The sequence below is a fragment of the Panthera uncia genome, chromosome X (assembly GCF_023721935.1).
Source record: "Panthera uncia isolate 11264 chromosome X, Puncia_PCG_1.0, whole genome shotgun sequence".
NCBI classification, from domain to species: domain Eukaryota; kingdom Metazoa; phylum Chordata; class Mammalia; order Carnivora; family Felidae; genus Panthera; species Panthera uncia.
In genome coordinates, this window is record NC_064817.1 from 88264716 (window position 1) to 88408894 (window position 144179).

General features: G+C 44.1%; 1 protein-coding gene across 1 annotated transcript; it reads right to left on the reverse strand.

Annotated features, from left to right (window-relative positions):
* Window positions 1-41180: 41180 nt before the first annotated feature.
* Window positions 41181-101986, reverse strand: AMOT (angiomotin). Its single transcript, XM_049644206.1, has 14 exons — window positions 101577-101986; window positions 93306-93378; window positions 86868-87016; window positions 84015-84948; window positions 77012-77489; window positions 72660-72804; window positions 71480-71572; window positions 68848-68993; window positions 55489-55638; window positions 54315-54505; window positions 46000-46122; window positions 45014-45246; window positions 42994-43701; window positions 41181-42633 (listed from the first exon to the last, which is right to left on the reverse strand). The coding sequence occupies exons 4-14, from the start codon at window positions 84884-84886 to the stop codon at window positions 42536-42538; spliced, it is 3237 nt and encodes a 1078-aa protein (XP_049500163.1). The 5' UTR covers window positions 84887-84948; window positions 86868-87016; window positions 93306-93378; window positions 101577-101986; the 3' UTR covers window positions 41181-42535.
* Window positions 101987-144179: the final 42193 nt, after the last annotated feature.

Genomic DNA, 144179 nt, shown 5'->3' on the forward strand with positions numbered 1-144179 from the left:
CATAGACAACACAGGTAACTAGTCTAGAAACAAACATCACTTCATGCAATTTAGGGAGTGGCTTTTTTCTTTTTCCCTCTTCAGAGAAGGGGTAGCTTATATGGATTAAACCCCATGACTAATTCATTCAGAATCCAATATCACTTGTATTGATTTTGGTGGTGACAGTTTTGCCCCTCCTCCTTCACATAAGCATTTACTTTGATGGATCAGAAAACACAGTGGGGAAACAAACATTGCTGGATGTTATTTTGGCAATGATTTCTTAGCCCTTTCTTTCTTCAGATAAGCACTTAAATATATTCTCCAGACCCCATAACTATCTCATCTAGCCTCAAATATCAATGGGATTAACTTCAGTGTTCACCTACAGCCTAAAATTTCCCCGGGGATTTGAGGTTTTGTCAGTTTCTTTGCTTAGTCCCAACCTCAAGACTTGCCTTTTTCTAGTACCATTCTTATTCTCTCCCCTCTATTTAGCACTCTATGTCTCTTTTCTTCCCCATAAGAGCAAAAGATTCTTGAACTTGGCATCTGTAAATTACTTGGCTATCTGGTTTAAGGAGTGTCTGAGACCTGGAATTGGATGTGCAGAGCCCATATTTAACGATACAAGGATGGGGCCACCTAAGTGGCTCAAGTCGGTTAAGCATTTGACTTTGACTCAGATCGTGATCCCATGGCTTGTGAGTTTGAGCCCCACATCGGGCTTTCTGCGGTCAATGCAGAGCCTGCTTCAGACCCTCTGCCTCCCTCTCTCTCTCTCTCTCTCTCTGCCCCTCCACTGCTCACTCTCTCTCTCAAAAATAAATAAAAACATTAAAAAATAAAATAAAATAAAATAAAATAAAATAAAATAAAATAAAAATAGAAAGTAGGAGAAAGGAGGAACAGAAGGAAATCAAGATAATACAAAGAAACTGGTCCCATAATGTGGCTCATACTCAGAAAAACCTGAAAGGTGCCAGCTTTGATAAAGGAAAGAAAATCCACACAATAAAAGCAGTTGGTCCACTGTCTATTTAGAATCTTCAGAGTCATGATCATATATGATAATCAGCCTTCCTACCCAGAAACAAGCCTCTTCTAGGCTCTGTCCTGTATCACATAGCTTTTTTTCCAGAAGTTCTGTCCTCACATGATATTTTCACAAAAAGTGGAACACCTGAAGGATCTGGGTTAATCTAAGTTCTGCTTCCAGATATACTAGTATTCTGGGGTCACTTTTTTGCCTACTATCTTCAGGAGCAAGAAAAAAACCCCAACCAACAAACCGTGGTTCACTGGGATCCAACGTGTAATGTCCAAAGATTACCATCAATTCCCTGAGCTTCAATTTCTTCAGATGACTTGATTAGATAATTCTGTTCTCAGTCTGGAAAACATTTATTGAGTGCCTATTATGTGGCAAATGTTGTGCTAGACTCTCGAGATATCAGGAGGAAGCAGACAATCCCCTATCCCTATTGACTGTAAGAGTCTAATGGAGGAAACAGACGGATAAATTATGCTACAAGTGTAATTAGACTGCAATTTGTGTAATAATAGCAGCATGTGCATGGTGCCAGAGAAAAGAAAATGGCTCCCGGTAATGAGGGAGGCTTCAAACAGCAGGTGAAATTTAATCTGGGTCCTAAGGGATGAGGAGGAGTTTAATAGGTGAAGAACTTAAGGGAGAGCACTCGAAGCAGGAGAGACAGTTTTCACAAAGGTAGAGAAGCATCACAAAGTGCCTGGTCGGTTTTGGTAACGTCAAGAAACTTGAAATGACCAGAAGTCAGTATCTAATAATAGCATCTAACACGTATTGAGCACTTCATAGGAACCAGGAGCTGTTCTGGAATCCATATAAAAAATACTAATGAGATACTTTCCTTTTGTTTTAATTTGATATGTATTTTATATCTGCTTACATCTCAGTTCAAGCCAGCCACATCTCAGGTGCTCAACAGCCACTGGTGACTAGCGACTGCCACACTGGACAACTCAGCTCTAAGTGACACTCTCTGTTGTGCCATATTGTTTAGAGGGCTTTTGTTGCTGTTGCTGTTGCTTTGTTTTCTCTTCTGCTTCGACAATATCACGGTTCATATGGTCATCCAAGGTGATCCCCTGTGGAGCCTGAAGACCCAGAGACTCCCTTAACCAACCTGCTCTGTAGTCCTCAAATTTACCACCCCTTGGTTCAGGCCAATTCTTCTTCTTCTGGACAGCTTTTATATTCTTGGGCTTGTCCTGTAGCTAAACCAATGTGCATACCTGTACCTTAGCATAGTCATGATGATCGAGGACCCTGTCAGCTGTAACATTATACAATTCCATGATCATTTAACTAGTGTGTTTTCAAAGGTAACAGAGGTAAATTTTTAATGAAAAGAAAATAAAGATGGCAGAGCCCACATTAAATTGCCTTTATTTTCATTTTAGCTAAAAGCTCCCTCTTGTGTTCAGACTGGGGATTTCCTTGACAGCTCACAAAAAACAGCTCCCCTGTTGGTTTGTATTTTCCTAACATTCTTCCATAATATTCATTTCTGCCAATAAACGTGCATTAATGTTATAATCAAACAGAAACAGTATAATAAAAAGAAAAAAACAAGACTTTTTTCTCTAGATTTAAAGCTGCATTGGAAGGGAAGTCATCATGTAAACACACACACAAGAAAATTCCATGGAGTGGTACACCTTTCTCAAAGGGGTAGAAAGAGTTCATTGAGATTCAGTAACAGGGGGGCAAAAGTGACAAGTTTAAAAATCAGCTCAGGTGAACCATATCACTTTGGAGTTTGAAAACTATCTCTCTGGGCCCCAAAACTATCATGTCTCCAATAAAAGGAGAAAAGATAGAAAAAAAAAAAACTTTTTAGAGACCCAGGAGATCTGTAAGGTTCACGAGTCCAGACACAGGGAATAGCGTAGCAGTGGAAGGTGCCAGAAGCAGAGGTCCTAGCCTGCCTTTTTCCACTGATGGAGGTGCTGGAGAATTAAGGAAAGAACACTGTCTTAGGAAGCTGGAGGCCTAGGGACTAGCATCCTAACTCTGCCTCTAGATGGCTGTGTGTGTGTGTGTGTGTGTGTGTATGTGAAAGAGAGAGAGAGAGAGAGAGAGAGAGGGAGAGAGAGAGAGAGAGAGACTTTGGACTGCCCATTCCTTTCTTGGACTGGACTTCCAATTTTCCTGATGGGACCTTTCCATTCTGTCATCTAAGAGTCACACCCCAAAGGAGGCAAGATTGTAAAGCAGGTGATGTTTTCCATCCTCCTATCTTACCTGTTTTCAGAACTATTATCTCCATGGGAGTCTAAGGCCTGACAGTTCCCACTAAACTACTGAGGACCCTCTGCTTTAGCACCCTTTGCAACCCAAGAGCAATTTGGACCAACTTCCTCTCCACAGTAAAGTTTACCTATCAGACAAGTTGACAGTGGTCAGCAGTGGTTACATTTGCAAGAACTGAGTGTTGTTGTGGAAGGAGTTGAGCTTTTGTCGTATACCTTTTGTCAAATTTGGATTGTTTACCGCGTGCACATTGTGTGGGTACAAGTGTGTGTCCTTGGGTGTGTATTAAACCACAACATGCTTTGCCTGTCAATTGGAATCTCGTTTTCTCATAGCCAAACGCATTTGAGAAAAGTGGATTCCCAGTGAAATATTACTGGCATCACCTAATGATAAAAACAAAATGCATGGCCCAGGAATGTTGGCACTGCTGCAGGGTACTCCAGTAGAAACTTCCTAAGAAACAGTTTATTTGAGTCAGACGCTGTGCTAGGTCCTGCAGTTGGGGGCCCAGGGTGATCTGATTCCAATGCCTGTCCTCTCTCCATCATAACATATACTTTCCTTGACCCTACAGTAGGGAACGGAAAAGCCGTAGCTCAAAGAAATATTATTGGTTTAATGAAGTCCTGAACAGAGAAGCAGGGGCAGACACATGATCGAGGTCTGAAGCCTGGGGACAGTTGTTTCAGGAATTTTCTTTTTGTCTCTTCTTTTCTCTCTATTCTGTTTTCCTGTTTTTCCTTCCCTTCCCTTCCCTTCCCTTCCCTTCCCTTCCCATCCCTTCCTTTTACTTCCCTTCCCCTTCCTTTTTTGTGCTCCCTTCCCTTCCCTTTCCTTTCCTTTTCTGTGCCAAAGGCTGAAAAAACACTTCCCTTCCTCTCATCTCCTTGAGACAGAGGTCAATAGAGTGTCAGCAGCAACAAGGATTTGGTGATGGTGAAAGCCGATGTGTTGGGTATGGTAGCTATAGCTTGGCAAGGGATTAACAAACTCACTTCAACTGATCAATACAGTCTTGCCTTGGATGACAGCACAGCTTACCCATGGAGCAGCAAAGAACAACAGTTTTGTAGGGGAGCAGAGATAAGTAGGCTATTGGAACATTGACTAGAGTTGTTTTCTTTTCTTTTCTTTTTAACTCAACACTGTACTAAAAAAAGGTATGTAGGAAACAAAGGATTCTTTCCTCTTCTCATGAAAAAAAATCAAGGGTCACATTTGGATTGGATTGTTACTACCAGTCATTGGGAAGTAAACAGCTTTGTGGGATTTAGGACACATGTGGGTCTTAACCATTACAAGTACAAATCCCACACAGAAATGTAGTGCATGTCAGGGACAATGCTCACATTTTCTCCTCTCTGTCTCCCCTTCCCTCCTCCTCCTCCTCTTCCCTTTTTCCTCTTCATCTTTTCTATGTCTCTTCTCTATCTCTCTCTGTCTCTCTGTCTCTCTCTGTCTCTCTCTCTCTCTACCCCTGAATTCCTCCCTGCCCCCTCCCTCTCCTCCTCCTCTTCCCCTCCTCCTCCTTCTTCTTCTTCTTCTTCTTCTTCATCTTTTCTTCTTCTTCTCCTCCCCCATTCTCTCTCTTTCTCTCTCTCTCTCTCTCTCTCTCTCTCTCAGATAATCCAACCAGACAGTATCTTCAGAGATTGATTACAATTAAGTTGAGAGAAAGCAGAGTAGTTTGGTTCTCCCCTATAAATCCCTATGCGCAGATGGCAACTCAGTACTTAGCAGGGAGTTCTCTAACCTCCCTTCTCCCTTAGGAGGGAGAGGATGTAAGCAGCTAGTCCGGGCCCGCCTGCTGAATGGAGGCCAAGTGCGGTGGAAATGACTGAGTGCTACTCCTGTGCTGTCGAATGGAGTTTGCCTTGAGAGCCAAACCCACTAAAATGGGGTCTGGAAGCTATCAGAGAAGCAATCTGATACATGTATGTTTTTACCCACAGTCGTCCATCACCAAGGATTTTTTGCATTTGAGGCATGTTGCATAGACTCAGGCAAGCTGCTGTATATCAACTGTGATCAATTTTTAACATGCTGTAATAATCTAAAGGGAAACAGCCCTTGGAATCTACATACCATTTTTTGTTCTCTTACTAATTTGCCCTTCAGTGCCAAAAAAAAAAAAAAAAATTGAAACAAAAACCTGAAAGGCAAGATGTAGATTGAGCCATCACCATTTCAGAAAGACCTAACTTACTTGTATGTTTGTCTGTAGCTACAGGATAGACTGTGCCTGTTTAGGTAAAAACAATGAATTCAGATAATACCATTTGAATTGTGTTGGCTACCTACTGTGTTCCTAAGCACTGTGTTTGGTGCTGAGTACTTTGCATAGGTTAAAATGAAGAGGAAGAAACTCTTTCCGGGTCAAAAGGAATGTGATACTTCAAAGCATTTTAGGTAAATGAAACAAAATACATCCAATTTTCTGCTTTGAGAGGCTTTCAGTTACGGAACTCAGAAAACTGTATTGTGAACCCCAGTACAAAGGAATTTGCAACAATACCCAGAAAAGGGTACTATATTAGAAGTTGAAAATATGCAGCCCTAAAGTTCGTTAACATCCTCAACTATGTAGCCTACAAAATTTTTACAAAATTCCAAGAAAGAAAGATTGTGATTGGGTTTCTTATTCAACCCCACAGTTCCTAAAATACACAGCCCAGGACAAGCACCGACCTCTTCTGGACCCTTTTCCTTGTCTTCCCCTTGAATAGTGTTAGTCCTCCAACTTTTTACCTTTGGCCCTCCTCTGTTCTCACTATACATCTTCTCTCTAGGTGATCTCATCCTCTCTGGTGATTTTTACCACCTTCCATCTTGACATCTCCCTGGAGCTCTAGACTCATATATTGAAAGATGTCCAGTGAATATCTCCACGTAGATGCCTCCAAATCATCTTAAACTCAAGATGACCAAAACTAAACTCATTATTTCCTTCCAGATTCTGTTCTCTATTCTTTATCTTGGTTGGTGAAACCAACCATCATTAAGGCCACAAACCTGGGAATCCTCCTCAACTCCTTTCCCTTCAACCAGCATATCAAATCAGTTACCAAGTCCTGCCACCTTTATTTTCCCCCAGCCACTCCCCTCCTCTCTATCACCACCGCCTTGCTTTAGTCAAGGTCCTCATCATGAAGTGTGGACTGTTACAGTAATTTCCTACTAAGTTTCCCTGTTTCTGTTCCTTGCCTCTTCTAATCTCACCCCCTCCTATCCCACCCTCCACTGGAAGTCCAATAGGTGCATCGGTACATCTGGTAAGCCCCTGGTGAAGTTATTTCAATGACTCCTCTTCACCTACTAAGTGAATGCAGACTCCACGGCACGGCAAAGAAAGTCCCCTAAACTTGGGCTTTGCCTTTCTCCCCAGCCCTGTCTCCTACCACTCTCCTGCCACTTACCTTCGATGCACTTTCTGCTCCATCCATGTTCAAATGCTTGTGGTCCCTCCCACATCCCATGCTGCTGCACACTTCTGCATCTTTGCTCGTGTTATTTCTACAACTTAGAATGACAACCCTATCCCTACCTTTTCTTTGCTTGGGATAACTCTTTTCACCCCCTCAAGACTTACTTCCCGAGGTCCCTCTTATGAGAAGCCTTTCCTGAACCCCTCACCCTCCAGAGCCACGTTCTCTCTCTGTGCTTCTCCAGCACCGTATACGTTTCTCTCTCACACTGAAGGTACTGCACATTATCTTGTAATTGTTGGTTTGCCTTTGATTTCGGGTCTGTCTTCTGCACTGTGTTGTCAGCTGCTTGACGTTAGAGTAGAGGCTGCATCGCAATTGGATTTATGTCGCCATTGCCATGGCCGTTATGTTCGTGCAGATCCTCATTACTGCTAGCTTGAACTCTCTCCCTGTATGCAGCCTTTCCATGTCTTCGATGATTCTCTAAAGGGTAAAGTCCTAAATCCTTAGAGTAGCCAACCTTAATCTTCAAGGCAAACGCCTTAATCTTCACCATCCTCGCCAACGGGTCTTGGCCCACCTTCAGGTCTATTTCCTGACAATACACACAGTACATCTGTACTCCAACTATGCTCAACTGCCATGCGTCTGCCTCTGCATACTTTCACCCCTCTTGATGGACCACCTTATATGTGCTGCCTTCTGTGAGGCCTTCCCCAGATCTCCATGGGCAGGGCTAGATTTTTCCATCTTTGTACCCCAGTTGCACCCTCCTGTTATAGCATCTTCTACGCTCCATCGTAATCATCATTTTAACTTCTCTTAACCTCAGTTTCCTTATCTGGAAAATTATTATAGCTTCTAATTTATAGAGTAGTTGTAGTAAGTAAAGGAGACGATGTACGTAAAGCACCTAGCGCAGAGCCCGGCACATAGCAAGCACTGAATACATCGTAGCCGAGGTCGGTTGAGTTCTCAGTATGTGCCAGGTACTATACCTGTGTGAACACATCCCATTGTCTTCATGGGGCAGGTATCATGGTTGCCTCCACATTCCAAATGAGGATACACTGACTCCGAGGGCGAAACGACTCCTTCTGCCTCCATGCAAAAGTCGGACCCACAATCTCTCTTTCTGGTGTGCCCCCAAGAGGAGACACAGACACGGGTTTCCAGCCCTCAACTCTGCTTAGACAAGCAGAGCTTTGCCTCTGCTCCCTCACTTCCTCCCTGCAATCCAGCCACATTGCCCTAAAACATTTCTAAGGGCTTTACACTTCTGAGCCTGTCTCCAGCTGCTGCTTTGCTCCTTCACACTGCCTCGGTGACTTGAATGCATTCCAGATTTACCTGAGGAGCCCAGGTGCACCTCAGGTGAATGGAACGGGGTTCTACACTGCGTAAGGGTTTCAATCAGTGTTCACTAACTGTTTTCTTGAGTGTGGTTTTATAACGATTACAGACAGGCTGCTATTCTGACTGGTATGCCCAGGCTACAATCTGGGATCTAGACGCACCATCTAAATTCGGCACACGTCACAGTCCATTTCAAAGATGGTAAATGTTGGTATTGTTTAGCAGTCTTGAAAGAGAGAGTAGCATGTAAAGTGAATGGCCAGCAGTAGCTCCAGAATTTCTATACAGGCATCTGCCCCTCCCCCCGCCCCACCCCATACATATGTCTTTTACTATTTAGTGTTCACATTTTGTATTTATGTGAGAAGGGGCTTGGTGATGATGGTGAAGATTAAGGCGTTTGCCTTGAAGGTGTGCTTGTAGAGCAAGCAAGCACACTTTTTGTAAGCTTATTTGGGGTAACTTGAGGGTGACTAATACCCTCTTCCACAAGCCAAATGGCAGTGTCACTGAGAATGGCTCACGGTCACCTAGGGAGTCTTGGTAAAAGATAGAAGTTTCCACTTCTCGGCTCCGATTGCTGGGTTACTGAAAACTTACTTCCACCATCCTTTCCAGACACTTACTAATTTGGGAGAAGATGGAAACCCTTTGCTGGTGAGAAATCCCAATTAGAAAGATAAGAGAGTCAAGCCGGGGAAGGAAAGAGTAGGGGGAAAGTGGGACAGGAGCCAAGAAGAAGGAAATCACACCCACACCAGAGTCAAGGCAAGGTTTGTAGTTCCCAGTAAGAAACCAAGAAAGCTCAAAACAGGAAGAAAGAGGTGAGGTGCAATCCAAAAAGCAATCAGCTCACTGACATTTTATTTATTTTTACCTGGGGTGAAAGGGTGTGGGGAGGGGTTTGGGCTCCCAGGCTGACCCGGCAGCTGCAGCTGCTATAAAGGAAAAGGGTGTTGGAGGAGGGGAAGAGGGGGCCAGAGCAGGGGGGCCAGCCTGTTCCTTGCTCCCAACCGAGGCCCAGAGAATCTGAAGGAAAGAACCTGAGACGGTGTGAAGCCCAAGAGACTGAGATATTTCCAAGCCCTGCAGAAAAGGAAGCTGCTCTCCAAGGACACAGAATTTATCCCAGCCCAGACCTGAAGACCCAGAGGAGACCTCCAGCCCCCACCGCCTTTAGTCTGCACTGTTCCCCTGGGCCCTTTCGAGTGCGGAGGAAGGCAACGGAGGTGCAAAGGGAGTGAAGAGAAAGGCATAAACTATGCCAATAAAGTATACGAAAGTAACTGAAAACAAGACTTTCCTGGGATCTTGCCCCTGGTCTTATAGCATCTGGTTTCATTTCTTGTCCCCGAAGAAGAAAAAGAAAAGACGAAAGAGAAGGGGTGGGGGGTTGGTGACCATGGCACATATGTTTTCAATGGAGTCCTTTAAAACATACACAGGGCAGCTAGCTGGCAGCTGGAGCCCCTGAGGTGGAGCTCTTGTTTGCCGACAAAGCCACCCCATCCTTTCAGGTGGGCATGCGGGACTCTGAGTGGCCCTGAGTAAGTCATTTTGTGCCCTGTCCCACCTTCTACCTCACAGAATGGGCAGTGAGACCTTCAAAAGAAGCAACAGAAGAAACCAAGGTGAAAAGCGTAATAATCCTAGGGCTAGCATGTTCTAGAAGCCTTCTCGTGCTTTACCTGCATTTTCTCCTCTAATTCCCACAGAAATCAATACGATTATTATTAGTGACCCATTTTATAGATGAGAACACTGGGGTATACTGAAGTTGACTTGTTACAGTCAAACAGCCAACAATTAGAGGGATTTGAACCCAGCCCTGACTGACCTCAGAGCTTTTAACTCCCAGATCATATAAGGCAAAATTTGGGGGATTATCGCTAAACCGCACACTTCATGGTTTCCATATTTTGTCTGGAGGAAATGTACAATCTGAATAAGGTTTTCTGTTTTTAAAGTTTATTTATTTAAGTAATCTCCACACCCAACATGGGGTTCCAACTCACAACCCTGAAATCAAGAGTCGCACGCTCCCCCAACTGAGCCAGCCAGGCATCCCTGAATAGGGTTTCCTTAACCAACTCTGACAGATGAGGACTAGAGTACTTCTGTCTAGAAAGTGGGAGTTGAGAGAGGGGCATTTAATGTCACAGCCCAAATTCCAGTGTTATAACTGGAGGAAATGACACCCACCCCCCCATCAGGCATTCTGGACTCAGTAATGTCCAGCGAGAGCAGGTCAAGGAATACTTCTGCTAAGTACTGAAGTCCTCAACCTCTCTGTAATTGTTTTCTCCTCTCAAAAATGGGGCAATAATTGTACTTATCATATCAGGTTCTGTGAGAATTAGATGGAAAAAAAGTACATGTAAAGCATGGGAAAGCTTCTAGAAAATATTAGGGTTATTTTTATACATCTCCTGTCACCCAGGAGCTACTTCCAACTGCACCTTCCTAAAATCTAGATTTCATGGGGGAAGGAGTGTATGCATCAGGTATAAAGCAGTGGAAAGATCTCTGGAGCTAAGGATGAGATACCTAAGTTCTACTTCTAGCTTTGTTTCTCTCTAGCAGCATAACCAAGGGCACGTCACTTGCTTGCTGGTATATGGGCTCAATCATACTTGCCCAGTCGGCCTCATGGAGTTGTAGCCCCAAAAAGAGTGAGTAGTACAGATATAAAGTTCTATAGATGGTTCCACAGGCCATGTAATGACTATGCCTTGTAATAGCGATGACCGAAAAAGCATTCTGAGAAATCGAAGGTAGGATTTTAACAAAGTGGCATTATTATTTTTAATTGGCACATCACACCATTTTTTTTTTCAGTGAAGAGACTAGATTTCATCTTTGTCCACACTGAACCGGAACAAGCGCCCCTTCACTTCCTAAATCTCAAACATATGTATGGGTGGCTCCGAGAGAACATAACGATCAGAGGCGGTCAGTAGAGGAGAATGTGACCAGCCAGGAAATCACCGCGGAGAAGGAGAAAATACAACTCTCTTTTCTGGCTGTGGCTTAGCAAGTAAGTATGAAAAGGGAGTCAGAGAAGTGGGAGACAAAAACAGATAAAGGAACAGAGAGGCAGGAGGCAGAGCTGAGGGGAGGAAGGGGAGCAAGACAGGGTGAAGGACAAAGAGCTGAGGAAATCCAGATGGGAGTCTTGGGTTTTAACACATCCAGCAGATGCTTGACCCGGAAGCAGACATGGAAGGGTGTACAGATTTTAATTTCCTCTGTGCAAAAAACACAAAATCAGCATTTGGCCCTGGCGAAGATAGCTGGAGATTTCTTCAGTCACCAGTGCTTGCCTGAGCACAAACACCAAAGGGTGTTTCTGCCTGTGAACCGACTATACCTTTCCTCCATCTCTTCTCCATTCCCGAAACTTTGGACCGCTCAGAAACTACTGGAAGTACTGGGCATGGGAGCAGAGAAGAAGAGAGGGATTCGGAACCGAGGTCAGCTGGATGGGCAGGGGCTTCCTGGCCTCTACAACAGTTCCCTGAGCGGCCAACGATGCCAGTAGAGTCTAGTCCTTAGGGGTATGGGCACCAAAGTTAGCCAGACCCGGGCCCCGAATCCTGATTCTGCCACTTGCCAGAGATGTGGGTGTCTTTCAATGAGTTGCCTCCACCATCTGCGCCTCAGTTTTCTCACAGATAACGTAAACATAATATCAACTTCTGTCTTTCGTGTTACCGTGAGTATGAAGTGAGGTAGGGCAAGTTAAAGGCCTGGCCCGGGGCCCACAACATAGTAACAGGCCCTCAATAAATGGCTGATGCTGCGATAATAAGTTGGTACCAAAAAAGGCGCCACTGAGTGGTATTTTGCAGAAATGTCTTGTCTCATTCAGAGCGATTACCAGAACCAGACTAGCCCATGCCCTCCACGCTTTTTCAAATGCTCTTCTCAAAATGCTGAAAAGATTTTTCTTTTATCAATCTGTCTCCCGCCTTAGTGCCCCCTCCAGCTCTCTCACGCTCTCTTGTGCTCTCTGCCTGTCTCCCCACACCCCTCCTCCCCTGCCATCGGCCAAGAAGCCCCCAGTGCTCCAAATAGATATAAAGATGGGGCCATACACAGGCCTCGCTTCATTTGAAGCTGGGTAGTCTTGTCCAAAAGGGATGACAATATTGCTTTTGTTTCTCAGATCCTAGAATCTCCCACAGATCCTTAAGTGGACATTCCAGCGCCTCTTCAACCCACTCCTAGCTACTTCAGCCCAGGCTCTCAGGAATCCAACACTGCCACCTTTAAGGCCTCGCTCACAGTTCTGACACCTGCATCCTGGCCCCTATAGAAACTCTTTCCCTCTTCTCAATGTATGTGATGTTGAGAAAACCGCAGGATGAATGGGGAAGGCATAATCATAATGTTAATGGGACTTTAGACATGCAAATGTATGTTCTGAGCATGGGTGCTCTGAACAAAGTGGATGTGAGAGGCAGGAATGGACAAGTGCCATCAGAGCCCCAGATGTGCGACGCTGGGAAGAGAGGGCCGAGAAATGATGAAAGGAAACATAAAGGGTTATTTAGAAAAATGGGGCATTTGAAGGACTCAATGAGAGGTGTGTAAATGGACAGACAGCATGAGAAAGTAACAGAAAGAAGTCTGAGTGTCTGCGAGGAACACAGATCAGAGAATTCTTGAAAGCCAGAGAGCAGGAGAGGAGGAGTCTGGGTAGGAAACTGCCTGAGGCTGGGGGCTTTGTGCTTAAAGGGCTCCAGGACAGGGGAACATGGGAGCCTTTCTGATCAGGCTGCCAGGTAGATTTAGAGCTGTTTCAACCTGGGACCAAAGGACCCACCTTGGAATGAGCCTGAAAGGATCTTGCTTTCCCCTGATGAGTTAAGCTAGCCAGTAAATCTGGACTTTTCTTATCTTCGTATCCTTTGGGCCTTGCATTTCTTCCCACTGTAATAATGCATTTCAAACAGCTACCTAAAACTCCTGGCAAAGAGGATCGGAAGAGACTGAAAGAACACAGGGAGGGCGCGGTCTTGCATCCAGCTGACATCTGTATCCGTGCCCCGGTAAACTGGTCTTCTCTAAACAGTGTTTTTCAGACTATCCTCTTAGAGAATACTGTGTCTTATGGAAAACAAAGAAGCAAACAAAACAGCATTCTGTCACTAAAAATGAAGTGAAGTGAAGTGAAGTGAAGTGAAGTGAAATGATGGTCCCCTCTCCCAAAGTTTTCAAGGAAATACAGTAAGTCAGTGGATAGAGTGTGATCCCATAAATTATGCTGACATCCTGCTCCCATGTGCTTATACTGGAATATAAAAGTTAACATCTGAGTTCTCATGGAATTACAGAGAGAGAAATTTTATGCTTTGAATATGAATATTGCATGATATCGCCCAACGAGCTCTGTGACTTCCAGTGTTGTGTCACTGAAGCAGGTTTAAAAGCTCTGGAATCCAGAATCGGGATCGTAATCTTTGGCCTGCATGATGATTTTCTCCCTTTCATTTTTGCTCTGTTCTAATCCATTCCCCACTCAGTGGCAACAATGACCTATTTCACATTGTTGACCAGATCATGTCACTTCCCAGCTTTGACCCCTTTTCATGGCTTCGCATCGCCCTTAGACTAAAACACCAACCTCATCTTGCCCCACTGTCCCCCCCCTTGCTTGCGGTGTCCCAGCTGCACTGGCCTTTTCAGTTCCTCAAAGACGCCAAGCTGAAGCTCATCTCACCGCACTTGTTTACTCTGTTCCCTCTGCGTGGAACATCCTTTCTGTCTGTGGTAGGCAGAATTTTGGCCTCCATGACCTTCACACCCTGGTGTCACACCCATTGTTATGTAACATTACATGGCAAAAGGAGTTGTTCACGTGTGATTATGATTACTGATAAGCTGATCTTAAGGTTGAAAGGTTATCCTGGATAACCCACTGTGTTCATGTGAGCCCTTAAAGGCAGAGAGATGCAGAAAAGGAAGTCCGAGAGATTGGTAAAATGAGAAGGATTCAAGTGACCCTTGCTGGCCTGAAGATGGAGGGGGCCATGTGGAAAGCACGAAAAGGAGAAGAGCTCAAAAGTGGATTCTTTCCCAGAGTCACCGCTAAGGAACACAGTGCAGCCCACACCTTGATTTTGGCCTTGGAAGAGCCCGAGCAGAGAACCTAGCTGAGCCACATTGTGCCTGGAGTACTGACCCATGGAAACTGTGAGACAATAAATCACTGTTGCTTCCGTTACCTAAGTTTCTTATAACAGCGATAAAGTACTAATACATCATCCTTCCCTTTCCATGGTTGTCTCCTCTCCATCTCTTGGATCCCAGCTTAAATGCCACCATGTCCAAGGGTCCTATGCTGACCGTCCTACTCAAAAGGAATCTCCTCTCCCCTTTCCCATTATTCTCCTTCTCGGCCCCTGTTGTTTCCTTCCTTCATGGTGCTTATCATCTTTTTAGCTATTTTACTTGTTTGACCTTTTGACATAAACCCCACGAGAACAAAGACTTTTGTTCAGTGCTATCGTTCTGGAACATAGAAGACGGAATGGCACGGAGCAAGCATTCAATAAATATTTGTGGAATGAATAAATAAATATCTAGTAAGCAGCTTCTTTGTGCCCAGCACTACGTTCTGTGCTCGACCTACCTTGTTTCACTGCAGCCTCACAAGATCAACTCCAGTGAAGCACATTATTTTTCCTATTTTACGGAGAGATGATGCTCAGAGTGGTTACATGCATCGTTCAAGATCACACAGCTATTAAGTGGTATAGCCAGAATTCAAAGCCAGGTCCTTCTGGAGTCTAAAGCCTATTCCTTTCTCTGTGCCACACTGACTCTCAACTATTAACACAAAGGACTTACACTCTGGCCTAAAAAAGAGCTCCACGATGGGTAAATTAAAAACACGCACATATGCACAGGCACACTAAATTTTGCATACAATTGCAGGGAACCCAGGGGTGCCTGGGTGGCTCAGTCCATTGAGTGTCCGACTTCCACTCAGGTCATGATCTCACGGTTCATGGGTACGAGCTCCACCATTGTGCTCTCTGTTATTAGCACAGATCCTGCTTTGGATCCTTTGTCTCCCAACCTCTCTCCCCCTCCCCTGCTCTCTCTCTCCAAAATAAACATTAAAAAATGTTTTCAGTAAAATACATAAGCTAAAAATTAAAAAATAAAATAAGGTAAAATAAAATAAAATAAAAATTGCAGGGAGTTCAGAGAACCCGTAAGCCTCAGCTTAATATATACACTACTTGCATCAGAGAGTATTCACACTTTAATAGAGATGAGCTGGGTTGGATCAGATGCACCTCGGACGCCCTTCTAGCTTTTAGATGGGCATTCCTGAAGATGGGGAAAGAACTTCAAGGCTCAAAAACTTGGTGCCAACAGTCACATGACCAGTATGGTGGCAGCTGGTATTTTAGGGACAAGGCTCTGTGTAACATTCCCTATGATTGAAAAACCATGTAAACGCCCTACCGGTAAGACCTAGAGGGACTATAGCAGTTCCTCTGGTGGAACCTAATGTTCCAAGGATTTGTGAAGTCACCAGAGATTTGAGAACAGCCTAAAGCAAAGCAAGTGACAAAAGCTTAGAGCAGACTTACGAACGTTGAGGTAGGTCAGATCCCTAACCACCCTGCTCCTGTGGTTCAAGGTCTGGGAGCTGTAACAGTTTCCCTTTCTTCAAAAGCTCCCACCCAGCCCTGCCTCTGAGGAGTTTTCCAATCTCCCTCTGAGCACTATTTCATCGAACCCAAGTAGTATTTATGTTCCCTCTCAGCTTTGTGTAACACTCGAAATTCCTTCCAGATAAACACCAGGATCGTGGCCAAGAAGGAGCCAAGAAAGAAGTGAGAGATAAGACTTCGAGGCTTGATTTATGAAGTTGAGTTTCTTGAAAGTTGCTCCTATCCCTCAGTGGCCAGAAGGCAGCTGACAGATTTGTCTCTTCCAGCTTCGTTGCCACTGTCCCAGTGCTCACGGAGGCTCTTCTTGTGCCCACCGCCTGGGAATGCTAGTCTCCCTCTCCCTTTTCTCCCATCTCCTTCCTCACAGTGAGTCATGACCGCCATAGACTCCCAGGCCGGGCTCCCTGCGTGCAGCTGAAAGTGTTCTGGGACGGACGGCAAGGAGAGCAGAAGTGCAACCAGTTGACATGCAGGGCTGACTCATTCTCCACAGACACAGGCCACCCCAAAACTCGTGTTCTCTGAAGAGTCTGGACACTCTCCAGCTAAACCCCCCTTCACTTTTCTAAATGGCGTCCTCGCTCTCCATAGGCTTCCCTGGGGCTTCAGCTTCTAATTTGCAAGGGCATAACATAGTGGTTAAGACTCCAGGCTCTGGAGCCACAGTGTCTAGGTTCGTATCCAGCTCTGCTACTGAATTGTGTGGCCTGTAGCCAGTTTCCCAACCTCTCTGGGCCTCTTTCCTCCTCAGTAGATGGGCGATCGTAATGATAGCCCTGAATGCTGGGTTTTATAAAGATTCGACAAGTTAGCACAAGTAAAACCCTTAGAACTTGGCCTGGTTCATAGTTAGCACTCAATGAACATTAGCTATTATCCTTCGCCTATTCTGGGAGGCAAGGGATTCTCTTGCGTATCCATAGCACAAGTGGATACCTGAACTGCTGCTTTCAATGCCATTACTATGCACCACATAGAGTGATGTATGGTGGTCTTAACTAGGGACTAGGGACCAGGTAATGCCCCACTATGATAATAATAACAGATATGACTTGTTAAGCACTTACTATGTTTCAGGATCTGCCCTGTTAAACACTTATTTTTTTTAATGTTTATTTATTTATTTATTTTGAGAGAGAGACAGAGAGAAAGAGAGAGAGAGAGAGAGAGAGAGAGAGAGAGAGAGAGAATCCCAAGCATGCTCTACACTGTCCGTGCAAAGCTCGATGTAGGGCTTAAACTCATGAACCGCGAGAACCTGACCTGAGTCGGAATCATGAGTCGGACGCCTAACCGACTGAGCCACGTGGGCACCCCAAATACTTTCAAAATGCACTATTTTATTTAATACTTATGAGAAACCTAAGAGGTGGATGCCGTTGTTTTCTTCACCCACGCCATCAAGGCACAGAGAGGTTAACTATGTAATGAAAAATCAAAGTGAGCTTTGCATAAGGGGTAATTATCATGGGCTGGGGCAATAAAGAAATGCTCTATGGAGGAAATAGAAATTTGCTTTTTAATCACATACTGGAATTTGGCTAAGCAGAAGGGAAGGGGAGGGGGAAATGCAAGCAGAGGAAATCATGGAAATAGAAGGTGAAAAGGGACCCTAGTGTGTGTGGAGTAGAGGAAACAGACAGACTGTCCTGACTGTTCCAGGAGTCAATGACAGAGAGAGGTAGGAGGAACTCAGGCTGATAGCATCCTCCTTCCCACATCATGGATTGAACAACTGGGCCTTGTCACTAGAAGAGCACTGGATCCAGCGGCAACCTTTTGCTTTGCTTCCCTATTCTGTCCACTTTGGATCATCATGTCTTCTAGACCACCCTCTGGGCTCCCCCGCAAATGGCCATGTGATACACCCTCGGTTTCCAAGGCCACAATCTCTCCTCCTCAGAACTCCACTGAGATTTGGCAAGGTACGTAGGCTGGGTTATGAGAGTGAGGCTTGTGAGGTCTGAGCTGAAGTTGATCCGTTCCCTACCTTAGGATCCCAAAGCAATTCACATCCAAGCCAGAACCTTGCCAACCTCCCCCCAACCCCCCACCCAAATCTGTCCATATTTAAATTTCTTGTTTCACTGCTGACCCTGACTGTTGGGTTTTGCTCCAGGTGGGGAGAGCCCTCTAGGAAAAAAAACATTTATTTTTGCTACAAAAGTTTGTGAATCTCTCAGCCATGTCAGACCATTGGTGGCATCCTATTGCAGCATATGAAATCAGGAGAGAAGAGTTAAGGAGAGCTGGATTTGCAAGGAAAGACATATAACTAGAACAATTTTTTCCAGGCTAGAAAGGGTTACTGCCAGCAAAGCGTTTTGTTGCAAGCAAAATTCCAATGGAAAAAAAGCCTCCTCTCCCCTCCCTCGCTTCCTTCTTCCCTCCCTCCCTCTCTCCCTCCCTTCTTCCCTTCCCCCCTCCTTCCCTTCCTCCCTTCCTTCTCCCCTCCCTCCCTTTTTTCCTTCCTTTGTTCCTTCCTTCCTTCCTTCCTTCCTTCTTCCTTCTTTCCTTCCTTCCTCCCCTCCCTCCCTTCACTTTCAAAAATGAGAACATTGCAAACAGGGCAAAAAGAATGTCCACCTTACCATCACCCTCTTCCTGCACCCCACCACACACACACACACACACACACACACACACACACACTTGAGAGTTGGAGGTCTAGGCTCTTTGCGTGATGAATCTCATCTTGACAGGAATGAGAGGCCAGGCAGTATGTGAGAATTCTATCTTCTCCCTTGAGCCTGAAATGCATGCCCAGATGTTGCCATGGCAACTCACTAGTAATCAGGCTCCAATCCACACAAGCATGATGCTTCTCTAGTGACCACCCAGTTCTATAGCTTTTATGTTTATTTCCCCTTTTCTGGACATCAATAACATGCTGGAGTCTTAGCAGATCACAGGCTAGTCTGAGAAACAATTATACCACCAGTAAATACAAAAGGAAGAAGAGTAGGCTAAAACTGGTCTGTAAGGTGGAAGACAGTTTATTTGTGGGTCTCCATCAGGGGGCTATCCAACTTAGATACTTTAGCTCTCATGACCTCATACTCCCTTTCTGGTATGTAAGAGGGGTGGGCGCGCTGATTTCCAAAGGCTTTCTCTCCCCAAAATGATTCTGTGCATATCTTTCACATGCACAGAAATGTCAGTGGTAATTGTTTCTAGAGCACCAACTGGGATCCTGAGAATTGAAAAAAGAAGCTATTTAATGAAAAGCCCACGAAGGGAGCGAGGAAAGGGGAATAACTGGGATTTGGCGGTGGCTGGGAGTAGGAGACAAGCTGTAACTTCATACCCTCCAGTTTGGTGGAAAACCACTCAGGGTCAAATATAAGCGGGAAATGAAGCCACCTTTCACTCTCCCGGCATTTGTACCTTTTGGGCAGGTTGGCATCCCTCACTGTACTCGGTCTCCTAAATTCCTAGATTGTAGGTGCTCATTCTCACCTTCTTGCCTCTATGAGACCACTTTCCCCATCTAATCCCCCTATCAGCTCTACCAACCAAATCCAACATGAGTGTAGGGTCTAGTGTAAGTCCTGTCGCCCCCATGTAAGCTTTCAGTAGCTCTGCAGGCTACACGGATCACTCATGATACTGAACACATAGCTCTCGGGATGCACACCTCCTAATTCTTATCATAGACTGTTCTCCTGTTTTAGCTATTTTTTTGTTTTAAATGCATTTCTTTTCAAAACTTAGTTACTTTCATATCAATTTTAAATATGGAGAGATACAGAGGTGCCTGGGTGGCTCAGTTAGTTAAGCAACCTGACTTTTGATTTCAGCTCAGGTCATGATCTCATGGTTTGTGAGTTCAAGCCCTTCATCGAGCTCTGCATTGACTCTGATTCTCTCTCTCCCTCTCTCTCTCTGCTCTTCCCATGTTCCCATGCTCTCCCTCTGTCAAAATAAATAAATAAACCCTAAAAAAATAAAAATAAATATGGAGAGGTACAAAGAAGGAAACAAATGAGCAATAATTTTCCCCCTCCTAACTCTATTGGCACTATATATATATATATATAGAGAGAGAGAGAGAGAGAGAGACATATAAAGGTTAGAAAATTCAAACTGTGGAAAGGTACCAAATGAAAATCAAAAGTCTTTCCCTGCCATCCCTAGTCCCTTTCTCAAAGATCACTCTAAAATATTTCATGTAGTATCATCCAGAAAAGAAAAGAAGGTAACATATATTGGCATACCTATGTGTATCTATACTACAGGGCATAATTCTTACCCTAAACCCTTGAGGGCAGAAATATGTTGGAATTCAACATTTTTAAGATTTTTACATGGTGATATAGTGCCTTTGACATTTAGTATGTCACTCCCTCAGCAGGGTTTGGGACAACAGAGACATAAATTAGATATGTTCAGTATTAATCAAGCACATTACAACTGATGGAGCAAAGTGAAAATTCACACTACTTGTTATAAATGGAGACCACAAATAGCCACATGTCAGTTACCATCACGTTTCCCCCACCAAATGAATCTAGGCCAAATTTGGGAGAAAAATGTTCTGTTTTCAGAGCTTTGGGGATTAAGGAAAAGTAGATAAGGGATTATTCTCTCTCTCTCTCTCTCTCTCTCTCTCTCACACACACACACACACAGACACACACACACACACAGACACACACACACACACATAAAGGGGATACTATACCTACTGCTCTACTCTTGCTCCCCTTTCCTCTGAAACACATATATTAGAGATATTTTTGTTATCGGCCCCAAAAGTTCTACCTTATTCCTTCCAGTGTTATCCCCCAACATTTCAATGTATGGCTGTACCAATATTTATTTACTTATTTATTTACTGAGTCCCCTACTGGTGAGCCTTTGGGTAATTCCCAGGTTTTTCGTTGTGGTGTTTGTTAGCTGGGTGTGCGTGTGGCTTGGTTTGTTTTCCTATTACAAAGTTGCACGGAATGTCTTCCTTCATCCTTCCTGGTGAACTTTACCAAGTCTACTCGTAGGGGAAATTCTTACCAATAGAATTTGGTAACGTCTCATGTGTTTGGGTCTTGCCTTTTTGGATAGACAGCAAGCTCCAAAGAACATAGTGTGTATCTTTAAATTCTTTGTATCCACCTCAGGGATTTGGCATACAGTAAGTGGTAGTGAATGTTTGTTAAATGACTACAAATAATGAAGATTATGAAAAATGTGAAGGTAATGAGGACGCTCGTGAAGATCCTCATAAAGAGCTTAAAATAAGTAGCACAAATTTCGTCAATTTTGTAGACACAAATAGGTAGCAAGAACTTAGAAATATCTTACCATTTGACCCTGTAGTTCCACTGCTAGAACTTCTGTAAATTATGCCTACAGAAATCATTTTAAATGTAGAGATTTAGGAATAAAAATATCAGTTGGGCTCCACCCAATTGCCGCGATGCCGCCATCAGGGACACCAGCCGTATGCAGCCCATCAAGCTGGCCAGGGTCACCAAGGTGCTGGTGGACAGTGGACAGAGTTCATGGACTACATGAGCCACATTGTGAAACGCCCCGTGTGCGAGGGCAGCGTGCTCACCTTTTTGGAGTCACAGCGAGAAGCTCTGGGGATGCGTTGACCTTGTGGCTGGGTCCTGGGTTTCTGGGTGGACCACTTGCCTCACAGGGATGATCTGAGATTATTAATAAAGCGTTTACACTGTATGTAAATATATACATAGATATAGATATATAGATATGTATATACATACGACAAATAGTAGTGCTTTTACACTAATAGCAAAACCTTTGAGAATGCCCACATGCTCCACAATGCTGGGGTGTAGTGTGCATGTTTGCAAAACTTTTTCATGATATGGAGACAAGTTTAAGATCAAGTGTGGTGAGGAGTAAGCTAAAAATAATGTATACAATTCTCAACTATGTAGAGGTGTTTTAAAGGCACTGGAAGAGGGGCGCCTGGGTGGCTCAGTCGGTTAAGCGGCCGACTTCAGCTCAGGTCATGATCTTGTGGTCCATGAGTTCGAGCCCCACGTCGGGCTCTGTGCTGACAGCTCAGAGCCTGGAGCCTGTTTCGGATTCTGTGTCTCCCTCTCTCTGACCCTCCCCCGTTCATGCTCTGTCTCTCTCTGTCTCAAAAATAAATAAACGTTAAAAAAAATTTTTTTTAAAAAAGGCACTGGAAGAAAAGTGGAACAAAACATGAGCAGAGGCTGCATCTAGGTGGAGGAAAAATAAGGAACAGGGGTTACCCAGGTGGCTCAGTCGGTTACACATCCGACTTCAGCTCAGGTCATGATCTCAAGGTTCGTGGGTTTAAGCCCCACATCAGGCTCTGTGCTGACAGCTCAGAGCCTGGAGCCTGCTTCGGACTCCGTGTCTTGCTCCCTTTCTGCCCCGCCCCCAGTCCCACTCTGTCTCTCTTTTTCTCTCAAAAATAAATAAACATTAAAAAAAACAAGGAATGCTTTTATGGGCTTTTTTACACTTTACTATACTGTGCTTATTGCATTTCCACTCTAGCTTGTATTGTTTTGATAAATGGGACCAAGATTTTTTTTTAAGTTAGCTAGAAGGAAAGTGTCATAATCTATTTGAGCTGCTGTCACAAAATGCCGTAGTCTGGGTGGCTGATAAACAACAGAAATCTATTTCTTGCAGTTCCGGAGGCTGGGAAGTCCAAGACTAAGGCACCAGTGGATTCAATGTCTGCTGAGGGCCAACTTCCCAGTTCATAGACAGTGCCTTCTCTCTGTGTCCTCACATAATGGAAGGGACGAGGGGTCTCTCTGGGGCATCTTTTATAAGTCCCTAATCCTATTCATGAAGGCCCCACCCTCACGACCTAATCACCTCACAAAGGCTTCACCTCCTAATACCATCACATTGGGGGTTAGGATTTCAACATATGAATTGCAGGGAGGTTCAATCTATAGCAGAAAAGAGTCTTATTTCCATCTCCACATAGAGGTGAGGGGACATCTTTTGGTGCTTGCTCATACCTTCCCCCACCCGGTACCCTAGTGGATTCTGATAAAGTCCCCAGGATGCATTGCTGACCATAAGGTGTGTGTTCTGTCACGTACCCATTTCATAAACTCCAGCCCAGGTTCAACTACGCCGTCCTCTGAAAGCCTTTTTCTTCCCACCCCCAGCTCTACACACAACTACCCCTTGGACCCATTCTAATTCAGGTTGGCTGCTTGATCATTTTAACAGCTTTTTCATTCTTGATATTGTCTCCGTAAGAGTTGGCTGGTTTCTCTCTCAGACGCTTGCCTACGTGGAGTCCCTAAGACCTGCAGAATAGTCAGACCATTTATCAGAAGGTGGAAATCCAAAGAGGTTAACAAGAGAGTCTGCCTGCTATGGGTCACTGTTTGCCACCGTGAATGGTGCATTTGTGACCATTCGTGGTGCAGGCTCAACTTTGTCATATTTTCTTATTTTTCGAGAGAGGAGAGAAATCCAGATTTTTTTATGTGAACTTTCCTGATTTTTTTATGGTGGCAAACACAGCTCAGGTCAAATAAATCATGCCTGCCAACTACCCGTTTACAACTCCTTCTCTGTGGCTTCTCACATGCAAGGAGTCAATTCAAGCTGTAATTCAGAGCCCAGGATCGCACCTTTCTTCTGCCTGATTGGTTTCCGATGGGTGTCTTTTTCTGAGTTCTTTATTCTTGCCTTGTTTTGGGGACGTCTGTAGAGGGTGGAGCTTGCTTATAAAGCCAGATCCATGTAGTATCCTACCTCTATCCAAGCAAAATCGTGTCCTCAAGCCAGTCTTGTCTTTATCTTAGCCATCATCATATTTTCCCAGCTTACATGCATGATCACATGTCCTAACTGGGAGAATGGAGCCTCTGATCCACCTGCCACCTACCATGTTAAACATACGGGTTCTCTAGGTCAAGAGTTGGCCAACCACAGCCTAGCAGTCAAATCTGCTCAAGCGGCCTATTTCTGCATGGCCCGTGAGCTAACAATGTTGGTCCTTTTTATACGTTTTAATGTTTAAAAAAATGAAAAAACTAATATTTCATGACCATGAAAATTACACAAAATTCCAATTTTAGAGTTCATATATCAAGTTTTGCGCCAATCCCGTTCGTTTATAAATGTGTCTGTGTCTGCATTTGCGCGACGATGGCAGAGTTGAGTAGTTGATACAGAGACTGCATGGCCCACAGAGCTCAAATTATTTACCATCTGTCCCTTTGCAGAAAATGTTTGCCAACTCCTGCTCTCGTGCATGCTCCTCTATGAATTGCTAGCGTGTTCCCAAAGTCCTGTGCTTGGAAAATGCCAGGCTATTGGCAGAAATGAGTGAAGCAGCCCGGATACAAAGCAGTAGGGAAGGACGCGGCAAACTAAACAGGCAAGGAGTCAGTTCAGGCTGTATGTCAGAGCCCCACGTTGCACCTCCTCTGTAAACCAAGGGCGCAAGCAAAGAGCAGTTAAGCTCCCTATGAAAGTTTGTTCTACTGTAGGTGCCACAGTGCTGGGGGATAAGGACTGGAAGCGAAAATGAGGAGAGAAGTCCGTCCATTTCTTCTGCCGCTTTATCTATGTGACTTCTCTGGCGGCTTTTCACTCTCTTGAAACTCTCCACACTCTGGGATTGTCTCTTCCCTCTCTAGACTGGTTTACTCTTTGTTTCTCTGGCGCCTCTCCCGCTCTCATCTATTTTCTCTCTTTGATTAAACTAGGGTTCTATATCTCCTATCGCCACTCTTTCAGGCACCGGCGTGGACAAGGGGTCACAGAATCTGCCCTTGGCTCCGTTGTTCTTGCAGCTCCCTCCAGATTTACCCAGAGAATGATAGGTTCTAGAAGGAGATGGAAACCCTACTTAGGCCTATGACCCAAGCTATGTGTGCAAACCTAGCATTCCTAGAGAGCCATGCAATGAATTTTCAGATTTTCTATTAAGTGATACTTTGTCTCCCATTTGCCTACTGTTCTCTGCAAATCTTTCCCTGGGAAATCCCAAGAGGGGAAAACCCTGACTGGCTGTGAAGGATTTGAACGTGCCCAAGTACTATGGACAAATGCTGTCTAAACACTACCAAATTTCACCCCAATTCCCAGCAAAAAAACTTTCCTCTTTGTTCTCTTCTTTCCTCTCTGGCTGTTCCGTCCCAGGCTCTATTACTAACCCCTCTTTTTGTGCCCAACCCTTAAATGCTGCTTTGACCCAGGGTTATTTCCCTGCCCCTTTTCTTTTTGCCCTCTGTACACTCTTTCTACATAATCTCAACCGATCCTGTGGTCTTAAACACAACACTGATGATTCTAAAATCTTTATCTTCAGTCTACATCTCTCTCTCAGATTCAGACACATTTATCCATCTGCCTACTGGTTATCTCATCCGGGCATCCCAAAGACACCTCAAACTCAACATGTCCGCAACTAAATCAATTATCTCTACTCCCCCACCATCGAACCTTCTCTTCCTGTGCACTTTTAGTGCATTGCCCCACTATTCCCCAAGACACTCAGGCCAGAAACCTGGGAGTCATCTTACACTCCTCTCTCTACCCTCCCCTACCACATTCAATCACTCACTATGTCCTGTGAATGCTACCTCTTAATTCTCTCTGACATCCACCCTTCCTCTCCATTCTCACTGCTGCTAGTTGCACTCATTCAGGCATTAATTATTACTTATTGGGGGAAAAAAAAGAAACAACTACAGGAACTTCCTGTCTCAAGTGTGTCCCTTTCAATCCACCCACGAGGGTGCTGCCAGAGTGATGTTTTTCCAAAATGCAAAGTTGGTCATGCCCCTTTCCTCCTTGAAACCTTCTATAACTCTGCAAAGGGTCAAGTCTAAATCCTTGTGTGTGGCATGTAAGACTCTATATGATGTGACTTCTGCTTCGAACACTCATCTTCAAATATGGCTTGCCTGGTTGTCTTGAGAATGTTACATTCCTCAACTCCAAACACCCCATGCTATTTCTGACCTTCATGCCTTTTCCCTGAATACCCTTCTCCATACCACCACCATCCTTTACAAATCCGATAGCACAGCCTATCAGAGCTCTGTTGGGTGACAAGCTGGCTGACATCTGATAGACACTCATCCTGAAATGGCTGGTGGCTACTTCTTGTCAAAGAATGACGCTGGTCATAGCCAATACTTATACAGTGCTTACCATGTGACAGGCAATTTTCCAAGTATTTTCTTCTATTAATCCCTTTAATCCTCATCACGGCTCTAGGAGATAGGTACCACTATCCTCCTCATTTGATAAATGAAAACAATGATTCAGAGTCACAACAGCTTGAACGTTGTCCAGCAAATTTAAACCCAGGCATTCTGGCTCCAGAATGTATGCTTTAAACTCCAGATCTCTCGCTGTCATATTGCGTTGACTGCATCACCACTTCTTTGATTCTCAGCTTCTTCTTCCTAAAATGAAGATAGTTGTTGTAAAGGTTAAATGATAAAGCAATATATGTGAAACGCTTGGTACGGTACCTGATGCTTATTAAGACTTTAATGACGTTACCATCATTGACTGTTAACAGTGAATGAAAACAATGACTCCCTAATGGTGGAGATTCAGATATCAAAGGGAAGGAAATATAGAAAAGTGGTTAAGAAAAGGACTTTGACCCTTAGCTCTGTTGCTTGATGACTGAGTGACCTTAGGCAAGTTACTTAATTGCTCTGTGTCTCCGTTTCTTCATCTATAAAATGGGATAATAATAGAACTAATTTCTTAGGATTATTGTGATGATGAAATGAATTCACAGATGTAAAACACTTAGAAAAGTGCCTGGTTCTTAGATAGTACCATGTAACTGTTGGGTTATGACAATGAATATATTTCTCCAAGCCTCTTGCCTCTTTTGCCCATGTGTATGGTCCACTCTACACACAACTTTGTGTTTGCGACATTTGTGCCAGACAGCTAACTACTTCTTTGTTTAATCACTAATGTCCTTAAAGGCAGATACCTGAATTCTTCACTATATCTCTAAAGCCAGCACAGCATCTAGACCATTGTTTGATGAACGAACGAACGAATGAACGAACGAATGGGTAGGAATCAAAACATGAATAAATAAACAATAGAATTGAAACTCCCTTCCTGCCCACTTTGGGGACTTATTAAATAATTGATAAATGGCACTTAAATGGCAATATGCAAATGACATATTCCCATTCCCTTTGGCTCAATGGGCTACTCCATAGTTCTTCACTGGAAAGCAAGCACGACAGGTTATTCATTTGCCTTACATATCAAACACCAGCATGAAATAATTGCCTTTTTCCAAACCATGGCAGCCTAAGGGTCTGGAACAGATCTAGCTAAGGAAACCTGAGGTTGGCTCTTATCCAGTTATGTCCACCTCTTAATTGTGGAGACCCTCTAAAGGCAAGGGTTTTCAATCCTGACTGTGCATCGCGGTAACTCAGGAGTTTGTTAAATATGCAGATACCCAGGTCTCATAACCGCCTACCAAATTAGATCCTCTGGGAACAGACTCCAGGACCCTGTATTTTTAGAAATCTGCCCAAATGGCTCTAAAGTGGTGCCTTACAGATAGTCAAGATTGGCCAGTAGATGTCACTGAATCCTTCCCAGCCTACGTTACCCACCTGTCCTTCGCTCTAACCTTTACACACTTACTGAGAAAACTGTCCACAGCAAGAAGCTCTGACCATATCCCAAAGACATCCATAGCTCAGGTCACACAGACCATGAGAGAGAACAAGGGCCTTGTCATACATAGCATCTGGGAACCAAATATTTTCCTGGGCATCTTGGTGAAGGAAGCTTGGGGAGGCCTGTACACGAAGCAGTCCTCAGCCTGTGGTTTTTCGTCCCATCTCGATGCATTCACTGCTAAGGTGACGCAGTCTGAAGAAGCGACTGCTCCTTTGGGGGCCTGGAAATAAATAGATATGCTAAATGGAGCGTCAAATCAGAAGCAGCAATACTTAAAAAAAAAAAAAAAGAAAGAAAAAGAAAACTATTTTGTTTAATTTCTAAATAGACTTCAATTTTTAATTTACTTCTAGTTCTAGAGAAACAGGAAAGAAACATTGCAGAAGAAGGTACAGAAATAATCCCATCTGCTACAGAATGCCGCTACAGAACCTGACCACTAAAAAAAGAAACAGGCTGTTCCTTGCTTCAGCAACTCAGCTTCTCATGATCCAATCAAGCCAGCCTTACTACAGAAGGTTTCAGCCATTTGCTGGGAAATGTGGCTTTAGTTTAAAACGCAAATGACCCCCTGCTGGCAAACAGTTGTTGATTGCACAAACCTAACACTGACTTTCAGTGATCCTTGTCTGAGAATACAGGCACCACTCATTCACACCATACACCAGTGCTCCCCATGTTTAGGGGCCTCAAATCAGGGTGGAGTTTCTGTTCTTCTCGATTTGTAGCCTTTTCCTCCACTGCTTCTGTGTGCAAGTCTGCGTGAGCCCCAAATGTGAAGAGAAGTGTCTTAGTCAGCTTGGGCTGCCATGACAAATACTGCAAACTGGCTGGCTTAAACAACAGATACTTATTTTCTCACGTTCTGGAGCCTGGGAAGTCCAAGATCAAGGTCTGGCAGGGTTTGGCTTCTGGCGAGAGCTCTCATCTTGGATTGCAGACAACCACCTTCTCACTGTGTGTTCACATGGCCTTTCCTCCTTCCTCGCTCGAGGAGAGTATGAGACATCTCTCTTCCTCTTCTTATAAAACCACAAATCCCATCAGATTAGGACTCCTCCCTTATGAATTCACTCTGCTCTAATTGCTTCCTTTTAGCCCAGTCTCGAAATACAGTCACATTGGGGGTTAGGGCTTCAGCATATGAATTTGGGGAGGGGGTAGTCACAATTCAGTCAACAGAAAGAAGGCAGCTTAGGAAGACTGAAAACAGATACATAGTCCAGCTTGCTAGCAGGTTCTGGAAAGACCCCAGCTTCTGGAAAGAGAAAGAAGCACACTGCAGACAAGGGAGCTAACCACCAAACGGCCGGTGAGTCTGCCCTCCTTAACTCCCATCCTCCACCCCCACCCCCACCCTGTTGCCATCTCCTATAGTTGGATGCGTATGGTTTGCCAAGGAGTGTCTGCTTTAACTCACTTCTCAACAGGCACCCCAGATAGTAGACTTATGCTCCCAACGGCTCATTTTTGCCTCCCTCCAAGGAGAAAGAGTAGGGGAAGTTGGATAAATCGTGTATCAATTACCAACATGACAAGTACTAAAAACAAATATTAGCTAAGGACGAAAAGAGCAGAGACATGAAATACTCGTACAGCAATGATTACAATTGCATTTGTAGAGCATGGCTTACTTTGACTGGGTGCATTCTAGTACATTACCCCATTTGGGCCTCAGAGTAAACCAGGAGTTATTGTTCCCATTCGACGAGTGAGGATGTAGATATAAAGGAGCTTCGGCAGCGCCCAAGATCACAAGCCAAATTACCGTTAGAGTCAATACTGGCATCTTCAGGAATGTTAGCAGTCATCAATAAAGTAATGGGGACACACTGTTTTACATACCAGAGGTACTATTATGTAGAAAGCACCACACATTTAGTCTTGAAGTCCTCTCCTATTATTTCATATACATTTATTTGGTCTCCTTAGACTGTGAGTTTCTCAAAATCAGGGACCTAGGTTTTTTAGATTATCGAATTGCCCCTAACGTGTAGCATAGAGTTGGGCCAAGAGGACGAACTCACTAAAAATACTTAAATGTTGATATAGTGCTTCACAGCTTGCAAAGCGCTTTCACATATATTATTTTATTCCATTTTTTTTTTATGGCAACCACCGGGATATCATTTCAGGAAAGGTCATTTTGTTTTCTCATCCTCGTGATGCCTATTTTAATTCGACTGTAATGCACTCGTTTTATGAAACATTAACTGAGAACTTACCATTACTTTTTTCATTGAACACGGGCACTGATTGAGCACCTACTAGGTAGCAGGCATTGAAGCAGGCACTGCGCCAGATGCTGAGAAGACAAAAATAAATCCTGTGCGTCCCTACCCTGAAGGAGTCTTGTGACTAACTGTGCAATTTGATGAATGTCTGTTAAGTGGTCATTTGGCCTCTGGACTGGACTGCTCCAATGATGAGTATCTAATCATCCTCTAAGCAGTCATTCCATTTTCAGATAGTTCTGATAGAAACTCTTCCTCACCTTGCATAAATCTTCCTCACTTCTGCCACCACCCACTCCTAGCCCTAGCCCCTAGCCCTAGCCCTAGCCCTAGCCCCGGGGACACAGAATGTAAATCTTCCTCTTCACCTGACAACCCTTCAGAATATTCCGAGGCAACTATCATCATCGGCCACCCCCTCTTCAGCTCCCGTGTCTCTGCCTCTGCCTGCTCCAGCTCCCCACCCACAGTCTGGCCTGCTGACCTACCCCCAAGGACTGGGCCCAGCCCCAGTTTCCAGAGCAACTGAAGCTTGAGGTAGGAAGTCCTCAAGTGGCCGCCCTCAGCCTCTTCCATTCCAAATTGCAATCACTGTCCACCCTCTCCCCGCCGCATACATTAGGGCACTCTCCTTGTTCGGTTAGTTCCTGAAGCCCAGCTTCTTCCCCACCTGTGCCCTAGTTTGTACAAGGAGAGCCACCTGCAACTTGAGTGCATTAATTAGATAGGGATGAGGAACAGGGAAGGAGAGGAGAAGTTGCAGATAAGAGAAAGAGGGGATTTCATGGGTGGATCAAAGTGCATGAGATGAGGGTGAAGTCCAGAGCAAAGGTGGAGATGATGGGGTTGATCTTGATCTGGAAGAAGCATGCTTTATCCACAGAGCCTGGAGGGGGAAAAAGATGAGTGCAGGCTGTGTGAGAAGAGTGCAATCTGTGAGATACTTTCTGAAGAGAACAAGAAACTGGCCAAGGGCAAATACCACTGAAATTGGAGCCTCTGAATATGTAGTGGCACCAATTTACTCACCTTTCTCCAGAAACCACAATAACTCAGGTACAGGAGTGGAGAATGTTATTGGCTGGATTGAAAAAAAAAAAACAAGTTAGTGAGCACCTACTTTTTAATCAGGCACTCTATTCTAGGCTCTAAGGATATAATGATGAGCAAAAGTAGAGTCATTTACAATATCAAAGTGGTGCATAATAAGCCTTTTCCCTTTCGTTCCCTGGGAAATCATGCAAAATAGAGTGAAGCCCGGAAGGCTACTCGGGTCCCTTTTACATACCTGGAATCTTCTGCAAATAACTGAGACCAGATAATCCAAATCATTCAAGGGTGGGTAATAAAGAAGGAACTGACACAGGATTGATGAAAGTATGCTATCTTTGAAAAAGTGGAAAAGCGTAACAAAAACAAAGCACCATAAAAAAATTATACCAAGTAGATGAAAATTGTATGCAAACGTTCCTCCATAAAATTAAAAAAAAAGTGAGATAACCAACCCTTTGACAAATACAAAGAAGACATGAAGAAACTCTGGAAGAGATGGTGATACAACAGAGGAAGGTTGAACTAGCAGAACTCAGTGGAATGATCAGATTCTGGATATGTTCAAAGGTGGCGCCGATGAGATTTGCTGATGGATTGGACGTGGGAGATGAATGGCATGGGCCCGTTCCAATGTCATGGCAGGGGCTCTGCTGTGATCATTGTCTTTATGTGCCAACTTCACTACGCCATGGTGCCCAGTTGTGCGCTCAAATACTATGAAGATATTTTTAGATGTGATTAACATTTAAATCAGTAGACTTCGTATAAAGCAGATCACCCTTCATAACAGGGTGGACTCCATTAGTTGAATGCTTTCATAGCAAACACTAGGTTTCACAGAGTGAAAGCAGTTCTGCCTCAATATTTGGGGCTTGACAGTTTCTCTCTGTCTCCCTCTCTACGTATACACATACATCTACATATACATACATGCATACATATACACACATATGTATATACATACATACATGTACAGGTGTTGTTTCTCAGGAGAACCCTAATATACCTCTTTCCACTCTGATTTCCTTCCATTACATTCTCTCTCATCTTTGAGATCTAACAAAGGGGAAGTTCATTGGAGATATACTTAGTTTGTGTTTAGTGACATATATTTATGTGGTTTGCTGTTAGTCCTGTGTACAGATAGATTGTTGCAAAACCATCCTGGTAAAAGAATGGCTTCTAGAAATACCCCTATTGCTCACTCTGCTGACTTATCCAGCATGGTAATACAAAGGTACAAAGCCAGAGTCTTATCACTATATGAATGTGTCTTATGGTACTTGACACTGAAAGTATGTGGATTGAAGTAAGGTTTGAAATGTATGGGTCCAGAAGCGGATCTGTGGAAAATGCCTTTCATTACCTGACTTGCAAAGTGGATGCGCAGTATCCAATTCTCACTAATGCATAAAGACAGAGGCAGTTTTCTTCTGTTAGGAATATACTTGGGGTGCCTGGGTGGCTCAGTCAGTTAAGTATCTGACTTTGGCTTAGGTCATGATCTCATGGTTTATGAGTTCAAGCCCCACATCAGGCTCTGTGCTGACAGCTCAGAGCCTGGAGCCTGCTTCGGATTCTGTGTCTCCCTCTCTCTCTGTCCCTCCCCACTCACGTTCTCTCTGTCTTTCAAAAATAAACATTAAAAAATTACAAAACTTTAATGTGTTGCTATTAACTCACACCTGTTAGAATGACTAAAATCCACAACACAAGAAACAACAGGTGTTGGCAAGGATGTAGCGTAAGGGGAAACCCTCTTGTACCACTGGTGGGCATGCAAACTGGTGCAGCCACTCTGGAAAAGAGTATGGAGTTTCCTCAAATAGTTAAAAATAGAACTACCCTATGATCCAGCAATTGTACTACTAGGTATTTACCCAAGGAATACAAAAATACTAACTCAGAGGGATACATGCACCCTGATGTTTACGGCAGCATTGTCTACAATAGCCAAATTATGGAAATAGCCCTAGTGTCCATTAACTGATATAATATATATATATATATGTATATACACACATATATATATATGTATATACACATATATATATTGAATGGATAAAGAAGAAATTGTGTAAAATAGTACAGTGTAATATATATATAATATATATATATAATGGAATATTACTCAACTGTAAAAAAGAATGAAATCTTGCCATTTGCAACGACATGGATGGAGCTAGAGACTATTATGCTAATCAAAGTAAGTCAGAGGAAGACCAATACCGTACGATTTCACTCATACGTGGACTTTAAAACCAAAACAAATGGTCATAAGGGAAAAAAAGGGAGAGGGAAACCAAGAAACAGCCTCTTAACTATAGAGAACAAGCCGATAGTTACCAGAGGGGAGGTGGGTGGGGGGATGGGTGAAATAGGTGATAGGGATCAAGGAGGGCACTTGTGATGAGCACCGGGCATTGTACAGAAGTGTTGGATCACTAAGTCCTACACCTGAGACCAATATTACACTGTATGTGAAGTAACTGGAATTTAAATAAAAACTTAAAAAATATTAATAATGTGTTGTCTTTCTTATTCATTATCATGCTTGTGACGTTTGTCAGCTTTTAAAAATTATAATTAGTTGTGATTTCTCCTTCTAATTAAATACTTTAATATCTAGTGTATGCATAATTATTTAAGATCCTTTTTTATTAAGAGGACCCTCCAAATTGTTTTAAGTTTCAAGAATCACGAGATGTGGATCTCCCTCTGGGCGTGAGAGAAAGAAAAGAGTTTTAAAAGACACACGCATTTTATGTTTTGGATCTTTTCACTTTGGTTGTCGGGAAGAACACATATTTTATGTATTTGTCCTACAACTAGTCTCTAACACCTAGCAGGTTACAAAAAAGTTATTTCCCTTTCCCTTTTCCTAGCTCCACTTATTAGTCCCGTGGGTATAACGGCGGTTCAGCAACTGTCATCCTTCTCTTGGCCATCTACTGTGACATGACATATGCCTTGATTATTTCCCTTCTACCCTCCCTTTTTTGTGCCACTCAGGCCCCTACAACTGGATAAATGCAAATTATCATCGACTCATGGCTTAAAAGAAGTGTAAAACTATCCTGCTTTCCTTCTGTTTCGACTTCAGTTTTTCCTGGGAAATTTATTCTTGCGGATATGTCTTCTTTGGAAAATGACAGGCCTCGTAGGAGAATGGAGTAGGTCTAGTCAAGACAGAATAAAATGTCAAGCATGGGCACGGCCAGTGGGGGGGTAAAACTGAAGCCTGATGAAGAAATCTTAGGCCGGTAGAATATTTTCAGTATATTCAGATTTTAAAACGTCTTTTATCTGTGCCACAAGGCCAATTCTGGATCCATGTGAAAGAATTTATGACCTCAGAGGTAGTATTTAGTCTCATGGAATCAAGGAATGTAAGAGCCAGAAGGGACATTAGAGATCATAATCCTGTGACCTCATATTACAGAACGGTCACTGAGGCTAAATGAGCTGGCCAAGATCATAAATACGGTTGTGGTTGTTTCAAAGACTATAAACCATGTAAACCAATTACAAAAGTAACCAACAACATGTCTTGTTTGATCAGAGCAGTAAATCCACCCACTTAAGAGTCGTATCTGGGGGAAAGAGACAGCCATTTCCCCATCAGTAGTAAGGGTGAATGAAGAAAATAAAATGGCTGCCTATTGAAGTAAGGGTGTGTGTGACAGCTGATGTCCAACCCGGACTTACTCATTTCACTATGTGCAGTTGGGAGTCTATTATGTAGCAGGGGGACTGAAGACGGGAAGGGAAGTAAGATAAATGCCAGGAAATTCTCAGCCAGTGTTTGTCCAAGTATGTAGTGTCAGGACAAGCTACATCAAAATCTCCCAGGAAGCTTGTTACAATGCACATTCTTGGGTCTAACCCTAGAACTAAAGGATTAAACTTCTCTGGGGACAAGACCAGGGGGTGTGCACTGAATAAATGCTTGAGGTGATTCCAGTACACATGATTTGAAGATGACTCCAAGAAATAGTGTTCTGGGGGCACCTGGGTGGCTCAGTTGGTTGAGCATCTGACTCCTAATTTCAGCTCAGGTCATGATCCCAAGATCATGGGATCAAGCCCTACATTGGGCTCTGTGCTGAGTGTGGAGCCTGCTTAAGATTCTCTCTCTCTCTCTCTCTCTCTCTCTCTCTCTTTTCTTCCCTCCCTCCCCACCCCGCTCCCACCACATGCACTCTCTCTCCTTCTCTCTCTAAAATAACTAAATAAAAAGACCCTTCAAAAAAAGAAGCACCGTTCAAGGTTAACATCAGAGAAAATAATGATGCCACAGCAGTAGAGTCCTGTAAGCATTAAGAAAAGAAGATACTCAGAACAAAGCATGATGATGATAATGCAGCTGGAATAAGAGTCCAAGATATCTGGGTTTTAGTTTTGAATCCATCAACCTTAAAACTTTAGGTTTGTTCTTTTACCTCCTGCAATGGGTAGCTTTCAAAAGATTTTAAGTAGGGGAATGACATGATATGAAGTATATTTGTTGCTGAATCAATATAAATACAAATACAGGTATAAATATAAATATTTGTTGCTGAATCAATATAATAGCAGCAGCACTAGTGGGGTCGACGTGGCAAATAAGTCAATATGCTACTGAAATAGTCTAGGTGAAAGATAATGGTAGATTAAAATAAGCTGTTGACTATAGATGGAAAGCAGTGAATGGATTTAGTTTGTTTTGTTAAGATCAATAACGGATTGGCTATCAGCTACGAGGAAGAGGGAGGTGTCAACTCTGACACATGAGGTTCTGGCTTGCAACGAATGGTTGAGATCTTAAGGAGTATGTATGAATTGAGGGTTCGGGTGATTGAGCACAAAGTCCAGACTAAGTAGGTTGGGGCTAAAAGCCTGGGAGGAAATGGGGGCATCGAGGGACTTCAGGTGTCTTGGAAGTCAAAGGGCAGATAGAGTCAGATTAGGAGAACTGGGGCGATGGGAGACTGTGGCCAGAGAGTGAGGTGCTGGTGTATGTGATTTCCACGGTGGATCAGTTCTACGTGGTGACCAAGTCTGGGTTAGCGGTGAGCACAGCAGACTGAAGTGGAGTGGTCATGGAGGTCAGTGGAGTTGGAAAGGACAGTGAGCTGCTGATTGGGTCTTTTGGGCCCGGAGAGGACAACTGACTCAGGGGCCAAAATCATCAGTGAGCTTGGGAGTGTGGCCAATTCGGTGGATCATGATAAATAAGTAACAGGTGGATGACAGGGACTTTAAAGAAGCTGGACCTTTTTATATGAGTGGAGGAGAAATAATAGCTTAGAACATGCACTGGGGAGACTTTAAAGAAACTACATTCCTCTTTGATATTCAGATTGTGGGAGAATGAACCCTCCTATTTCTGAAAAAGTAGGTTTTGGGTTAAGGCGGGAGTTGTGAGATCAAAGAAGCTTTGTTGTTGTTTTTTTTTTTAAGTTTATTTATTTTGAGGGAGAGTCAGTGAGCAAGCAGGGGAGGGTCAGAGAGCGAGGGAGAGAGAGGATCCCAAGTAGGCTCTGTAATGTCAGCGCAGAGCCCGACGCGGGGCTTGAACTCACAAATGGTGAGATCATGACCTCTGAGATCATAACCTGAGCTGAAACCAAGAGTCAGATGCTTAACCAACTGAGCCACACCCGCACCCCTAACAAACAAAGAAGCTTTGTAAGTAGCAAAGCACAAATGTACTATCGTCTCGTTTGGTTATATATATCTTGGTTCCAGGAGTAGCACTTTATACTTTTCATCATTAAAAAGTTCATGTCTAGGCATACTGAAATATTTACGGATGAAATGCTATGATGTCTGGGATGCGCTTCAAAATAATACAGGGGTGATGGGCAGGGGTGATAAATGAAGTGAAATTTACCATGCAGTGACAATGCCGAAGCCCAGTAATGCACACAGAGAGGTGCCTTGTACTATTCTGTTTTGTGTAGGTCTGAGTTTTCCTGTAATAAAAAGTTACAGAAACTTCATCTTTATAGATTCAGCCCATTATTTTTGACTGGCATCTGTTTAATATTCTCATTTTATGAAGCTCTCACCCCCCTCTCCACAAGCCGCACAAGGATAGATACATACCTCCATTTTACTGACCTCTCTGATCCCGTTAAGGGACTTCTCCAAAGGTAAACATCTGTTTAGCCGCAGATTTAGGACTAGAATTCCCATGTTATTTTGACTTCTGGACCAGTACATTCGATCACCTAATTGAGCGAGTTTGTAAGTTTCCATTAAGAGGTGTTAAAATTCAGAGTAGCTCTCTAGGGCTTTGATCTTGGAAACAGTGGTCTTCATCTGATTGCAGTTCCAGCAAAGTGACATTGCCTTTGCACATGCTATTCCTTCTGCATGGAATGTTCATCCCCATCCCCTAGTTCACCCCGGTTAATACCTGTACATCCTTCAAAACTCAACTTCGTCTTCCCCAGCCCCCACACACATGCTCTGTGCCGTCTCAACAATCATTCCGTCCTTGGCATTAGTTCTGAATCTTGGTCAAACTTTTTTTCATTTCATACGCCACAATGAATTGTGAATGTGTGTATGTGCAGTTTTCTGTAGTAAATTAGAACCATGGACTATTTTTATTTTAACTTTGGGGCCTTTAGATAATGGCAACATCTAATATGTAGTTACTCAGCAACTCATACATGCCTGAAACCATTAGTAGAGGCGATCAGCAAATGAAAATACATGGGAGCCTAAATAAATACCCTGGGTTTGGCCAGTTTGGACGTCTGAGGAAAGAGTACTTCTGACGTGTTGTTTTCGTTTTGGTAACCAAGTCCTATCACTCGGGGGGTCTTCACTCAAGTATCAGGGTGATTGCCACCCCGTGTAAAACGTATTCGGAAACTAAATCGCTTACACTTTTTTCCTCCAATAAAAACCTTCCTGCAAGATAAGATGGTGGTAGAGGTGGGAAGCAGAAGATGCTTTTTTATTCTGCAACTGTGTAACTCATATAGACTGTGAATAGCTTATCACAGTAGGGGATGCCCACAGGAGGGGAGGTGAAGTACCACACGGATAATCGGATCAGTTATAATACTGGATAACATCTACAGATGCTCCCACAAGGCAATCTTCGTCACTTTTGAGGGAACACCTGTTTTTTCTCCCCACGAATGACGCTCACTAAGAACTGGGCACAACGTACTTCTGAAAGAAATGCCTCGCAAACCTTTGTACGAAGGTGCAGTTGACTGAATACCATCTTCTTCGTCCCAAAAAAGAGGAGTGGATTTTCACGCACGGTTTTTAATGCACTTGTCATAAATATGGAGGGAATATGGGGCGCCTGGGTGGCTCAGTCGGTTGGGCGTCCGACTTGGGCTCAGGTCATGATCTCGCAGTCCAGGAGTTCAAGCCCCGCGTCGTCGAGCTCGGTGCTGACAGCTCGGACCCTGGAGCCTGCTTTGGATTCTGTGTCTCCCTCTCTCTCTGCCTCTCCCTCACTCATGCTCTCTCTCTCTCTCTCTCTCTCTGTCAAAACTAAGTAAACATTAAAAAAATTTTTTTTAAATATGGAAGGAATATGTCTCCCAGCTTAATTTAAAAAAATCAAATTTCGAGTTTAATGAATTCTATACCCTCCTCCCATCCATGTTGCAACACCCATCAAGCCAATTTCTCTGTAAAAAGTGTCAACTCAAAGCTTGTGTCCCCTCCTCAGTCAGGGTGGGACACAGTGGTAAACAGGAGGTGCAGGGAGGGCAGTGTAAAGGCAGCTTGAACATTTTCAGTCCAAAAAAGCCGGCTTGTTCGCGGTTTTGATTTGCTTTTAATAACAAGCTCCCTCAACCAAAACTGATGAATTGGCATAAGAACAAGGGTACAAAAGAAACATCAAGGGGCCTTCCAAACTGTTAACTAAAGGATGAATTCTCTGCTTTGGGTGGCCATCATTTTAGCCCTCAGAAACAGGGAGATAAAAAGATGCAAAGCTTTTAATATATGCTGCCTGAATATATAAAGGAAGCGATTAGAGCCTGTGGCCCGTAGTGTTGTCTTAATACTTTATAATCACATTCCGTACTTTAAGCAAATGCAAATTCTGTCCAATGCTGCCCTTGAAAGGCAATTTCAGTGCATAGTAAATTGAAACTAATCACTGATACAGGGTAAATACAGCCTCTGTTGGGTAAACACCAAAGCATTTTCCACACAGTACTGCATTTTAAAATAGCTAACTTTATTGTCAGTGAAAAGATAGGCACAAAGTGGATTCAAACCTGCTTAACTTTATTGGAACTAGCTCAGTCGATTACAGAATGGGGTCGCAATCAACAAGGGGCCACATACATTTTACACAGAAGGCGATTCTTCTCTAGCCATCTGCCAACCCCAGCTATCCATTTTATTAACACATGCCATTAATCACAAGGGAGGCCAGAAAGGAGGTTTGATGATTCCATGTAACCCATCGCTGCTACTGGAAAAAAATAAACAAGCTCTGACACTTGTCCTACTGATGATGAATGACACTCGGGAGATATATTTCCAAGGATCGTGGCGGGCTGAAATTGATGGCAATTAGCCCATCCTGATGCCTTCCTTTGAAAACATGTTCCGTAAGAATGCACACATTTTAAGTAACACATTCCATATGTGAAGGAGCGACTGAGATAACAGGAGATTGTATGGCTAACAGACATGAGAATATAATTTATAAAAGTTAGTCCATATGTATATACTTTAAGCTGCCGCGTTATGAGTGTTTAGGCTCTGCATAAAAAGTAGTTTGCACAATCAGTTTGCTCATTTTCCAATCGTTGTGCCCACCCAACCGCGTAACAAGAGAACACTTGGTATGTTTTCTGCGGCGGATGACGGCAGATATTTCAGGTTCTTGCTCTCCCTGTCACCCTGAAGCTCGAAAGCAACATCGAAAATAAATCCTTCATGAAAACAACAATCGAGATACATGATTTTAAGAGAATGTGCAAGCTACTTTTCGTTAATGAAAAATGGTTAATGGGAGTTTTCCATCAAGTGCAATTCATTCTAATGAAGTTTTTCTGTGCATGGGGCATCAGGGTACAACTGACTTAAATAGGTCCCCAGAGATCACCAGGCAGTACGCGTTAAGACAAGGTCACCCTTCTGTCCTGAGGTGCCAGTAAAATGCATAGATAAGTGGGAGTCCAGAAAGATCCCCCAAGTGTTATACCCTGACAATTGTGAAAAAGGTGATTGACTTGACATTTCTCCCATAAACCTGAATCTTTAGAAGGACACCTATTAGAAATTTTCTGAAAAGGGTGAATCTACCTTCTTTGTAAACACCGTATACGCCATGGACTCCTTCCATCTCTTAGATGTACGATATTACTTGAGCAAATTACCTGGGATTAAAAAAAAACTGAGCCAAAAGGGACTGCCTCTGGTGTGAGGGGGCAGAGATGCTGTGGAAAGTTCAAAGTAGTACTCAGCCAAGAACTTCCTCCTTTCCCCAAAGTATATGAGGCTAAAGAGACAGCTGCCACACAGCGTGGAACGTATGACATTTGTCACCTTCCAGAATGTGATTAAAATCATGGCTCCCAGAGCTAGCAAAAAATCTGGCAATGTGTAATAACCATAAAAGGAGCAGATGAAAGGTTTCATCTTATTTGTATTTACTTATTTGGCTAGAAAGCAGCAGTCCTCAAGTTTGCTTTCTATTTGAGGACTTTTCCCCTTATGACTGAAGGGGCGGTATGAACGAGTATTAGCACAATGGCACTTATCATTTCTATTTGGGATTCATTTGATGACAGAAGACTAACGCGTAGGATGATCACTTCTTTATTGAAATGTCTAGACTGGCTGAAAATCACGTCACTCTCCCTCATCTCTCCCCCGGCCCCACAAAAAGAACTCGTTCGGCAGGTAATTAGGAATGACACAAAAATACTGTTAAATATGCCATTCCCGTGGTCATGGAGGGACCCTGTAAGATGACCTGAGACAGCCAATCCCATAGCAAGACAAGAAGCGAGGGGGATTGCTCAGGGGGGAGTTTCATGTGAGTCAATGTTGAAATGAGGACCAGTAAAGAGAAAACCTTGCAAAAAGGCACTGCAGGGGAAGCAAGGTAGGAGTCTAGAACCCTGGACAAAGCAACGAGGCCAGGGACATTTTACAAATTACGAATGCCCTGGTCCATGAAGATGCCTTTTCTTAAGATGAGGCTTTTGGTATATAAGGATTTCCCAAAATAAGCATGGTAATTGGCAAAATGGAAAGCTGTGTTGTGTGATCTTGAAAAACTAACCTCTCCAGGTCTCAAATTCCTCATCACTAAAACGAGGGGGTAGGGCTCTATTGCTGAAGTTCCTTCCAGCCACTATGCTTCACAACATAATATATCAGGCCTACTCTTCTATTAATCCGGTTTCTAACTAACACATCCCCAAACTTCTACCCCCCCCACCCTTACCTAACACCCCCCACTTCCCTCACCCTCCCATACCCCTGAAAATTGATCTTAATGACATTGTCTGTGGATCTGTCACCTTAATTAAGGGCAGAGAGGTGACACAGAGCAGGGACCTGTGGCAAGAAGCAGCCCTTTTGTGTCCCTGGAGGCGGCCCTAGGGCAAAGCTCCGGAGCCATGGCCTCCTTGGTCCCTGTCCACATACACATTTTCTGCTGCTCTCCAAAGGTATTCCAAGATGGAGTCACTGGCAGTGAGAAGGGACAGCTAAGGATACATCTGCAGCCCACCTCTCCCCCGACTGCTATTCCCTTGGAGGTTACAGTCAACGATGCCTTTTAAGACGTTATGCTAAGAATTGGGGAAAACAAACGGAGTTATTTGAAAGTAGTCACCAGAAATTCAAAGCATTCAGCCCATCAACAAAAATGCTTCCTCGTTTTGCAAATGATCGGAAACCTGAAACTGGTGACACAGCCAGTGAACTTGTGCTGGAGAAACAATGAACACTAACCAGATTGGTCTCAGGAAAGCCAAGCGAGCTGTGCTCATGGCCACACGCAGCACCTCGCGCAACTCTCCATCAAGGCCTCCGAAGGTCTCACTCCCTAAGAAGGAGGAAGTTGTACAGCACACAGCTAATTTACTCTCCTAGCATCTGAAAGCAATATATTAATTATCCAAATGCATAAATTACTCCAGAGTATATATATGAATGTATGAACCTCCGCGAGGGAACCAAAAGAATCCACTTCCAAAGCACCACTGAAATGAAGATAAACACAATCTCCTGGCACAGGGTAGCTGGGAAATTGGGAGGGAAAATTAGCTCCAGCACCCTTCCACACCCCAATATCCCCTGCCTTTTCTTCAGCTTACACAGCTCCTAAACCTATTCCCTTTCATGAGCCCGAGATGAGAGCTCCCTCTCTGGATGCTGCCTAGATGGTTAAGTATACAAAACAGCATAGGTGCAAATTCTCTCCGGCTTCCCACTTCTGAAATCTACATGTTACGCACTGTCTCCCAAACATACTGTGCTCTTCAATGAAAATGATCTGGAATATGGAAATGCTAAATAAAATCACGCACATTGCAAACATTCATGTATACCCAGCGATTAACAGTCCAAGTGTTTGTATAAACCCAAACAATAAACTTTAGAGCACATTCTGATTCATCTGTCTTTAGAGGTACTCTCTGAGTGTGTACCAGAATAGACTGGAGTTTGTATGGTATTACTTAAGTACTATATTGTTTCAATAAAAAGTCCCTTTAAAAAACATCCCCCCCACCCCTTGTCCTCACCCTCAAAATAAGAACAATCAAAAAGGAAAAATGGTTAAAAGCACTCTTGCTGATAAACTGCAGCTCTTGAATAGGCCGTTTAGATGAGATATTCCACCATCTCTGCATCAGGCTCTTGTCCCAGGATCTGAATGGGAGCTTTTCTTTCCAGAGTATTGGAGTGGAAAACGGGGCCATCTGAATGGAAACAGGGGGTTAGAAATCACTTAGGGATCAAGTAAAGACTCAGATTGCTAGAAACAGCCAGCGTTCGAGCCAGGAAGCCGGTGGCCAAGTGAGACTTGCCTGACACCACCTCCCCTTGTTCACCTGAGCATTTACCGCAACCGGAAGAACCACCTTGACGTACTTCTGCTCCCATCCTGGTGTCCCAAAAAGTCACTTATGGGCTCTGCACCCATCGCTTGGGATCAATCCCCTTTAAAACCCGAACAACTCTGGCCCAACGACCGGCTGTGTGTACACCACAGGGTGCCAACAAGCAATCCGTGATAGTGGGCAGAACCCAAGGCTACCTGGGGTATGGAAGATCATTACCTGTCTTATCTGGATTGCAGGTCAGACTTGGTATAGACAAACGACGTGGTCCAGAGCCGGCAGCTGGACTTGCAGAAGCGTCAGCCTGAGCCACAGCTGGAGTTGGAGCTGGAGCCGGAGTAGCAGCCGCAGTCGGAGCTGGAGTTGGTGCCTGAGTCTGAGCCGGAGCAGAAGCCGGAGACGCTGCTGGAGCCGGAACCGCAGTCGGAGCCGGAGCTGGAACCGGAGCCGGAGCAGCTGGAGCAACCTGAACAGCAGCAGGAGGCGCGACAGCAGCGGCGGCGGCGGCGGCGGCGGCGGCGGCCGAGGCAGCGGCCGGAACCTGAGCGGCAGCAGCTGGAGAAACGGCAGCCGCAAGAGCAGCAGCAGCAGCAGCAGCGGTTGCTGGAGACGGGGCGGCGGCGGCGGCAGCCGGAGGAGCAGCAGCAGCAGCGACAGCAAGTGGAGCAGCGGCTACCATGGTGGTGGTGTTGGTGGCAGCGTTGGCAGTGATGGCGGCGGCAGTGGCGGCGGCAGCGGCGGCTGGCGCGGGGACAGAGACGGGAGCAACAGCTGCGGTTTTGCTGGGTTCCGTGCCCCGTTCCGTCTGCGTGCTGCAATCGCGGCTGCCCGTCTTGGAGTGAGCGGAGAGCAGGGGAGTGGAGGGCGGCACCGGCGAGGGTGTGGAGGGCACGGACTCGGCGCGGTAGTCCCCACCCAGGAGGATACCTACAAAGGGAAGACGGCAAGAGGTCAGAAAAGTACGGGTTCCTCAAATGCAGACATCGGGTTACGTCGTCTTCCTCGCAGGAGGTTCAGGAGAAGCACGAACAACGGGACGCGAGTCTCCACTTGCGCCTCCGAGGAACCCAGGAAATGGGTTCGGCAGGCCCGTCCCTTCCGGTCCTCGTTCTCCACCCCAGCACGGTGTGTTAAGCCTTTAAGTTTCCCGCGGATCTGTTTTGATCTACTTTTCCAGCGGTGATTGATCTCCACTGAGCTTGCAGAAGGCTTCTACTTGGCTCCACTTACAACCCCCGTCTTCCATGACCAGCCAGCCAGAAAGGCGTGGGGGAACGATCGGTGGTCACGGATGAGTGCTACGATAACTGTGTAACCTAACGTTCTCATGAAGACCGGGGCCCCCGAAATGCCTACTCTATCCAAAGGACACTGCAAGCATCAGAGGACCAAGGAAGGTATCAGAGGCAACAAAAAGACCTACAATTAAAACACAAAGCTGGCTTTCTCAGGCTCTGAAAATGCGCCTCGTGGTATCCACTGTGCTTCTGGGGCTTTGATTAGAGGGGAAGGAATGGACAGAAACGGAATGAAAAAGTACATTCGGTTCTCATCTCAGAACATTCGGGTAACAAAAACCTGCCACCCAGCTCCATTTAGCTTAACTAGAACTCGGAATCCTTGTATTATGTGGGAGGAGAGAAGAGAGAAAAGTCTGGAATTCTGAACTTTTGACTCACATGGGCTTTGGACAAAGACAAAAGGTCTGGCGTGGCAAAGGCCAAGTCTGAGAAGTTTTTAGAGGAAACTGAAGTTGTCTTCTTTCCCACCCAAACAGAACTCAGAATTCTTTTTTTTTTTTTTTTTCAACGTTTTTTATTTATTTTTGGGACAGAGAGAGACAGAGCATGAACGGGGGAGGGGCAGAGAGAGAGGGAGACACAGAATCGGAAACAGGCTCCGGGCTCCGAGCCGTCGGCCCAGAGCCCGACGCGGGGCTCGAACTCACGGACCGCGAGATCGTGACCTGGCTGAAGTCGGACGCTTAACCGACTGCGCCACCCAGGCGCCCCAGAACTCAGAATTCTTATCTTTTAAGGCCTTGGCTTCAACCAGTGTTCTGTCAGTGAGACGTCAGAGTGTGGAGGAGTTCCTGAACAGGCAGCTAGCCTCTCAGGAGGACAGACACCCAACCTGATATATCTTCTGCTCCAGAATCTGGACCATCACTCCCTTTCCTTGCCGAATGGGCACATTATCTAAACGCGTCACTTTAATCTTCTTTATCTACTGTCATTACCTAGGCTCCCCTTCCAGCTCTTGTCATCTCGCTTCTCTTCCATGATGGGGGTGCCGGTCAGCGTGGACGAATGTGAGAGCAGGCCTGACCCGGCGTTGGAAATGGACATCAGAGACTTTGCTGGTCGCATGGATGACAGCTGCTCTGTCTTACTTGGCTCCTTCCGGGAACGCTGCTGCAGCACCTTGATCATGGCGTCCTTCTCAATAATTTGGGCATGGAGCGTCTTAATCCTAGGAGACAAAGACAAAGAACATATAAAAAACCTCATTGCCACCTCCATGTTCTGGTCTCACTGCCTGCACGGACTTGAGTTTCCATGATCTTTTCAGCTGAGGAGTGGTTTAGTCCTTTCGGCATTGAAAAGCAAGGGGCGGTGTGCTGTGTTTTTAAAAACGCCTTTCTCCACACCCAGATGGATCTAGGAGAGCATCCAGGAGTCGCTGCTTACACCTCAGGAAGCCACAGCAAGGTACCGGTGGGAAAAAGGCCCGTACGTAAGAGAGTAAACGGATGTAGTGGGTGCTATACGGAAGATTCTGAGTCAATGGAACAATGTACTTAGTGAGAAGATGAGGACTTCTTTGAGTGGGCCGCAACTTGAGTTGATAAGTAAATGATCCTGAGTTTATAAGAGATATCAGGTGCCCTACCTCCAAACCCGAATGGATATTCTTTCACTGTGTATTCTGCTGTATCACAAGGTGGAAGTCCAATGCTAGAAGGAATACCCAGAGTACAAATACCAACAATACGGTTCTGGCGGAGGGAAGATGGAAAGCAATTACCAAAGCCAATGGGGAAAGCAAGGTAAGGGTCATTGCATTTCAAACCCAAATGAACAGGCTGGCAGGGGTGCAGGGGTCGGGGGAGGCTGCATTATCAGGCTTCTCATTTGTGAATGAAGATGCCTACCCTTCCCTCCTGACCTATCTGGTCTCTATACTTTCTTTGCAGATCCACTGGGGTCCAGATTGATATTTTACCTGCCCTCCATGTCAAGGCAACGCTTGTTGGCCATCAAGATCTCTTCCTCCTCTTTCTGGATGCGAGCTTCCAGAGCCGTGTCATAGCTGGTGTTAGGAGAGTGGCTGATGACTGTTGTATCCCTGGGAAGGAAAATGACTGATGAAGATAAGGCAGCAAAATCAACGAATCTTATCATCTCCCTCCCATGTCAAAGGTATTGCTGGAAAGCGGTAAGCTATAGTCAAACTCATTAGGAATGGTTGGTTTCTGGATGACTGACCGAAAAGAACCTCCAAGACGGGAAGGTTCAGCTTTCAGAGCTAGCTAGAAGAGGTTTTTGGCATGGATACAGCTGCAAAAGTCAGTGAGGGGATTCTATGAGAGGGACACAAACCTCCTGGCAAAGAATCCCTTCACGTTTGTAGATCACGGCCAGGTTATACAAAGATCTTTATATTTTCACTTTATATTATTATTTATATGATACAGAAGATATTATAGACTTTCACTTTATTCTCATGATAGTTATGAAGGCAAAATGGCTGGACTTTGATGAAAGTCCGAGACCGTACTAAACAGCCAGTGCTACAGATATATACCAGCAACTATAGAGACAGCACCAGTAAAGGTCAGATTGGGCAAATGAGCTGAGCGAAAAGCATGGCCTTTGAGTCAGTGCCACTTAATTCCTGTCTAACCTACATTGGAAACATTCTAGTGCCAAATCAAGGAGTCTCTTCCCCCAGCTACATGACTGTTCTCTTGCCAGAGTCTGAACTGCATGAGGGACCATCATGTCTCCTTTCAAAGTGTCTCAGGCCATTAACTCTAATACTAATTAATAAGGAGTAAAGCGTGTGTGCGCGTGGGCGCGAGACGGAGAAAGAGAAGAAGAAGGAGAGGAGGAAGGGGAGGGGGTGGGGCAAGGCTGATGTCTAAACAGCACAAGTCAAAGATACACGGGGATCCTGTATCGTCCTGATAAGTGAGGTCATGCACCTTTCTTTAGTTCATTTAGAACCAGTGGTAGAAAAAAAAGAGGGAAAGGAATGAAAACGACGTGGATCCTCTTTGAGTAACTTGGAGGGAAAGAAAAAGGGATTAGAAAGAATATTGATGTAATTATATTGGTCTTAAAGGAAAAGCTGACAATAGACTGGGAAAACAATGAATTAGCACCGCTTCATCATACTTCCTATGAGGACGGGGATCTGTGGGAGAATTTTCTGCTGGCACCTGGCTATGTTCTGTTAGCTTACAGACTGTGACAGTACAGACGGGAGTGAAAGGGCAGGGAATGAAGACACAGACAGCGGGTATTAAAGTTAGGGAATTTTGGTGAGTTCCTCAAAACTCCTGTTGCCCCAACATGCTTACACTTGATATGCCATTTACTTGAATGGTGAAACAAACTGGGCCAAGAGAGAGAAGGCCTTGCAGTGGCTCACCTAAATTGAAAACATTTTAGCATCTCAGGATTCTACACTTGCTCCTAGTGCGACCAGGAATGGCCCTTGTGTTCCAAGGTGCTCAAGGGGAAATGGCGTTGTGTGATGTTGAGAGCACGGGCTCTGACTAGAGACCACACGAGGGTCCAAGCCTCCTTTCCCAAGTACCCCGCCACGAACAAACTCTATGCTCAGGAAGTCAGTTCACTGCTCGAGACATCCGTCTCCTCAGACAGAAGTCATAATTACACCTGCATCTCATGGCATTTTGGGGGGGGGGGGCTCAAATAAAAGCACGCATGTAAAAGATACAGTGCACAGTAAAAACGCCCAACAAACATATCCGTAATTAGAGAGAAAAGTATGGGTAGGGGCGCCCGGGTGGCTCAGTGAGTGAAGCGTACGACTCTGTTTCCGCTCAGGTCATGATCTCACAATTCTGTGTGTTCAAGCCCCATCAGGCTCTGCGCTGATGGTGCAGAGCCTGCTTGGGATTCTCTCTCTCTCTCTCTCTCTCTCTCTCTCTCTGCCCCTCCCCTGCTCACGCAGTCTCTGTCTCTCTCAAAATAAATAAACAAACTTAAAATTTGTTTTAAAAAAAGAGAGAAGTATGGGGAGAAGGAGAGTGACATGCAAGAGGGTGTGTCGTCACTTTAACCAATTCCGGCCCTAGGTGGAATCCTAGGGGCAGTTCCTGCAGTGCAGAGTTCCAACATGATGGCCGCTTCAGAGCCAGGCCGCTCTAAAGGCTGATGAGCGTGCGGTTTGTCACTGGGGGAGCCAGTGCTGGCCCACGGCCACTTTCATTGCATAAAAGACCATTTTGGGGACGCAGAGCCCTGCCAGCTCATTGATATGGACACTGCGAACTCCTCAGGAATGGAGCCTGAAAATGTGGGGCACTTAGTGAATTCCTCCAGAGCTGCCAGGACGGCCTTCAACATCAATCTTCCTTCTAGAAGACTGGGGCCACTGAGCCAGTGGCTCAGGCAAAAGCAAGCAAGCAGCGTTTGAAGGAGCAACTTGACCTAACTTCCAGTACGCTGAGACTACCCTTAAGCACGTCAGGAGAGAGATGCTGGGCTTGAAAACACAATCTGCAAACCCCAGACTGTACATCCCTGATTTCGACATCCTACATCTAAATTCTTTTTTTTTTTTTTAATGTTTATTTGTATTGTTTTAAAGGTTTTTAAAAATGTTTATCTACTTATTTTGAGAGAGACAGAGACAGCACGAGCAGGGGAGGGGCAGAGAGAGAGAACGGGAGAGAGACAGAGTCCCAAGCAGGCTTCACACTGTCAGTGCAGAGCCCGACGTGGGGCTCAATCTCGCAAACCATGAGATCGTGACCCGAGCTGCAGTCAGACCGACTGAGCCACCCAGGTGCCCCCTACATCTAAATTCTTAAGTAAACGATTTCTGGCAACTGTCCCTCCAGGCATCTCTCTCCTTCCAATGAGATTATCCCCATCACCTTGCTTACATCGCTTTCCAGAATGTCACTCAGGATTCCCTAATTAAAATAGTTAGCCTTTTCAACTTTTCAACTTCGAATCCATCTTTTCCTGTCAGTAGCATCCTTTTGTTTATTTAACATGTGAACTTGACCATGACTGGAGCCCTGTGGTTGAAATTACTGCGATGCTAAAAAGTGGCTAGACATGCATCAGTCCCTGACTGCAGGAAACTTGCAAAGGGAGACAAAAAAATATAAGGGCAAGCAATTAATTGTTACAGAGGTGAGCGTGAACTTTATTACAACAGGCACTGAAAATTATGAGAGCTGGAACGATCCAAGCTGTGTTTTAAAAAGATAACATTGTCTCTGGCTGAAATGTGATGGGGGATTCGGGGAGCAATACGCTGGATTTGGGCAAACCAGTCAGAACGGTTATTGTAATAATCCCAGCAAGAGATACTGACATCATGAACCGATGCAAACAGGCCATAGGAGGCAGAATTGCTACACCTTGGAGACTGTTTACATGTGGGTGTTGGAGAGAGGGAAGAATGAATGAGAACTTTTGGTGTTTCTAATTCAAAAGACTAGAAAAGATGGCATACAGCTCATTTTCTATGATAGGAATATAAGGAGAGATTTTTGGGGAAACGTTATAATGGGTTTTGATTTTAGTTACATCAGAGTTAACACATCTTAGGAATAGCCATATGACCATATCCAACAAGTTGTTGACAATTCTAACTTTAACCTAAGGGATGTCAGGATGAGAAACAAATCTGAGGACGGAAACGGAGAAAAGCCTATAAGGAAGGAACAGGTAGGCACGTATAATGTCTGTGACCAGCTTCTACCTCCTGCTTTCCCTTCCTTTCCTTCTTTCCCAGATTGACATCATCCAATATAAAAACAAAACACTGCACGTTTGGGAAAGGTTAATGACTGGATTCAGGAAATGCAAACTAGTAAATTACATGGCCGATCGGGGTTGTTATCTTTTTTTTTTTGAGAGAGAGAGAGAGTGTGTGTGTATGTGTGTGAGCACGCACGCACACACGGGGGAGGGGCAGAGGGAGAGGGAGAAAGAGAATCTTAAGCAGGCTCCATGCTGTCAGCACAGAGCCTGATGCACGGCGTCAACTGTCAAATTGCGAGATCATGACCCATCAAAGCCCCATGCAGGACTCAATCTCAGGACTATGAGATCATGACCTGAGCAGAAATCAAGAATCAGACACTTAACCGACTAAGCCACGCAGGCGCCCCAATTATCTTTTCATCCTTTTGCTGCTATTCAGAAATAAATTCACCATTGGTGAGCCACAGTCTGCGTTGCCACATCTATTCTTCTAGGTCGAAGTACTCGGTAATAATTTCCCTTATGTAAATTAAGCATCTAAAGAATCTCTAGGAACACGATAATATGGAAGTCATAATATGGGCCATATTATTGTGATTACTTACCATACTTTTCAGTGACTAAACAATTAATAATAAGCCTCAAACAGTAACTCTTAAACAGTTAATAATCCCTAATCACCATCTTGAAATCTAATCACCATCCTGAAATCATCAAATCAGCAGAGTAGTGGTGAAGGTGTCAAAATGTCACTTTCAATCCCAGTTCTTCTTCTTAGTAGCTGTGTGTGATCTTGGGCAAATTATTTAACCTGTTCCTCATACGTAGAATAGATAATAGTACTTATCGCAAAGAGTTATTGTGAGCATAAGCCATAACGTTAAAGCACGTAGCAGAGTACCTTATATAGAAAACAAACAGTACATGTGATTTCTTGCCTTGACAGCTGTCCCTTTGACAAGTGGTGCTTTGTAGAATCAAAGTGCTAACAGGGGTATGAACAGATCACCTAATAGGTCTTCTCACCTGAGAAAAGGCAGTTGTCTATTATTGTATGACAATCTGTACTTGAGGGGCACCTGGGTGGCTCAGTCAGTTACACGTCCAGCTTTGGCTCAGGTCATGATCTCACGGATCATAGGTTCGAACCCCACGTCGGGCTCTGTGCTGACAGTTCAGAGCCTGGAGCCTGCTTCAGATTCTGTGTCGCTCGCTCGCTCTCTCTCTCTCTCTCTCTCTGCCTCTCCCCCGCTTGTGCCCTGCCTCTCTCTGTCTCTTAAAATTAAACAAAGATTAATTTTTCTTAAATCTGTACTTTATTATTCACAACGGGCAAAGACCAGAAACAATCCAAATATCCATCAACAAGTGAATAGATAAACTGGGATGGCGCACCCAGACTACGGAACACTAGTCAGCAATGAAAAGGAACCAACTATTGATACAGGCATCAACTTGTATGAATCTCAAAATAGTTATGCCCAGTGAAAGAAATCAAGCAGAAAGAGTATATACTACATGACTCCTTTCGTACAACATTCTGGAAAAGGCAAAATTGTAACGACAAAAAGCAGACTGATTGTTGTCTAGTGTCAGGTGGGGGAGGAAGGGATCCAGCTGAGGGGGCACGAGGGCACTTTAGAATGCACCCTCTATCGGGGGCGCCTGGGTGGCTCAGTCGGTTGAGCAGCCGAATTCGGCTCAGGTCATGATCTCGCAGTCCGTGAGTTCGAGCCCCGCGTCGGGCTCTGTGCTGACAGCTCGGAGCCTGGAGCCTGTTTCGGATTCCGTGTCTCCCTCTCTCTGACCCTCCCCCGTTCATGCTCTGTCTCTCTCTGTCTCAAAAATAAATAAACGTTAAAAAAAAAATTAAAAAAAAGAATGCACCCTCTATCTTGACTGTGGGGTGGCTACATTATTGTATATGCCTGCCAACATTCATCAAACCATATAAAATAGGTGCTTTTTAATAGGTAAATAATACCTATTAATTGAAAAAATTCTACAACCACCATTGATACCACCCAAGCAACATTTCCCAAATGTGCATTTACCTATAAGATATTACATTGGGAACATACAAAGTCAGAGATACTAGCAGAATCCACAGAAACCAAGCAGGTCATTAAAATGTGGCACTACATTTACGGATTGCAGTTAGAGAGTTAGAAACCGTTTCCTTCTCTGTCACTTCTATCCTCCTTCCTTCCTTTTTGCTTCTTCCTCTCCTTCCTTACTCAAATACAGGTTGAGCACTTTCCATATGCAACCAGTATCCTAGACATTTAAAACTTCTCAAGAAGGAAAAGTAGAATATAATGCCTTTACCACAGAAAGGGGCAAAGAGCAGAACCCTGGTCAAATTTGTAGGGTCGAATGAAACCACTGGACAGAAGAGAAAGGGCAAGAGATGTTGGAAAGGAAGGCAGAAGAACCCATAGGTTCTGAAATTAAATTTCCTGGATGCCACCTTGTAAATTGGAAATCTCATTAAGAAAAGAGGAAAAGGAAACCAATCCCCGTGGCCGAGCATAAGAGGCACTATCTTTGGGAAAAAATAGCATAATCCTAGAAATAGAAGGATCTGGAGGAATTATTACAAGGACCCCAGTCCTTGTCTACCTAGTCTACTTGTCTCATTTTGCGGGAATGTGAACACAGTCTCTCAATTTCTTCTGAGGGCTGGATTAATAGGCATGCAAAGAAGCATACAGTCCCGATACAGGATGTTTGCCCAAGGAACTAACGTAAAGTGTTTCTGGCCAGGTGGAAACTGGCTGCTTTTCATCATATTAGATGATAAGCATGCACTTTTACTGAAAACCGTGATTACACGGAAACTTTCTACCTGGTGATTTAAACGAATGTGGTTTAAATTAAATCTGCTTTATGGAAGGCAACAGATTCTGGGAAGAAGTCTCTCAGAAAGTGGGTTCCCCTAGTATCAAAACTTTCCAGGAAGGCAGGAAGGAAGGAAGGAAGGAAGGGAGGGAGAGAGGGAGGAAGGGAGGAAGGGAGGGAGGGAGGGAGGGAGGAAGGGAGGAAGGGAGGGAGGGAGGAAGGAAGGAAGGGGGGTAGTTTCTTTATTACAAGGACCCCAGTGACAACCTCCTAGCTTTCTTGCATTTCCTGACCTGAAGTCTATTCTGAAGTTGATTTTAGCAGTGAACCTCCCAGCATCAAGAACGCTGGCTTTCCCACATTTTCTCACACTGCACACCTTTACGAGCTAGATCTTTCTAAGTTTCTGCCCAAAGATGACAAAATTCGCCCTTCGTCTCCTTTTCTGTGTTGGGGTTTCCTGAATAACCTTTGAATAAGCACTGGGCACAGGTGTTTTCTTGGGAGAGAGCAGCTAAAATTACACTTAATTCTGCTTCTAATCTGCCTACAAACTCCCCGACCATCTTCTAGCACAGCTGGGGCTTTCGTGCGCTCCGTTACTGCCCTCGCACGTACGGAGCACCCAGTTCTCCGAAAACAAAGACAGGTATGCTATGCTTAAGCCCATGATGACCTCGAAATCCATGCACAGGTGATTTCAAGCCATGTAAGATTTATCAGGTCTCCATGTACTTGGAGGAAGGCAGAGTATGTTAGAGAAACAGTAAGACGTCCTCCTGGAGAATCAGAAATACGTGTGCAAATCACGAGCCCAGCTCTTAAGCACTGACCTCCTCCCGATTTGGCATGAGAAGGACTCGCAAATAAATGTATCTGCCACCCACTCGACACACACATCACAGCCTAAACTCTGGCAAGTGTTTCCAGATTCCGCCAGCTCACCACCTTTAGGAGAACGTTTGAAACAACACTGGTTTTTAATAACTTTCTGGGTAGAGCCTCTCTGGGTACCATATGCTCTGGCCTCCTTAGATACCCGACTGGAGACCAAACCTCTGTCTGTCTCTCCAGCAACCAATGCCATCTCCTGATGCGAATTTAGTTTTTGTCGTTTCTCTCTTTCTTTTCCAACGGGTGATTATGAACAGCAGCGAGATGGACAGACCGGACAAGAGCACTGTGTTTCCTCCAAAGACCCATATTTAATGTTTTCACGTGCATAGGGGACACGGAAGAGGCAAAAAGTTTAAGAAAAAAAAAAATCCTTCTGCTGCTTTCTCTCCCTTGCCAAATGGCATGTGACCGGTTACATGTGATGAACTCATGGACACGGAGAATGTGGCTCCGCCACTCCTGAGTGACATTTAGTTTCTGAGTGGCCTTTCTCCAGAGTGGCTTTCACTCCCGTCCTGGGGCTAAACAAAGAAACCTACACATGTGGCCGAAAGAAGGCGTGGCTCTAGCGAAGGAGGCCTGCGAACCTTCAGTGGATCTCGTGAAGTTAAGGTTCATTTTCAAATTCCTGACCCCAATTCCTAAAAAGTCTCTGTTTAACCAGGTGAAAGGAAACACACTTAGGCAGACACTGGGGAGGGGAACAAAGAGCACTATAGGAGACAAGGAAAGCAACACATGGAAAAATCTTTCAACAGGTCACCTTTCTGTTCTGCCCACCCACCCATGCCCTCCAAGCAAGGATCCCGGAAGCCAGCCACTTACCTCTGCGCAGCTACGGTTGCGGCGGCGTCTAGAGCGAAATGCCTCATCACATTCTCCTCTAAATACTTCTGCTCCCACTTTGTCATATCGGCTTCCAGGGCCAGAATCCTCTCCTCCTTCTCGCGAAGCAACTCCATCAGCGCAGTGGCGCTGTGTTCTGAAACACTGGCGGGCTGAGGGTTGCCCTGGCGCTGGTTGGGGAGATGCCGAGACCCCTCGGGTTAGTGAGAGAACCATGCTGGCAGCCCCACTTGAAGAGCCCCTATTCTTGGAGAGCATGACTGCCCGTGCCACTTCAGTTTGGATCCTGATCCGGAAGCAAGGGGAATTCAGATTTCCTCCCAAGGCAAGATTTCCTTCCAGGCCCCACTTTCTATCTTGGGGCCTGAACAGGAGACTCCTTTGATCAGGAAAGCAGCTTGCCACATCAAATAGTCATGCCGTTCAGAAAGTGGATGGTGGGTTGAAAAACCACTATCCCTGCCTGCCAGCACGGCACACACTAGAAATGGACATTAAACACCTAGGATTGGGCCCCTACCTTGCCCCCAACTTGTTGTGTGGCCTTAAGTGAGTCACGCAACCTTTCCTGGCTCTTGATTTTCTCCCATCTGAAAATGAGGAGGGGTACGGCCAGATGATTCTAAAGACCGGAGCGTGAGGCACCTGGGTGGCTCAGTCAGCTGAGCGTCCGACTTCCGCTCAGGTCATGATCTCGCGGTTTGTGAGTTCGAGCCCGGCATCGGGTTCTGTGCCGATAGCTCAGAGCCTGGAGCTGCTTTGGATTCTGTGTCTCTTTCTCTCTGCCCCTCCCCCACTTGTGCTCTGTCTCTCTCTCTCTCTCTCTCTCTCAAAAATAAATAAACGTAAAAAATAAATAAAGACCGGAGCCAATTCTAAAATGTCTGGAGTCTATTTGTACAGCATTTTCACTTCTTATAGGGTCTAATGTTCACATGAAAATAAAAGGTACAAGACAATAGGCATTAAGGATTTTGCCGGGCTACGAAAGCTAAGGAAGCCGACCTCATTGTCGCAATCAGGAGGTGGTCTGGAGGAAGATCAAGTGGGGCAAAAACACCTAAAGATGAGCAAAAGTGTGGCTCTTATCGTCAGGTCCGACACCCAATGGAAAACCACCAATCAGGAGCGGTCTCGTTTTAAGTTCTCGTACCTGCTGAATTCTGAGCGATTCCAGTTCCCTCTCTAGCCGTGTCCGGAGACGATGCTCCAACTGCTCACGTTTTTCACACGCTGCCTGGAGCTGTACGAGGGCTTGCTGCATCTTCTCGACCTTATCTACATACACCTGCTTCTTTTTCAGCTGAAATTCCAGGTAGGGAGAGATGTGAGACGGCACAAAAGAGGACAGCAGAGTCAGTTATGCAGCCCCCAAATCCAGCCTTGTGTTTACATCTCTTTCTGCCCCGCTCCAAGTAAAGAATGAAATGGCAAGAAGGTCCTTCAGGATGAGGAGTACGCTGCCTTGTACTTATCGTGCAGAAAATGCGATGCGGAAGAGGAATTAGGAGCCCCCCTTGGACAGTTTCTGCTTCTCAAAAGCGAAGTTACCATGCAATGGATTATAAGAGTTTTTAAACCTCTTCATTGACTAGCACTGCCCCACTACACGTTTATGAAAAGAACACAGGTTATTTGCAATTTCTGCCTCACTCATGAGCCTGAGTTGATAACACTGGACTCTGAGAACACAGGATTATAATTTCTCAATTTTATGCTAAGCCTTTTACAGATATCTAAAGACTCGAACTAATGAGTCAAATCCAAACCTAAGTGAGTCAAACGTGATTCTTCCTCTCTACAAGCCTATGAACCATAACTAAAAGCAAAGGTAGAAGCAGGTTGGGACAAAGAATTTGAAGTTTTTAATTTATTTTGTAATGTTTATTCATTTTTGAGAGAGAGAGGGACAGAGTGTGAGCAGGGCAAGAGCAGACAGAGAAGGAGACACAGAATCCAAAGCAGGCTCCAGGCTCCGAGCTGTCGGCACAGAGCCCGACGCGGGGCTCGAACCCACAAACCATGAGATCATAACCTGAGCTGAAGTCGGATGCTAAACTGACTGAGCCACCCAGGCACCCCTGAGACTAAGAGAATTTGAGTTCTTTGTCCCCTTGTAGTTCATAGGCCAAATCCTGGCTCCATTGGAATAGAGGAACGAGGATCTCAAGGCTCTTTTAAGAAGGCATATACCTCAACACTTAAGAAGATTGGGCTAAGTAAGTGCAGCTTCCCAGCTTGTTAGCAAATGAGGAGGTTATGCTTTTCACCATATTCGTGGGGTGCCTCTCTTGCTAACAGAATCAACCCACGAATTCTTTCTAATGAATACATTCTTCCAGGCTAGTCTCACATCTGTCATTATCATTAATCATGGAAGCTGAGGTTAGTTAAGGATACTTTCACTTTAAGATCTAAATCGAAATATTATTGATGACTCTGTGAAGAGGGAATTGAAGAATTCAGCTCAACTCGAACTTTTCAACACGTTCCCAAGCCCTTGAGCTAGCTAGATAGATAGTTGCAATGTTAGAAGTTACCCTTCCAGAACTGCCCAGACGCATTTAGCAGGGGGCAAGCCAGCAGGACCAACCTGGCTCCCCCATTGCAGAAACCAGGTAACTTAACAGTAATGGCATGTGCCGAACTCTCCTTGTCTTAAATGCCTTGTCCCCAAATGAGGATAGCCAAACTTCATCTAGGTTGTAGAAAACCGATCTTACATTTTCCTATCAGACCTGTGGTATACTTTGCCTAAGTGACTCGGAAAAGAAAACTTAAAAAAATTTTTTTTCTATACTTTCTTGACATTTCCTTTCATTCTAAGATCTACTTCAATTTAGCCTTGTGGACCAGTTGAGGTGAGTTATAAGTCTAGATGTTTTTTTTTTTTTTAATCCATTAGACTTTTTCCTAGAAAATAAAACAAACAAAAGCCATTCTCTTTCTTTCAGCAAGCTTACACTTTTCCTTCCTGGGATAAGTAACTATTTGTAACACCAATGACTAGGGCAATCAAGACCTTTAGGCCATGGAGGTCTCTGCCTTCCTATTTGCTACGCTTAGAATAATTGGAGAGCAGGGAATATCCTCTAACTTCACCTTTTGGGTTCCATAATCCTCACGAGCTATTTCAAGTTGAATGCATGTATTTGTGAATCACTCTGAAAATCCTAGGGGAGCAGTGCAATGTTAATGCAGAGAATGTTAACTATAATTACTGAGGCTTACAGCAGTTATACTTAAAGGCAATTAAAGTTAGCATGCAGTTCTTGCCTTGATGGTAAAGTACTCCGGTGCAAGCTCAGAGAACTGAAAAACAAGCAGTCCAGGGCCTGGTGGAGGTCTCCACACCCTGCCTTTCTTGAGAAAGAAAACCTTAATATCTTAGCAAAAGCATCTCCAGCAGTAGAAGTCACTGAACCAACCCTTCCAGAAGGGAAGAGCAATAAAGGCCCAGGGAGTTTTCTGGGCTGGGTGAAGATAGGCATGCAGGTCAGACAGCTTTCACAAAGCAGGCCGAGAAAAATCCAATTATGCTTTGCCACTGAGATGATTATACATAAGGTACCAAGACCACGGTTACTGGCATAATTCACCTCCCACCTCCTTTAAAAGAAGAAAGAGTGTAGTTCACCCATAAACACCATGGTCATTTAGCAAATGCTTAATCTGTCGATAACTTAAGACAGAAAAGGACAAGTGTTGGATGCTACCAATGCAAGACCCTAGAGATGAAATCAACAAGTCAGCTGTATTCTAAGTTACATACTCTGTTTTCTAGATCTCATCTATATTTAGAAAGGAACAAAGGTCTATATGGTTTATTCATTCCTCTACTATCGTCATATGCTTCACTTTTACCTTCATCGTGATAAATCCCCTTTTCTTTTCTGCCTCGCCCCTGTACACGTATCTCCTGTGCTAAGCTCCTCAAATGTTAGATTGTTAATTAGGACATTCTGGGTCCCCAACTTCATCTTCCAATGTGATCAGAAACGCTAGTGGTTCCTTCTTAGGTAAAAAGAGAGGCCACATAGTAAAACGGTTATGGTCATGAGCTCTGGCCTCAAACAATCTGAGTTCTCCCACTCACTAGGTATGCAAACTTAGGTAGGCTATGTAATTCATCCACCAACAACATGGAGATGATGATAATGGGATATACCTCTATAAAGATCAAATGAGATAACACATGACGTGCTTAGTGGACCACCTCATACAAAAAGTACTTAGAGTTGTTCTTTTTTTTTAAAAAAAAAAAGTTAATGTCCAATCACACATGCTCTGGTCCTTTCAACTCTGAACATTCATGCCAGATAGCCTTGATATGGTTCTCATTATTTCTGTAACTCTAATTGTCACATTCATGTCAAATTAAGACAAACCAAACAAACAAATAACAACAAAGACAGAAACCGACTCGTAAATATGAGAACAAGCTGGCAGTTGCCAAAGGGGAGGGGAGTGGGGGATGGGCAAAGTGGGCGAAGGGGATTAAGAGGTACAAACTTCTGGTTCTAAAATATATAAGTCATGGTGATGAAAAGCACAGCATACGAATGTAGCCAATAATACTGTAGACACTTATCATGGTGAGCATTTTGTAATGCACGTAATAGTTGAAACACTATGGTGTATACCTAAAATTAATATTATATGTCAACTACACTCAAATTAAAAAAAAAAACACTTAAAGACATTAAAAACACAGCCATTTTCCCCTAGGAAGACATATAAAACTAATCCTTCAAACGCTTTATATGATAGAGCTTCAGATATCTTTATAAGACAAGGCCATTCACTGGAGATACAATTAGAAGCAAGCGCTAAGTAGCCACAAGGACACCCTATTTTCTCCAAATGACACATTTCTCCAAATGAGAAATAAATACTTTACTTAGAGTCAAGGTACTGCTTAAAAAAAAAAAAAAAAAAAAAGAGCCTTAGGCAGACCTCATTCCCTACAATACCACACAGAGTCTCAGATATTTTTTTTAATTTTTTTAATGTTTATTATTTTTGAGACAGAGAGACAGACAGACAGAGCGTGAGTAGGGGAGGGGCAGAGAGCAAGAGGGAGACACAGAATCTGAAACAGGCTCCAGGCTCCCAGCTGTCAGCACAGAGCCTGACGCGGGGCTCGAACTCACAGACTGCGAGATCATGACCTGAGCGGAAGTCGGACACTTAACTGAGTCATCCAGGCGCCCCCAGCTATTTCTCTATTTGACAGCAAATGAAAGGTAAAGGAACCAAGTGGCAATCAGGGAACTTAGATTCTAGTCCTAGCTCTGCCGTTGATGGTAATTTGTTTCCGTGTTTTCGGCCTCAGCATCCCAATTTGTAAAAAATGAGGAGGGTTTCAGGAGTCAGCAAAGGAAATGGTCAGCGGCAGGCTAAATCCATCCATCTCCATTCATTTATATATTGGCTATAGATGCCTTCCGGCTAGAATGGCAGAGTTGAGCAGGGGCAGTTACAAAAGAAACTGTATGGTCTACAGAACTGAAACTGTTTACTATCCGGTCCTTCTGTAGATAAAATGCCAGACCCTGGAGTGATTTTCGAATTGTTCCGTGGAGTGCTTCAGAGGCCACGGTGGTGGGTAAGTTGTATCAAATGGCTTCTCTTTTACGTGTTGTATATATTAGGGTTCTACATAAAACTTAACTTCAACAAAGACTGCCACTTCGTCGAAAATATATATGAATATATACATGTTCTTGTGTGTTGTCTGTCTGCCCTAGCGATTGGGCCTGTCATCTGACCTCACTCCATCATCTTTTCACACGTGACACCTCAACATGGCTAAATAATTTAAGGTCCCTGAGGACCCCATGGTATTTCACACCTCAGTGCCTTTGGATATGGAGATTTTAAGAAATTTAAAAAGAAATCACTAGGCTAGAGAGATGACCTCAGATGGTCTCTAATAGTCTTTCAATTCACAACTATTTTATGGATCTCAACTTCCCCTTTTCCCCTTCAACGTTGACCAACAACTGAGGAAGGAAGCAAAATGAGATCCCAGAATTCTGTATGGGCGCATTCTTGGAGGCAAAAACAAAATAGAAGTTCTGCTTTAGTTTGTGTGTATGTGCATGCAAAAGACAGAACATGTCATGGGTGTACTCTCCATAGGATCTCCAATGATTCGTTTCTCCATGTCTTCAGCATTCAAGGAAGTGAAAGTTCACTTGAAAAGTTTCTAAAGCCGGGGCGCCTGGGTGGCTCAGTTGGTTAAGCGTCTGACTTCGGCTCAGGTCACGATCTCGCGGTATGTGAGTTCGAGCCCCGCGTCGGGCTCTGTGCTGACTGCTCAGAGCCTGGAGCCTGTTTCAGATTCTGTGTCTCCGTCTCTCTCTCTGACCCTCCCCCGTTCGTGCTCTGTCTCTCTCTGTCTCAAAAATAAATAAACGTTAAAAAAAAAATTAAAAAAAAAAAGTTTCTAAAGCCAAGGTAGTGGCTCAGGTCTAGAGATGAGTACTCATGGGCCTCTAGAAAAAGCCAAGTAAATCCATCATTTAAACCAAATTTTCGGGGCACCTGGGCAGCTCAGCCTGTTAAGGGTCCGAATTCGGCATAGGTCATGATCTCGGGGCTCATGAGTTCGAGCCCCGTGTGCTAACAGCTCAGAGCCTGAAGCCTGCTTCAGATTCTGTTTTCCTCTCTCTCTCTCTGCCACTCCCCCGCTTGTTTTCTCTCTCTCTGCCTCTCTCTTTCTCTCTCTCTCAAAAATAAATAAAACATTAAAAAAAATAAAACAAATGATCTCTGGATATTCAGTGAATAGGAGAAATCATTCCACCCATCCAAGTTTTCTTTCCAAAAGCCAGTTTTCAAAAACTTGTCAGAGCTCCCTTTCCCTTGCTTTCTATAATTCTATATTCTCCTAATGTTGTTCCTTAAATCACTCTTAATTTGTGTCTTGATATTTTAGACTCCCCTTCCCTTCCAACTCCATCCCTACCTGCTACCACAAAGGTCTAATGTATGGGTGTTTATTCTTTTGCTTCTATACCAGTGGTTCTTAACTGGGGGCGATTTTTCCCCTAAGGGGTCATTCAGCAATGCGTGGAGACATTTGTGGTTGTTACAGCTCGGACTGGGTTGCTCCTGGCTTCTTGTGTATAGAACATCCTGCAATGCACAAGACAGCCTCCTCTACTCCTACCAATGAAGAATTATCTGGCCCCCAATGTCAATAATGTTGAGGAGATCTCATTCATGCCGCACCTTCAACAACTGCTTATATTCACACTTTAATATTATCATGCTCTCTTTAGTCACAGAATAATCTGTCATTCGAATCATCTGACCTGACCCTGATTGTTGCTTTTCTCGAAGTCTCTCATAATGTGTACTCTAGTAGTATCAGTCATTGTGTAAGATTTTATTCATGTGTGGATTTGTTCGTTTGTTCATTCGTTCATTCAACAGATACTTACTGAATGCTTATCATGTGTCAGGCCCTATTCTACATCTGAGAGGAGCAGTGACGCAACGAAAAGCAAGACAACGTCCCTGCCCCATTAGAGAGCAACATCCCATAAGCCCCATTAGGGCAGGGCCTTTCTTTTTTCCTTTGCATCCCTTCGAGTTTCTAGTTTGAGTTCATGTTTTCACGGCCCTCTTGGTGACCAGCTCATATGAAATAGCTGTCGAACAGAAGAGTAAAAATGAGCATAGCATAGCTCAGCTGTAACACTACAAACATATAAAAAATAAACACGTACATTCATTAATGTATCTACTTCGTTTGGCAAGTCAAGTTAAGGGTGTCACATCATTCCGATTAAGAGAGAATTTTTTAAAGGGGAACCAAAGTGGGATGAATGGCAGAAAGGCAATCCAGCGAAGAATAGGGCAGATACTCTTGAGCTCAATCAATCATATTTTTCCATTGCACTTCTGCAATAATTTGAACCCATTCCCAAGCATTTGGCAGATCTCTTAACCTCCTTCTGACTCAGGAAAATCTGATCCCTGCAAATGAATACCACGTGATGGCATCTTTTCCCTCCTTCCAACAACTGTGGACGTCTTTCAAATGTATTTTTTTAAGGATGGCTATATACAAAACTACTCCTGGAGCCCCTAAAGCTACCCATTGATCTTGGCCATTTGCAAGGAAGTCATTTAATGATTAACCTTTTCCATGTATGCACTGGTGGACACAGCATAGGGTAGGATATTTTAGAATTAAGGGATCTGGATTTTGTCTTAGATTTATCACTAACTGTATAATCTGCCTGCACTTCAATGTCCTAATCTGTTGAAAGCAGACAAAACTTGCAAGGTTCATAGTGGGAGATATAATAATACGTTTGGAAATGTTTTCAAAAAGTTAAAAAAGTACATAGGGGGTAGGGATGAATAAGCAGAACACAGAATTTTTAGGAAGTGAAAATAATCTATATGATACCATAATGACAGACACCTGTCCTTATACATTTATCCAAACCCACAGAATGTACAACACCATGAGTGAACCCTAATATAAACTAGGGACTTTGGAGCAATGATGTGTGAATGTAAGGTTCATCTACTATAACGAATTTTGCCTCTCGGTGGGGGATGTTGATAATGGCGGAGGCTATGCGGGTGTGGGGGCAGGGAGTATATGGGAAATTTCTGTACCTTCCCCTTCTATTTTGGGGGGAACCCAAAACCAGTCTTAACAAGTAAACTCTTGGGCGCCCGGGAGGCTCAGCTGGTTAAGCGTCCGACTTCAGCCCAGGTCATGATCTAGAGGTTCGTGGGTTCGAGCCCCACATCGGGCTCTGTGCTGACAGCTCGGAGCCTGGAGCCTGCTTCGGATTCTGTGTCTTCCTCTCTCTCTGTCTGCCCCTCCCCTGCTTGTGCTGTGTGTGTTTCTCTCTCTCTCAAAAATAAACACTTAAAAAAACTTACAAAGTAAGATCGTACTAAGTAATAAAAATATACAGATGGATAGGTAGAGGGGGTGGGATATTATTACTGGCTGGCTGAACATCATCATAAACACACACTTCATTGCCTAAAAGACACTGAAACGAATAATACAGAACTAAGTCCAGTGCCATAGAAAACATCCTTCACTGTGTCTCATTTTCATCTTCCCTTCCATTGCCCACAACTCCACTCACTGTGTCACAAATGTCACAATGGAAGGATACTTTCTGGGGCACCCGGGTGGCTCAGTCGGTGAAGCATCTGACTCTAGATTTTGGCTCAGATCACGATCTCACAGTTCAAGGGTTCGAGCCCCACGTCGGGCTCTGTGCTGACAGTGCAAAGCCCGCCTGGGATTCCCTCTCCCTCTCTCTCTGCCCTTCCCCGGTTCGTGTGCATGCACTCTCAGTCTCTCTTAAAATATACAGGTAAACTTAAAAAAAAAAAATAAGGGGGTGCCTGAGTGGCTCACTCGGTTGAGCGTCTGAGTCTTATTTCAGCTCAGGTCATGATCTCACAGCACAGAGCAGCCTGCTTGGGATTCTCTCTCCCTCCCTGGCTCTCCTTCTCAAAAGAAATAAGTGAACAAACATTTAAACAAACACAGAAATAAACTGTACTTTCTTTCCTCGTCTCCTCTGCACACAACTAGTTATCTGTTGCTCCGTGAGCCGTTAGTGCTTTCTGTTTGATTTGATTCAGCCTTACTCAGGAGCCCCGGGCTCCAAGTAAGAGTTCCCTCTGAAGCAATCTGGTAACACTACCCTGGTATTAGCAAGCTGCCTCTGTCTGTTGAAACCACCTCTAGAAACTTGCTACCAAGAGAACGGAGTTCATTCTGTTAAGGAGACTAAAGGAATTACACAAGGCTTCTACTTTGGGAATTTAAAAAGGTAAAACCACAGGAAAAAAAACTGAGAGAAAGCAAGCTCTGGGAGGTCACTCCGTCTCTATTTGGGGCGGGGACATAATTTCTTCACATACTGGGTGCAGCAACACCTACCTCAATAAAATATGCGGCCTTAAATCTAGGAAAGGCCATTCTTAGATGAAATGCCCTTCAAATGAGTCAATAATTCATCAGCAGAACACCCTGGAAGATTCCTGGCTAGATAACGTACTCAGATCTTCCATCCAGACTTTATAATCCAGCATAACTATTACGTGAGTTTTACCTACAGCAACAAAACCCTGTTTGTTTCACGATTATTTGGGATGGGACATAAATGTCGACGCCTAGCACGGCTTCCTCTAATCCCGGGAAAGGAGACCAGTCACGGTACTGTGAGGATGGCACAAAGCTGTCCATCTCTCCAACCAAAATGACAAATCAAACAAGTGGCAAGGTAGCCAGACATAAGAGAAACTATCAGCCATAGAGACTAATAGTGGAAAATGGAGGGAAACAATATGAATTTCGTTCTGAAGAACCGAGCACAGTGGCAAAAGGACACTGGAAAACGCGCTGCCACCAAGAGTTATCGCTGCGATGTCTAAGGCATCACCAGCCGTCGTAGTTGAGCCAAGGTTAACACTTGGGCCCCCTTTCCCTGAATCTCTGTGGCCGTCATTCTAGCCTCGGGCCAAAAAACAAGGCTCACTGGTGGTTGTTGTTGTTGGGATTTTTTTGTGTTGTTTTTTTCTTTTGTTTTTTGTTTTTTGTTTTTTTGCCAGCCCTCCCACATTCCGCTCTGTCCCTTCCAGTGCACTCTTCTCAGTAAGCGGCCCACCCGCAGCATCTTCCCTCTTTGATCTCGCCGGGGCCTTTTTCCCACCATCCCTGAAACAATTACCCAAGCAGTGGCTCGGCTCTGGGTCATCATAAGACAGTAGCCAGCCAGAAGCCTGGGCTGCCTTGAGCCTTGTGAGTGGATATGCCAGGCATCTGTCGAAACTCTCCAGTGAGGTCGAATTGGTGGGGGTGGGGGAGATCTCTCTGAATGGGAGAATGCCATGGTTGCTGTGGGACACAGAGTTCTTTTGACTTGGGAGTTTAATGAGCCTTCACTTCAACAGGACCTACGTGTCCCGAAAGATAAGGGCAAGGATGGAAAGGCACCATTTACCTTGGCTGCTGCTTGCTGCATAGGCTGCAGATTGGTGGCAAGACCTGGATCATAGTGACTCGCCAAACAAACAAACAAACAAACAAAAAACCCCAGAAAACAAAAAGCAAACAACAAAACCCCAAACAGGTCTGTTCTTTAGTAAAAGTGCTAGCCCCTTGCCAGCAGGATACTTTCCCTAACGTCAACAGAACGGGGTCCATCAGAGAATCTCTGCTGAGTGTGGAAGGGGACGGAAGTTGTGACGGCGGGAGAAAGTTCTCTGTACGCCTGAGGCACATTTCTGTATAGAGCTTAGAGAGCACAGTGGATGCACAGTATCACGGGCAAGAGTCTTCATGGGATTAGAAAAATGAAATGAATTTCGAGAAAAGCATCTACGTGAAGACTTTGTACCGAGAAAGACATTAAATGCATGCAAGGGTCCTTGGACCGTTAACGTAGCCATAATCTTTCCCTGGCAGTCTTTGTTTTAATTGAGATATATTTGACATATAACATTATATTAGTTTCAGGTGTACAACATAACAACTTGATATATGTATTGACCTGCCCTGACACTTAGCAGGCTAAGAAAATACTCCCTAGACAAATGACTTAATTTGGGAAAATTTCCCTAATTCTCCTTTGCTAAGCAGACTACAAATATTTCCCCTGGAAGAACTTCTAGGAAAAATTCGGGGTGCCATTTGTGAGCCATAACTTAATTCTCTGTTTATACAAGACATAGGCAAATGTCTGACATATTCCTCTGCCTTCCAAAAGGACTATACATAAGCCATCTCCAACAGATAGAGGAATACATTTTCTATTCATGAATACCATTTCTTGATTTAGAGATGTTCACTGATTTTGTGAACAGTGAAGATTCCTTACTCGATTCGTTCCAGGGCCCCCTTCCCTAATGTCCCGTACTTAAAAAATTTGAGGCCAGGTAGAACGAGCTTAGTGGGGGTTGGGTGCCAGCAGAAAAGCCAAACTTCAATGATCAATTCCTGTATTTGAGAATAAGGAAAAGGAATGTTTCCTTTGAATATTATAGAGGAGACAAGACAAACACCACCTAAGAGCAAAGCGAGCTCTGATAGGCTGCTAAAACAGAAAAGAAAACACGAATCAGTGGATTTTTCTTGAGAAAAAGAGTCTGGAAGATATTACATGGCCTCTGCCCTTGTGATTCTACTGGGTAGAAGGCTCCCAGCCCGCTCTCCCCCATCAAATGTTCCACCTCCTGTAGCAAGAGCAACTCAGAATTTCCCAACCACTAGCCTCTGAGCGAAAGCACAAGTTGGATGAGGGCTAAAAAATTAACAATAATTGATGAGTTCATTTGACATATCTGGCTGCTAGATGCCATGATTCAACCCTAGCCTAAGTTTGCGAACTTCTTTTTTAAACTGTAAATCTACGTGTTTTGGGGGCAGGGCCCTGGAAAACGACTACAAATCTCTGGAACGAATGCCCAGAAAAGCCTCAGAAGTCTGAAGCCAGAAATATATTTCAGGCAACTGTTTCAGTGAGGGCTGCCCAGTGGGAACTACAAATTAACATCCTCTCCTTAGATGTATATTGTTTTCATGATTAACAACCAGTTACCACTGAGCCCTAGGACACAGCAAACCGAGAGAGTTGCAGAGTCTTTGTCCCATTTACCTCCTACTGGGTAGGCACCCTTCCTGGAGGGGCAGCAGGACTGTGTATATACCCCAATCTCTAAGCAGTCTGGACAAGCCTCTTGTTGAAAAAGAGGGGCCCAACGGGTGGAGCGGTTTTTTTTTTTTTTTAATGAAAAGATGCAGGGGTTACTAAATCTGAACAAGAAGCGCCCACATTTTCTCCTCGGGAATGGAACCAAAGGATGATTCAGATCGGGAGACAAGCAGCAAGGGCTAGGGAATTCATGGGCTGGGGAGTCATGAGATTCCAGTTTTATTCCTGGCTCTACCCAACAAGCTACTTCTCGGCCAGTCTCTCGTCCCTTCTCTAAAATAATACAGTCTTATCCTTGTCCTGTAATTGATTCTGCGATTTCTTCACAAGAGAGGGAAGGGAAAGAATGTATGAGAAGTAGCAAAAGGTTAAACAGTGTGCTCCTGAGGTCTGGACACCAGACATATACGAATATTCCTCATGTTCAATAAAGCAACTCAACAGTTGACGCAGACCACAGATGAAGCAGGACGCTAGCCAGATTTTATACAACCTGTAGTTTAATGATTAAGCAAGTCAGGTCAAGGACATCATAGGTCAGGCAATATTACCTACTGGAAATGTATGAACCCACAACCCAATCCCAACAAGCACTTTAATCCCCATCCCCAAAAAGCAAAAGATATCTGTGAGTCAGGAGATCTCTGGGAACTAGAACCATTCTTCCCGAGGGAGAGGAGGCAGGTCATGAATGAAGGTAGGAAAGACACTTCACATACCAAAGCCACAAGGCTGAGGGCTTGGTCACGAAACACTTTTTTTTTTTTTTTTTTTTTGGTCTCAGGTTTATAAAGCTTCCAATTTGTTACAATGGAGGCTATTTTTTGTCTTAAAAAAATTCAAATTTTAGGGGCGCCTGGGTGGCTCAGTCGGTTGAGCATCTGACTTCGGCCCAGGTCATGATCTCGCTGCTCCTGGGTTTGAGCCCCGCGTCGGGCTCTGTGCTGACAGCTCGGAGCCTGGAGCCTGCTTCAGATTCTGCATCTCCCCCCCCACCTCTCTCCCCCTCTCCCACTCACACTCTGTCTCTCTGTCTCAAAAATAAACATTAAAAAAATTTGTTTTTAAAAAAACATTCAAGTTTTAGAATAGTGAGATGTGAAATTTTCTTCACCAAGTTACACTTTGGCATCCATTTTTGTTGGAACATACCCATTCCCTGAAGTACAAAACACTGAAGCGTCAATACAATGACAACAGACACCCACGATTAATTAATGACAGTCCAGCAGCAATATTCCCTCCATTTCACATGAACACAGTTCAGTGTTGCAATCGAGTAACATCCACATCAAGACTAATCAGATGCACATTTATCATATGCTTAGGATTTGGGGGGCCCTTGTATTTGTCAAGGAAAGACCCCATCCTTGCACACAAATAACTGACACTTTCTCCCTGTCACATAGCCAGTAAGGCCCAGGGCACAGTTCCTGGCCTGCCATAAACTGTAAATTTTCCCTGGGTCCCATCCTGTCTTAGACCCCTTCAAGATTGCTTCTATTTCAGAACCAATCTGCAAAATAAATCCTAGGACGAGAGCCATAGCCATCAAGGTTCTTCTTTTTTTTTTTTTTTTTTTTTTTTTAACCCCAGTGGACCAACTTCCCACTGAATATCGGGAGACAAGGACCATTTTGATTTTAAGATCCTTGGAGTACTTTAAAATATCTGGTACCTTCCGGTTGGGGGACAGCATCGGTGCCAGTTCACAAAAATGGGGAGTCCCCAGTGCCCCTGATTTCCCAGCTCGCCCCCTCTTTGGGACTCATATGCTACCTTAAGGAAACCGCACATACCTCTTCCTCCAGCTTGACCACCTTGGCCTGGGCGTTGCTCAGGGCCTGGTCTCGGATTTCAATGTGTCGTCGTTGGTCCTCACTGGTAGAACGGGCAGTGGCCAGCTCGGCCTCCAGCTTCTCCTTCTCCCTCTGGCTTTCCTTATCTATCAAGACATGAATTATCAATACCGCCATTCTGGAGCTAGCTCAAAAGCTTACCTGAGCAAAACTGACAATCATACCCATTACTAGATATCCTCTAACACACAGCTCAATGCAACAGGATACCCAAGATTGGGACCCTATCATTGGCTCTACCTCTAACTTGTTATGTAAACTCAGAAAAGTCACCTAACAATGGTTGTGGTACACAAGCAAGGTGAATGCAGATGTAAAAAAAAAAAGTTTTATGAAAAGTATTATGCAAAGAATACACACACACAGAACAGGTAGGCTTGGGTCTTCGATTGTATTTCCTCAAGTGGTCTTGTAGAGCAACTGAGCCCCCCGAAATTTTCCCAGTTACCTCCTCCTGACAATATGTTAAATCAATCTAAAACTGGTATTCCGTAGAACGTAGAAAACCTGAAATCCCACCCTTTACTCACTAACGTTATTTTCCAACTGAAATAAGTCCAGGATTGCCTTGTAGATACGTTTTAACGGGGACAAACCTCATACCAGAAACGCAAAGGGACAGTTTTGATTCTCACCTGGGGGTTAGAGTGCCCTTCCTCTGCACACCGTGATACTTAAGTTTCTAAGAGAAACTTTAATAGGGCAGCCCCGGGTTCCCTCCCACTCTCCCTTTACCTACCCATAGAGGGGTACCTCGGAAAGAAATGAACATTTGTTGAATACTCACTGCACACCAAAATATTGTACTAACTTAATCCTCAGGAGAGCCATACAAGGGAGGCATTATTCTCTTTTCCATTTTGTATATGAAAGAAAAAAACACAAAAAAACGAGACTCGGAGGGCTTGAATAACATGTACCAGGTCTCACAATTAGTAATTGAGGACACACTGGAGCCCATACTTAAGGCCAGGCTGTTCTAAACTCTTTCTAATGAGACTGGCTTCTCCTAGGGCTGAGCTGGTTGGGTCTCTTTAGTGTAACTGGAGCACATCCCCCAGGGAGGCTTTTCAAGAGGACCTTCTTGGCTCTTGCCACAGCCCCAGCCACGCAGCACCCCGTCGATGTCCAAAGGCGAAAAGAACTAAAGGGCCGTAAGTCATGCCCTCTTCCCCGCTTGCTGAGTGGAGTCCATTTTTCCCTTCTAGAACCATTCGACAGTCCCTCACTGCATTGTTAATACAATTTTTTTTCTACTAAACTCCCGCATTGTATAAACCAGTAGCAGAGCTCGTTGCACACCTGAAATACCATCGCCACACACACATGGAGGAATATGAACCAGCAGATCCCAGGGCAAGAATCCATACACTTTTCTCTTTTGTTTTGTTTTGTCCTGGGAGGCCGCCATCTTCTCCACCAGCGAACTAACTTCCAGAGTAACGGTGACACCGCAAAAGCAACTTCACAACAATTTACACGAGGTACTGATGACACCAGAAAAACTACATTCTTCCCTCTAAGACATACTGACAAAGGAACGGGAGGCTCGGGGAAATGGGGAAGAAAAAAAAGCCCCACTTCTGAGGCCAGAGCACAACAGAGCAACCCGGGAAGGGAGGGGGGTATTGTAAGTGAAGATCAAACAAACTTGTAAAAGCTGACTAGAAGCCGCATGGAATGACTTGAAAGGGTCATGTGGAGGCCCAGCAGAGATGGGGCCTGACAAGTCCCCACCACGCACTACTCTAGCTGGGAGCCCCAGTGAGGGAGGCTGGGAGTAGGGCACACCAATTATGGACATCTGCAGAAGCGAGGGTAGTTCATCTGTTTCCCCCTGTGGACTCAATCCACTGCATAGTTTTTATTGCTGGTTTTATTGTAGCAATTGGAAAGAATGAGGCATTGTCTAGCTGGGTGGAGTCTATTAGGGACCGATAAAGAACAGGATTAGTTCATTGTCACGGTCCTCCGGAGTATTTCCAGACAAAGGAAACAGTATTATGAGGAAAGACATAGTTCTGCCCTCCCCCACCCCTCCAACTCTCCAACCAGAGTCACTAGTTCAGGCCACAGCGGCGGGTCCTCCTGTAGCTGCCCTTGGAGTCTGCCAATATGTGACGATATGATTTAATACAGGGTGTCGAACCAAGGGAGCCGCAGGTGCACATCAGGTATTCCAAACACTAATCATCAATCCCGCATGTTAATCCCATCTCTACCAGAGCCAGCACATGGAGCCCTCAACAATAAATCCCTTCAACATTAAGCGACCCCATGTTCACTGAGGTCCTTTGCAGCTAGCCTTGACAAAAGCAGGGATTTCAAAGGGGCCTCTCTGCTTTAATCCAGAAGGAGCCACGTCGATGTGACTAAATGTGGCAAGCAGCCTTCTTGGCCTAGAAGGAAAAAAACAACACTCCCAACTTTATGCCCCAACGGGAAAAAGAATCCCTAGATGGCATTCACTCTGTTCTGGCTGTTCTAGACGGATAACAGAACTGTGTGATCTTTTTACACATCTTGCTCCCAACCACACATTCATACCTGCTGCTGGAGCTTTCAGACTTACTTTTTGCAAAGAGCTGAGAGATGGTTTTTCTAGTATCCTCCGACCCCTCATATTCCTTCTCCGCAAGCTGCTTGTTGGCAGTCTCGAGACGCTCTGTGGAATTCAAAGACAATCAACAAACAGGTCCTCATATATGAACTTCCAAGCACATGGTGTCTGCCCTCTAACTACTGATCTTGAGGGGGGCGCCTGGGCGGTTCAGTCAGCTGAGCGTCCGACTCTTGATCTCAGCTCAGGTTATGGTCTCGCGGTTCATGAGTTTGAGCCCTGCGTCGGGCTCTGCACTGAGAGGGTGGAGCCTGCTTGGAATTTTCTCTCCTTCTCTCGCTGCCCTGACACCACTCGTGCTCTTGCTCTCTCTCTCTCTCTCTCTCTCTCAAAATAAAAAAAGATAATAAAAATAAAAAAAATAAATACTGATCTTGGGCAAAACAAGCCTGCTTCTTCTTGTTACTCAGGAATAGGTGACACACACAGATTTGCAAATGTGGAACCCCAAACAGAACTAAGCCATGGTAGGGAAGGAGGAGGTGAGTACCGAACACTTTCACTCCTCACTGACAAAACCCAAGTGTGGAATTCTAGATGCGAATGAAGGAATCTACCCCTGAATATATGACATCTTTCATTCACCAGGAAAAAAGAGCACCAAAGTCGTCATAAAAAGTCTTTAAAATCGTGTGACATCAGAGCTAGAAGGGGACCATGGGCAGCATCCAGTTCAGTTGTCTCATTTGATCAATAAGGTCATCTAAATCCAAAGACGGAAGATAACATCCCCCAGGCCATCAGTTTTGATGGTGACAAAGGTTAAGGTAGAAACACAAACAGGGAGCCCTACAAACAGTGGAGGACGTCACTGTTTCAAGCTTGCACCGCCCCAAGACAGGCTTCTGCAAAGCCCATAAGGGAAGAGAAGCAGCACACGTTGTGGGGGCAGGGCCAGGAGGATCCGGGAGTCACGGGAGGGACACTGTGTGATTCAGACATCACCTCATCCCACTTCGATTAAGCAAACTTGGGACCAAGTTCTATTGCAGTTCCCGAACCCTAGCCTTATCTATGCCCTGCAACTTAGCGACCATGCTAGCGGGGTGGTCAAGCCCTGAGAGCCTGAAGGTACACTCCCCCGCCTTTCCCTTGACTACCTTGGCCAGTGCTTCAGAAGGAAGTCCCTCACCTCTCAGATCCCTGTTGAAGTCGTGCATTCTTCGAATTTCACCCTCAAGCTTATTTCTCATGGCTTTCTCCAGGGCCTCTCTTTTGGAGGATGACTTTACAAGGTTCTCATATGCCTCCGAGACTCGCTGGATTTCTGTCTCCACCTGAAAAAAAAAAAAAAAAGAGGAAAGATAGTGGGGATGGTAGGAGCTTAATGGGAAAGATGGTCTGAAAACATATATGCAAATCCTTAATAACAGCTTCTCCCAGGGCTTTACAGATGGCCCGACGCCAGCACAACACAGTCAGATGAGAAAAGTTTCCCAGAAGAATTGCTAAAATCAACCTTCAGCTCAGCAACTAATTCACAGGGTCACGAGACTCCCTCAGGTTAGAAACAAATACCGTTTCTGCCGTCAGAGAAGGTGGTAGGAGAGAATAAATTTCATCAGTACAGTTATAAATGATTTTCATTTCTGCATAAGAATCTTCCTAATTTTGAAAATACTATTAATAATGTATATGGTACATAGATAACATTATTCCAGAGTTTCCAAAGGGTTTTCCCATGTTTGTTTCAATTTGCCCGGATATCTGCCTTCACAAGGACACCTCTTCCCATCTTAGCAGACAGAAAAGTAAAACTGCCCTTTCTGAGATCGAGTTAGGGGCAGAGGGGAAGCCCAAAAACTCTAAGCCTCAGCCTTATGCAGTAGTTCAGTTCAATCTAACAAACTTTTACCAAGGGCCAAATATTTACAGAACTCTTAAAACTATGGTGGGGAGGGGTACCTGGGTGGCTCAGTCGATTAAGCGTCCGACTTCGGCTCAGGTCATGATCTCATGGTTTGTGAATTCAAGCCCCACGTCGGGCTCTGTGCTGACAGCTCAGAGCCTGGAGCCTGCTTTGGATTCTGTCTCCCTCTCTCTCACTGCCCCTCCCCCGCTCTTCTCTCCCTCTCCGTGTCTCTCTCTCTCTCTCTCTCTCTCTCTCTCTCACACACACACACACACACACACACACAAATAAATAAACGTTTAACAAATACGGTGGGGGCGGGGTGCCTGGGTGGCTCAGTCGGTTAAGCATCCGACTTTGGTTCAGGGCATGAACTCATGGTTCGTGGGTTCGAACCCCGCATCAGGCTCTGTGCTGGCAGCTCAGAGCCTGGAGCCTGCTTCGGATTCTGTGTCTCCTTCTCTCTGCCCCTCCCCTGCTCGTGCTCTGTCTCTCTACAACAAATAAATGTTAAAAAAAATTTTTTTAAATAGGGTAGGGTGTGTGAATATGAATGAGGACATTATTGTTTCCCTTCAAGGAGCTCTCAACCTAATCAAGAACAAGAATATAGAGAAGGACGCATTATTCACAACAGTAGAAGTAAGGGCCACAAAAGAGCAGGGGAGGAAAAGGTATTCCTGGTTGGGGTGAGGGGAGAGGCAAACAATTTCAGGCAGGAGGTGGCATTTCAGTCAGATCCTGAAAGCTGGGTCAGATTTCAATGAGCCGAGGTGAGGGGAAGGGTATTCTATTCTGAGTGAGCGAATGCATTCCCAGAATGACCAGTAGTCTCATTTGGCTGGACACGGTGGGGTACACGGACGGAAGCTGATGAGATCTGGCTGCAAAGATAGACTGGAGTCAGATCATAAAAGGGCTTTAATGCCAGGTATTTGGACTTTCTCCCGTAGTGGGAGACCAGGACAGATTTTTGAACAGAAATTCGTGATCGGAGTTGTGTTTTATGACACCAGTGCAAATCCTGTAAAATGCAACAACAACAACAACAACAACAACAACAACAAAAACCCAACGACACACAAAACCTCAAAGAGAAGGGGTCTTGCCCCAGATCAGCCCGAATCGGGAAGAAAACATGAAATTAGACTCCAGAGTCTTTCCGTAACCAGTATAGCTTCATGGCACACAAAACAGCCACAGAGATATTTGCATATAATTTATATAAGATAAATAAACCCCATGGCCTATTAAGCAATTTGCAAATTAAATCTGACTCCTACAACCATTCCGCATTCCTTCTCAGTTTTCCACCACCCTTCTTAACACAGCTCGGGGTACTTTATGGAGAGAAATATCAGGCCTCCAGCGGGAGACTGGGGGAAAGGCTGGGTTACCAAACAACTCAGATTCCACCTGCCCCAGCTCCAAAACGATGCCTGAGGCAGGACTGCCTGCAAACAAATGAGGCTTACACCAAAGAAAAGAGCGGACTCCAGAGTGTTTTTCTCCTTGCAGATGGCACCAAGATAACAGCACAGAAGGTGAAAACTGGTGAATGGCATTTTGAGACAAGATCTGCGAGGCCTGGGCCCGATAAAGCTCGTGCATGAAATTCAAGTGCTGGGTACAGAAAATAAACATTTCCATTTGAAAGATCAGGCTTGGTATTAGTTGGCTCTGGGCAGCGCTGAGAAGGCAAGGCTTTCCAGTCCCCTCACAGAATGCCACACCCGGAGGGCAGTCCCTTCACTCCCGTTGTTCTGGTCGGAGTACTATTTCGAGATCTGGTACCAAATTTTTCCCTACCCCCTGTGTAGACGCCGCACCCCCCCCCCCCCCCCCCCCCCGATGGACCAGTGTTAACTTCTGTCCACAGGACTTTCCAGGAAAAGAAGTCACAGAAGGGCATATCCCCTGGTTTGGTCTAGGATGGTGGGGGCAGGGAAGAGGGATGTGGTGGTGGGTTTCTGTCTAATTATTCCCCTCATGAGCCTCGGACCTTCGTATTTTGTCTAGCACCAGCTGGCATCTACCATACTCTTCCCACTTTCCTTTCCCTCTTCTGCCCCACTTATGCCTCTCATTCACTGTGGCATTGGGTCAACCTTCACTCCCCGCAACACTCAAGCTGTGCCAATGACACTTGGTTGAGGCATCTTTCCCCCCACTGGGGAACAAGCAACAACAAACAACGACACAAATCCTATTCTGCTTCTCTCCCCTGTCACCCACCTTGCCGATCACTGCATCAGAGATGGGGCTGGAGCCACCCTGAAATAGACAGTCTGGGGAGGGGTATTAACCGTTTAACCCAATCAGCCAAACAGGCCAGTCTGCTTTGAGAGTGAGAGTATGGTTAAATTTGTTGCACCAGTATGACTGGGGGAGGGATGTACAGTTAAACGAGAGGAGGGAGAAAATGTAAAAGGGGGGGGGGGTGCAAAGCCAGACAGAAACGCTTCTCATTCAACCCCAAGAAATCCCGTCCAGATTTTGGCACACTTTGAGGGAGGTGGTTTTGCTACATTAAAAAAAAAAAAAAATCCTCAGCTGACAGTAAGCCCTCTTCGACTTTAGGACCCAGATCTGGTGTTTACAAATTCTCAGTTTCATTCGGGCCCCTGAAATTTCCACTCCTGGGTGTCTCCTAAGGACAGAGTTGCTGAACAAAACCGGGCAATGTCCCCTCCCTCCCACACCTTCACCCTCACCTCCCCGGAACAGTTCACGTTGTCGGGAGATCAAAACCACATGAGCACCACAATGAGAAAAGCTGCAAAGAGGCTGCCAAAGGCATAACCCTATTCACCGACAGCCACTGGAGGCCAAGAGCTAAGATTCCTAGCTCAGGGCACTCAAGAGCTAAAGTCCCAGCTGGAGAAGACAGGACGGGCCCAGAGAAGCAAGTGAACTCTATGGGACATACACCCGTTTTTCTATTTCCTCAGCCTAGGGCTGGCACCTGTCACCCAGCTGTGGTGCTAAGCCCCTCCTGCCCCCCACACACTCCAGAGAGAGACAGCAGATGCTGAATGTGAGCTGCAGGGGAAAACCAAAGCAAAAAGGAGGCAACAGAAGAGGTGCTGAAAAAAGTTGCTATGAGAACTCCCACTTGGAAAAGCGCTCTAAGACTTTTCCAGAACAAGGCAGGGCAGGATCTGGATCTAACTACAGTGGTGAGATTTTTGTAGGAATTGTGGTTTCACATCGAAGATCCCAATTCAGTACCGGGGAAAATATAACCAAGACAAAAGGTCTTTAGGCTGGCAGGACGTTCACCTATACAGGTAATGGCCAGGGTTCTTGACCTTACGAAGAAGTTTCTCTGCCTTTTGGAATTTGAAACCAACCAGTCAAGTTTTCATTAGGGCTACTGTGTCTGGGAAAACAGTGTAATTATGTTTTGTTTTGTTTTGTTTTCTCCTCACACAGATGTCAACTGTGACTTCCCCTAGAAAGTTAGGCAGAAGGCTTTTCCCCAAGTCTGATCCACACCTAACCTTCAGAGAGAAGAATCCAGAAGACCTTCCCAGAAGTCGTGCAGGCACCAGTAAGTGGAGACTTATTACATCGATGTGAAACAAATAAGATTGAAAGACGACTCTGATACCCCCAAACGGGGGCCTCACCTTCTGCAGCCTGGCCACCTTCTCGTAGCATCCTTCCAACTCCTGCCTCAAGTTCCGGTTCTCGTCTGACAGGATCTCAACCATCTGCTGGGCTCTGGACACAATGGCAAAGGGGTCCGCTGGCATCGGCTGATAGGAAGCGGACGACGGTTGGGCCCGAGGCATAGCTGAATAGGCCTCTCCTGGCTGCTGCTGGTGATGGTGGTGGTGCTGTTGCTGCTGCTGACCCAGGCCAGGCTGAGTGAGCCGGTAATGATCGCTCTGGTGAGCCGGGTTCGGAAGGAAATGCTGCTGTGGCCTAGGCAGGTGAGCCGAGTGGTCTCCTTGGTTTGGGACCAAGGGGTGTTGGGCAGGAGACAGTCTTGTGGCTGGTGGAGACTGCAGCAAGGGCAGGGAGCCCCCAGACGTGAGGGAAGAAGTAGGACTGTGAGGCCGTGAGCTCCTGGCCGACAATGACAATGAGATGTCCTGCGCCGGCCTGTAAAACATGGAGGGCGCGCTCAGGTTAAGCTCTCTCCGAAGGCACTGGGGGACAAGGGCACAGGGAAGTGAGATGAGGAGGCTTCCGATGCCCCCCAGGGTCCCTGCAAAGTAAGGAGCAGGCAGGGTTAGACTAAGGAAATCTCTGCAAAGACCTCCACAGCTCTTTCCAGGCCTGACCTGTGAGTGCCTGACAGAGGTGTGATCCCGTGGACGACTGAGCCAGGTGATTTCCAGGGCTGTTTGGTGAAAATCTAAGTGACGTATGCCTGTACTCTGGTTGCTCAAATCTAAGCATCTTTTGTTAGAGAGAGAGAGAGAGAGAGAGAGAGAGAGAGAGAGAGAATCTTAAGCAGGCTCCACTCTCAGTGTGGAGCGCAAGGCGGGACTCGATCCCACGACGACCATGAGATCGTGACCTGAGCCGAAATCAAGAGGTGGATGCTTAACCAACTGAGCCACCCAGGCACCCCTCAAGTCTAAGCATTTACATTTTTTTTAAGTTTATTAATTTATTTTGATAGAGATAGAGACAGTGTAAGTGGGGGAGGGGCAGAGAGAGAGGAAGACAAGAGAATCCCAAGAAGGCTCCGTGCTGCCAGTGCAGAGCCCTTTGTGGGGCCTAAACCCACAAAACCGTGAGATCATGACCTGAGCCGAAACCAAGAGTCCGATGCTTAACTGAAGGTCTAAGCATTTAAATGAGTCTTCCAGAAGGTGATTTTCACGTCATTATTTTAAACACTCTTCTGACGTTCCGTATGTGGTCAGCACGTGCAGAGTCAGATTTGGAACATATGTTCCACTTGCCCACAAGCAAATGGCAAACTACAGTCAAAACCAGCCCTCTTCTAGCTATCAGCAACTCTCTTTCATAATTCATACAGTCACAGAAAACTACTTGAGGATATGCAGACACTCAGACATTAGAGACACCACCACTGCCACAATTCATTGATTTCCACACCACGATGTTCAGATCCCCAGCCTATTCCTTGTAGAAAGTTCTAGAAAGAGAGGTTTGGTACACTGCTTAATGTGGCTCTCCCACTTTTGTACCTAACACCGGACTATTAGTCATTAAGGGCAACAATCACAGTATGTAAACAGACCACTTTCACCATCACCACTACCAGCAAGAATATCTGTAAGTAAACGTTGAAGATGAGAAACTTGTTCATCCCCCAGCCCATGCCCAACTAACCTCATATACTCCCACATCCTGTGGATGCTTGTCCTACAGCTGATATTTCTCAATCCAGGGAAGACAGATGGCTAAGAGCATGGGATTTGGATCCCGACAGAATTTGGAGACCTTTTCTACTGCTTACTAGCCGTGTAACCTTGCTCAAGTTACTTAATCTGCATGAGCCCGTTTTGTTCCTGAGGTCACGAATGAATTGCAAAAATACTGGGCTCTTCTCAATTTTGAGCTCAGTAGGAATTACAAAGAGTCTCTTGTCTACCTCCCAGTGAGATAGGTTGACCTTGTTAGGGATTTTACGTATGGGATATCCATTTAATCTTGGCACTAAATTGCATCAAATTCATGGGGGACCTGGGGCAAATCACTAGGAGCAATTAACTTTTAAAACTGGCATTTCAGATGCTAAAGCACGTCCCTCCCACATACACTTCAGTTACTGTTATTGTTCATGTATCTATCCCTACACGAGATCCTCAGTGCGGCGCCTGGGCGGCTCAGTCGGTGAAGCATCCAACTCTCGGTTTCGGCTCAGGTCATGATCCCACGATTCATGGGTTCGAGCGCAGAGCCTGCTTGGGGATCCCTGTCTCCCTCTCTCTCTACCCCTCCCCTGCTCGGTCTCTCTCTCTCTCGAAATAAATAAATAAACTTAAAAAAAAAAGAGTGAGAGAGAGAGAGAGAGATCCTCTCTGGAAGAGCTTTTGACAGCTGCAAAATCATTCTAAACACTTGCTAATGGATACCCAATAACCTAGATGCTGGCCAGAACCCAGGCTCAACACCTGGGCTCTGTATCTCAGCTCCATCAATGGTCCCTGTTTTCTGTACCGTGGATCTTCAGCTTCCGTAGGGGTAAAATGGACTACGTGCTCTCCTTCCGCTTTGAGTGAGAGCTTTCATTATTTTTATAGATCCCGAGAGTTAGAATATAATGGGATTTGTTGGGGCTTTTGGTTCTCCTGGGAGGAAAAGAGGGACTTTTAATTTCATGTTCTCCAATCCAGCTCTCAAAATTTAAGGGAAAAAATGACCAAATTAACCTTCATCCTTGTTGCCAAGATTTGGCAACCCCAGGCCTGGGAGGTGTTCTCTTTTAAAGACTGAATGCCCAGTTCTGAAATGGGTTTCCTCCTCCCGGCTCCTCTGGGCCCCATCAGTAGCTCAGGCCTCTCTCTCAAACAGACTGATCATTGGCCTCCCTCCTGCTTGGAGGCTGAAAGGCCCCTCCATGCCCTCAGTACGGGGCCTCCCAGGGGCCTGGGGAAGGAAGAGATCACAAGTTCTCTGGAAAGAAGTCTTTAGAGTCAGATAAGCCCAGGACAGCAGTGGCTCCGGTCCCGACCCTGAGCTCTACTTAGAAATCACAGGGACAAGGGGGCGCCTGGGTGGCTCAGTCAGTTAAGCGTCCAACGACTCTCAATCTCAGCTCAGATCATGATCTCCCGGTTTGCGAGACGGAACCCTGCGTTGGGCTCCGGGCTGGCAGCCCGGAGCCTGCCTGGGATTCTCTCTCTGTCCTTCCCCAGCTCGCTCTCTCTTTCCCTTTCTCTCTCTCTCAAAATAAATAAATAAACACTAAAAAAAAAAAAAAAAAGAAAGAAAGAATGGAGACAAGGTAGCTGCCCCTCGGGCTCCCCAGGCTGGAAAAGGAAGCAGATTTCACTTGCACCATGATGTTGGGAAAACCAGGCAGTCCATCCCTGGCAGGTTTGCAAACATGAAGCAAGGCTTGGGCAGTCACAAAAGGAGAGGAAGCCCTCCAGCCAACGAACTCCATCTGGGTTCCAGCATCCACCCACCACAAAAATAAAGCAGGACTGTATTAACACTCCTGTGGAGCTCCCCCTGAGAGGAGGGGACAGAGGCATGACGGGGTCGGGGAGAGCTGGGGGGGGGGGATGTGAAAGGAAGCAAAACTACGCTCAAGATTAAATAATAAGAGTTAACAGTACTGATAATATTACAGGTGGCAGCTGGGTGAGTGGCACGGTCCCCAAGCGCTTCCACGGTAAGGCAGTGCAAATCACTTCCCGCTGACATATTAACCAGGAACAACAAGTTGCCTGCAGACAATAGAATCACATGATCCCATAGAAGCCCCGACCTGCCTCCCTGCCCCTTCCCTCCCTTCATCCTGCTCCTTCCCAAGACAACCTGGACCCCTGGTGCTCGGCGGAAAAGGGGACTTGGCAGGCACGAGGGACAGAGACCAATGACCAGAATCAGCATCCTTCCCCCAAGCCAGGGGAACTCTCTCCCAAAGACGGCTTGCGAGGACACAAAGGGAAAGCCAAAGCCTGTCCATCGAGCTGACACAGCACCTTCCGCCCTCCCACCTCACCCCCCACCCTCCTCAGTCACACACCCACCCCCCCCACACACCCACACTACACACTCCTGGCCCACACGTGTGCAAACCCACACGTGCACACTCTCACCAGAGCGGGTGCCACCAACAGCCTGGATTGTTTCTCTTGCACAACCAGCCCTGCTCTGAACTACAGAGTTAGGTCACCCTCAGATTCCACTAAACAGGGATTTCAAGAAACCTCAGATCTGGGCATGATTTCAACAAATGAAAGGAGGTGGCTGCTTTACAAACAGAAAGGTTTTAATTTTTTAAAAGCAGTTGATAAATGTATAAACTCCAGATGCAGAAAGGGCTCAGCACTCAGAAAGACAAAGATTCAAAAATCTTTTAATTCTTCAGATGGCTTGGCCTTGTTCCCCATCTGGAGTTCTGGGCATTCAGGATATTTATTTTTCAAGCAGGGAGGAGGGCAGAGGGAAGATGAAGTAATAAAAAGATTGTTTATATCATTTTGTTCATTTTAACAGCAAATCTCTAGCATTTCACTGCACCTCTAAAAGCACACAAAGGCTTTCTGAACAGCAATTTGTTCAGAGACCTTGCTTTGTGCCTTGATCTGTAATTTATGGATTAAGAACTAAGAATTCCGTCTTCTAATTGGGGCTAGCAGCAGTTACTTGGAAAGGTACTCGCAAACTGTCTAGCAAGTTGGTTCAAGGAAATAAAGGAGGAAAAATGTGTCACCACCTAAAAGCAGCACATTTCTGGAAAGCAGTTCAACTGCCTCCCCTTGCCAGTAATTTGTCAATAGGTGCCACTCCCTCACCCCAGGCCCTGGAGACATTTTATTGCCAGAATTTGTCTGATGCAGACCCCAAACTCCACACAGAGCATCTTTCGATCAGGACTGGTTTAGGTTTGATTATTCACCAAGCGTTTCAAGTACCGTGTTCCTCTCCCATAGAGGAAAAAAAAAAAAAAACAACACAAAACTATTAGAGCAAACCTGCGTATTAAAATTCTGCTCAAAGGAGGGTAATCAGCATGGGCCCTACCGCTTTTGGGGATAGGTAGAGAGACCCACAGATAACATAGGAGGGAGGACATCTTCCTGTAAAATACATGCGGCTAAACTTCTCTGGTGGTTTCATCAGCACGGGAAGAAAAAAAAATCCCTCTTTGGGCTCCTTATTATTTATTTAGGCAGATCAAAGGGCTTTTCCATCTAGCTTCAAACACTGTGGGAGTCATTTCAGATCACAAACAATACTGGTGAATGAGTTCTGAAAATAGCTTTCCTGGGAAGGCGGGCCTTGTGCTAAGCGGGGCTTTGGATTCTGCTCCACGCCCCAGCCGACACACTCCCCTCCCACAAGGCAACAGACGTCAGCCCATCCACAGAAGGGACAGAGTCCCACAGGCTCTTCCATGCTGATGGGAAGCGCCAAACAAAAATCCCCAGCCTCATTGACATTTTGCTGGCTTGGATGGGTTTCCACTAAGCTAAGCAGTCCAACTGACCAACCCCTCCCTGGGTCTTCCGTTTCACTGGGCAGATGGGGGCTCTCATTTAAACCGGAAGGGCCCTGTCCGTTACCCCATTTCCTGTTCTAAGCCACTTATCAGAACTTAGGCTCCTGCCCTTTGAAAGCTGCACAGAGGAGGTTGAAAAAGGTTAGGAACTCAACCTGGGTTAAGGGAAAAAAAAAAAAAAAATCCTATACTGGCCAAGTTATGGGTGGAGCCCAAAGTGAATTGCTTCTGGCTATAAAACAGGACCTGGAGGGGGAAAAATGAAATACCAGGAAATGCCAGGTGCATTCTCTTACCTTCACCCTACTCCACCCGACCGCCTTCTCTCCTGAGTCACCCAATGAACTTCGAGCCAAGCGGCTCTTTCCCAAATAAGTGAGGAGACAGGAGGCAAAGAGTTGGACCATAAAGAGATCACAGGCCTAATCTGGGAAGAGGCCTCTGCTAGGTCCAGGGACTTCAAACCTCATGGTTACCCATAATTACCCATGGTAACAGGACAGGGACGCCAAACATAACTGCCATCATTGTTGCCCATGGTCGAAACCTTCCCTCTTCCCTGTATGCTGAACTGCTACTGATCGCAGACGTGGCCCCCACGGTAACAGTAAGAACAATGAACACAATCATGGAATCATGAGGTCTGGTGATAAAGCAATGGGACAACTGGCCTCTGAATAATTCAGAAGTCTATTTAGGAATAACTGAACATATGAAATAGTTCTCCTGAACTAATGACAAGTGGTAAAGAAGTCATGGGAACAGTATTCTTTCTGCATTTTAGCATCTGATCAAACTTCGATGTGACATGATGTGAATTTAACTCAGACATTAAAAATGAGACGGGCAACTAACAGACTCTCTACAGAAGGAAGATGGAGCGGTCCAGACTTCATGAACTGCAACAGAAGTACGAGGCAAGTAACATTCTGAACCTGCACATATATAGTTTCCCACCCTGCAGTAATATCGAGGTGTCTGTTTAGTGTCCGAAAGAATCATAGTAATTCTGCAGAAAGATTCGTTCCTAAAAATAAGTGATGAGACTTTTGCGGAGGGGAGTAACCAAAAGTGACAGGATAGTCCAGACTAAACTACAAGATAATTTGCCTCTGCTCCTCAAGGAAAGGCTTAACAACTCCCGAGAAGAGGAACACTGACCCTTCCTTCAAAATCCCAGGAGACAGGACAGTGTATCGCTGGAGAAATCAAGACTCACGTTCCTGCTCGCCCACTAGGCAGTTGGGGCCATGCTCAACCTATAAAGTCAAGGGAATGTTATATGGTACTAATTATGGCTGAAGAGGCTAGAAATTCAGATTGTCAGGAAATTGACTAAGCCAGGGGCCAGCCATGCATTGCAGAGTTGGTTATACCAAACACCTGCCCATTCCTTCCCTTAAGATTCCCAACACACAGCAGAAGCTGGTTGGGGACGAGGCCAGGAAATGACAGAAAGGGAACTCTCTTACCTGGCTGCTCCATACTCAGGGGGATGCTGATACCTCATCAGTTGCCCCTCTGTTCTCCCTGGCTGGTTCAGACGATGCTCACTATAGAAGTGCCCTGGCTCTTGGGGCTTGCACACTACAGATTGGGGTGGCATGCCCTTGAAGGGATACTCTGGTGGGGGGCCTCGGTGTTCCAGGCCCTTCAGGCTATGCTGGCTGGGAGGTGGCCCTTGGGCCTTGTAGAACTCACTGGAACTTGTGGGATTCTTGTAGAGGTCATTGGGTTGTGGTGGGGAGAGGGGAGCGCTGGTAACAGGTGGATGGGCCTTAACTCCACTGGTGGCCAGTGACATCTGCATTAGTCGTTCACTCAAGGAGCGGACATGTCCTTGCTTAAGGTCTCTGAGTCCTTCGTCCTGGTGCATCTTGCCAGGATTGAGCCGCTGAACTGATGGGCGTCCCTCGGTCCTCATCTTCTGGTTGGTGACTCCAGTCACATAGAAGGCAGCTCCAACACTGGCATGCTGTTGGCCCCGAAAGTACTGGGACTGGACCTTGGCTTCTTCATAGGTTGGGAGTTCTTCATTATTCTGCATTCGGGGGGAAAGCTGCTTCTCCATGATGATGTTTTCTGACTGGATTTCCTGTCCCTGGGGTTCCTGTCGAGCAGCATGAGCCACAAGCTGTTGGTGGTGGTCTTGGGGATTCAACACATCATTCTGAGGGCCTGGGTTCCCACTGCTACTGGGGAAAGGAGGGCCATTCCCTGTGGCTTGCTGGTGTATGGCAAGCAGGTTGCGATTCTCATTAGGATTGCCATAGCGGAGCTGCTCTTGTAGCAGACGCTGCAACACTGTGGTTCCTCCACTTGGCTGCTCTTCAGAATTTCTCATCTCTATTGCCGGTGGTGCCTTGTGAAGAGAGAGAGAAATTGGGCACTTGGGCTGCCCTTGACCTGGGAAGGGGAAACAGGAAGCTTAACACCCAGTTGATGGATAAGTCATTCCTCTAAAGGGGAAGAATATGGGTATTTGGGGGGTGAGGATTCCATTCCAGAGAGAATACAGAATTAATAGGTTAATTGTTGGTGACTCCTGGCTCTAGCACTGACGTGATGAGGAACTTGGGGGCATAAGAACTCACTGTTTCCTCTTTCACGTAGCATAGGTTAGATATCCAATCTTGACTTAATTCCTAAGAGAACTGGGGAAACCTGGAGCAGTCAGGTAGGGTGACCAGAGAGGGCAATTTTCCTAGGTCCTTACTCAGAAGATTCATCTCTCCGTATTCTACTTAAGTGAAAAATCCAACTCTTATGGCTGTGGCACTGGGGGCAGGCCAATAGGGAGTATTTACCCCCTAGACAGGATCTGTAAAGCAGGCCAGCATGTGAAGGGAGCTACAAAAAGCCAAATAAATAACTGGGACAAATAAAAGGTGAAGAGAGCTTGGCTCGCACCGGATAAGAATGATCCCACTTGATGCAAATCGTTTTCTCTGATCTCATAAAACTCTGAAACACAGTTTTTTTTTTTTTAATCCTTTTTGTATTGTCCATTTTGGATTCTCCTTGGCTTAATAAGAGAAGGGCTTGAGATAACTGATATTGACAAAGTTTCTCTTTCAGCCATCCAGGAATAGTCATTGAGATTTTTTTTGTTGTTGTTGGCTAGGGAAGAGCTTAAATGGGAAGCCTTCTTTCATTTGAAGTGTGCCTCTGACAGTATTTAGAAATTGAAAAATAAGAAGGTCATCCTTCTAGAAAGGGTACGATTACCATATCCCTCCCCTTCCACACCACGACTAATTCTTCCCAAGGAAGAAATATGGGTTGAGTGAAACAGATATCAATAGTAAGACGACTCAAGATTCAAATTCTAATCCTGATATGGATTTACAGGGTAACCTAAGCAACTGATTCCTCTTTTCTTGTCTTGTATTTTCCCACCTGAAAAGCTAGTAGTAGGGTGAACTCTCCCCAACCCTCTGTCTCTCCCCCTCTCTCTCTTTGCATGGTATAGTACACACAAACTCATTAGAGGCTCATACAATCTTTGGACAGAGTCTGTCATGTGAATACTGCAATTCAATATATTCAATAATGAAAGTTTTACTCTAAAGGTCTCGAGCAGTGTTGGAGAATGGGCATGATGTCGCACAAAAAGTCGCCGTAAAGGTCAACCTAACCAGCCTCAGGTTCTTAGATGAGAACTCTGGAATCCTGGCTTCCAGGCTCTGATTTCTATGATATTAGCCTCCAGTCTCTCTGGAAACATGATCCCTTTCCTTCAGTCCTGCAGGGAATGACCAGAAGATGTGTATGGTAGATAGAAAAAGGTCATCTTCTTTTTTGTACCTCTCGCGTGATTACTGCTGCCTGGTTTCCAGTTGTTCTAAGGAGCAGTTTGACCCCACAGTTAACCTCCCAAAGGCTCTTTTTTAAATCCTAATAATCATATTCTTTGGGGAAGTGTGCCCCAAAGGGCTGAGCAACCAGCCCTTTCCCTCCTTCCCCGTGACCATCTGTGACTCCTGTATTTAAACTGTCAGACTGGGATTTTCTGAGAGGCTGACAAGCATAACATGTAAATTTCTTTTGGTGCCTTTAACCTGAAAAGATGACTACCAAACTACTTTTCCTCTCTCAAAAAAAAAAAAAAGTGGAAATGGGAGCATGTATGGTTAAAACAAAATCACTTGCGAACCTACCCTACAAGGCAGGGAAATGCAGAAATTGAGCTGCCCCAGACCCTGAAAGCATACCACCCCCTCCCATTCCACACCCACCCCACCCTGCACACACACAGGCTCGCACTCACACACAGGCGCACGCGCACACACACACACACACACACACACACAGATGGTCCATACCTATTTCTGCTTTCTTTTAGGCTTAAAGCCTTGATCAGGATAGGGAATTCTCGCTTATGAGCAGCTCCAGAAACCGCAACGGCAGATTCCCTCTCCCCTAACACTCAGGTTCAGGGTAAGCGCCGCCAAGAGTCCAACCACTGGTCACTCTGAAATGTTCAGGAGGGGGAGGGAGGGAGAAATAAAAACGTCGTTTCTATTTTGCCACCAATGGCCAACAGTTAACCAAACCAGTCCTTCCAAGGGAATGACTTCTCCTCCCAGGTGTTTGCCTTTTCTATGAGTGGCAGAGTCCATTTCCATTAGGGGAGAAAGAAACCTCACTACCAGCACCTGTGTTCAGGAGGTCAGCCAGTCTCCAGAGGAATCCAAATGTTCAGGTCCCAGACTGGCAAAGATTGCTGCTGCTTCCATTCTGAGTTGGCATGGTGGGACATGACAAAAGACACAACCAATGTGACCTTTAGGGTGAGACCTTTAAACACATCCCAGAAGGGAAGGCAGTCATCAGATGGTAGATTTTTGGTCAAAAAGAAAAAAAAAAGAAAAAGAAAGAAAGAAAAGAAAAGGAAAAAAAAAAAAAAAGACAGTTAAGCTCCAAATTAAAAGCCACAGCCTCAGAGGGGCAGAGGAAACCCAAAACTTCCTTTCAACCAAGTCATTAAGTATTTATTGCATACTGGCCATTCCAGACATTTGCCAGCCTCCTGCTAGACACAAGGAAGGAGGCAAAAGATACACAACGGATAGGTCCTGCCCTCCCGGAGCTTACAATCTGATTGACGGCTCATGCGTTCTTCGCAGCACATGGTACCAACTGTTCTCCAAGGACAAGATGCCTCCACTTGCTTTCTCAGCATTTCCACTGCCCAGGAGCTCCCCGAAAGGAAACTACTAGACTCACATTAGAAAGACTAGATGCAAACACCCACCAGATGTGGATTTTGATAGTCCTTGTTCTGAATTACTGGGTTAACCCCCCGCAAAGCCCTGCAGGCCCAACCGAGCTGGTTATAAAACTGAGGAGTTTGTGTTTAGGTGAGACACACATCATCCACATTCCTATTTTCTGTCCCAGCCTCGCCATGACTCACTCCTGTCACTCAGAGGAAAGGCTTTCTTTAATCCACATCAGAGATGCCATTTGAGGAGCAAGGCAATGCAAAAAGGAAGCACACAAGCGTCTCTGTATTTTGGGAGCCTGTCCAAAACATCCAAGTTTAAAAAAAAAAAAGCCACAAAACCACACAGTGATTAATTTAACATTATTTCCTTGCGATGTTGCCAAAAATAAACTGAAGAGATACAGCGTGAGCAAACACGGATATTTGTCTTTCCATCTTGTTTTGGCCCAACATATAATCCCAATCATAACCAAAATCATCTCCGATCTGCGAGGTAATTATTTTAGGGTGTCTTCCCTAATTTCAAAGCAGAGGAACAACTTCTAATTGGAATCGAAGCTGGACTATTAACAGAGTGTAGTAAATAACACCATGCTTCTATTGTGCGATTCTGAACAAAACAGTTGTCTTTTTTTTTTCCCAACCGAAACATGCAGAAAACACCCCGAGGCCTTTAAACTTGAGCCCCTGGCGAGAAACCACCATACAATTATTTTCCAGGACTATTTAGATTCTTCATGCCGATTTTGACTGGTTTGTTCCTCATCCCTAGCTTCTCACAAAGAAAACTTTACTTGCCCAAAATCTTACTCTCTTCCCTTAATTTTGTCCCCTCTCCTCCATATCCTTTTCAAAACCCAAATCACTTTATGTCAACCGGACACAGATTGGCCCTCCCCACTACCCCGCCCCCTGGCCTTTTTTGTTTCTGTCTAAAAGAGGAAAAGAAATCAGCCTAAGAAAAGAGCTTTGCTGATTCCTCTCCAATTTACAGATTTTTTTTTCTTCAGGAACTTATGTCCGTGTACATGTTAAGAGTCACATAAGAAGGAAAACACTAGTCCATTTATTTATTAGCGAAAGGAAACGAAAAGATTCCTTGTCTCGTGCGCAGGAACTAAAATAGTATGAACTCTGCAACCTTCAATCTGCCCACACCTTCAATCATGCCACTGCCAGGGTTGTGACATCATCTTCAATCAATAAAATAACCTTGTTTCTCCTGGACAAACAGGCTGTCCCTGAGAATATTTGATAGGGGAAGAGAGGATATCCATGGTTCTCTCTTTAAAAGTACGATTTGAATCTACATGTTCAGCTCTTACGTAATAACAACAGGGGAGCAGGGCCAAGCTAAATTCTTACTATATCTGCAGTCATTGGACCCTCCCAGTATACCTCAGTCAAACACAGTTTTGGTTGAACCAAAACCCATTAGTGAGAGCCCAGATGCTTCTCAAGCCAAGTCCCAGAAAACCCACACTACAAGGTGGCCAGAGCAGACCAAATTCCTACCCTTCAAATAAGCTGTGAAATTATGGCTGCAAGATCTTTCTATCCCTCCTCCCTCCTGTTCCTAGTCTTCCCTCCACCCTCACTCTGCCAACCAAGATGAAGGTAAACAGATGACTGTTTCTCTGCTAAATCTCGGTCAATTTGCTCCATATGATTTTACTTCCAGCTAAATGGAAAGGAGCCAGTTCAAAGCTTCCCCTATGTGTACGCATCTACGTGCATATATTTGTGCACAACACACACACACACACACACACACACACTCCCACACAAAGAGAGAGGCAAAACGGCCCCCTGAATTCTCTCGTGTCCTCTCAGGTTGGTTGATGTTGTGTCCTGAAGTGTCCTAGAGAACACCTTTCCCAACAGTCTTGCAATCCAGGATACTAATTCACTTCCTTCGGGATGTAAGAAATAATAGTGCCTTTGCTCTAACCTTTCAGTGGGTGACACGCAGGCAGTATAAACACCATGGATAAGAGCCTGGACCTAGATTCACACTGCTGAAGTTCAAATCTAGGATCTATGGGTTATTAGCTGACCTCATACATTTCTCTTGACCTCTCCAAATCTTATTTCATCATCTTCAAGATAGGGATAACAGTGCTGCTACCTCCTATGGCTGTTATAAACATCAAGGGAGGTAATCCATGTAAAATACGAAGCACAGAGCCTGAACATAGTAAAGGCTCAATAAAATATGTCTATTAATGTTATTTCAAAGTGGCCCTTTATCTAGAAGACCCCAGCAATTTTATGAATTAAAGTTTTTAGTTGTCTTTAAAACCTTTATTTGCCATGCAGTCTTTGTGCATGCAGGGGTTCTTAGATCAGCAGAGGCCAGAACTAGAAAGACTCTTAGGAGACCATCTAGTGGCCCAACTCCCTCTTTCTGTATAATGAAGGTGCTAGAGCTTGACAAATGTTGGAGCCAGGGCAATGGTCCTTCCACTCTAATATATTATCTAGCATATTAGCTTCTGTGTAGAAGACGCTTAATAAATATTCATTAAATTGAATTGGCTCTGTTTTGAAGAGACTATAAACCTGGCTCACTACTACCACCAATTTTCCAATTCCATCCAAAGTAAAATGTTAATGGCGGGAGGAAAAATTCAAAGAGGGAAGACAGAAAGATGTGTGTAGTTAGAAGTATGGCAGAAGGACCTTGCAAAATCTTTCCTCTTTAGGCCAAGATCGGCAGGTGGGTCGGAGAGTAACATGAACCTCCACTGATCAACCATTTCCAGGCCTATGTTCTTGATCTGGTCAATGTCACAGCAACTTGGAATTTGCCCTTACTTTAGTCTAGCACGGACTTAAGAAACCGAGTTTGAGTTGGCCCCACCTCTTCGCTTCTAGCTCTACCTCTATTTTGATTATGTTGTAAGATTATTTTAAGAACCACAACAAGGCCTTCGCATTTCCAAATCTTACTGACAATCAGGGTCAGTTATCTGTTTTTGAGATGGTAACTCAAAGGTGTGGTCAACTGGGTCCCACTTTCGCTTTCCTGTACTCTAAAGCAATTAACTTGAACATGTTAATAGGCAACGGAGATGATTAACCCTGAAGTGTACATGAGCAGTGGCATATTTAGGAACAAGAACACTGTTGCCATCACCATGCCACCTCCCTCCACACACACCCATTCCGTGGGAAAAATAGAGCACATCATCACATCCCATTTCTCCTTGCCTCCGAAAAGGGATAAGTCGCCCATGAAATCAGACTGAGCATAAACTGAGAAAAGTTTAAGAATATACCTAGAAGCTGCCTACTTTACCAAATTCCTATCTTCGGTGGTATACTACTCACTTTTATTTTTGTTTTTACTTTCTTTTACAAGTAATGTAAACACAACAGGCAAATATTTGTAACGAAGAGGAAAACATCGCTCACAATCCCAGTACCTCGAACTAAACATTGTTACCAATATAGAACACTTCCTTTAGTGTTTTCCGTGTGTATTTGTGGTTTTACAAGGCCACGAGATATTAATGTACATAGGAGTTTGGATCCTACATTTATTTCACTTTGTCGTAAGCGCTTTCTCCATGGTGTAGACAGCAGTGTAGACTTCACAACAAACATTGCCATGACTGTGTAACTGTCCCTTACATATGTGTATCAAGATTCACTTACCCATTCTCCAATTGTTAAGACATTTAAATTGCTCTCAATTTTGTGCTACTCTAAATAATGTTATAAAAACATCTTGGAGACTTGGCCTTTTGCAACATTTTGGATCTGCTCCTAATGATAGAATCCCAGAAGTGAAATTAATGGATCGAGGTACTTGAATGACTCTAGACAACCCACTACAAAAATAAAACTAGCAAAACACCAAAGCCCCATGAAATCTCTCCGTCATTTAATGAAACTTTCTCCTCTCCCATTTTTCCACCAGGGCAGAGCAGGACTCCTGGGAGGGAAAGAAGCCAAGAGAAGCAGTGTAGTATCCCAGTGACTTGCGAAATGGCAGAGTGGAATGTGGGCTCCCCTGTGAAGCCAGCTTGCATGCACTTGCCCCAAATTGCCACCCGGCCAAGAAGCTAATTAGTAAAAGCATCAGGTGGGTGAGAACAGGTTCATGGCCTGTAATGGCTTATATCATGTTTCATTTTTGCCCTTGGAAAGATCTGACAGTCAGCTTGAAGACATTCAGTTCTAATGACCCAGCCTGCTACATTCTGAGAATTAAATTTGTTAGTTTTCGGATACCGATCTTCAATATATTGTAAAGGGTATTCTTCTGTGTAGACCTAAGTATACACGACCAAGGAGCCTATGTGTGGACCTCTATTTTCAGCCCCAGTTAAGGTGCCGCATTGAAGGTCAGCTCTGTTTAATATTATATGACTAAGTGGCACCTGTCTTAAATGGTCAATGTGTTATAGACAGATAAGCAGAGAAGGCAACAGGCCAGAGATGCCCTGGCTTAGCAAGAGCAGACACAACAGCCATTTCTTTCCTGGGCTGCTTAGTCAGAGCTCTCAGAAGAGGGTAGGTCCGCTTTCCACCTTCTCCTTGAAGGTTGTTCTCTAATCCTTCTCGATCTTCCCTCCGCTCCCAACTGTGCTCGATATGGAAAATTAATTCTCTCCCCTTGGTGTTGCCCCTGGACTTTGCACACATCTCTATTGCAGCTCTACCACACCGTATTTTCCACATTTATTGAGCATTTACTATAGCCAGGCAATGGATAGCTCCTAGGGTGGATTAAAAAAGAAATAAACCAGAATCCAGTCCTCCAGAAGCTACTGGTCGAGCAGAGGGGACACAATCCAACGGGAAACACAGAGGACCCTGCAAAAAACTCTGGGCCACCTGAGCAAAGCTTCCCAGAGGAAAAGACCAATGAGCTGAAGATGAGACATCTGATAACCAATTTGATACTGGGGAAGTTGGAAAGGGAGGAGCCAAAGATAGGCCCAGATATATCTTTGAGAGTCATTAGCATATGGATAACAGGTAAGGTCAAAGAGTGGGCTGGAACACGTAGGGCAAGGAGTAGAGCAGAACCAAGGATGAAACTAACGATGGACCCTTGAAACAATCATTCAAGGGTCAGGTACTCTGCCAATGTGGTAGTGAGAGAGAAATTTCTTGATTTACCTCATGGCTTCCCCCACCCACCCACCCATAGATCTAGATGTTGGAATACATGCTCCAGGTACAGAAGTCCCCAGTTGCAATGCAGAGAAAGAGAAAGAGAAACCGACGGAGAGAGACAGAGACAGAGACAGAGAAGCTAATTTTGTCTTTTAAGCTTCTAAGTACCAAGGCAGAAATTGGAAGTTGCCAGACTGCAAGAGATTAGAGGTCACAGGCTGGGTGCATGGTTTTCCTCCGTACCCTTCCCAACACCTAAAACGTTAACTGGCACATAAAATATGCAGAAGGGTTGCATACTGCATACTGAGTAAATCGCAACTTCCCAAAGACTTTGCTAGAGGCAACAGAGGGAAGACAAGGAATGAAAGACAGAGAATAGCAAGAACCATAATTCTGTTACCTTTAGTTTCTTAGCCTCTCTTCCGAGGAGACAAAGTCTCTTTCCCTTCTGCTAGTTGTCCTCCTCAGCAGCTCTGTGAGGAAATAAAGGCAGATGTGATTAATTCCATTTTACAACTGGAGAAATTTAAGTCCAGTACAGATAGCTCATGATAACCAATTTGACCCAGGTTTCACTGTGGCTGTCTGGTGGAGCCAGGATCAGCACCCAGGTCTTGTGACTTTCCTGCTCTGTGCTGGGTTACTAGACACAGAACTCTATGGAACTGACTCTCCAGGGTTTTTTTTTTTAATGTTTATTTATTTATTTTGAGAGAGAGAATGAGAGAGAGAGAGAGTGGGGGAGGGACAGAGAGAGAGAGAGGGAGAGAATCCCAAGCAGCCTCTGTGCTGTCAGCACAGAGCCCAAGGCAGGGCTTGAACTCACGAGCCGTGACATTAAGACCTGAGCAGAAATCAAGAGTCGGTCGCTCAACCAATGGAGCCACCCAGGTACCCCGACTCTCCAGTTCACAAGAGAAATTCGCCACGAAAGCCAAATTCTCTCAGGACTCTAACAGTATCGTGAGCAAGCCAGTGCACTGCACCTCTAAGAAAATACCTAAGACGTTTCCCCATATCAACACCAGAGCGGTTAAATGTAATTTGCAGTGGTGCTGCCCTAACATCATTAGGGGTTCCCTGTTCTGCTGTAGCACTTTTGAAGGGAGCCCCATCTGCCTTCGGTCTGGTTTTTGTGTCTGAGTGGGGCTCAGGTGTTGACTGCAGGTGTGGCATCCAGCAGGTGCATGGACAGGAGCCAGAGTTTCATATCTTCATACCAAAGGGCCTGAGTCACTCCCCAAAGGCAGCCCCTCCTTCTCACGCTGACTTGCAGGCCCCGAGAAGCTGTCTTGACTGAGTGGCCACTGCAAAACTAAATCTAGACTCTGCCTTCCCAGGAAGGCCTAGGGTAAAATCAGTTAAAGGTGCAAATCACAGGACCCAGCCAACTGTCCCACTCTCTGAGACTAGTGTAGGCATATGCTGCGGGCATAGCATCATAGCATCAGGGAGTATACGTACAGAATGACTGTCCCCTACTAGTTTTGGAGAAAAGGAGGACCACAGCAGACCCATGTTACGTATTTAGCTACAGAATTCTTATTCTACTCCAAATGGCCCTGAAACTTCATAAGCAAGTATTCATTCCCCTAAAAAAGACAGAGTACAGTAGAAAGAACACAACAGGAACCCTGCCCTCCAGTGCCCATCGTGACCACGCTCTTTCAGGCTGCCAGGAGACAACCACTTAGCCTAGTCACAAAAAGTACCAGATCAGAATAGTCATTGCATTGCTCTCAAGGAAGCCTGAGAGCCTGAGGCAGACAGAATGCTCTTGGGGGTAGGGGGGTCATCCAAACTTTCTTAGCTCCAAAAATTGTTTACATTAAAAAAAAATTGCCTCCCCTCCCCCCAAACACACACACACACACACACACACACACACACACACACACACACAGCAAAGAGAAACTAATTGCAGAAAAAAACCACAAATGTTACCTTAATAAAATGGTTTATTGTCATTCACCGTATTTCTCCAATTCATATGGGAAACTCAGATTCATAAGCTTTGGTTTATAGCCCGTGATCCAAAACGTAAAACTGGTTACTAAACTAAAATGTGATCACTGTATATAAACAGAGTGAGACAAAAATCCGAACTGAAAACCTAAATGTAATAAAGTGGAAATTAGATTTCTTCAAAATAGGCTATCTAAATAATTTTCCCCATCTGTGATTTTTATCTTACTTTACTGTCACATGGAAAGAAGTGCCATTAATTCAATGCGAATCCTGCCCCTTGAAAACAACCAAAACGAGTAAGTGATGTACTAATTAGCTTCCTAATGGGGAAGGTTTTAATTGAACTCTTCTCTAACAACCTTCATCAAAGTTTCCAGGGCAACTTCGTAAAAGGATGTCAAACCTGGCCCATATTTTTATCTCCTTAAAAATAATTCTCGATGCACAGAAACACAGAAAGCTTATTTCTCTTCAATGCTGTTAACACTCAGGCCACTACATTTTCTGATGTCAGCAATCCCCTTCCCACAAATATTCCAAGTATGCACCACCGTCATTCTCCTTTCAATTATGTGGTTTCTCTGCTCCTTTACTGATTGAGTCCAGGCCTCTCGGATAATGAGAAGCATGTGCAGCGAAAATATGCTCTTAAAAAACACATACATCAGTTTCATCTGCATTATGAAGGGGGGAGATCATTTGTCCATATCAAAAGGATCAGAATGTGAAGTTTGCTATGGGACACATAAAGGAAAAATAGATCAGCACCAGCACCTAAAGTTGGGGGGCAGTTATGGTGATCTGAAGCAACACCAATAAGAATAAGGGAGACCCCCCCCAAATCCACCCTTTCTAGCTTGGCCACATTTATATTTAATGTTATCTTAATGTTGCTTTGGGGGGTATTTGAGTTCTGACATACACATGGAAATGAGCCACGAATTGTACAGCAAGCATAAATATTCCATCATTAATAAAAACCAGCTGTGTATAAAACACTACAATGGCTGGGTTTCAGTTACTGGCTATCATCAGTATGTGTCACAAGCAAATATTACTCAAAACTTTCTCCCTTAAGACACACACACATAGACACACTCACACACACAGACACACGCCGAAATTTGTTTTACCCTTTTTAATCTTTTGGAAGAGCTTTGAAGAACTCACTGATCTCTATGGCACATTTCAACTGATGTCTCTTTTTGAAGCTATTTTTCATCACCCTGGAAGATGCTAGAGTCCTCTTATTCGAACTTCAACTTACCCCATAGAAGGAAAACGTTTACTTAAAAAAAAAAGCCAAGAGGGTCCATAACATAAATGTTGGGATGATCAATCATAGTCAAGTAAGGCATTGGGGCACCAAGGGGCACTGTAAGTTATAAGAGAGCAAAGCTCATTAAAAGTGAACACCTGCTCAGGACCTTATAATAAGCCTTCTCTGCCATCATGCAAACACCTTTCATCCAATGACCTCAAAGCATGTGTCCAATATGAAGCATGCCTAAACACCTCTGTGAGGTATTAATATCCCTGCTTCCCAGAAGGGTAACTGAAGCCCAGAGCAGCTAATTCATTTACCCTTGGTCACATGACAAGTCAGAGAGGGCTGGGCACAGAAACCCAGATCCTGGCTTCAAGTCACAGAGTCTAATGCTGTTTCATGGAGTTGGGGCAATAATGAAAGTGACTTAACAAACGTCAAGAGCAGCCTTACAGAGTTAAAAAAAAAAGATAATTTTCAAAAATTATCTTACGAGATATTAGCAAATACTTCCATCTGCATTTCCCCATGAATACATATCATAAAAAACGTACTTAACTTGTAACTTTCTAAGTACTAATAATCCATACTTCACCTTCCTCTTCTGGTTAAAGGTATTTAATCTAATTTATGATGAGCCACTGGTTTCCAGGAATGAATTCATCCAAAATGGAGATCACATGTATATTATGCCTTCTCTATCAAAGGAAAATGAAGGGACCACGTACCTGAGCTTTCGCTATACAGTGAAGACCTCAAATGAAGAGCCCATCATCCTGCCACACCTACATGTCTTCAATTGTCCCAAACCCTTAGTTTCCTTACGATTTTTTTAGTCTAATTTAAACATATTATTTTCAAAGCTATGAAACAAAACATTTGTGCCTTCCTGCTTTTCCTTTCTCCTTGGGGAAATTGTATAGTCTACCCAAATTTGTACTCTCTTGATGCGATATCATGATACAGTGATTTAAGAATTCATTCCTAATGATTTAGACAAAGTAAACAGTGAACCTTAGTTGTCTTTTCGCTTAAAAAAATGGGGAGGGGGGGTGCCTGGGTGGCTCAGTCAGTTGAGCGGCCGACTTCGGGTCAGGTCATGATCTCACGATCCGTGAGTTCAAGCCCTGCGTCGGGCTCTGTGCTGACAGCTCGGAGCCTGGAGCCCGCTTCGGATTCTGTGTCTCCCTCTCTCTCTGCCCCTCCCCTTTTCATGCTCTGTCTCTCTCTGTCTCAAAAATAAATAAACGTTAAAAAAAAAATTAAAAATAAAATAAAATAAAATAAAATAAAATAAAATAAAAAAATGGGGAGGGGTAACAGGAGGTCAACGGAATAGACTTAACAGCCTAGGTAGATACACAAACACCCCTAAATTACAGAAACGTTGAGGAATTACTTATTAAATCTGTTAGTCTCTCCCAGCGTTTCAAGGAACAAACATATGCGATTCTTCACACGTACTCAGTCAGGTTCTGACTTCATTCTTCCACATGGGTTTACAAAACTAAGTCTTAGTTGGGCTCTTATTTGAAAGAAACTTTGTAGATTTCTATGACCCCCCCCCACAACTATGTAAAATTCATGTTAAGTACAGAAACAAGGGCATGAGAGGAACTAGGAAAAATGTAAGCGGGTGATCTGTTAGGACAGGATTCGTGATGAAGTTCTGGGCAGGATCTTAGCTTTTTAATTTGATATGTTGTTAAGATACAAAACACAATGCATTTATATTGCTATATCCTTAGAGGCTTTTTTTTTTTTTTTACATCCAGATGACTACCTGATTGTATTTCTAATGACTGCTGCACCTCATTCTGGTACGAATCATTCACACTCACGTCCCAAGTGGAGGTCTAGGAAGGGAACCATAAACTTCTCAGAACTGGTTCTCAAAATCACCTTGTCCAGCTCCTCACAATGCACAGAGGACTTGCCAAGGACAGTAAACTGAGTTAGAGGTGGGCTTAGAGCCCACGTCCCATGCACCAGCAGGCTCACTAGGAAAGCTTATTGTAGATTATCCGATGAAAAACGGCACCACATGACGTCACTTACCAGAAGCAATTTTCTGGACCCTTGGGTTATTCAAATACAACAACCAGCATTAAATTTCTTTACCTCTATGGGGCAGAGTCCCACCGTCAGACTTAGCAGTGTCTGTGAAGTCTGATTTCTTTCCAGAAAGTCATACCACCTCCCATCTACAAGTGGTTGTCCGCTGGAGCTAAACGTGGCCAGCATTATTACAAGCCAGAACGATCTAGACAATTAACTCCATCCCATATAACAAAAAGATTTCAAAGGCCAAATAATGGCCTCACTTAACTCAAGCTATAATAATTACAACAAAATTCTAATGTCTTCCTTGATGCAATAAATATGTTTCTGAGAAGGCCCGGTTATAGTGAAGCTTTATATTATCAAGTCATAGCTCAAAGGCACTAACTAAGAAAGCTACTTCTTTCCAAGAAACCTGTAGTGGGTTCTTTTATAAAGCAAATGGCCTCTTATTTTCCTTCTTTTTCCCCTTGTTTTTTTTTCAGTTCAGATTTTGTGTGTTGTGTGCAGAAGGGGAAACTTCCCTCTTTTCTCCGGGTTAAAAGGGGTCAGGAGCCCACCATGGAGGAGGGCAGTGCAGTATGGGCAGCGTGTTTAATGCCTCCTTAGTTCCTTCGACCAAATTCTAACCTTTGACTTGGGGGTGGGACCCTAGATTTTGGACCAAAGTCCACAAAAGGCAGCAAGGAACGAAAAAGTAAGCAAGACTAAAGGCAACACGTCATAGAAAACCACCAACAAAAATTCCTGGGGACAGGAAATCAATAGAGCACAATTCTGAACAAATTGGTTTAGTCCCAAGCTAATTAACTTGTCAAGCAGATCTCCAAACCCACTGAATCCATGGGCGAAAGAGGTGATGTAATAAGAGATTTGGGAACATTTACCCATTTACCATCCTAAAAGGCTCAGCCACGACCACACACACCTCTGTCCACCCTTTTCAGTGGGTTTTAGCTGCACTTAATGGGTGCAAAGGACAATTTCTTCCAGACAGTCCCTAAGAATAGACTGTTCTCATGCATTCCAAATGCTCAGTCTCCATGGAAGAGGCTACCTGGCCACAAGCATTTCCCAAGAGGGAATATATCCACTACTTCTCCTCACTGGTAACATCCCCTTCACTTCAACAAAACAAAACAACTTATAACCACCCCGAGAACTTTGGGGGACTTTCTTTGGGGGTAAAGGAAAAGAAACTTTAAGAGGGGAGTAGGAGAGTGTGAGAAACTCCTCTTGTTTCCAAATGGAAAAAGGCCTTAAAAAGCTGGATCAAAGGAAGAAAGGGGGGTGGGAGAGACAGGCTGCTTAATTACAAAGACACCCTTTTAAAGAAGGCACAGGCCCTGGGAGAGGGCTCTTAGGAGAGGCACAGAAGCAGATGTACCCACTTAGAATTCTGGCACTCAATGGGACCTCAAGGTCATAGCATCCATCCTTCTGTGTTCTGAATAGACTGTTCTTAAGGCATTCTAGAAAGCATCTGATTCGCTCTTTACAAAATTTCAGAAAATGCCAAGTCCACAAAGTGCCATGGCTATACATTAATCTCATAATCCCTACTTCACCAACCAGAAATGAGCTTTCAATTTCCAAATCCAAAATGGTATCGAGTATGAATTTTTAAATTTCCTCCTGAAATCTTTTAAATTGGTAAACCGATCCCCAACTTTCACATAAAAGTAACTACGTACAAGCATGGGCAGAGGTTTACTTCATAGCAAGCCATGAAGTTAGAAAAAGCACTTTCAATTTTATGGAGCCACAGACTTTTCCAAAGAAAGAAGTATCTTAAAATGAAGTATGATGTAGTGCCAGAAAGTGTCTGTAAATGACACCGGATAAACCCATACAGAATAACTGGAACCTGAGTTATCATCTGTAAATAGATGCAACTACTCTACAACAACCTGGCTATTAAAATGTCCCAGGCCACTTATAAAATGTAGTTTGGTCAGGCCAACTTTTCCCTCCCAGCTGATCTGAAAGACGATAGCCTTTAAAATTGTCGCCCTGTAACGTTCCTTCTCTCCCTTCCTGCTTTCCTTTCCCCCATTAAAATCAACCAACACAATCATTTAAAAATAGAGCCAAAGAATTGGTTCCCAAAGAAGCAATGGGTTGGTGACATCTTGGTAACAGGTCTTTGAAGACCACCATTCTTAGAAGTTTGCCATGCTTGCTCAACTGGAGATAGGTGGGAGACGAGTGAAAATTTATCCTGCCTCCAAAATGGTATTTCAAAGTATTCTTAGCTACTAAATGAGGGTGCTGAAAGGTCTAACTGAGAAGGCTTCACAAAGGCTGGCCCGGGGAAAGGACTTTTCACAAAACCTAGTTCAAGGAGACTTAAATCACCTTAGCCCTCCATTATTGAAGATTATGGTGACTAATTATCTTCCTCTCTGGATGGGAGATGAGGGTTATATTCAAAAGAGTTTTAAACACCTCCCAACTTCCACTCTTAACGTGGTGGTCCGGGAGAAGCCGGAGGAGGTAGGAGAACGAAATTAGACACTCCAAGGTGTTCTACAACTCTTCCTAAAATACATGCCAGAGATTGAAAATGCTATTTCCTCACAAACGTTTCCTTTCCTCTCATTTAACTGTATTTAGTTCTTTGCTGCAAATTATTATTATACTATCATTAGTGGCAATTTACCAGACTACAAAGACTGTCACTTTCCCTCTCACTTTTCCTTTCCTTTGTTTTCACATATCAATAAGTCCACCTTGCTGTCGAAGCTCCAATGTACAGTGGCCAAGGCTTGGGACCCTCAAGGCACCTGCATGACCCTGCAAAACTCGTTACTAACATCTATAAAGCAGATAATGGGCAATCCCCTCCTCACCACCAAACACACACACACACACACACACACATCTACCAAAAGGAGCGTAGCATTGTAGATTACTCGTAGACTTTAAGACTTCAAGAATTCACAGCCCCCGGGGGAGGGGAGTGTGAGCCCCCACCTCGACTCTAAACACTTAGGAGGAACGCATCTAGCAATCTGAGATAAGCGCCCATAGACATTCCTCCTGAGGTAAATGTTGACCTGCAGTTCCCTCATTCTTTTTGTGCTTAATTACCTAGATACCTACAAGAACCCAAGGAGGCAAGGAAGTAAAAGTACCGTCAAGTAGTGGTACCCACTAGCATCTCCGTAGGACGGGAAAGGAGCGCACACTCTTTAACCCATTTAACTTGCTGCTCATCCTGGAAAACTCAAGGCCGGCTGCAAAGAAAGTAGAACACCCGGGCATCCCCACATGCATCTAGATCGACTCACTCACGCCGAGGGCACGATCAAGTTCATGCCACCATGGATTCCTGCCCCAGTTCCCCGCGAAAAGTAACCATGCGTCTCCTACCCCTGAAGGCACCGAAGACAAGGTGACGACTCTCTGCTCGCTCAAGTGGCTTCGGTCCCGGGCCGGAGGCCAGGGATGGGCAGGGGGAAGCCCCAACTCCCGGCTGCTCCCCTCCTCGCTGCTCCGTCCGGGCTCTCCTTGGTGGCAGTGGACAGGCAGGATACCGGGCCGGAGGGTGGAGCAGCGGATGGTCGGAGGCAAGACAGACTGGAGGTGGGGGGTGGAGGGAGCGGTGAGAACTAAGAGAAGATGAAGCGAAAGAGAGCGGAGATGGAAGAATAAATCAGGGGGTCTACCAGCTTGAGCAGCCAGAAAGCTCCTCGGAAGGAAGGGGCGTGACTGCGATGAAGGCAGCTCCTGGGCAAAGGATGGGAGGTAGGGGAGGGGGACGAATGGGTGGCTTTTCTTCTTGCGGTGAGCGGCTAGGACCGCCCAGGCGTGGGGGGTGGACTAGGGAGGGGGGCGGAGTAGAGGGCGGGGAAAGAAGGGAGGGAGCCGGCCTGGACCCTGGGGAGGGGGGGGCGGGGGGCGGAAGAGAGGCGGAGCCAGGGGGCGGGGAAGTTTCAAACAATTGAACGGCGGGGTCCAGCCACTCTGGCTAAAGCGGGGGGTCCTAGCTCTAGTCCTCCCACTCGTGTGGCTTTACGCGCTTACTGTAGTCCTGAGAGGCTACGCAAGGACTGGCTGGGAGGAAGGAAAGGGTTCTGCAAAGACTACAATAATAATCTACGACACCAGCGGAGCGGAGTCGCGTGGGAGAGCCAGCGCGGCTCCCCGCCCCACAGCGGGAGGAAGAAACACAAATAATAGAAATGCTGAAAAGCAGCTTCTCGCCGTCTGCTCAAAATAATGCAGGAAGGCACAGCGCTCCTTCGTTTTCCTTCCCCTCTTGCTTCCTATGACCAGCAGGCCCCCACCCAGGTCGCAGCTCTGTGCGACACCCTTCTTTCTTCCTCCGGTCCCCTTAGCCTCCCCCTTCCCGCCCCCCTCCCCTTATGGCGGGCCGCGCTGGCGGCGGGGGTGGCGTGGGCGGGGCTCCGCGGAGTCTCCGCCTCCTGGGCGGGCTGGGAGGGCCGGCCTGGGCGGAGCGGGCCGCGAAGAGTAAGTCCCACCCACCTTTCTTTCGCCGCTACCGGTTGGTGAATCCCGGCCTAGGATTCGCTCGCGATTGGTCACTTGCGTCGTCCATCCGATCTTTTTGTCCCACCCGCCCTCAAAATTAATAAAACTAAACAAGAGACCATTGTCTAGCTCTCCGTTCTCCCCCAGCTACTGCTGAGGAAAGAAAAGAGACGCTTGGTTTCTCAGTCTCTTAAGAGAGTGCGACAGTGTGTCCGGTGGCTCCCGTACACCTTTGTGGCACTGTCCGGCCCTCTGGGAATAGGTAGCTTTTCTTCCCCCTTAATTCATTAAGCCAGGGAGGGTAAAAAGTACGTGAAGTGTCCGTGTGATGTTCGCAGTTCCAGGCTGCGAACAAATGATAGTGCCTGAGAACACAGAGAGTTGAGAACAGCATCCTGGGGACATTGGAAACCTACCATTTTACATCTGGGAAACAAAAGCACAAAGAAACAGCAGTGTAGGGGGTAGCAGAAATACATGGAATTTGGAACTAAAGGAAGAACTCCTTTTGGACTGTGGCACTTACCAGGTACTTGTGCGACTTTTAAGTCGCTTAACTTTTCTGAACCTTAATCTCTCCATCTGTAAAGAAAGGCTGTAAGACAGCCAATTAACCTAGTGACGATGGCATATGAAAATAAAATGGATTGCGTGTGTGAACTCTAAACCACAGAGCACCCCATACGTGTGTGTCTTCCTACTTTTGTGTATGTCACATGGTGGAGAGTCTCACCTGTGTCCCACAATCAACTATTCTGTTCATCTGTTTCAAGCATCTGCATCCAAGGTGTGTAGGTTTGGGGCTTTATTTTTAAAAGTCAGCTCTTTTCCTACAGTTTTTAGGGTGGATATGAAGTTAGATCCCTGCAGTTAGAATAATAAATTAATCCCTTTTCTAACCAGGGTGGGTGAGAGTTCTCTTTTCAACAATTCTGCAGTGGCGCCACAACGTAAATCTATTGTGGTGCTGGGACTGCAAGAGGAAATCATGCTGTGTATCTCCAAAGTGAAGTTGAGAAAACAAACATGGGGGGACACTCACCGTGGAAGTCACCCTTCGCCACAGATCTGAATTTCCTAGAAAACCTTACAAGGAGGAAACGAGCCTAGGGGCGCCTGGGTGGCTCATTCAGTTAAGCGTCTGCCCCTTGATTTCGGTTCAGCTTCTCACCAGGTTTCATGAGTTACAGCCCAGAGCAGGGCTCTGTGCACTAACCATGTGGGGCCTGCTTGGGATTCTCTCTCTCTCTCCCTCTGACTCTCTGTCCCCTCCCCCCTCATGCTCTCTCTGTCTCTCTCAAAATGAATGAATGAATGAATAAATAAATAAATAAATAAAAACACTTTTGTAAAAAAGGAGGAAACATGACTAATTGTAAAGGCCTCGACAATCCAGGGTTATTATCGTGAACTCACGCCACTGAAAAGGTGAAATCCAATTCAAGCCTGCCAAAAGGGAACCCTCTGACAGGCTATGGGTGAAGGCATGCAAGAGAAAATGTACTCAAAGCGGACACGATCTCACCGTGAACGGGGTCCCAGAATATAACGGGGTCCAGGAAAAGTAATCAGCTGGTGACATGTTGTGAGGTAACCTGGACATTCAGAATGGTCTGCTTGGGCTTCTCAGAGATTCAGAAGCAGGAACGTGGGCAAGATAGATAGATTCTTGGTGTAATTCAGGTTATGTGTGAGGTGAAGTTATTGGGGTGAGTTTTAAAAATTTTTTAATGTTCATTTATTTTTTAAAGAGACACAGACAGAGTGCAAGCAGGGGAGGAGCAGAGAGAGAGGGAGACAGAATCCAAAGCAGGCTCCAGGCTCCGAGCTGTCAGCACAGAGCCCGACGCAGGGCTCGAACCCACAAACCGCGAGATTGTGACCTGAACCGAAGTCGGTCCGGGCACTCAGGTGCCCTGGGTTATTTTTAATGGGGAAAGTGAGAGGATTTTGAGTGTTAAAGACATGGAGGCATCTCGTTTGTGAAGCAAGGGAAGATTATTCCAGCCTTGTTATTTGGAGGGGTGGCCAGCAGAGCTAGACGGGGTGAGTGTAGGCAGCAGGCTACTACTGATCATAATAGCAACAGGAGGATACTTGTTAAAATGAACAATGCTGATAAAATGGAAAAAGTAGTTTATGCCCGTGGTAAAATCAGTACTGAATCAAATAGAGTTCCTCTCTACCACTCGGTTCTCATAGTCCCTTTGTCCCTTTCTCTCTATGCCTGTGTGTAATCTTCAAAACATATTATTTACACACACACACACACACACATTATACACACACACACACACACACACACATATATATATCTGTGTGTAATCTTCAAAACATATTATTTTCATACACACACACACACATATATACACACACACATGTTCCATTTTTGCGCCTTATAAGTGGGGTCATCAATCACAGTGCACCTTGCATTTCTTTACTCAACGATGTCTCTTAAATATCTTTCCATCTCACGACAACTTGCTTCAACTTCGTTCTTTTCATTCTTTTCCGTGATAGCTCAGTGTCCCATTGCACAAGTGTGCCCAAATTCTTTTATGCATTCCCCTATTGAGAGTCCATGTAGGCTATTTCCCCCCTTTTGCCATTACAGAAAATACTGGGAAGCCAATCCTGGTGGCAAAGGCATGGTGGCTGTTTGTAGAATGTCGGTCCCCAGCTTTGAATTCTGATGGAGTAGAGTGAGGGAGCCCTGAATTTAATGGTGGATCAGGCCGTGTGTGAGTCACTACTGAGGCCTGTGGCAAACAACAGGTTTCTGGGTACCCGAGCTTGGCCCAGGTCTTCAAACGTCTTAGGTGTTCCTTCTCTCCCGCCACGCAAGACTTCCTTTTGTTTTCACCCTGAAAACCCTTCAGTTTGTTTAAACTGGGTTTGAATTTAAACCTACGCTTCTTTGCCAGTTCTACTTAAAAGGTAGGGGGAGGGGGAAGCCAACATCAACAAACATTGATCGAGCCCCTATTACGGACCGGACTGAAAAAACAAAGAGGGATGAGGCTTGGCTTGTGCCTTCAAGGGTGTATAAAGAAAAAGGCAACTAACACGCATATGCTAAGCGCTAAATGAATGGGATTGACAGTAAAAGCTGTGGAAGTTGAGAGCGGGGAGCAAAAACTCGTTCCAGAGAGTGAGTTTATACAGCAAAGTATGCCACACGCATTTAACTAATCCCTAGAGCATCCCCCGTGTCTTCATATCCTGACTATAAAATATGGAGAGGCCTCGGGGGGATACCAGGAGAATTAACCACTCACCGAAAAACACCTGTGTAAAGACACTGAGTTGCCTAAGTGCATTAAGACCCTCCGTATATTAATAATGGGTATAATGATCATTTTAAGCTTATGAATAAAGAGCCTCTACGCCAAACCACCTGTCCTGTTTGGCCCTATCTTCCTCCAATAAAATGCAACTCCTCATTTAACAAGGCAATAAAAATCAGTGTCTATGCTCTTTAAAAAAGGCAATTTAAAAAATCAAAAGTCGCCCTTAAAAACATGCTAAATGAAAGAGGCCCAACACAAAAGGACAAACGTATGATTCCACTTAGGTCAGGTGCCTAGAACAGGCAAATTCAGAGAGACAGAACATAGCGTAGTGGCTATCAGGGCCCAAGGGGAGGAAGGAACGGGGAGTTGCTGTTTAATGACCACAGTTTCTGTTTGGGAGGATGAAAAAGTTCTGGAAATAGATTGTGGTGGTGGTTGTACAACATTTGGAATGTATTTATTGCCACTGGGTTGCATGCTTAAAAATGGCTAAAATGATAAATTGTACTTTATGTGCATTTTTACCACAATACAAAAAATTTTTAGGGGCGCCTGGGTGGCTCAGTCAGTTAAGCGTCCGCCTTGGCTCAGGTCATGATCTCCCAGTCCTTGGGCTCGGGCCCCGCATCGGGCTCTGTGCTGACAGCTCGGAGCCTGGAGCCTGCTTTGGATTCTGTGTCTCCCTCTCTGCCTGCCCCTCCCTTCTCTCTCTCTCTCTCTCTCTCGCTCTCTCTCACTCTCTCTCTCTCCTTCTCAAAAATAAACATTATAAAAATTCTTTAAAAAAAATTTTTTTAAGGTAACAACCCTCAGGCACGGTGTCAGATGACAAGACCAGTGACGGAGGCTGCCTTCTTCTTGGCAGCAAAGGGGACAGGTTGGTCAACACCATCGGAAATGCAGGCCCAACGTGTCCAGGATTTCTGATTTTTCAAGAGAAACCAGAATTGAAATGTTCTAATGTAAAATTTCTTGGTTTTTAATTTTGGCAATTAAGAAATTTTTCAATTTTAGGGGCGCCTGGGTGGCTCAGTCGGTTAAGTGTCCAACTTCGGCTCAGGTCATGATCTCGAGGTTCCTGAGTTCAAGCCCCGCGTCGGGCTCTGTGCTGACAGCTCAGAACCTGGAGCCTGTTTCAGATTCTGTGTCTCCCTCTCTCCCTCTGACCCTCCCCCGTTCATACTCTGTCTCTCTGTGTCTCAAAAATAAATAAACTTTAAAAAAAATTTAAAAAAAAAGAAATTTTTCAATTTTAAAAAATATGATCTTTGTGTGCAATGTTTTTGCCCAGGGCACAGGAAAAGTAGGAAGGAGAATGTAGCTTGTAATCTATTCCTCAGTCCCTGGCTAGGTTCTTCTAGAGGGAAAGACCACAAAACCATTGTGCTTTGTACTGAGTGGCATTCTCCTCCACCCACCAAATCAACTGGGAGTGTGAAACGAGCACATCTTCCTCTAATTGCCTGGTGAACGACTAAATCATTTAAATGCATCTAAAAACAAAAGTGCGTACACCAGGGAAAAGAAATCTTAAGGGTTTATGGCTCCACATAACTCTCAAAATATATCAGCCAAACCCTGAAAAGTAGCCTTCCTTCTTCAGGATCTCTCCTAAACTCTCCTATTTCTTCGCAAGGATACTAGCCCTGAACATGCAGAAGCCAGCTGATCAGAAAATAGCAGCTTTATCTGAACGGGAAAGGAACAAAGGGACACATATGCAATATGAGCATTGAGTTGAATGCTCTTCCTTTTGGATGCCTCCTCCCCCCTTCCCACCCTTTGCAAGCATATAAACATCGAGGCACGCAGACACACGCGCACGCGCACACACACACACACGCATGCACATGCACACAAACAGTCCAGACACAGGAAGTTTGAAGCCTGATCCATGTGTGGAAAACAGCAATGTGGGAATGCAGGAAACAACACCAGAACTGTGCTCCAAGGCCAAGACCTGCTCCAGCATCTGGGAGCCAAGTTACTCCTGGGGTACTTGTGGGCCCCAGCGTGTTGGAAGTAAATCGGCTGTAGAAAAATAAAGCTGCCTGCGAGATTATTCCCCAAGCACCTCCTAGGGTCCTGTTTGAGTAACCCGGGTTCGCCTCTTTATGATTTATGCAGGGCTTCACTTCAGCTTAACTAAATACCATATCTCCTTCAGCAGCTTGAGTTTCTGGAAAGGCCCAGACTGTCCACGCTCCTCAGTAGGGTTTGTTTGCAAAGTCCTAGGCTAGCTGGAGCAAGAGGGAGGTAGGAGGACCTCGGAAGACACATCGAAGTCTGCACTCCAAAAGGTAGGTGGGGGGGATAAGAGAAAAGAATATGACTTAGTCAATGATAAAACACAAATCTCTGAAAGCAAGTCAGAGAGAAATCAAATTCCTGAGCCAGTTAGCTCTTTAAGCATACAAAGTTAGCAGGATTTAAAGGAAGTCCGTCCTCTGACATTACCCTTTGCAAATAAACTCTTGATTGATTCGGCTCTCTCTCTCTGCTTCTGTAGCTGCCAGAGTGTCTGAGAGTTGTTATCCCGGTCGGAGGAGGCGAGGCCTGGGACTGGAGTGGAGATTTATCTTCCCTGGCACATTGCCCCACTTCCGGAACTACAGGGAGAAGGTAGGTCAATGCCATTCCGGTGTGATTTAAGGCAGGCCCACCCTGCCGTCCCCCATCGGCCTTCCTTTCCAGTCTGCCATGGTCCTGTGAGATTCACACAGGAAAGACCCTTGTTAAAGTGCAAATGTGTAACCTGGGAAGGGTTAAATATTAAGCCATCTTTGGTGTGCTCTCATGGAAAGGGTATAGACTTTTGGAATCACTAAAGCCTGGATTCCGGTCAGAGCCCCGGCACTTCGACCAGCGAGGTAAACAGCTTAACCACCCTGGGCCCTAGTTCCCTCCCATGTAAATGGGGGCTAATAATTTTTTCCACCACGAGGAGTTGCTGTGAGTATTAAATGAAAGAACGCTTTTAGAGTTATCAATCACGATACCTGGCATTTAGCAGTCACTTAACACAGGGGGGTAGGACCACAGGTTTGCTCAGCGGCCTGCAGGGTTTAAGGCCCTCATAATCGCTCTTCCCTACTAACCATGCTCAGAAGTGCAGTGTGGTACTAAGCACATGAGCTTCGGCACCCAAAAGACCTGGTGTCATAGTCTTTGCTCCCCTGCTCACTAGCTCTGTGACCCTGGGCACGTTCGGAGCCTGTTTCCTCGTTTGTAAAGTAAGAGTAACAGCAGCTCCTATTTCGAAGGGTGGCGGTGAGGATAAGATGATAGCAACATACGGATCTTAGCAGATACTGGTATTTCTCATAGTTTGTATGGTGAGCCGACTCGTTTCCTTTTACACCAGTTTCTAATCTAAAGGCATGGGCGGTTTCAGCAAGCGTGTTGACAATCCTTCAGCAATGATAGCTATGTGTCCCTGGCTTTCTGGTCTCGGCTAAGGAATTTGGGGGGTGATGCTGGAGCCGCTGTGGACATCTCAGCTCCAGGCTGTTGGACCTTCTACCCCAAGACGTTCATACCTCTCTTCTCTCCACTCTCTTTCCACCCTTCCCCTTGCTAACTGAATCTTACGTATCAGGCCTCAACTCAATTATCACTTCTTCAGGGAAATATTCCCTGAGCAGTAACGTCTACCCCAGTCTCCTGTTTATCTTTCAACAGTGGTGTGAATTGTGGATTCTGTGTGATAAACTATATCAGAAGTGGTTTAAATATAAAAATAATATTTGGGGCGCTTGGGTGGCTCAGTCAGTTAAGCATCCGACTTCGGCTGAGGTCATCATCTCGCGGTTTGTAAGTTCAAGCCCCACGTTGGGCTCTGTGCTGACAGCTCAAAGCCTGGAGCCTGCTTCAGATTCTGTGTCTCTCTTCTCTGCCCCGCTCGAACTCACTCTCTCTCTTCCTCTCTCAAAAATCAGTAAGCATTAAAAAAAAATTTTTTTAAGTATATATATAAATAATATTTAAATTATTCAATAGGTAAATTATTTAACGTTGTCTCCCAACCTAGAAAATTATCGGTCCAGGAAGAAGCTGCAGGCTTATCCTGTAGCTTTGTGTACCCCCTGGTTCTCTCTTGCCTCCCCCACTTTAGGGATACCCATGGGCTGGTACAAGTTAGTAATTTTTTAGAATTATTGCTGCATGAGGTGGGACATTGAACTAGATGATGTTTAGGGTTCCTTGCAACTCTTGACAGCTGGCAGTCGTCAAGAGTGCTGGCAAGTTTTCTGAGTGCATGTCCTTCCTTCCGGTTGGTTCCTTGATCTGGGTGCATCATGGGAGTTTTGAAAAGTGGTGTGTGTGCCAATGTGGGCATGCACTGTTCCAGTAGGAGGTGGTATGTTTATTTGGTGCCTCGCAAATGAATGCTGTGAGATCAGAAGAAAGGCAGTACAGGCACGAGTGCTAGAGAGTGGATGAATTAGAAAGGCAACAGTGCTTTTGATGGCTAGAAGATGGTTCCAGATGACTTAATAGATGGCGTCACTTCCTACACCCCCATCAGAACTGTAAACTTGGAATAGATTTACCAAAACGCAGCCCAGTATAGTGGAAGAAACAAAGAGATCATCATTCAGATAGAACTGGGTTAAGATCCCCACATTCAATTGGTTACGTGACCTTGGATAAATCACTTCACCTGTCAAGTCTCAATTTTCTAATGTATTGGTTGAACACATATGTATTGAGTATCCACTATGTTTTCAACACTGTTCCAAGTACTTGGGTTGCATTGGTAAATTAAACAGACAAAATCCCTGCCCTTAGGGAGATTATATTTTTCAGGGCTGTGGGAATGGTGGGTAGACCTTTAAATCTGTGAGGATTCATGCTGTTGTCCACACAGTCCTGGGACATGGCAGGTACTCAATAAACAGTAGCCATGATTATTATTATTATTATTATTATTATATTTTTAATCAAGCAATAACCATCTGTGAAACCAGGTAATGTCTATACAAGCTTAAATTTCTATACGAAGGATTTGTTAAAAAGAAACAAAGAAGAAAACTCAGGTGAAGCCAGGTAATTTCTACACAAGAGACAATAGATGGCTTGAGCAAAGTACTCGAGATTCTTACGGTTTGGTAATCGCAGGTGGTTCGTATGAGTTTTTCCATCCTAAGTGGCAATATTTTTTCTGCTATGGTTTCCTCAGGAGCAGTTCCATCTGTGGCAAAATTTAGCCCATGGTGGCCCTTATCAGTAGGTTGAACCTCCACTTGGACAAACTTTCCTCTTTCATTATCTCCAGGAGTTCAAAGAACATAAATCTGGGATCACGACATTACCCTATAACCACTCTAGTCATGCTCCTACCCCTGTGATGTCAACTGACCAAACTTTTAACGGAAGTTCCACGTTCCACCCTTCTAGTCCAGTAGCCTCCTTTCTAGAAGCAGAGGGTCGGAAAAGGGAAAAGAAGGGAATACTGCTCGTAGGTTTTCATGGTTCATAGTTTCTAGCTTGATAAAAAAGAAAAAAAATTGTCGTTTCTACCTTGTTACAGAACAATAGAACCATGACTTACATTTCACAATTTATGTAGTTCATTTTACAAGGTATCCTGTTTCTGGGGCTATCGCATTTCCAGCATTACTGCTCCCCTCCTACGCGGAGTGAGGCAGGCATTGGGTCAGGGAGTTAGGGAAGCCTGGTGCACTGTGGACTTCCTCCCCCTTTCCCTAGGCTTCGGTTCTCATCCTTGTTCCTCTCTCTATCAGATTACTTATCACATTGTTTTGCAGCTATTTATTCTCCGATTCCCAGCTAGACTTAGGGTTCTCCTGAGGTCACGGGCAGTGTCTTATTCACTGCTGTATCCCCGACACCTAGCTCATGCTGTATCTGGCACATAGTAGGTGCTCAGGAAATACTTGCTGGCTGAAGGAAACATGGAGTTCATGACACAGATTTTTGTATAAATGAGTCATTTGTCACCCTTTGCAATACCCCGATCCTACTTTGTGTTGAGATCCAAAATCAAAGCTATTTTTCTCAGCATCTGGGATTGACCGAGCAGGCAAAGTTACTGCTCTGGTGCCTCGTGCTGCCCCCGTGAAAGCCCCTCGAAGCCACCCCAACCCCATCTTTGTGGCTTTTCCAAGCTACCCCTCAACATTTTAAAAGCTCATCCCCTCATTTCCTTGGAATGTGGACCCGGGCTTCAGAACTGTTTCCAGTTAGTGGGGCACCTGGGTGGCTCAGTCAGTTGAGCGTCCCACTTTGGCTCAGGTCATGATCTCACAGTTCGTGAGTTTGAGCCCCGCTTCGGGCTCTGTGCTGACAGCTTGGAGCCTGGAGCCTGCTTCGGATTCTGGGTCTCCCTCTCTCTCTGCCCCTCCCCCGCTTATTCTTGCATGCGCGTGCACACACACACTCTCTCTCTCTCTCTCTCTCAAAAATAAACACTAAAAAAAAGAGAGAGCGAGAAGTGTGTCCATTTAAAAGCCTTTTCAGTTCCCAGCGTTCTGCAAGCTTTAAATGTCTTCACAACTCCATCATCCTCACCTTCAAATTGTTCATGTCCCCCCTACCCTCTCCAGCTCCCAAGTGGGTCACCTCTGCCAGGGATGTACTTCTTTGCCAGCCATTCCCCACCTTGGTGTTTCCTCCCTGAGAAGACTGGCAGTAGTGTGACAATAAGCATCGCGTCTGGAATCTGGAGAGATTGGAGTGTGGCACCGTTACCCGAAAGCTGTGTGAACGTGGGCAAGTAGCCCAACCTTTCTGAGCCTGTTTCCTTACCGCATACAATTTGCGAAAATAATCTGTCGTTGTCTTAGGATCACACTGGCTTGTTGTGAGCCTCGGATCAAACAACGGTTGTGAGAACACCTGGGAGACTGAAATATATGGTTACTTTTAGGACACCTGTGGTAAGTGTGGTTACCACCCACACTAACCCTCCACCTCCCAATTAGGCACTGAGCATTTATTCGGTCTCCAGCACTCTAGCCGTGGGCTAGAGCTGGGTGGGGGAAGCATTGTTCTTCCTATCTTCCTGACAAGTTGATCTCGGCTTAAGACATGTTGCCCTCAGGTCATTTCCGTCAGCATCTGGGAAGGGGGGAGCCCCTCCCTTGGTTTCTCAAAACCATGTTTGTCAGGGGTGCTGTAGATTCTCTGTAGTTTCTACCTTCAGGCCTGCTTTGTGCTCCCTAGTGAAAAGTGGTTCCTGTGGGGGAAGGGGAAAGGGAACACGTCTAACCTCTTCCTCTCTCGCGCCAGAACTCCCAGTGTCCCCAGACTCCAATTTTTCAGGCATGATTTCTTTACATCCATCAGGGTGTACCCCAGAAGGTATTTCAGGCTGATCCCAGGCAGGTAGGTTACATTTCGCAGATACCTCACTTATTCCCAAAGTGCAGTCTCGGCTGCTTGGTAATTACAAAGCCCAGGACTTCCCCTGCCTTTGTGGTCAAAAAACACCCTCAGCGTTTGCCTCTCCTTGACCCCAGCTTCCAGACTGCCTTTGGGTCTGTTCTGAAAGCTCCTGGGGGAGTTCCCCAGCTTTAATTTGGCCAGATGCTCAGTGTCCTGCTCAAATCACACTCACTGCGATTTTTTTTTTCACTTTGAATAGCTTTTGCAAAAACCCTTAGACTCACTCAAACCTGCTCCCCTCCTCTAGCTAGTACTCCGTGGTGGGAGTAGCCGCTCTCTTTGTGAGCTGAGGATCCCTGGTTAGTCAGTCTTGGGATTTAGAATTCTGTAGAGTTAATCTTACCACAATAAGAATTTTTCAAGTTGAAATCTAATTGAAATTTACACATACGCCATCTTTTAGAGCAAAGGTGCTAACACTTTTCGTAAATGTTTTTAAAGGGTCATTTAAAGAAACTAAGGAGAATGTGCCACCAAGACTATATAGGTTTGTAGCTTGTAAAGCCTAAAATATTTACTATCCGGCCCTTTGTAGAAAACGTTTGCTGCCTCCCAGAGTTTCTCTTGATATCCAAAAACAGCGTGAAGCCGTTTGACCCTATCACCTTCTCTCCCAAGGTTACAGGAAATTTCTGACTTATTTATTGCCACATTTTACCATCTCATCTATCTCTTCCATTCAATTTCTTGTCTAGCCATGAAGAGTTGAAAAGGTTTCTGTTCTACCTCCTGAACTCACATTTCATTTCTTTCCCAGGGAATAAACTAACTTCCTTTGGTGAGACCAGCTCCTTGATCCCGCCCCTCCTGCCTCTAATTAATGTCCCCTTGGCTTTGGTGGACACTTTGGAAAGTGAGAGCTCCTTGCTCATTTTCACAGAGTCTTAGAAAAATGCCGAGGTAACTTGAAGACAGAGCAGATGGTAAATATGGGGAGATTTTTGTGGAGGACTGAACCACGGAGACACTTCAAATCCCCCTGCAAATGAGGACTGACTCTGTTTCACCCACAAGGTGATTTATTTCCGTAGCTCTTTGGAAGAAGGCAGGATCAGTTTACGAGGGCTCAGCTTACTCAGCAGAAGGGCTAATCTGCTCTGGTAAAAATGTATTTTCTGCCGAATGTTGCCAAACTCAAACAAAGAACATCAGAAGCCAGTCCAAACACAAACACTTACCATAAAACTGTTACATACCTACCGTATGATTGGTGCCATGTGGGGTGCAAAGAAGTCTAAACTTGGATTCAGCCTCCAACACCTCCAGTGTGGCTGGAAAGACAAAATGCGAAAATAACTATGGAAGGCGTTCTCTGATACAATTTAGATGAGTGAGTAGCCTCGATTTTAAAGAGTCTCTCTGTGATTGTCCCACAGCTCGCATATATTTGCCACCTTGTCATTTTATCCCGAACATACGGTTGCTGGAACCATGCTCACTGTATAGGCAAGAGAAGGGAGAGAGCTGACTGAACGTTGGCAAAGAAGGTACATAGTGTGTGTTCAGTGAAGATTTGTGGTAGATAGAGAAGTTCATGAAATAATAGCATTAGCAAGGGTTTGCCATCTGAAAAACTCTGGTTTGTTTTCAGCACAAGTGAGTAGACAGTTTGTGTAGAGGCTAGGAAAGGTGTAGTTCAGCTATGAAAGGTAGGACCGGAGTTTTGAGGAACCTGGATGCCAACTAGAACAATTAGAAATCGTTCTTTTGGAGGTTTGGGACACTGACAAAGGTGGTGTTTTATGAAAAATAACCTGGTGGTGTAGAGAATGGTTTAGAGGGTGTGTACCCACTGGAGGCCAGGAAGACTTTGAAAAGCATTAAGAACAAAGAAAACCAAAGCCAAGAGTGTCCAACCTCTTACTCATTCGGCCCAGTTCTCCTTGAGCATAAATGCTATTTAGTGAGGGAACAAGACTGACAGGAACCACGTTTGCCTTCCTGGCATCTCTTACCACTCTCTGAAGAATACCTTAACCACTGCATACGTCACACTTCACAACCAAGGTCCACACACCTATCCTGGGTCAAGAGCAGCTGGATTGAACCGGGAGCGCTAAGGCCAGCTAGTGGCCAAGACCATGAAAGTGTTTCAAGGATACCTGGAAGTTTCTACCTTTTTAAAAATGTCTCTAACACCTGCTGTTGAAGATTTAGAAGGCACAGGTTTATTATGGCTTCACAGAACAACAAAGAAACATGTTGACTGATGATTCCAAAATCAATACCACCTGCCACATCTCTTACACATCCATGTATCAAACTGCCTGCTGAAATTCCCTGAAAGCTACATAGGCATCTTAAAATGAACACATATAAAGCCAAATGTATCATCTGCCTCCACCCCTACCCATAATTCTCATCTGCCTCTTCCTATCTTTCATCTCCATAAATGACACCACTATCCACCTTATTGCCTAATTACTCAAGCCAGAATCACAGGAGACTTACAAAAAATAAAAAATAAAAAAATATGACAGAGTACAGGACTCCTGCCCCAAAGGATTGACCTACTGCATGCCAGTCCATCATTAGAGCCATTTTCCTTTTGGTTTTGAGGACTTTTTGATCTCTAAGAAGGGCCCCCTTTAAGAATAATATACTTCTGTGAAGGGTCACCCCTCAAACTGACCCCTTGTTATTGGTTATTACCTTAGCAGGCAAAATCACCACGGCCAAAGCAAGACTGTGGCAATGGATACAAGTAAGGGCACCTTACTGGGAATACACAGAGGGAAGAAGGTGGAACATTATGGGAAATGGGGTCTCTAACTATGAATATGGGAGTAAAATAAAGACAAATACTGCCTACTTCATCAGTTTACCAAAGGCTTACCATGGTGGCATCAGGATTCAAGTGATAAGGCCTGGGCTCTGTTACTGAGATTGGCATTGAGTTGGCCTTAAATATGCACTCTCCCCTCCCCACACCTTAGACCCTGAGGTGAAGGCCTCATATTGTCACATAAAATGAACTGTATATTTTATTAAATTTTAGGAATGAAACAGTGCCACATTGTGGTCCCTGCATAGTGTTTCATAAAATGTGTGAAGAGCTCCTCATTTTAGAGCAGGAGAAATGTCAGTGGGGATATGGATGTATCAGGAAAGATACAGGTAGGAAACAAAATGAAAGGTGCCTTAGAACCTTCCCCATTCTTCCTTCGTGGCCACCCCAGGGAGAGGGCATTGTGTGAATAACTATGTCCCTCGGTAAATGGAATAGTCCAAAATGCCAGGAGAAATCTGGTCTTCAGAGTACCTAAATAGTCTACATACGTGAGCAAATAAAACAAAAAATATGTGTGTGCCAGGTTACAGGTTAGGGAAAGGCATCTATGGGGCCCTGAAAACAGCCTAATCTATCATCAAAAACTGAAGTCTGCTTTTATTTATTTTGAAAGTTTATTTATTTATTTTGAGAGAGAGAGACGCACACACACGCACACACACACAGTAAGGGAATGCCAAGCAGGCTCCTAGCTGTCAGCACAGAGCCAGATTCGGGGCTTAAACTCACGAACCATGAGATCATGACCTGAGCAGAAATCAAGAGGTGGGCATTTAACGGACTGAGCCACCCACGCGCCCCTGAAGTCTGCTTTTAAAGCAAGAATAAGACCCGTCTTATCTTTCTATATCCCTGGTGCCTGGTACAGTGCCCGGCCCATGGTAGCTATTAAGTAAATGTCTCATTGATAACCCAAATCAAGGTGTGTATTCGTTTCCTAGGGCTGCTGTAATAAAGTGCCACGAAAGGAATGGATTATAAGAACAGAAATGTATTCTTTCACAGTTCTGGAGGCCAGGAGTCCACACTCAGGGGGTTAACAGGGCCATGCACCCTCTGAAGGTGTGAGGGAAAACCCAAGTGCCACTTGACTTCTGGCAGCTTGACTGCAATTTCTCCCTTTGTCTTCACACGACCATCTTTTTTCATGTGTCTCTGTACCTCCTCATAGTGCTCTCCTCTTTGGGTCTCTTTCCTTCTCATAAGAACACCCGTCATATCGGATGAGGGTGACCCAAATGACCTCATATCTTTTGGAGAACAGCGCGTACCGGCAACAGGGCCCAAACGAGCCCACGTTCCTAGCAGCATTTCCTGGTTATTAAGTTTAGAGAACATAATCTTTCTCCAAAAATAGCTTTACCCTTGATCTCTACCGTGGTCAAGCTCTCACTCTCTCTCCCAAACATGCTTTTTCAGGGGAAAATATAGGTACAATCTTTTTTTAAAGGCCATGCTTTTAACATCTTAATTTACTGGACAAATGGTATGCCCATCCCCATTGTGTTAGGTTTGCTTACTTTCTGTTTTAAAGTGCTCTTTGTTCAAATTCCTTTGGTGTGACAAGATGTTTATTTTCTCTAGTTTGCAAATATTGGGGGTGGGGAAAGGAGGGCTCTTGAGGAAGCAGGAAGGACTGAGATACTGATGAAGTAAACAGAAAATGTTTCAGTCCTATCCCATGGTTTGCTAGGCCCAGCTAGTATGGCTGTGTTCCCTAAGGACTTATCTCCCATATCCTATCCCCACATCAGGGACTTTGGGTTGCCACAATGAGCCCCCCCCCTCCTCCCACACACACACCAGTTCAATACCTAGTTTTAGGCCCTACTTGCCTTCCTGGTTCCTGATCAGTAAGTGAGAAAGTAAGTTAAAAGCAGAGTTTCTCAGCCTGGCTGGCATGGTACCAGGGATGGGGGGGGGGGGCGGTGTCACAGGCTTACTGAAATCTGCAAGATTGTGAGTGAGTATGTATGTTTCTATTAGTTTCCTGAGACTAATATAAAAAATTACCACCGACTTGGTAACTTGTGCAAGGGAAGCTGTGGAGGCCAGAAGTCTGAAATGAAGACATCAGCAAGGTCATGTTCCCTCCAAAGGCTCTAGGGGAGGTTCCTTTCCTTGCCCCTTACAGCTGCTGGTGGCTGCCAGCATTCCTGGACTCTTGGTCACATTCTGCCTCCATTTTCACATTGCGTTGTCCCCTTCTGTCTTCTCTGTGTATTTCTTATAAGGACACCTGTCATTGGATTTAGGGCCCACAGGGATAGCTGGGGTGATCTCCTCATCTCAAAATCCTTAATTTAATTACATCTGCAAAGACTCGTTTTCAAAATAAAGTCACAGTCACAGGTTCTGGGGATTAGTTCATGAATGTATCTTTCCTGGAGTTGCTTTTGTTGTTTTTTTTTTTAATCCCCTGAGGGCAGTTCCGTAGAGTTTATTTACCAGATTCTCCAAGGTCTGTGAAATAGGGACAAATTAAGAGCCAATGACTTTGAAGGCCTTTGGAAATCCAACATTCTATGACTCTGGAGCTGGTGAGATAAATGTGACTTGACCTTAGTAAAATACTTGGCACATAAGAGGTACTCAGTAAATTTGTGTACATTTGATTTGGCATTGGAATTATAGAAATGTTGATATCGATATCTGTCACATTATCGAGCATTTACTACGTACTATGTGCTTTTCTAAAGTGTTTTATGTACATGGGTGGCTCATTTGGTTAAGCGTCTGACTCTTGATTTCGGCTCAGGTCATGATCTCACAGTTTGTGGGATAGAGCCCCGTGTCTGGCTCTGTGCTGACAATGCAGAACCTGCTTGGGATTCTCTCTCTCTCTCTCTCTCTCTCTCTCTCTTTCTCTCTCTCTGTCTCTCTCTGCCCCTCCCCTGCTCCTTTGCGTGATCTCTCTCTCTCTCTCTCTCAAATAAATAAATAAACATAAAAAAAAGTGTTTTATGTTAATCAACTTATTTAATCCTTACGACAACTTTGTGAAGTACCATTTTCAAGCCTATTTTTCATATGAATAAGCTGAGACACAGAGACATGAAGTAACTTGCTTAAGGTTGCACAGCTAATTGGTGGCAGAGCTCAACTCTCACTCAGCCTGGCTTTAGAGCCTATGTTTTTCACCATGATGCTTTGTAAAAGAACCCTGTTTCAATGTTAAAATTTAAAATCCCATCTGAGACTGGGTTCTGTATGAGAGGGGGGCAATATGGTACACAGGACATTATTGGGCCAATGGACAAAGCTTGGAAAAAATATTGTACCAATGGTAATATGACTGAAGTTGTTAAGTGGATGGTGGTATGTAAGAGAATATCCTTATAACTAGGAAATATACACCAAAGCATTAGGGGCAGAAGGTCATGATGCCTGCAACTTACCCTCAAATCGTTCAGGAAAGTAGAGAGATAGATAGATAGATATAGATAGATAGATAGATAGATAGATAAAAGAAAATGGAGCAAAATGCTAATAACAGGTGAATCTGGGTAAAGGGTGTGTGAGTGTTCTTTGTGTCATTTTATTCTTATAACTTTCCTAAGTTAGAATTTATTACCAAATAAAAAGCAATTTAACAAAATGTATGGAACATTAATTGGGGAACTGGATGGATCCTCCTTGTTAAAATATTTGCATTTTATGCTAAATAAGCAAATGACATAGTTTAGCATTATTGTTCAAATTTGCTGACATTTATTGAGCCCCTACTGTGTGTTAGGGATAGTTACACATATTGTCTTTATGAATTCCCCCAAACGCTATGCTATTACTAATCCTCTTTTACTGATGAAGAAACGGAGGTCCATAGAGGCCCAGTGTTTTGCTTAAAATCACAGGATAATTATGTGGCAGAGCTGGGGTAGGAACACAGCTCCTCTGGCCCCCAGTCTAATGCTTTTTACACTATACCACAACTACCTCCAATTATAAATGGCCCATTTCAACCTTCCTCAACTTAGAAATCTTTAACTATTTTCAGCCTGACTTTCTAACCCAGTGGTCAGGGGGTCAGTGGGAGGGTTTTCTCCCCTCTTTGGCTCCACAGGGATTACGGCCTTGGGCCCTGAGGAGACAAAAAGGGAGGATCAGCCTAAAGAAACAATGTTTCTGTGCTTCTTTGATAAATGGAATTAGCATTCCTACACGAACAGGAAATGTTGAATTGTTAATAGCCTCCCTTGGGTTTATTATATACAGTATATCTACATGCCTTAGCTATACCCAGGAGGTATTCAAGATAAGCAGTCCCATCTGAAAGTGAGGCTGTCCTGTTTTTTGTCAGTCTGTCTACTGACAAGAGTACAGATGAAGCATATTGCTCAATTGTATACTATTACAACATGGCACAAACCTATAAAGTTAGTTGCATGTTGATTGAAACATTTTTTATGATAGGATGAACATAAGCCAACCAGCATATCTATTGAATGTCTTATGTACATAGCACTGGACTGAGTATAGTGTCGGGGGGTGGGGGGGGGGGGGGAGGGCTACAAGGTAGATATAGACTATGTGACCAGGACTTAGAAACTAATTAGGAAAATGAGATATACAAACAGAAAATGTTACTACAATATAAGGTGATATAGACCAGATGTGCAATAGGTGCCCAGAGGCTAGATAATCACTGTGGTCTGGATTCCTTAGGGAAAGCTTCTTCTTGGATGAACTGGACCTTGAAGGATGAGGAAAATTTGGATAGGCAGAGAAGAGGTATTCATCAGATGGTCATTGAGATGGGAAGTCATGGGGTTCATGAGATAAAATTGAGTCAGATTGTAAGGAGCCTTGAGGTTGGTCAATGGAGGTTTATTAGGGAGATTGAGCCAGTGAGTTGCATGATGAAAGCAGTGTCTGTAGAAACCCTGGAGGCATGAAGTAGAATGGAATAAACATTGATTCACACACAACCTTGGATGCACATTAAAGTCAACTGGCAGCTTTACAAAATACTGATTCCTCACTCCTAACCCCAGAGATTCTGACGTAATGGTGTGAGATGTAGCCTGGGCCTTACGATTTAAAAAAAAAAAAAATCCCCCAGTATTACTAATATGCAGCAAAGTTTGAGAGCCTCTGCCGTGGAGGAAGGAGAGATACTAACATGGAAACCAGCTCGAAGGCAATTATAATGCAAGCTTAAAATCATGAGTCTTGGGACTACTGGAGTGAGTGGCAAAGGCAATAAAGAGGAAGGTTTGGATGTGGGTGACTTCCATAAGAACTTCCTGAGCCTCTGGATAGGCTGAAGACAAAGAACCAAAGGGAAAATTTAGTGGGAAGATTTAAACATGCCAGCATGATTTCCAGGCTCAATGTCTTCTTCGTGGTAGGCACCCAACTGATCTTTGTTGAAATAAACTGAACTTAGCAGAATAATTTGGAGACTCATGCTCCATTAGTAGAAATCTGTATGTCATGGAGGAAAAGGCAGTTTGGGAGGAAGAGGGAGATTTTGTTCCTGGGCCAAGTATGAAAGTTATCCAGGTCCTGAGTCCCTTTTGAGAGGTACCACTGGGATTCTGAGGCAAAATCAAAGCTGGGGACCACCAGTAAGAAATCATCTTCATGACTCATAGCTGACGTCCTGAGACTGGGTGATATCATCTAGGGAAGAGAATATACTAAGAAGAGAAGCCAGTCGAAGATAAAACCTTAGGGAAGGCAGACTTATATTTTTGTTATTTTTACCAATCAGAGGGTCCTGTGCATGTTGGTAAGCAAAGAAGATCCAGGTAAAATATCTAACAGGAGCAGGAAGAGAAGAGATGCCCAACATTGCATCACTATCCTACGAAGTAGAAGTCAAGGTTCCTCTCTTCAGATAGATTATATAGTCCAGTTGTTTAGACAAGCCACAGTACTGGTGATACTAGTTAGTAGAGCCGTCCATGCTAAACGTAACAAAAAGTACTAAAAGTGTTCATAGGAAAGCCAGGAAGGTTGATCTTGGACAATGACTGGGTGCACAACTTGTGTTGAGGTTGAGGGAAGGATGAAATGATGAATCCAGAGATCGAAGAAAGCAGAGGTAGAGAGGACAGGTTTACTCCTCTTAAAAAGTAGGTCTCAGCACAGGGTGGGGATTGGTTAAAAAAAAAAAAAAAAAAAAGCAGGGCCCAAAGTCAGGAGACAAGCAGATCAATCCCCTTCATTTGTCTTAGTCTAAGATGTCCCTGGATGAACATTTTAATTTTTTTTAATGTTTATTTATTTTTAAGAGACAGAGAGGCAGACTGTGAACAGGGGAGGGGCAGAGAGAGAGGGAGACACAGAATCCGAAGCAGGCTCCGGGCTCCGAGCTGTCGGCACAGAGCCCGACGCGGGGCTTGAACTCACGAACTGTGTGATCATGACCTGAGCCGAAGTCGACCGCTTAACCGATTGAGCCACCCAGTCGCCCCCCTGGGTGAACATTTTAAAAAATATTGCACAGCTGAGTAGAGGATGGATTTAAATGAGTATGAGTCAGATGGTCAAAATAGGACAAAATCAGGTTATTTTAGTACATCTCAGAAAGGTCCGAGAGTCTTACGCTTCAGTATTGAAGTCTCATTAAATGAATATTAAAGTATCTTAAGCTTCATGACGGTGTATCAAGATGAGATGTGCCAGGGTGGCCCAGACAATTCCTCAACTTCACAGGACAGGCTTGACTGTGCCCCTCAGAAGAATCTCAAGTTGCCAACCCAGGGTGTAGGCACAACCTGAGACACTCTACAAGTTACTGAATCAGCTCATTATTTGTTTAGTGCCCTACCATTTGTTTGACATTATGTAGACACAAGGCTCTATTGAATGAGGAGAGTGTGTTCCCTGATAGGGTCATAACTGGGGCCTTGGAATTGCAATCCAAACAGCCTGTCACACATTTCAGTCACACATAGCAGCAATATAATTCTGCTGCTTTGGAAATAGTTAAAAGCTAGTTTTACAATAAGAAGACAAGCTCTTGAAAACAGGGAGGGGTGGGGTTGGGGTGTGATCGACAGACTGTCATTAGTATTTGACAGATATCCATGATTGTTTTTTCTAACAGGAAAATGGTGATTCTTAAAAGCAGTTTTAGATTCCTGCTCCTATTTTTTTTTTTTTAAAGAAGAAAGCCTCTTTCTTCAACTTTTCTGTGGAGTGTCAGTAAATGAACTGTTTCCTCTCAAATCATGCGTATTGCCTTGCAGTCTTCAACTGCATAGTAATATATCACAAACATTTGGATGTGGGAAGGAGAATAGCCAGAAATAACCATTTAGGTCATATGGGCTTTTCAAATGCATCTGTTTACGCACAGAGGGTCCCTACAGAAGACTGTTTTATTTCAGGGAATATTTTACCCTGATGACAAACTGTAAGTCAGTGAGTCATTTTCATGGCCTGACATTTTTCTGTAAAAGTGCTTGAAAGAGGGCGCGTCACTTTTACAGGCTGCTTGGGTCCTGAAGCAAAGTTGCAGGCATCTTGTATGACACTCATAGGTTATGTTGGATGCTGGACCTTTATGAGATCAGGTTAAATGGAAACTTGCATTTTCCAACTTTATTTCGATTGCCTTGTTATAGAATGTGATACTAGTTGCAATAATGTGTAGTTCAAGAACCACAGAGTAGGACTGGTATAATCTAGTCGTGATACCTGTAATGGGACCGTTAAATATAGCCATCATGGCTTTCCCCTGATTAAAACCCTTCATTTTCATATATCCCTGGATTTCCATTGATACACTCATGGTACTTTCTAAAAGAATTCCGGAAGTCACCAAATTCAGTTCCAAAGGTTTGTTTTTTTTTGAACTCAGAAACAATTTTCCCATATAAACAATGTTATAAATTATGGGTACACTCCCAAACCAGTCCATCCAAGGCTTCTTAACCCGTAACACACTTGAAGTAAAGTAGTGTGTACATCATATATAATAGCATTTCTACGAAAATCAGAGTTCAGTTCCAAAATGGGAAAACCAGAATAAATTTCCCTTTCCTTCAGCGAGTCCCCTCCAGTGCTGCTCCCTGCCCCAGCTCTGAGTCCTTTTATTAGTAAGGCAGCGTGAAAGTGAAACATTCTTGGTTCCAAGACGGATGTGGTTTCCTTAGGGGCAGAAAAGCAGAAAGAAGGCTGAGACTTTAGGCATTTGAGGTTGGCGACTCTTTCTCTTTTCCGTCACCAGGTTCGGTCTACCTGCGGTCCTGACAACGCAGCCTCTGAGGATTTTCTTTTAGGATTTTATTGATAGCAGTGGTGGAAACCGGAATAAAAATGAACAGATCTGTGCTTCTACTTCTCTGTATTTATTCACTCACTCAACAATGCATTAATCAATTCCTATGTAGCAAGCCCTGAGCTCTAAACCCTGGGGATACAAACATGAATGAGCCCTTGAGGTCCTCCCAATCCAGTGACTGGGCACAGACGTATAAACAAACCATTGCAATGCCCCATGCTACCTGCAGTGATAGAGTGCCATATTAGGTAGAGTGGTGATACAAAAGAGGCAGTGTTCTCCTTGGCTTGAGGGGTTGGAGGTGTCAGAGAAGGCTCCACAGAGCAGACACGAAAACCTAGGCTTGAAGGATGAGGTGTTTGTCAGGCAGATAAGGGAGTCTGAGGAGGCATTTTAGGCAAAGTCAAGGAGTCATGAAATACCGTGTTTGGAAACATAAGAGCGGTTTGGTATGGTTTGAGCACAGGTACACAATTGGGCAGTATTACGAGGTGGGGTTAGGCAGGGGCTTTAGGTGAAGAGCCTTGCATGTCAGGCTGAAGGCTGCATTTTATCTCATAGTGGTTAATAGGGAGGGTTGTGGTCAGACTCACCGCTCTGGTGGTCGTATGGAAAACTGGTTGAATGGGAGAGTAGAGGGAGGCAGGGATCTTTTAAGAAGGACAAGCAAGGAAGGAGAGAAACATTTTTGTTTAGTTATATTTTTAATTTTCATTTAAAAATTAAATTGTGGTAAAACACACCTAACACAAGATTTACTGTCTTAACCATCTTTTAAGAATACAGTTGAGGGGCACCTGGGTGGCTCAGTCGGTTAAGCATCCGACTTCGGCTCAGGTCATGATCTCGCGGTCCGTGAGTTCGAGCCCCGTGTCAGGCTCTGTGCTGACAGCTCGGAGCCTGGAGCCTGTTTCCGATTCTGTGTCTCCCTCTCTCTGACCCTCCCCTGTTCATGCTCTGTCTCTCCCTGTCTCAAAAATAAATAAATAAAAACGATAAAAAAAAAAATTAAAAAAAAAAAAAGAATACAATTGAGTGATGTTAAGTACATCAACGTTGTGGTCCACCTGTCAACACCACTGATCTCCAGACATTTTTCAGCTTCCCAAACTGAAACTCTCTACCCTTTAGTAACTCCCCATTCCTTGCCCCCAGCTTCTGGCCGCCACCATTCTACTTCCTGTCTCTGTGAATCTGACTATTCTAGATACCTCATAGAAGTTGGAATCATACAGTACTTGTATTTTTATGACTGGCTTATTTAGTTATTTCAATGTTTAGTTTTTTTATTTTTGTATTTTGAGAGAGAGAGAGAGTGCAAGCAGGGGAGGGGCAGAGAGACAGTAGGAGAGAGAATCCCAAGCAGGCTCCTCACTGTGAGTGCAAGCCCCATGTGGGTTTGAACTCATGAACCTTGAGATCATGGCCTGAACCAAAACCAAGAGGTGGACGCTTAACTCACTGAGCCCCCTAGGCACCCCAGTTATTTTAATTTTCAAAGTCAAGGTGACTCCTGTTTGTGCTTAAAATAAATCTGAATAATATTAAAATGTGCGCAAGGAAAAGTAAAAGCTTGGAATGGAAGGTATAGATTTTGTTAAAGAGATTTTCAATACCCATTTGGGAACTGACAGTTGCTGAGTGAATTCCATATGACATGCATATGGCATATGTGTGTTGAATGCTTTACATGTGTAATTTGGTTTACCTCTTAAGACGTATGTGATTTTATTTACTTGTCATACTTAATCACGTAATCATCTATAGTCCCCATGGAGAGGGGTATGACACTAATGGGGCAGTCAGGGTTCATGCCGTAAAGACTGAGATGGAGAAAAGACCTTCTGTGCCAGTGAGAAAATTGGAATATAACTCCTGGAGCCAAGAAAGGCCAACCTTCAACATTGAACACAGCAGAGCAAGGCAGGGGGAGGGTATATAGATCATGGGGGGCTGGAGTTCACGGGACCCTCCTCAGACACCCTGGCTTCTAAATTTGAAAGACTTGTCAGACGTGCTGTCTGCTGGGGATAGCGGTCTTAATGAGCTTCCTCTGGGTTGACTTGAGAACTTTTAGACTGGCTGCCAGAAACTTCTGACACCACCATGATCCTCCGGTGTAGATACAGTTGATACAGGTCATTCTTGCGGCTACATTAGCCTAGACTAACATTCCTTAAACTGTATTTCGTGGAACCATACTAGTTTTCTATACGATGTTAGTATGTAGTCATCAAAAAGAAACAAGCAAGCAAAACCCTGGTCAAATACATTTGGAAAACTGTTCATACTAGATGCTTCTCCTAAAGATTGATGGCATATGCAAGCTTATTAAAACCTCCAAGATGTCCCATAATGAATACTATACCTGTGGAACATTTAACCACTTTTTCCCAAACATTTTGACCCCATAGTTTAATTTAATTTAATTAATTTTTACTCTTCTCCCTAGAAACAATAATATATATGTGGTAGGACCCTAGTGTTCTATGGAGCCCAGAAGTACAGTGAGTAGGTAGCCACCATCCAGGAATTGACAAAGGCTGCCCTGAGGAAGCATCCCAGATATGTAGGATTTAGAACTGGGCTTAATAAGCAAGAAGCCAAGGAGATATCTTCAACTTCAAGTGCGATTAGACTATCGCCAGAATGTCTAGTGTGATGGTTTCTGCCAAGAGGATTAGCTAAATTATAAATCCCTAAGTTCAAAGTTTTTAAAAACTGCTTACAAAGAGCTAGTCTACCCTGTCCTATTTCCCACTCCAGTTTAATAACTTTTTTTTTTATTTTTTTCAATGTTTATTTATTTTTGAGAGAGAGAGAGAGACAGAGCTTGAGAAAGGAAGGGGCAGAGAGAGAGGGAGACACAGAATTCAAGCAGGCTCCAGGCTCTGAGTTGTCAGCACAGAGACCGATGTGGGGTTCCAACCCATGAACCGTGAGATCATGACCTGAGATAAAGTCGGATGCTTAACCAACTGAGCCACCCAGGTGCCCCAAGTTTTATAACTATTATGGAGGCTTCAGTGCCTTCAGTGTCCAGAGTTGAGGACTGAAACCTCTTATCCATGACTTCCTAGGCTACATTTTCTTTTGCCTAGGTTCCTGGAAGACGTACAAATCTGATATGAATTTGGACGGAGGGTGAGAAAACCACCTCCCAACTAAATATAGACAATGTGAATACCGGTTCACTTTCTTCTGTGTAACAACCCTCAAGTTTCCCAGAGACTTATGAACATTATGTTTCATTACGCCCTAGAACAGCGTGGGATTTCAGTCTACTGTAGCAGTAATGTTATGTACAGACATAATATGATGTACTCCAAAATTCTTGCTTGAGTGAATAGAACTCCTCATTCTGGACAGATCTAGTGGCATCATTAATTTTATGAAACGTTCCAGAAATGTCAATCCAACCTTTTAAACGTCAGATTTCTCATCCTATAAGGGATAGAAATACTAACTACCAAAGTCCACACCATGCTCTAAACATCAAAAATACACCACAAATTGCCTGATCTTTCTAGGTTTCATGGGATATCGTCAGCATTCCATGGGATGTAGCATGACGGTCAAAACACAAACCTTGGAGTCAGATCGACTAGATTTAAATTCCAACTCTGCAAATGGACTTTTCTGTTACCTTTGCACATTATTTAAAATAGAGTAACAGTACCTATTAAATAGAGTTATTGTCACGTAGTATATGTAATACCGGCATAATGCCATGCCCATAGCGATAATAATAATAATAGAACCATTGACTGAATACCTAATATGTGCTTATTGTGCTGAATACTTTATATGCATCATGTATTTTGGTATATGCAACACTATTTTGTGCCTGGACCTTCATACTTGGATCGTGGGTATGTCACAGCTTTGGAGCTCTCTTGCCATCCACTGTTTTGAAACTGAATTCTCTCAAAAATATGCACAAATATATGCACCCTTGGGCAAACATCCTACTCCCTATCTTTCCTTGACCATTACGTCTCCAATTATGGCTCAGATTCATCTCCTGGACCTGCAGGGTTCATCTCTGAGAGGTTTTTCATTACATTACACTTCTCTTCCATACATCATCCCCAGATTTTTGAACAATGACTCCATTTTAGTACCCATTACAGCAAGTTATGCAGGTTGGTGTACCACCCTCACTGGACTTCTTATGAGATTTCATGTCTTACAGATTACATACCAGATGGGGCTTCACCTGTGTATCTTTCAACTCCAACCATGCCCACCGCTATCTTGATTACACACGTCTGCCTGACAAAGATTCCAACGGCACAAATATTCTTGAGCTAACAACATCCTAGAACAAATGTAGTTCTAATCTGCGTCAAACCCCTGGATAATATCTGAGTAGAGGCCCAAGTCTGGATTTTTCTCAGAAAATTAGATTACAAGTTCTTGGACTCCGTCGTGGTTCTATCTTGGTTTTTCTGTCTCGCATCCCTACTTCCTCTGGGGAAATGTTCCTCCTGTCCAATCATGTGATGCTGGTGATTCTGCTAATCATAGTGCCTACCTCATTGGTCACAGGCGTGGGTTTCTAACCCAGACGCCTCCAAACATAACACTCCATTCCTCTAACCACACTGGTTGGTCTGGGTTGAGCACGTAACCAAACTTAGCTCATTCGAGTCCTTCCTTGAGGCTTTCAATTTTGAGCTGGAGAAAAATGGCTTTGCTTTCTCTGTCATAAATCTAGGAGAAGAAAGAGAGGTATAAGCAGTCATCATCCCTGCCATATGGAAAAGCCTAACTCATTAGAAGAGAATGAAGGCCAACAGACAAAGGAAAGCAAAGGCAAAATATGGACAGAGGTATTCCTGATGGCATCACTTGAGTGTCTGTTCTAGATATTTCAGATGCACCTTAGATTTCCCGGTTATACAAGCCGATGATTTTATTTTTCTTTTCAAGCGACTTGATTTGGCATTATGTCATTTGCAAATACGCTTCACCATAACTGCCATTGTCTACCTGGTTGCCTGGCTCCCTTCAGATTTCAGATATATCCTGTGTTCCAGCACCTCCTTCTCCTTTTGTGTAAACAGGACCTCACTCCATATGTGGCTCTTTGCGGCCCATGACCACTGAGCACAATCCAGCAGTATTAGACTCTAATTGGTAATGGAACAGACATTTTGGAAGTAGCCAGTAGCCATCCAGTCAAGAAATTGGTCCTCAGCATCAGGGTAGGGTGAAGTAGAAGCAGACAGGGTTTACAACGAAACAGTGAGGCATCTCTCTTAATAGGGAACATATTACAATAATGAAGAAATCCAGAGGCAAACAATTCTCAGAACATGAAATAAGTTAAAGTTGAGAGGAATGAGATTTTCAGTTTTTGGTGCCGTCTGGTTATTCTAGTTATCTCTAGTTAACTATTTACCCAGTTTCTGCCAGCAGTATCTAGTAACCCATTGTTATTCAAATAAGAAATGAGACATTGGGGGCGCCTGGGTGGCTCAGTCGGTTAAGCATCTGACTGGCTCAGGTCATGATCTCATGGGTTCGTGAGTTCGAGCCCTATATCGGGTGAGTTTGAGCCCCGCTTCAGGCTCGCAAAGCCTGCATGGGATTCCCTCTCTCTCCCTCTCTCTCTGCCCCTTGCTCGCTCGTGTTCTCTATCTCTCAAACATAAATAAGTAAACTTAAAAAAAAAAGAAATGCGACATTAGTATTCAGTGGAGTGTGTGTTTCTGATTCTCTTGGCTCATTCCAATTATTCTAGTAGTCTGTAGTATGTAGCTGTGAGTTATCTTCTTACTGGGTAACTAATTACATGATTTTTCTATTTTTCTCTAGTTTCCTATTCTTCTCACTTGCTATTCTAACAAAAAATAAGAAGTTAGATTTGGAAGGAATGAGGTTTTTAGCTTCTTAGTTTACTCTGGCTATTCTAGTGATCTTCACATAAGTGGTTGTGTAGTCAACACTTCTGACATCTAGTTATCAATAGTCATCCAAGCAAGAAATGAGAATTTAGAGTTGAAAGTATCATTCTAAGCTTCTTGGCTTACTCAAGCTATTCATTATCTAGTCATTAGTTAGCTAGTTACTAGTTAACTATTTTTTCCCCAGTTTTTTATAGTTCTTAATTATTCTAACAAAAAAAAAAAAGTTGTGGGGGATTTTTTTTCTTTTTTTTTTTTTTTTTTTAGTTTCTTGGCTTCCTCTAGTTGCCGTTAGTTACATCTCCTCATCAATAGTTGTTTGCTGAGGTTGTTTCTTTTTCTTAGGGACACAGCTGGATGACCTTGCCCAGTCCTCCTTTGTCTAAGTGGGACCACCTGTCTAAGTTCTTCCCTGTGCAGTGTGAGCGGAGGTGATACGTCTTCTGGGCAGAGGTGGGTAAGAGTCAATGTGCTTTCTCCACACTCTCTTTCTTTCCTCTCCCTAATGATCTTAGAGATCATGTGTATTGATATGGTATTATTATATTATTATTATTATATTGATATGCTATTATTATAAGACTGAAGGGCTCTGGGTCGCTAAATGACTGGCCGGAATAGAGGTCCCTCTGCCTTCTTCTAATTACATTGGACTTTGACTTGAATAAGGAAAAAAAAAAAGAAAGAAAAAGAAAAAAGAAGAAAAACCTCTACAGAATTAAGCCATTGATATCTTGAGATTTGTTATGGCGTTTAGCCTATCCTGACAAATATATCCTATCATAGTATTTATCATACTCTATTGTAAATTGCCTGTTTTATTTATCTGTCTCCTCCACTAGACTGTGAGTTCCTTAAGGGTAGGGCCATAATCATGCACCACTATATCCAAAGTGTTTAGTGCAATGTTCAGCACCTAGTGATTACACAATGGATATTATTATCACCATACAGTAAACAGATGTTTACGCACTGACAGGCTCTCCCTTATTATCTCACTAGTAAGGACCACTCTTCATTAAAGAGGAGATGTTAATACTTTACTAATGGAGCCTCAGTCCTCTTCCTTAAGTTTTGATTGTAGGTAGGTAGAAGAACTTTGTAATGTTTTTGCTCTGAATGATAAGGTTCAAAGATTAGCCTGTGGCTTACTCACTGGAGATTTAGAGATTCTTCATCTACATAGTTGGGTTATATTTTAAGTTGCCTATAAGCAGCCAACAGAATTTTTCTAAAAAAGCTGAATTTCTCTTATGGAGTCCATAGATGTCAGTATAACATAAAACAAATGTATTGAAAACTGGCTTCGTGGGATATACATAGCAAGGATATTTTGAAATTCATATATAAGGGGGTCTATGAAATGGCAATTTGCATATTCATTCTGGGTAAAAATCCAACCAAACAAAACACAATCAGCTAAACTAGTATTTGGCAATAGACAACGAAAAAGAAATCTGGTTTTTTGAGTTTTTCACTTTCCCAGGTTGAGCAATCATATATAGGAATGAGCCTAGTGTTTTTTAAATGAGTGTTTATAACCATCAAGCAAATTTGACTAAAATCTCATCAATCTCTAGCACATGTTTTGAAATGTGACAGTCATTTTCTAAGCTGGTAGGAAAAAGAAACTTGCAGTGTTAGGCGGAAACATTTTTCGAGTCTTAGAAAAGGTCACTGAAAAGATTTCTGAGAAAATTCTAGAACATTCAGGCTATGCCACTTCCTGAATCGGTTTGTCCAGTTGAAAAGGAAACTGAATCCAATTAAAAAAAGAAAGAAAGAAAGAAAGAAAGAAAGAAAGAAAGAAAGAAAGAAAAGAAAGAAACTGGGGGTTATCTCAAGGTCTACTTCATGTCAAATAACCATTTTGCTTTTATTTTTCAACTATCCTTTTGGCTTTGTTTGATGCAACCTGAGTATGTGCGATATTACAGAGTGCTGCCGGGCACTGATTGACTCTGTTATAATTCAATACACTGGGTATACTTGTCTTTACTGCGCAACACATATCCTTGTAACAAATCCTCTAAGGAAAGTGCAGGGTGACAGGGAGCTATTGTGTCACTACTAAATGACAGTGAAGATAAGGTTGCAATTTTCCAAATGAAAGTTTTTATTTATAATTGTATATGTGGCACATTCCTTAACCCACTTACATAGAAGACATTGCCAATTCCTTCTGAGAGTCAAAAAGGGACAATTAGGTCCATATTCATATGCTAATAAGCATTGCATTACTTAAATCTGTTTTACTTTTTAAATGATGAAAATGAGAATTGAGCAGTGGCAATGGAAGCATATAAAAGTCGTGATTATCTTCTTCAAAGTGCGGCTTTCTACATTGACAAGTTTCAGCTAGCAGGCTTAGTAGCTATTTTTCAACAATAAAATTTGGTGAATAAACCTCATTTTCCCATAGCCTTTAAAATAAGAGTATATCAAGCTACCTTAAAAACATCTCTAAGGAAAGCAAAGTTTGCTACAAATGCTGCAAACTTCCCATTTTTTTTATTTTTGGAAGCCTGCCTTCATAGAATATGCTAGAGACTCCATCTAATTTTTTTTCCCGTTTTAGAAAAAAAAAAAGTCAGCAGGAATCAGAGCAGAAGGTATTCCTGTGTTCTCATTAATTGGTATTTGTTGTTAAACTCCAGAGAGTTTGGGGAGCATGGCTATTTTAGGTCTTGGAGATTAATCCTGATAGATCTCACAGAATCCCTCAGTCTTGAGATGCGTCGGTCACCGCGAATATTCAACGACAAGCTGATGTTCCACATTTGTTAGGTGGGCTGCCTGATGGTTAATAAATAAGATCAAGGCGTGAGGAAATTACCCCCTGACTTACTCGGGTAGATTTGAATTTACCAAGATTATCAGGAAATAACCCATCATGAAATCCAAACGGATTCACACCTTAATCAGGGTGTTTTGCAGTGCTTGGGTGGCAGCGGGCATTGATTCTTTGGCGCATAATGTTGAGCATTAGCTCATTATTGAACATTAGCTATATCACATCACTGAGCAACCTGCTTGCCTGCTGCTTCTCACGTTTAATATCCTGAACACAGTAGTGGAAATAGAGATGAGAATGCCACAAGCCGCGGTGGTGAAAGTTTCCTCTCAATCAGGACTCTTAGGGGACAGAATCGGGGGTTCTTCAGGTTCCTCCATTCCTCATTTACCTAGCACAAAAGGCAACTGATTCTTATGCGTACCAACTCGCAGTGCAACCTTGGGTAAGTCACTTAACCTTTTGGTGCCTGAATTTCTTCATCTGTCAAATGCCTATATCCGCGATCACCGGTCCTCCAGGCGGCTGGTGTAAGGATAAAATAAGATAATGGTTGGAAAAGGGCTTTGTAAATTATGAAGTGCTGTGCAAGTGCCCTGTTTTAATAATAACAATGTGTTAAACAAATGGATGTGGCTTTTGTTTCTGCTGCTGCCTTTTTGCCTTAGAGAAGCTAGCCGTTTGCACTCTTGCCCTTTTAAAAAAAAAGTCAGAAATTCGGAATCCATCTATCTGGCTACTTCGTGTTCGTGAGGTTGTTCCGGGGTGAATTGCCCTTTAGTAAATTGCACCAGCTCCAACTCTGGTTCAAACCAGAAATAAACAGGAAGGTATAGTCTGCGGCATTTGAAGTCTTGTAAAAGTTATGTTTCTATAGGACGGGATAAAATGATTTGACTGGAACTACACATGCAGATTCTCCTCCACAGTGCCTTAGAATCAGGACAACCAAACAAAGAAACAATCACGTTTTGAACCTAATAAGTAGTGTGAGTGAATGAAACAGGGTGAGTTGTCATTTTTGCTTTTTCCCATGAAAACATCCTGAGATATTGATTGATTCCACCATGAAATCCAGACATTGTATGGACATTCTTTTAATCAATAGGAGAATGAAAAATATATGTCAAATTTTTTTTTTAATGTTTATTCATTTTTTGAGGGGCAGAGAGAGAGAGAGAGGGAGAGAGCGCGTGTGCGCACGAGTGGAGGAGGGGCAGAGAGAGAGGGAGACATAGAATCTGAGGCAGGTTCCAGGCTCTGAGCCATTAGCACAGAGCCCGACGTGGGGCTCGAACCCAAAGATTGTGAGATCATTACTTGAGCTGAAGTCAGATGCTTAACCGACTGAGCCACCCAGGCGCCCCCCAAAATATATATGTTATATGAAAAGAATAAGAAGGTTGGTAAGCCATGAAATCTCAACGTGCAATATATTGTTAGGTCCGCATGAAAATATTCCTTTGGAAAGCCGACATCGCTGCTGATCCAAATGCGGGCTCACTGTCACCTGGGAAATCATAATTTTTCTTATCAAGGTATTGCAAGTTCTTGGGTGTAATTTAAAATTTTAGAAAACGGGATCCGAGATTTAAACTGAAACTAAAACAAAATTGGGCAACCTCTTGACCGACTAAGAGAAGGATCCTCAAATCCTTTTGTGAGAGCAGAGGTGGTTCATGAAAAAGCATTTGGGGAGTGAGAGCCTGAGGTTATTGAGTGCTCCCATGGAAGGATAAAACTTGGAGGCTGAAGAGGCCTCACTTAAACATTCCCCCCTTGTAGACACAGCCAAAAGAGACGTTTTATGACTGCGGTGACCTTGGAAAGACAGGATAGCACAATTTCACACACCTGTTACAGTGGCGATCTTTAGAAGTTGCCTTCTATCAGGCATCTGGCCAGCCTAAAGAGAATTTTAATTAAGAAGAGGTTTATGAGGTAACATTGCTTGGTCTCTCTCTTCTCCAAAGCCCTTTTTGATACGAAGCAGAAGGTTGTTCAGTCAATCAGTTGCTTATCAGGCCTATCTTAATGATACCTTGGAAATCAGTATGCGAGGTAAATTGTCCTTAAGCTGTTACTATACTGTCTTAGGAAGTGTGCGCTCTGTCTGTTCATTTCCGAAAGGAGATTTTCTTCATCTTGAGACTCACAGCTGGAGCATGACTAAAACCTAAAACCAGCCAGGAAACCTCCTGCTGGGTGCAGTTTCCCTAGCTCTCAGCATAATTATGCAAATCCATTTTTGACATTAGAGAAAGGCCAGTGACAATGTCAGGCAAATGTTATCCAACTTTCACTTAGCCCCATTTTAGGTATTCACCGAGCTGATATTCAAGCGCTGAAATATGAACGCCATTTAAATGTCTGTGGGGTTGCATTTTGGTTCCTGCTACTTGAGCGGTTCAATTAAAGGAAGCGACTCATCCACACAGAGGCCTCAGAGGCCTCTCCGCTTCTGTCTCCTCAACCAGCTATGCTCCTTTCAGTTTACTGGTGGTTCTTGTAACACTCCCAGGCGGCGGTGGTTTCCGTGACACTGGTCACTGTGAACTCTGCTATTCTGGAATTTGGTTATGTCTGAATGTAAAACAGAAGCACCTGCAGCCAGCGTTTTGTCCGGACTCTTCTGTTTTGTTTTGTTGATTTGTTTTTATGTAGCTCTACCCAGCACAGCCACTGTGGACCAGGAGCCATAAACATGTGGCTTTTCACATAGAAGAAAGTGGTTACAGAAATCGATCTTATTGGTTGGTCATAGAGGCTACAGAGAAATATGTTTGTGGACATCATGAGCTGGAAACAATCAGAGTATGACTTAGAATGGCCTCTCCATTCTGTATGTGAGTTAGAGAACCCAGATTTTCTGATATCCAGTCTAGTATGCATTCTACTGCATGACATTGTTTCTAAGGAATGTTTGAAGTCTAGGTCTAGCCTTTCACTGAGGCAATATGGACATCTTCTTCTGCCATAGAATTTGGGAGGTATCCAGAACCTCTGGAGAGGACCGGAATCCAAAGCCTTACCTCTACCAAAGCAGGGAGCTTGGATGTTTGCCCAACAGCAATTATGACTATGAAGAGCAAATGACCCGGAGGATGATGTTTTGAGGAAGGTTGAATTACTGAAGGAGCTCACATATTCCAGAAAAGATCAGTTGGCTTTGAGAGACTCTGGTGGCTTCGCTGAAGTAGATTTCTTTGGGCAAGCTGGATTCCATGACAGTTAAGTCAGCCTTGGTATCCAGGAAGTCTGGAAAATATGCACAGTCCATTAAGAAATGTGTTATGGGTTTTCAGGCTTTACCAGAGAGTGACTTGGGAGATTACCAGTGTAGATTACCAGGGCTTTAAGGGGTATAGACCAGAGGACAAAAAGGGGGAAGCAAGAAGGATGGAAGGGGAAAATAAGACCCATACAGATGAAAGGATAATTGAACAACAGAGAGGTATATGAGCAGGAATTCAAAGAAAGGAAGCAGGGATCTTAGTATCCATAATGAGCTCTTAACTGTTGAGGTAGAAATAGCAAAGCCAGATTGACAGACCCTATAAATAGTATAGACAGGACATAGGGTGCCAAAGACAGGATATAGTCTAAGAGTAGAGCTGCTCATGAACCAAATTCTGATACCTGAGTTAAGAAACTGTATCTCTAAGTCTGAGTAAGAGCAAACAAAAACCAGAGATGGAAGGGACAAATCTGACATAAGAACCAATAAAGTGAAGCCAGGACATAAAGAAGGCACTCCATGTTTCTGCAGTTTTATTCCCAACATCTCTCACAGTGCCTGGCACATAGTAGGAGTTCAATAAATGTTTGTCAAATGAATGAATTATGGACGTATGTTCTCTCTGAAAGACCTATTCTTCCGAGTTGGGTGACTGGTGATAGGGACAGAAAAATGGAATGAAAAGAACATGGCAGAAAGGTGGTGGTGGGGGGGTAGATTTGAAGGTAACACTTGGGGGGCATGGATGGATGCCTAAAAGATAGACTCAGTATAGTTTATTAATCTGCTGAAAGCAAACTTTTTGTTTCCTTTTATATAAAATGAGATGATATCTCTTTGTGAGCATACTCTTAAGTTTGGAGTGTCAATGTAAATATGAATTATTATAATTATTGTGCACCGTAGCTAAGTCAAGATATGTTTGTTTTCCCTTGTCTGTGTCCTTGGAGCCTTTGTGACTTACAGAATGGGTTTGGGATATACATGGATTTGGTAAATCTCAATGTATTTCTTCCCCTCCCCATGTGAAAAGGACTAATGTGAGGATATTTCTTGTTAGGCTCATATGTCACTACTTGTATCGACTTTAAAAGAGAATCTTCAATGCCCTTATGATCAAAGGGTACAAGGAAAGTCACTAAGTTACCATGCCAAAATATTTATTGGTCATGAAAATTAAAAAGCACCATGTTTATAAGAGTCTCCCACCCCCTCAATTTTTTGTTTCTTTTGTTTTTTGCAATGGAACATTGCAGATTGGCCTCAAATTCCAGTTCAGTTTAGACCCATAGGAGCTACTTAGCAAATGCATAGTAAACAGGGGCGCCTGGGTGGCTCAGTCGGTTGAGAGTCCGACTTCGGCTCAGGTCATGATCTCACGATTCATGGGTTCGAGTCCCACGTCGGGATCTGTGCTGACAGCTTGGAGCCTGCAGCGTGCTTTGGATCCTGTGTCTCCCTCTCTCTGCCCCTCCCCTGCTAGTGCTCTCTCTCTCTCAAAAATAAGCAAACATTAAAAAAATTTTTAAAATGCATAGTAAACAAATGAATCAATCAACTCAGAGGCATGATATATGTTGTGCAGTAAAGGAGATACTCAGATGTCTCACTGGTACTCATTAATGAAAGAAAATAGTATTGTAATCTTCCTTTCTGTAGTCAACTTCTTATAACCCCAGCTGCTGGGTCATGATGTCCTTGACATTCAGCAAAATTGACTGTGTGAAAATGAATCATTACAGAATGTTAACTTTTTAAAAAGTCGAAATTCTAGATGCTTGAATTTTTGCTTACTGGTCCATAGTAGTTTAGCCTAGCGTCTTTGGGTTTGAATTTTGCCTTTCTTCCTTTGCACAAAGTTTGTGTAAGGGCGTCTCACTTTCCTGTTCCATGAAATTATGATGATGACAATATCTGTTATGTAAGGTTATTATGAGGTTTGTATATTGCTAAATGTATATCACTATGTAACAGTGCTTGGCTCGTACGAAGTCCTCAATAAGTGTTTTCTGTTAGTATTATTTTTTCATGATTATTTTAAAAGATTTTTATCAGCAGATAGATGGAAGTCTGGGAGAACTGCTGGTAAACTGAGCTTAACGTGCTGGTAAAACTATTCTGTAGTGCTTTCCAACAATTTGTTTTAAATGTACAATGATGTTTTAGGATAGTAATTGAATTGTGAAGAAAGTGCCATATGGGGAAAGGAATACAGAGATGAGACTTATAAGAAGAAAAAGAATAGCTTAGGAGAGAGTGTAGAAAGAGAAAAGGACCTCAGACCTGAACCTTAGAGCAAACCCACCAACTGGAGTTAGTAAAGTTAGATGGAGCTAGTGAAGCCAAAAGAGGAGAGTTCGAGAAGTAGAACTAGAGTATCTACGCAAAACACAAGGGAGGAGACACATTTTACAAGGGATAGGTCAGCAGTTTCAAATACATCTGCAGAGGAAGCAAGGATGATTAGGTTGAGAAGTCTATTCATTTTTGTTAGATTGTTTCTTGATAGCAAGGATCGAGTTTTACCAATATTTGTATTCATTTTGCCGGCATGGTGCCTGGCTCATGGTAGGTGGTCAATGTACACTTGTTAAATGAATGAATGAGAGGGACGTGGGAAAGGGGATTTTCCATGGAGTTTCACGACAGAAATCAGATTTCAAAAGGTAAAAAGTAATTGGATGCTGAGCAGATGGGAGGCACCAGTTGAGGAGATGGTTATATCACAGGTGGGAGAATTAAGAACATAACTGAAAGAAGTCATGGGTAAATAAAAGGTCTTTTTGAAAACACTGTTGGCCGGGGGGAGGTGGGGGACCTGGGTGTTCCACCCTGAACGTGTCCCATCTCATCTGATCTAAGAAAGGAAGGTCTGACCAAGGTGAGGTTTGGGGATGGAAGGGAGGGACCATTAGAGATACTGTGTCGGGTGGTCTAAGTGTCCTTGGTATTGGAGAGTATAGGTGGGGCTAGGGAATTGAACCAGAAAGATCAGAAACAACTCTACAGGATGCTTTATCTCTGATCTGTGGGGTGGAAGATTGGGCCCATTGGCCTTAGCCAAAGGCTAAGGGTTTCACGTGTTCCTCGGGTTCTGAAATTATTTCCTAAGAATATTTTGTATATTTGGAATTAATTTAAGTCATTCATACTAAAGCTGGAGGAAATAGATAGATAGATAAATCTTTTAAGCACCAAGCAGCACTTTTATAAAATGGTGTAAATTCATGTCGAGTCCTAAGAATGTTCATTATTATCAATAGTCACTTTGGCAGAGCATAATTAATTTTATTTCGTTTGCTCTCTCAACGCTAAGGCAATAACGTTTTTAAATCTAGGAAAAGAGATGCTTTAGTGTTTTCATGACAATAATTCAAATGTGTAAATTTGGTTTGTAAATGTCACCGTCACATTTGTAGCTCTGTGGATTCCAGGATTTGAATTTAATCAGCCTCTGTTAAATAGTTTTTGGTGAGTTCTTTTGTTTTTGTGTTTTAATGTTTTTGCCTCATCATTTAAAAAAATTTTTAAAGGTTTTATTTAAATTCCAGTTATTTAATACACAGTATAATGTTAGTTTCAGGTGTATAATATAGCGATTTAACATTTTGGTTTTTAAATTTTTTTACGTTTAGTTTTGAGAGAGAGAGAGAGAGAGAGAGAGAGAGAGAGAAAGCACACAGGGAAGAGGCAGAGAGAGAGAGGGAGAGACAGAATCCCAAGCAGGCTCTGTGCTCTGTGCTGTTAGCACAGAGCCCAATCCGGGGCTCAAACTCATGAACCATGAAGTCATGACCTGAGCCAAATCCAAGACTCCCATGCTTAACTGACTGAGCCACCCACATGCCCCATGATTCAACATTTCCATACAACACCTGGTGCCTCATGACAACGGGTGCCTCAATACTTTTTTTCAAAAGAGAAGGATTGATATATGTCTGAATGAGAGCAACTGGACTGAATCTGAGCCAAAAATTTCAAGTTGATTTGGTCCATTTTCCTTAGAGTTTTGGATGTTTCTGTTACAGGAAGTTGCTTAAAATCTCTAGGTTTTTCCACGTCCACAGCTTTTAACATCTAGATTTCACCCTCAATATCTCTTTCCATTTGCTTCAGTGGAGAGAGCAAGAGAGAGAGTGAGCTGACGAGAGGCAGAGAGAGAGGGGGACAGAGGATCCAAAGCGGGCTCTGTGCTGACAGCAGAGAGCCTGATGTGGGGCTCCAACTCATGAACCATGAGATCATGACCTGAGCGGAAGTCAGATGTTCAACTGACAGAGCCACCCAGGTGCCTCAGATCTGGATCAAATTTAATACTTGGTGCTTCCTTGAATTTTGGGGGCAGCCTACAGCTTTTATATTGGCCAGTTTATAACAAAAGCTGATTTTCCCCTCTTGCAGTTCTTCATGATTTTCCCTGTTCATTCTGCTCTTTGACAGCAAAATTACTCTTTAAAAACTTCAATGTGTGGTTTAAAATCTGAATTCCGATTGCTGAGAGTTTCAGGGTTTTACGCTTTTTGTTTTTGTTAAGGCAGGATGTTTTGATTTTTGAGAACTTGTTCATCAACTATCCAGCTTATTTTGCGTGGATTTTAAGTTACCTTTTAACATCTCTGTCTTTTGTGTTTAGTATATTTAAGGTGGACACCATTATTATAACCCATTGGCCACGAGTTCCTGAGGCTCAGTTCTACCACAATATATTAAATTGTAAAGATATAGTTTTAACTCTCAAGCATGTAGATGCAAAGGCTGCATTCAGATATTTTCTGCCCACAGTAAGTTTCGTAACTGAGCGAGTTTCCTTCTTCACTTTGGCCAGTAGATATCTTAAAACCAAATTTGAAGTCTACTTTCAGTAACTTCATATGACCACAGGTATACATTTCTGGCGGCTGATCTCCCCCGCCCACCAGTTTTATGATTTTCCATTTGTCCTGTTTCTTTAAACTTTTTGTTTGAGGCTCCTGGCTGGCTCAGTCGGTTAAGTGTCTGACTTTTAATTTTGGTTCAGGTCATGATCTCATGGTTCATGAGTTTGAACCCCCTGGCAAATCTCTCTCTGCCCCTCCCTTGCTCGCACGCTCTCTCAAAATAAATAAATAAACTTAAAAAGTAAAATACACTGTTTTTTTTTCTTATTTTATACATGCTTATGACTTCAAGCCCTTGGCAGAAGGAGGTAGATGATAAGTAAATACAGATAAATGGGGTCTATAGCACAGACTTCCTATAACCTCCTGGTTTTCTGGAAGACACTTTAAGAAATTTGTTATCACCTCCTAAACCAGCACTACCATGGATAGAAATGTTTACCTAGTCACTTCCTAAGAGGTTTCTGCGGAGGAGCCACACGACATAAATCTGGAGAAACTTCCAGCCACATCGACTGCCGTTATCTTATCCCTGAAGGGTCAATAACCTTGGAGAGTAGGCGTTTGCAACAGAGCTGTGGAAAGTGCCTTAGCAAGTTAGGGCCATGCCATCTTCTACTGAGGGCCACTGCTTAGTACTGCTGCAAGTATTATAATCTTAAAAAAATGCCTTGCCACGAACTCTCTGAATATGGTACAACTTCTGTCTTCTGTTGCCTTGAAGCAGAAATGCTTACCTGAAGTAAGGCGATGTGACATTATGTGATACTGCTAGGACGTTGAAAAAATGCATATCGAAAGACAAAGTCTAAGAATGGCCCTTCCTTTTTGAGAATCTGCATTGTATAACCTTGAGTCAGTGAGCGCAACTTCAATCATCCAGAGCCTGAGCATAGGTTTGTATATTTGAAGGGACCTGTAGATTTGGGGCACGCGTGCGGTCTGTGCTCTGTTGACTCAGTTGGTCCGAATTCTGAGTGTTTTGAGCAGGCTTAATATTGGTAACTGCTCTTTTGATCTAGGAGACATTTAGCAATACTGTTTTACCACCTAGGAGCTTTTTCTGGGCCATTAAAAATGTCAAATTGAATCCAGTCAAGAGTTTTACCATGTTCTCCATATACAGGGTGATTCTGCTGAATCTTATTGAAGAAATCATCAAGCAGTATTGAGTTTGATGGTGCAACTCAGGGTCGAAAGCCCTCAGAGCTGTTGCTGAGGATTTTGTTATTTACGTTTCTGACCTCAGGGTGGAAACGTGCCCCTTTTGACAATTTCACGCAATATGTGGATCTCATGTGAAGGTAGAAAGATGAGCGATCTTCAAATGGCATATGTTTGCAACCTGCAGATGGTCAAGAACACCTTATGAGCCTGCTTCGCATTTTCAAAGTCTATATCAAGGTAAAATGGAATCTCTTGGCACGTTTGGCTTCACAACACTCACCTAGCACCAGAGTACCATTCCTTCCACACAACACACAAATATTATACAAAAACATTGCCTTGCTTCCTGGAAGAAGAACACATAGTAGTTCATGAAGGAACAAGCTGAAAGTTTCTACTTAGCTGGCAGTTGAGATTTGAGATGTTATTTAGGCCCCAGTGGGGGAGTAGGCGGATGGGGCAACAGGTGGTTAACCTGACCTAGGCTGATAAAGACTGGGTGCTGGGTGTCAGCATGGCACAACTTCCTGCTGGAGACAGGGTGGGCCTCTTGTGATCTATCCTGGTTTGCCTGTGCTTCTGAACTACTTTATTCTTTTTTTTATTGAACAAATTTTGCATACAACAGTTGTATAAATTGAAGGCGTACAACCTGTTAACTTTGATAAATTTATATATTGTAATATGTGGCCATTATAGTGATATTTATCACATTATATAAGTATAGTGCAGCATTGTTGTCTATAATCGTTACACTGTACATTAGAGCACTGTGGCTTGTTTAGGAGTCATTGCGAGTTTGTACCCTTAAACAGCGCCCACCCCCTCTTCCTGCTCCCTCTCCCCTGGTAACCACCATTTTATTGTTTTTTTTAAACAGATTTGATTTTTTGTAATTTTTTAATGTTTATTTTCGACAGAGAGAGAGAGAGAGACAGAGCATGAGTGGGGGAGGGGCAAAGAGAGAGGGAGACACAGAATCCGGAGCAGGCTCCAGGCTGTGAGCTGTCAGCACAGAGCCGGATGCAGGGCTCACACCCACGAACCGTGAGATCATGATCTGAGCTGAAGTCCAGCACTTAACCAACTGAGCCACCCAGGCGCCCCTGATTTTTTTTTTTTTAATTCCACATATAAGTGATATTATACAATACTTGTCTTTCTCTGTCTTACTTATATCACTTAGTGTAATGTGCTTAAGGTCCATCCATGTTGTCACAAATGGCAGGATATCCTCCTTTCTGATGGCTGAATAATATTCCATTGTGTATATTTACAACTGTTTTACACATTCATCCATTGGTGGGCATGGAACAAACTGATCAAAAATGGCAGAAGAGCTAAATAGACATTTTTTTCCAAAAAGGACATGAAAATGGCCAACAGGTACATGCAAAGATGATCAACATCACTCCTCATCAGGGAAATGCAAATCAAAATTACAGTGAGCTGTCCCCTCACACCTGTTAGAATCATCAAGAAGACAAGAGACAACAGGTGCCGAAGACGATGTGGTGAAAAGGGAACCCTTACACACTGTTGGGGGGAATGTAAATGGGTCAACCACTATGGAAAACAATATGAAGTTTCCTCAAAAAATTTAAAATACAAATGCCATACAATCCAGAAATTCCACTTCTGGGTATACACCCAAAGGAAATGAAAACAGGATTTTGAAGAGATATCTGACCTCCCTTGTACTTAACCTATAAATAGCAGTCTAACTCTGACTTCCTGTGTCCCTGACACTTTCACCTCTGGAA

Coding starts and splice junctions, on each gene's coding strand:
- AMOT (XM_049644206.1), bottom strand. CDS start 84,886: ATGAGAAATTCTGAAGAGCAGCCAAGTGGAGGAACCACAGTGTTGCAG. Junction 55,639..68,847: donor TGGTCAAGCTGGAGGAAGAG/GTATGTGCGGTT, acceptor CTGGAATTTCAG/CTGAAAAAGAAGCAGGTGTA. Junction 46,123..54,314: donor GCAACCGTAGCTGCGCAGAG/GTAAGTGGCTGG, acceptor TTTCCTTCCCAG/GGATACAACAGTCATCAGCC.